The 144,179-nt window shown below is 42.5% G+C and overlaps 1 protein-coding gene across 1 annotated transcript; it reads right to left on the bottom strand.

Annotated features, from left to right (window-relative positions):
• Positions 1 to 28,021: 28,021 nt before the first annotated feature.
• Positions 28,022 to 84,332, bottom strand: SMPD3 (sphingomyelin phosphodiesterase 3). The gene is made up of 8 exons (XM_058155574.1): positions 83,517 to 84,332; positions 82,989 to 83,486; positions 56,002 to 56,077; positions 48,337 to 48,492; positions 43,436 to 43,525; positions 42,534 to 42,597; positions 29,348 to 29,510; positions 28,022 to 28,123 (listed from the first exon to the last, which is right to left on the bottom strand). Exons 1-8 carry the CDS (start codon positions 84,330 to 84,332, stop codon positions 28,022 to 28,024), a joined length of 1,965 nt encoding a protein of 654 aa, XP_058011557.1.
• Positions 84,333 to 144,179: the final 59,847 nt, after the last annotated feature.

Here is a 144,179-nt window from a genome sequence, read left to right as displayed (position 1 = left end):
AGTGAGAGGGCGGGGCGGGGGGGCCGCCAGCCTTCTCAGCTGAGGGAGGGTTTCCCCAACCGGTAGGTGCCTCATTTCCCACCCTCGGCTTATACTCGAGTCCCCAGTTTACCCCAGTTTTTGGGGTAAAATTGGGGACCTCGGCTTATACTCGGATCGGCTTATATTCGAGTATATACGGTAGCTAGGCTGCATGAGAAAAAGGCTCATGTAATAATTATTCTTTCACCATGGCTAACATTGGGACTATCACACTTTTCAACAGTAGAGCTGCTATCCTTCCGCTTACAGTATGGATTTCAACCACTGGGGTTCAAGTGTAGCCTGGAGTCCTGGGAAGGAGAAGGCCAAATAGAAACCCTCAAAGAGAAGGCCCCTGAACAGAACAAATTGGGGTCGTCTTTTTTATTTAAGAAGGCCATATACGCAGTTGTTGTGACTCCAGCCCCTGAACCTGGCCCCATGCCCAAAAGTGACTCTGAGAGTGAGGGGGAAGGGCCGGTAAGGCTTACCTCGGGAGCACCAATTCCTTTGGCTTGGCTCCAGGAGCCAGAACCAGACCAGTCGGAGGATGTAATGAGGCCGTCATCCCCTGATTCCTCCCTTCCCCAGGCTACGCCTTCAGACCCAGCTGATAATAATAATCAAGCTTGACTTGACCCGCGCTTCAGAAGATTAGAGAGGCGGCGTCATCAAAAGGAAGGGTGGGGCAGGAGCCCCACCCCACAGGATATATAAGGAGCTTTGGGACTGCTTTCACTTCACGGGAAGCAAAGTTTAGCTGATCCGTTTCAAAAAGAGCTGAAAGTCTTGCTACATGAGTCATTTGTTTGAACTTTGGCAGGCAGCTGCGATTTCTCTGCCAGGATTGATAAGAGCCGTGAATCCACTGGTTGAAGACCAGCTCGTGGGTCTGAAGTGGGGAAGGAGACAGAACAGCAGCGGTGAAATCTGAAGCAGTTTGTTAGTGGTTCGCTGGCCACACATGTGCAATATGCACCAAAAGGGGGCTTGGGGAGGTAAGTAGAACAGCGAGGAGGGAGAATCAGCTGTGGCACATAATCTTGGAAACCTTTTAAAAAACTTTAAAAGCATTTTTTTACTACCACTTTGGGCGAATAGGTAGTAAAAATGCTTTAGAAAAGTAAAAAAAAAAAAGATTCCGATGATCACAGCTGTGCTGCACGATCACTGGAACCTTTTTTAAAAAACCTTTTTAAAGCATTTTTTTACTACCTATTTGCCCTAACTGGTAGTAAAAAAATGCTTTAAAAAAGTAAAAAAAAAAAATTCCGACAATCGTGCAGCACAGCTGTGATCTTCGGAACCTTTTTTTTTTTTTACCTTTTTAAAGCATTTTTTTACTACCTATTCACCTGAACCAGTAGTAAAAAAATTCTTAAAAAGTTTAAAAAAAAAAAGTTCCAACGATCAGCTGAGCGACGCAATCATTGGAACTTTTTTTTTTTACTTTTTTAAAGCATTTTTTTTTACTTTTTTAAAGCATTTTAAACAATTTTTAAAAAATGTTTAAAAACTAAGTTTTTTAGTTTAAAAACTAAAAAAAAAAAGTTCCAACGATTGCGTGTCGCTCAGCTGATCGTCGGAACTTTTTTTATATATATTTTTACTACCGGTTCGGGCGAATAGGTACTAAAAAAATGCTTTAAACTGGTAGCATTTCACCCCTGCATATACTCCTTAGTAACATCTTCCTGAACTAGTGATATGATAGCCATCTTCCAATGGTTGAGGAACTGTCACAAAGAAGACGAGATTGACCTGTTCTCCAAAGCACCTGAGGGTATGTCCAGTTTAATGAAAAGAAGAACTAGGGGAGAAGTGATAACAGAGTTCCAATATCTCAGGGGCTGCCCCAAAGAAGAGGGAGTCAAGCTATTCTCCAAAGTACCTGAGGGCAGGACAAGAAGCAATGGGTGGAAACTAATCAAGGAGAGAAGCAACTTAGAACTAAGGAGAAATTTCCTGACAGAACAATTAATCTGTGGAACAGCTTGCCTCCAGAAGTTGTAGGTGCTCTATCCCTGGAGGTTTTTAAGAAGAGACTGGACAACCATTTGCCTGAAATGGTATAGGGCCATGATGGCGAACCTGTTCTGTCCCCTTGCCTCAGTCTGAACGATGACTTAATTAGCCGGCAAGTATCAGCTCTGGCAGCAAACTAGTGAGTGTCTGCCAAGTGTCTCTGTTATCTCTCTTGATGCTGATGAGTCAACCAGGAACAAACAGTACTTCAGCTCTAGTTAAGCAGTTGATTTGCTTGCCACGAAGTGGTATAGTGGGTTGTGGCTCCATGACTCAGCACTTCCTAGGCCTGCCCCACCCCTGCTTCTGTTGTTCCCGCCTCTCTTGCCTACAAAACCTAGGGTCCAGCCAGGCCTGATTGCCATCAGCCGGGTCTGGAGGCGTGGCCTGTGGGGGGAAAGAGTCAGGGGACAGAGGCCTCGTTATCTCCTCCACCTGGCCTGCCTCTGGCTCCTGGAGCTGAGCCAGGGAAGCCGGTGCTCCTGAGGTAAGTCCTGATGGCCCTTACCCCTCACTTTCTGAGTCACTTTCTGGCAGGGGGCCCAACTCGGGGGGCGCAGACACAACAAAATCTATGGCACGAGTGCCGTCGTCCAAGGTTAGATCTCCATGGCGTTTCATTTGTAAGCTTCTGTTTCCCTGCAGATCTTACCCCTTGCCGCGCTGCCGGTGTTGGGATGCCCACCTTCTGCTGGCCAGCTGGTCTTCGGGTCGCTGCTGTGAATGCGCACACATGTCTCCATATGCACATGCATGAATGTGTCTGCATGTGTGTGTTTGTGTGTGCGCGCATCTTTCAGTTTGTGTGTGCACGCGTGCAGTTTGGATACTCAGTGTCTAAAAAGTTCACCATCATTGGTATAGGGTCTCCGGCTTGAGCGGGGGGGGAGGGAGGTTGGACTAGAAGACCTCCAAGGTCCCTTCCAACTCTGTTATTCTGTAATGCTGGTTTAGCCTACATCGGAACTGTTTAAAACTATTTTATTCCTGAATGACAAAAACAACCAGACTTCAGAAGGCTACAATCCAATACTCACTTTAGAGGGTACACCATGTTGAACTGCGTAGTAAGGACATACAGAGCAAAGATAGCGAAGATTGCATGTCAGTCTCCATACATCAAAGCCAATACTTTGAAATAAAATGTGCTTTCAAGAAATTGGTAAGCTTCTTGTGCTGCCTTGCTAAACAGTTTCCAAGCCAATGTTCCCATGAGTCAGGAATGGTAGATAGAAATGAACAGAACTGTTTGTTGTCTTTTCCCATTATTTTGAAAGAGCAAGAGATGTTGCCCAGCCTAGGGACAAATGTGTGACTTTGTCCCTTGGCTAGTCATGCATTTAACTTCCAAATTCCTGCAACAAATACTAGCTAAGGTTTAATATGTATATGTCGTGTCCCACTCCTCCGCTGACGGCCGGGTCAGGGAAATCCGAATCAGGCGTGCCTCTGCAGCTCTGCCAAAGTCCTAGCAAAGTCCTCAGGCAGGCAGGAGACCAGAAAGTGACTTCAGCAAGATAAGTTTAGACTTTGCCTGACTCAGAGAATGCCAGAAAGCAGGTCCTTTATATAGGCCATGGGGTGTGGCTCCATGACTCAGCACTTATCCAGGCCTGCCCCTCCCTTCCTTCTGTTGCCTCCGTCTATCAAGTCTTCTGACGCGAGGGTCACTCCAGTCTGCAGCTGTTGGCAATTGACCTCCCTCAGGCTCACATGCTGTGGAGGAGGAGGAGGGGTCTAGTTGCTCTGTTTGCCTGGGCATGGAGCCAGAGCTGGGGGCTGGAGATACTTCCTCCTCTTCAGCCTGTCTGGGCATGGAGCCAGGGCTGGGGCCAGGAGGCATACTAGGACATTCCTCCGTGTTCGGAAGCAGATAAGAAGGCCCCGGCTGTGGTGAGATCGGACGAGACACAACAGTATATTGTGCCAGAAACCAGATTCCATCTCCATTTTTTACTACCGATTCTGTGCGCGTGGCTTGGTGGGCATGGTGTGGCGGGTGTGGCAGGGGAAGGTTACTGTAAAATCCCCATTTCCACTCCACTCCAGGGGAAGGATACTATAAAATCCCCATTCCCTCCCCACCCCACTAACCTGCTTTCCAGGTCCGTTCTCCTATGCAGAACAACAAAAGAAGATCCAGCCAATTGGCTGGGATTCGAGAGGCAGCGAATAGATGGGAGTGGGGCCAACCAGAGGTAATATTTACCGGTTCTCTGAACTACTCAAAATTTCTGCTACCGTTTCTCCAAACCTGTCAGAACTGGCTGAATACCACCTCTGGTTTAGAAGCTGGAGAAGACCTGCTCCTGGATAGCAGTTGGGTAAAAGACCATTGTGAAAACTCAGCATTATTGATGGTTAAAAGTTGTTTTTATTATTATTGATCATTGCACAGTCAGCCAGATGTTCAGACTGGGTTTGGCATTTTTGTCTACCCATCGAGTCCTTACCAAGGACCTGGGATAGGCAAACCTGGATGTTTGACGGTGTTACAGGTATCGTTGCAGGATGGCAGCTGTTCCAAGTAAAGCCGTCTTCTGCAATTGACTGATGGCCAATTTGTCAATGCCTATGGTGTTCAAGGAGTGCTCCAGTTGTTTTGGATTTTTAGTATTAGTAATAGAAGTTTTATTATTATTAGAAGTTGAAAAGCATATAGAGCTGAGGAGGCACAGTGGTTAGAGTGCAGCTACTTCTGCTGACTGCCAAGTGCCTGCAATTTGGCAGTTCGAATCTCACCAGGCATAAGGTTGACTCAGCCTTCCATCCTTCCAAGGTCGGTAATATGAGGACCCAGATTTTTTGGGGGGCAATAGGCTGACTCTGTAAACTGCTTAAAGAGGGCTGTAAAAGCACTATGAAGCGGTATATAAGTCTAAGTGCTATTCTTATTGTTATCCCAGAAGAAGAAGACAAGGGCAAAGATTTCTGTATTGTGAGCAGGAAGACTACTGTATGTAGAATCATAGGGCTGCAATGGACCTTGGAGGTCTTCTAATCCAACTTCCAGCCCAAGGTGGGAGACTTTAACCTGGACAAATGGTTGGCTAATCTTTTCTCAAAAACCTCGAGCAATGGAGCACCCATAACTCCAAGAGGCAAGCTATTTATTGTTTAATTGTTCTGCCAGGAAATTCTTCCTTAGTTCTAGGTTGGATCTTTCCTTGGTAAAGTTTAACTCATAGAATCATCTATTACAATTTCCTTCCTGTCGAAGACTACTTCAGCTTCAATTGCAACAATACACGAGCACACAATAGATTTAAGCTTAATGTTAACCGCTCCAATCTTGATTGCAGAAAATATGACTTCAATAACAGAATTGTTAATGCTTGGAATAAACTACCTGACTCTGTGGTCTCTTCCCAAAATCCCCAAAGCTATAACCAAAAACTGTCTACTATTGACCTCACCCATTTCTAAGAGGTCTGTAAGGGGCGTGCATAAGAGCACAAGCGTGCCTACCGTTCCTGTCCTATTGTTTCCTTTCGTTATATCCAATTAATATAGTTATTACATACTCATATTTATATATATGCTTATATATTGTATAGTTATTACATGCTTATGCTTATATATACTGTGTGACAAATTAAAAAAAAAACACCTTCTATTCATTATTCCAGCCTGCCCTTTGAAAGACTAAGAATGAAATCTAGTTCTTTTAAGAACTAGATGTCCTACGCAAGGATGTCAAACTTGATGTCATTGGGGCCACATCAGGGTTGTGTTTGACCTCAAAAAGCTGGGGCAGCGTGGCCAGGGCGTGTGGGTGGGCGTGGCCAGCTCGACCATTACTTGTGTTGGGGGCACCTAAGGTGTCCAAGTGCTAAGGCAAGACTCCCTCAAATTATAATCTCCCTCCCTCCCTCCTGTTGTGCCTCGTCCTCCCTCCTCTCCTCAGCCGGGCCCCTCCCATCTCCTCCTGGGTCTGCTATCAGACTCTGAGTCTGATAATGAAGATGAACGGCCTGTCATGCCTCCAGCCTCCGGCCCTGGCCCCATGCCCGGACAGGATGTCAGGAATGAACAAACAAACCTCACTCATACGGCGTGTGTTCCTTTGGCTTAGCCATTAGAGGAAGTCAGCCACGGATTGGAATTACTCGGGCCTACTCCTTCTGACCCCTCCCTTTCTCAAACAGCAGAAGACAATTCAAAGTGGGAGGATCCTCGCTTCCGGAGATCTGAGAGGTGACGCCAGCAGAAGGAAGGGAGGGGCAGGCCTGGATAAATGCTGAGTCATGGAGCCACACCCCACAGTCTATATAAAGGACCTGCTTGTGGCATTCCAACCTTGAGTCAAGCAAAGTCTCATCTAGTTTGCTGAAGTCACAACTTGGACTCCTGCCTGCCCTGAGAAACTTCAAAAGAATTTGGCAAAGCTGCAGAGCCTTCATTGCCACGCTTGATACGGATTTCCTAGACCCGGTCGTCGGAGGGGGAGGGGGACACGACACCTCCTTTTTCTTTTTCCTTCCCTCTTCGTTCTCCTTTCTTCTCCCTTTCCCTCTTCCCTTATTTTTCCTTCCTTGCTCTCTTCCTGTCTTTGTCTTTCGTCTTTCCCTCTCTCCTTTCCTGTCCCTTCTTGCATGCTCAAATGCAAAAGGGGAAACATTTCTCCTTTTGTTTTGTTTTTAGGTTGTTTTGGTAGACTTCTGCCAGCAAAAACGGAGCATTGGGGGAGGGGGGGAAACCACATGTGGTCTCCCAAACTCCATTTTCACTGGCAGAAGCACTGTGTCTTTTGCTGTTCCCAGGCCAGCCCCGCGGGACAGATCTAAGCACCCCTTCCTAGCATATAACAATTGAATTCATCAACATCTAAGGTTCTTCTGGATGTAGTTTGTTAGGAAGTCCTTCTCATAGCGCCTCCTTTCTTTAGGCCTGAAGTCACATTTCCAGAAAGTTTTCCTCCTTAGCTTGAAAATGCTTCTTAATTGCCATGTTTACCCCTAGAGAACTTCTCACTGTAGGTAGTCCTCAACTTACAACTCATTTAGTGACCATTTGAAGTTATACTGGCACTTAAAAGAAGAAATTTAGGACTATTTTTAAACACAGCCATGGCTCCATCCCCATGTCACATGATCAAATTCTGGACACTTGGCAACTGGCATGTACTTGTGGTGGTTGCAGTGTCCCAGAATCATGTGATCACCTTTTGCAACCTTCCGACAAGCAAAAAGTCCTTGGGGAAGCCAGATTCACTGAACAAGTGCAATGATTCGTTTAACAACTGTGGTCAAAAAGGTTGTAAAAGAGGGCACAACTTGCTTAACAAGTGCCTTGCTCAACAACGGAAATTTTGGCCTCAATTGCGGTCATAAATCGAGTTATAATAGTTATTTCCTGTACTTAAAACATTGTCAAGCCACACAGAACTACTGTCGTGTCCCACTCCTCCGCTGACGGCCGGGTCAGGGAAATCCGAATCAGGCTTGCCTCTGCAGCTCTGCCCAAAGTCCTAGCAAAGTCCTCAGAGCAGGCAGGAGACCAGTAAGTGACTTCAGCAAGATAAGTTCGACTTTTGCCTGACTCAGAGACTGCCAGAAAGCAGATCCTTTATATAGGCCATGGGGTGTGGCTCCATGACTCAGCACTCATTAAGGCCTGCCCCTCCCTTCCTTCTGTTGCCTCCGCCTATCCAGCCTTCTGATGCGAGGGTCACTCCAATCAGCTGTTGGTAATAAACCCTCCTCAGGCTCACATGCTGTGGAGGAGGGGGAGGGGTCTAGCTGCTCCATTTGCCTGGGCATGGAGTCAGGGCTGGGGCCGGGAGGCATACATTCCTCAGTGTTCGGGAGCAGGTAAGAAGGCCCCGGCTGCTCTGAGGGCGGGCAAGACACAACAACTACACAGATTTTTTGTAAAATCTCTTTAATTCTAGTCTGGGGTAAATTCAGGATCTCGAAAACTAATAGCAATTCCCCAGCCTCATTTACAATGATTTAATTACGCTGGAGTATCTTTGAAATGTTTCTGCCCAGATTTCTCATCACCTGAGCTAAATTCTAATTTACAAGCTGTTAACTGACTCACTTCCTCTTTGTGTCTGGGTTCTTATCCATTCTTTTTCCAGCTCCTTCACAACTTCCCATGGACCCTAAGCCTATTAATTGTCCTATCAGATGATACCCAGAGTCCGTAATTCTGAGTTCTGCTTGAAAAGAAAACCTAGACTCAGTTCTATACTAAATACAGGTAATCCTTGACTGACAACAGTTCATTTAGTGACTGTTCAAATTTACAACAGCACTGAAAAAAGTGACTTATGACCATTTTTCAAGTTACGATCTTTCCCCATGAATACGTGACCAAAATCCAGATGCTTGGCAACTGGTTCACATTCATGACCTTTGCTGTGTACCAAGATCATGTCATCACCTCTTGTGACCTTCTAACAAGCAAAGTCAATGGGGAAGCTAGATTCACTTAACAACCGGGTTACTAATTTAACAAGTACAGTGATTCACTTAACAACTGAAACAAGAAAGTTCGTAAAATTCACTGAACAAATATCTCACTTAACATTTTGGGCTCAATTGTGGTCATAAGTCAAAAACTGCCTGTACTAGATGTGTATGCATTGGTCAATATCAAATTAAAATGTATGGCTCAGTTCAGATTCTCGATTTGATCTGAATTTGCAATTCAGATTCTAAAAGTCTACACAGTTTAAATCATTAATTTGAAAATCCTCAAATCCTAGGAGAGATTTGAGGATTTCAGTACATGTGGGCTAAAGCAATCAAATCACCATTTGTTTAATTATCTAATTAAATCTTTTCTCACAGAAGTTGCTCTTGGTGGCCTACAGAGATTAAAACGAAAACCATAACTTGAAATTTATGAGGCCCAAGGTTAAAACAGAAAACCCCAATCAGAAGAAAGCACATCAACAACAATAGAACTCCCATAACCTCCTGGCCCAAAGATCCTACTATAGCAGGGGTCTCCAATCTTGTCAACTTTAAGCCTGGAGGACTTCAACTCCCAGAATTCTTGGATTTTTGGTATGTTTCCCCCTCCATTTCAACATATTCATTCTGACCTTTGAAGCTTTAAACCAGTGTTTCTCAACTTCAGCCACTTTAAGATATGAGGACTTCAACTCCTAGAATTCTCCATCCAGCATGACTGGGAGTTGAAGGTCTATACATCTTAACGTGGCTGAGGTTGAGAAACATTGCTTTAAACAACTTGAGGCCACCTTATTTTAAGGACCACCTAACATTAGTGAAGGGATGTGGTGGCTCAGTGGCTTAAGATGCTGAGCTTGTCGATTGAAAAATCGGCAGTTCAGCGGTTCGAATCCCTAGTGCCGCATAATAGGGTGAGCTCCCGTGACTTGTCCCAGCTTCTGCCAACCTAGCAGTTCGAAAGCATGTAAAAAATGCAAGTAGAAAAATAGGAATTTGGTAGGAAGGTAACAGCGTTCTGTGTGCCTTTGGTGTTGAGTCATGCCAGCCACATGATCATGGAGACGTCTTCGGACAGTGCTGGCTCTTCGGCTTTGAAATGGAGTTGAGCCCCACCTCCTAGAGTCGGGAACGACTAGCACATATGTGTGAAGGGAAGCTTTATCTTTAACATTAGTGAAACCGCCCAAATACTATGGTCGTCTTGAGCGGCTACTGGCTGTAAAGATGGTAGACTTTAATGGCAGGATCATCTCAGCTTCTCCTGTTCTGCAGAGCCCTTTCTCAAACAATACACAGGTAGGTGTTACTTTTTTTTAATGTTTTTTCTTCTTCCTTTTTTAGTTTTCAGCTATATGATTTGGCAACTGTTCTCTCTTATTTCCTGCATAGCATTTATTCCCTTACCTTTTGAATTTGGCTTGTTTTTGTCAGTTCTTTGATTTGTTTTCAGCAGTTGCATTTGTTATAATGCAAGAATGCTAAATCTGTACGCTTTTTTTAGAAGAAAGCAATATGAAAATGTGGGTAAATAGTGTATCAATGTGTTCATAATCACGTTATTAAGGTTTACAGAACTTTGCAGGTCATTTGGCAATCCATATTAGAATAGAATAGAATTTTTATTGGCCAAGTGTGATTGGGCACACAAGGAATTTGTCTTGGTGCATATGCTCTCAGTGTACATAAAAGAAAAGATACGTTCATCAAGGTACAACATTTACAACACAATTGATGGTCAATATATCAATATAAATCATAAGGATTAGTGGCTTTAGTCTAAAAAAGGCTTTGCTATTCTAGCAGCTCAGGGAACTCAAACGGGATATGGCTAATATACAAAATTCTTCGTTGCATTTGTTTGCCAGTTCTCTTGCTTCTCTTACTGTTTGTTTATTTTGGGAGGAATCGTTTGAAGTTCTCAGATGAATAATTTAGCTCACTCCACTTCAAGTTCTATTTTTTTCTAATTACCCCTTCCTGCTCCCTTCTAACATTGCCCTGGGCACTCATTTGGAGCCAATCTACTGTATATACGCAATAGTACCATATCTCTTTATGTGTATCACCGATGTGGCATCAAAGTGGAGCCTTGATCCTTGTATCATAGCCTTATAAGCATCCCGACTGTCATCGGATTGGTTCCCTTACCTAAATTATTATTAAAATAGTCTTGGAGGTACCTGTTTACATTCTTTTAACCATCTGTGATCCCTGCAAAATGTAATCTCCATTTAAAAGACCGAGGACCAAATTTAAGATGTAAAGATACTGGACTGTGATCAGAAAAAAACAGTTTTTGGAAGAATAATAACTTTCTACGTGCTAAATACAATAACAGATGGTTAACAGAGGGATTTGAAGATTAGCATAATGGGGGAGGGGAATGTATTGGTTTTTCTTTCTTTTCTTTTCAGCACCAAGCCAGGGATGGATCCTATGTGTTAAATGTTACATTTATTTGATTCCTTTTTCCTCTTTTTTTTTGTACACTATTTTTTTCTTCTTTCTTCTTGCTGGTGTTGAATGTATGCTTTTGTTTTGTTTCGTTTTGTTTGGTTGTTTTCCTGTTTTTTATTTTTTATGCTAAAACTGATATTTTAAAAAAGGTGGACCCCGGACCCTTTGGTATAGCAGATAACATCACCAGAACATACCAAAAAAAAACAAAAAACCTACTTCTGGCCCCATTCCTGTTTAACGTGCAATTCCATCATTCATTGCAAGGCACGATCATTAATCGCTCTGCTCTGTTTTTTTATTTTAATGTTTTCATTTTTATTCTGGCCTGTGACTATAATAAATTGAATTGAGTTTGAATCTTACGTGCAACACATTTTAAAAGGGCTTCCATTCCACGGTTGGCCCCCTTTGTGATTTTCATGAGTGTCTCACCCCCCCCAAATGTCCTTGTTTGCACCCCCATAATAATAATAACAATAACAGAGTTGGAAGGGACCTTGGAGGTCTTCTAGTCCAACCCCCTGCCCAGGCAGGAAACCCTACACCACTTCAGACAAATGGCTATCCAACATTTTCTTAAAAACTTCCAGTGTTGGAGCATTCACAACTTCTGCAGACAAGTTATTCCACTGATTAATTGTTCTAACTGTCAGGAAATTTCTCCTTAGTTCTAAGTTGCTTCTTTCCTTGATTTGTTTCCACCCATTGCTTCCTGTCCTGCCCTCAGGTGCTTTGGAGAATAATTTAACTCCCTCTTCTTTGTGGCAACCTCTGAGATATTGAACCACTGCTATCATGTCTCCCCTAATCCTTCTTTTCATTAAACTAGACATACTCAGTTCCTGCAACCGTTCTTTATATGTTTTAGCCTCCAGTCCCCTAATCATCTTTGTTGCTCTTCTCTGCACTCTTTCTAGAGTCTCAACATCTTTTTTACATCGTGGTGACCAAAACTGGACGCAATATTCCAAGTGTGGCCTTACCAAGATATTATAAAGTGGTATTAACATTTCACGTGTTCTTGATTCATCAGGAATGCACAGTAAAATTTCTTGCCCAGCATTTCCAATCATGCAAGAACCGTAATTGTGAATATAACCGAAAGAAACTTTTAAAAGACTGGTACTCTGTGTGAACTCATTAAAAGTAAAGTTCATTTTTAAAAAAAAATTGGTTCAATTAGCCAGCATTGTATTGATTTCTTCCTCATTTTAAAAAATGGGGGGGGGGGGTTGAGGATGTCAGGTCAACCTATTTCCAGGGCTTCATATTGGTGGTCTGTGAAGGAAAAAAAAAGGAATAAGGGTGAGGATCATAAAACAGGATTGTTGGTTTGGAGGGCTGTTTTCCCATTGATCAAAACGGTCTGACTGCCAGCTTTTAGGAGATTCGATTAATCTCAACTGTCTCCCCCGCTTGCAGCTCTTCTGAATCTATGCTAACTTGTTCAAGAACTGGCCTCTAAACCACAGAGCAGCCAGACTTTCATCTATAAAGAAAGAAATGTCAGCTTAATGAGATTTTGCTGCAACAATTAGCCTCGAAAAGAGGGGTGAAGAGCCCGTCTTACAAGGTCCCAGTGGATGTCAGATGCTGGCTGTGCGATTGATCCTTATTCGCTCCAGCATAAGTTAGATAAAATCTGCGTCTATGGGATACATCTCAAAAAGAGGGCCCTTAAATCGTTTCTCTGCCTTTTATTTCAAAGACCTGAACCTTTGAATCGTCAGGGTTGGTTTCAAGAGCAGCAGTGGACAACTCTGGCAATTTTACGACCTGTGGACTTCAAGTCCCAGAATTCCTGAGCCAGCCATGTTGCCCTATCAAAAGAATATAGAACAGGGATCTCCAAACCTGGCAACTTTAAGACTTGTGGACTTCAACTCCCAGAATTCCTCAGCCAGCTTTGTTGGCTGAGGAACTCTGGGAGTTGAAGTCCACAAGTCTTAAAGTTGTCAAGGTTGGAGACCCCTGATATAGAACATGTTTGTAATATAGATTACAAGCCAGAACTATTTTTGTTAGGCACAATACCAGAAAAATAGGATAAAGGAAATGTATATTTGCTATTACATGTTTTGACAAACAGCAAGAACTGTATTTGCACAATACTGGAAAAAACGAGGGAACACCTCCAGAAGAAGACATAATTTACAAAAATATTAGACTGTGCAGAAATGGATAGATTAACACTGAGGATAAAAGAAAAAGAAGACACAGAGTATTTTCAAACTTGGGACTTGTTTTATCAATGGTTGGATAACAGTGGTAGAAACTAGGATGTTAAAAAGTATTACTATGTACGCAAATTGACTCAGACAGTACACTATTCACCAAGCACATTGTATGTAAAGAGAAAATATATAAATAAATTGAAAAAGAAAAGAGAGAGGGAATATAGAACAGTGATGGCAAACCTTTTTGGCACCAAGTGCCAGAAAGAAAACACACTCGCGCGCACACCTGACACCAAGTGCCGAAAAAGGAGCACTTCGCGTCCGCTCATCTAGGCCGAGACCAGAAATAAGAGTTGCCCAGGAGCATGCATGCGCCGAAGAATGTACTTGCAGCTCTTCAGATTACTGCTGGCAAGTCTTCAGGTTACTGCCGCGCCTGTGCACGCGCCTATCAGCTGGCCAGCGCCCATGCTTACGCCGGAAAATGGAAGACTAGCTCTGACACAATAGCGCTGAGACAAGCACAAAGGCCAGCTGATCGTTGTGTGCGCATGCGCATCAAAAACCCAGGAGAGGAATGGGAAACGCTGCGCGTGCCAGGCAACATGGCATAGAATCTAGAATAATAGGGTTGGAAGGGACCTTGGTGGTCTTCTAGGGTTGGAAGGGACCTTGGCGGTCTGCTCAAGAAGGAGACTCTATATCAGGGGTCTCCAACCTTGGCAACTTGAAGACTTGTGGACTTCAATTCCCAGCTTTGCTGGCTGAGGAATTCTGGGAGTTGAAGTCCACAAATCTTAAAGTTGCCAAGGTTGGAGACCCCTGGTCTATATCATTCCAGTCAAGTGGTTGTCCAATCTCTTCTTAAAAACCTCCAGTGAGGGAGCATCCACAACCTCCAGAGGCAAGCCATTCCATTGATTAAATGTTCTCACTGTCAGGAAATTTCTTCTTAGTTCTAGGTTGCTTCTCCATAAATTTCCATCCATTGCCTTTTGTCCTATCCTCAGGTGCTTTGCAAAATAGGCTGACTCTGTCCTCTCTTTGACAGCCCCTTAAGTACTGCAAGACTGCTGTTCTATCACCCTTAGTCCTTCTCTTTGTTAGACTAGACATACCACCTATACTTATAGAACGACTGTAGCACTGTGGTGGCGCAGTATGTACAATATGCAGTCCTGCAGGCTACTTCTGCCTGTAATTTGGCAGTTCGAATCTCATCAGGCTCAAGGTTGACTCAGCCTTCCATCCTACCGAGATGGGTAAAACAAGGACCCAGATTGTTGGGGGAAAGAGGCTGAATCTGTAAACCGCTTAGACAAGGCTGTAAAAGCCTGTGTGAAGCGTTATGTATGCTATTGCTATTGCTATAGGCTTCAGATAACCTTTGCCTAGCAGCTGAAACTGCCAACTGGCTCAGTGAAGGCTCTATCTTAGATTGCTGTCTGTCAATCAAAATTCAGATGCTTGGCAAATGACTTATATTTATGATGGTTGCAGTGTCCCAGGGTTATGTTTGTGACCTTCTGACAAAGCAAAGTTAATGGGGAAGCCAGATTCGTTTACCGATTGTGTTACTAACTTAACAAGTGCAGTGATTCACTTAACAAGAAAGATCATAAAATGGGGGAAAACTCACTTAACCATCTCATTTAGCAGCAGAAAATTGGAGATCAATTGTGGTCGTAAGCCAAAGACTACCGTACTGTTTGTCAAGTGCCTTGTTCTATTTTTCCAGGAAATATGGGGTGGGGGGTGGGAGAATGAAATTATGGATTTGGTGATTGTTAAACTTTTAAAATTTAATTTTTTTGAAAATTTCTTTTTTTGGGGGAAATGGACAGCATATTATAGTGTTAAATTAAGAGTTGAATATCAGTAACTGAATATTGAAAGAAGAAATCAGAAGTCATAGTTTGTATATATTTTTGTTTTCCTTTTTCAAAAATATTTTTCTGCACATCTCTTATTTTCTTCTTCTTTATCTTTCTTTCTGATTATTAGTTTATGCTAATTTTCATTTGTATGTTTTGTAAAAGTAATAAAATAATACGGCCAAATTCCTTTTTTTTCCTGTCATTGCAAGAACTGCGAGTTGCATTCCTTTCAATACCTACAAAGAAACGAATGAAACATATTTTTTCATTTGGCTTTCTTTAATATAGATATAATAATAATATAATATAATATAATATATTAATAATAACCAAAATGCCAGAAGGTTTGTATGTGCTTACCATATAAAAACATTAATTTTTCATTAGGATACAATACAGAAAAATCATTGAAATTAAAAAAAAAAGTTGGTTTTTTTTAGGCTTTCTAAACCTATCAATACAATAGTTTAAAAGACAAAGATTTATAGTTAAAATATGTGCAGGTTATGGATGGAGGAATATGAGTTCTTCAGTAATAACCAGTTTTAATTTTAGCTGTGTTATCAATGAGAACAATTGATGTGGGCATTTTATATTACATGCTTGAAGTCGACATGATCTCCCTCCCTCCAATGGAAACCGGTTGTATGTTCGAACTTTAAACTGGATTGAGATGTGTCATCTTTGTTGGAATGAATGCCAGGCTAAACCCAGATCAACATGGCCTTCTTGAAGAATAGGTTTCAAGCAGTGGTGGGTTTCTACCAGTTCTACCTGGCTCCGGTGAACCGATAGTGGCGATGGTGGGAGGCTCCGCCCATCTGCCCAGACATCATCACGGACGCTCACATTTACGAACTGGTAGCAAAGGCGAATCCCACTACTGGTTTCAAGCCACACTAGAGACTGAGTTAATTTGACCATGGATCATCTGTTTCCTAATATAAAGATGGGCAGATAAAGAGGATAGAAGGTTGCCTTGTCTAATTAAAAATAAATGGTGTTTCTCTAAGGTAGCCGAGGAGAAAGAGAAGGAGGAGTTGATCTGAGGAGAGCATCTTCTAAAAGTGGTGGAATTATCTAACAAAGATATTCTCTAAATTCTGCCTTTCCTTTCTCAGAATAAAGTTTCATCTCATTAGACTCTTCCCTCACTCTCCCAACAATGGATCATCAGATGATTTGGGTAACGTACACACAGGCATGAAATAGTCACCCTCTCCAAACTGGCTTGCACTGACATTTGGTCTACCTCAAAGTAGGATGAAGTATGAGGGGATTGTGGCTGGTCACTGCTAATCTAGACAATCTCTTGAGGATTTCTTGAGATATTAATCATTCAGGTGTTTTTTTTATATTGGATATACTTTTAGTTGGAGTTCTCTGGGCTTAGAAAGATCAATATCAAAGTAGCGGTCACACACACACACACACACACACACACACACACACATATATGTATGTATATATATATAAATTTGCAGATGGTTTGATTTTTAATTTTCAGAGAAATTTCCTCAGCACAACAGTTCAAAAGTTGGGATCACGTTGTAGTATTCATACTTTGCATGCACTTTGAAATTTGAATTTGCCTTCATTGGTGGACTCTGAAATCTTTGGGATCGGTTGATAATGGGGAAGTGGTTTGGGGGGAAATCTTAGTTGAGTGTTGGCTGAGAATGGTGCTACCTCTATTTTCATTGACCAGGCTCATCTAAATCCTGCAAAATGATCTAAAACTTTGCACTGAAAAAAGGCTTATTGGAACACAAAGCACTGGCCAACATCTGCAAAAACACAATTTTTTTACTTAGTATTGACCTCTCTAAACCCAGAATACCAATTAAAAGATTGTATAATTTCTGAGATTCCTTCTAAAACAGGTCCTTCAGACTCCGTAACCTTCAGATAAGCTGGACTTCAGCCTGGAGAAATCACTTGCTATGAAGGATCTTGAGTTGAGAGAAAGATTTGGATTAGATGATACCAGTACAGTTTGGCTATGATAATCTCAGTCTGATAAACTATAATTTGCCTAGTCTGCACCAATGAGAGTAAGGTTGTGCCATAGCCTCTCTTTCTTATTCTCTCTCACATGCTTCAAAGCACCCCACTCTGACTTGGTGTTCCCCAGTTGTGTTCGCCCCTTGTAATCCTTCCTGGCATGGCTGGGTTGAGTTAGAAATTTGGAGGATTGACATCCTGCCAATGAGGAATAAACTTATACTGGGCCTGCAGGATATATACAAACATAGACCTAGAATGTACAGTAGCACTCCTGGGAAATTTGTCACCCTACAACAGTCTACACAGTCTTCAAATTTTACTACTTGCCATTAACCGTTTTGTAAGATATGCGCTAAAAGTGTTTGGGGGAGATACCAGCAGAATTATTGTTCTATAAATCAGCTAAGAATCGAGGGGGAAAATGTAGAGGTCTCCAGAAGAAATCTAGTAGTTTTACTATTGTGGAGCTATTTCCCTTAGCTGGTAGAAACTCATGGGTGTTTTTTTTTTTAAAATGTCCAATTAGGATTTTAATAAACGCGGCATGAAATAGGCAGTAAGAATTAAGTGCACTTTTTTGTAACCATACAGATGGCTTGGGAATGTTTACAGCTCCAAAACATAGATAAATGTAGCTTAAGGGGACGAGGAAAAATACACCATCTCACCTTCCGTGAATTGTTCTGTTAACAAACGTTCTGTTTACATCTGAAAAACAAGCTGTGATTTAAGAACTGACTGCAAAGAGAATTGTAATGCATGACCGTGATCCAAATTTATAAATTGAGCAAATCGCTCTTAAATCACTGCCTCCCAGTGTAAATCAAATCCAAGACTGGCTCAAACAAACACTGCCAATGTACCATTAAGGTACATGCAAGGTGGGGGGAATAACATTTCTGTTTTGGTTTTCAAAAGGTTACACAGTCTGGACTAGAAAATCCAGATGACTCTTAATATCTAGGGCCTACACAGAGTTTGCAACCTAGATGTAAATTTTCAGTCTGGTAAATCCTTACTTTTTAACTCTGCTCGTTACACCTGAACCGAGTCAATTGTCCTTTGGTCCTGTAACTTAGGGTAGATTTTGGACATTGCTGTAAACACACAATGGTGCTCGTCTGTCTGTCTGTCTGTCTGTCTCTCTCTCTCTCTCTCTCTCTCTCCCTCGTCACACTTTTTGAGCACAACACTCTTACATAATGCTACCACAATGTCATTCTGCTGTGTGTTTTCCTACCATTTCATCTTGCAATTATTGCCCTGTTGCTGGACATGCAATGCAGTTTTATTCACTGATTTTTTTGGGTGGGTGGGAGGGTGGGGAGGGAAGAGAAGAAGAATATATAAAGGATGGGATACCCTTTGATGTTTCTTCTTAGAATAAGGGACTTTGGAGGTCTTCTAGTCTAAGTCCCTGCTCAAGCAGGAAACCCTATTCCATTTCAGACAAATGGTTGTCCAATCTCTTCTTAAAAACGTCCAGTTTTTGGAGCACCCACAACTTCTGGCTTAATTTAGGAGCTGGCTGTTCCATATGAACATAGGAAACTGAGATGCACACCAATCTCTTTTCTTCAAAAGAGGTCTCCGTGTGACATCTTTCCAACTTGTTACTCACTCTTTAAGTCAACCACTTAAAACTGCCTTTCAAAAATCTCCAAGGTGTAAGACCCAGCATGAGTCCAGTGAAATAAAAAGGTATTGGAGTGTTTTCTCATTTGGCACAATTCCCACGTGTTTAAACAAGGAAACATTTTGGGCCGATGGCGCTTTGGGAGAAAGGAGCCCAGATTCCTTCAACGTTATTATGATATTGTGACAGGCAGCCCTTCAGGTAACACAAGTCTATTGAGAAGCAGATGACGAGCGAGGTCAGGACATTTTAGCCTGCTTGACCTTGCAGCATGGAATAGATTTAGAGATTGTTCTAAAAAAAAAAGGTTTGAAAAAGAAAGCCAAATAGAAGGAACGTAGACTTGTTTCATTTAAAAAAAAAAAAATCAATTCCCCAATCCTGAATAGAAGGGAGAAAAGAATAGAAGGGCCGCAGTGTGGCTCAGGCTGTAAGAAGCCTATTATTAAAACACAGCTGCCTGCAATTACTGCAGGTTCAAGCCCGGCCCAAGGTTGACTCAGCCTTCCATCCTTTATAAGGTAGGTAAAATGAGGACCCAGATTGTTGGGGGGGGGGCAATAAGTTGACTTTGTAAATATACAAATAGAATGAGACTATTGCCTTACACACTGTAAGCCGCCCTGAGTCTTCGGAGAAGGGCGGGATATAAATGTAAACGAAAATAATAATAATAATAATTAAAAGAATAAAGAAATCCCTTCACGGGCAGAAATATCAATAAGTTTAAGTACCTTGAAATGAACTAATTGATTCATTTGTTAGTTTTCAACCATCCTGCTTTCCTGGCATTCTGTCCAACTTCTCTGTTCTTCAGTGTCCACACTAAAGGGATGTCATCACCACAACCTCTTCAGTTGAATACTTTGACACAGAGTTTTGTTTTCAGTGCGCATCAATTAGGGCAAAATACAATTGGAAAAGAACTGGATCGCACTGGCATGGATGTTGTAGGATAAAGCTTGGCTTTAGGACAGAGGTCTCCAACCTTGGCAACTTTAAAACTTGAGGACTTCAACTCCCAGAGTTCCTCAGTTGCCAAGGTTGGAGACCCCTGTTTTAGGACATGGAAATAATGGGAAATAAATTTAGGGGTCCCAGAAAGTAGTAATTTAAGGCAGAAACTTGACTTTGGGTTCCTTTGGGAGACGGGCAGTAATGGAAGAGATGGGTGAAGGCTTATACGCTGTACTGTACAGTCCTTCCATTCAGCTACCCAACAATGCAATCCTATACAAGTCTAAGAAATTCAGGAGTACACCCTACTGAATTACTTTAGGATTATTTTTACACAAATATCTAAGGATTGCAGTCTGAGGGTCACAGATGTTGAAAACTTGAAGAGGTTATAAACATCTATGGAGATTCTCAGTCGTCCAGGTCATAGATGTCCCAAAGGTGTTTCTTCAAAAGGCAACTGGCAATCTTTATTCTTTGAGGGAGAAGAAGTTGTTATTTTGCTTCTCATCCAAGAAGCTTCATAAGTTGTGACTGCAAATCAGTCAGGACTGATGGAGCTTCTTGGTTGAGAAGCAAAACATCGACTGTTTCTTCCTCAAGGGAAAAAAAAACACAGTCTAGTTGCCTTTCGAAGAAGCACCTCTGTGGTTGTTTTCGTTTAGTAGCCCATGAGATAACCAAAAGAGAAAGAAAGTGTGTGTCATTCCGGGACTCCCTCAAACCTTTACGTTCTCTTGGAAATCCTGCCTTTTTTACCATGGAAAAGACAGGATAATTTTCCTTTCCTACCTTTGATGTTTTTCACCTCAAAAGGATCATTGCACACCTTATATACAAGTCTCACCTGGATCTCTAGACATCTAAATTTTGGGGAATGAGCCTTCACCAGTAGACTCCAATAATAATGAAATAGTCAAGAGATGAAGAACGGGGATGACAAAATTGAGTGACACAAACTCTACAGCTTACTTTGATGGGTAGCCTTTTTTCTAGTCATTCAAGCTGGGATACCTGCTCTACCCTTTCATAACCTGTTCATTCCTTAAATTTCCCCAGATATTTTCTCCTGAGGACCACACACCAAACCCAACTGGAAACTGCCTCTATGACATTAGATGGCAACATTAACTAGCACGTAACAGAAAATGCTAGCAGGGCTACCTATATATAGAGCAGGGGTCTCCAACCTTGGTCCCTTTAAGACTTGTGGACTTCAATTCCCAGAGTCCAGAGCTTTGCTGGCTGAGGAACTCTGGGAGTTGAAGTCCACAAGTCTTAAAGGGACCAAGGTTGGAGACCTCTGATATAGAGTATATGTATATTTTTAAGAAAAGAGCATGGCTCTGCTTATAGGTTACACACTTCACCATCCTACACAATCTCCAATAGCTGTCGAGCAGTGCTTCTCAACCTTGGTCACTTGAAGATGTCTGGATTTCAACATGAGGAATTCTGGAAGTTGAAGTCCAGGCATCTTCAAGTCACCAAGGTTGAGAAGCACTGCTCTAGAGTTTTCCCTGGCTTTGATTCACATATTACATGATGCAGGCCATGACACACCCTTGCTCTCATTCAGAGTGGCTTTGAGTGGATAATGATGGCTTTTAATTGCTTGGAATTTTAGTTGAGAAACATCTCATGGGGCTTGTTCAAAAATGCCATTTTCATTGGGAGCTGCAAGACTGAAGCTGGACTGATTTCCAGCTTCCATGAGAAATAAATAGGGGGGTCAATTTAATGAAACCATTCCAAAGCCCAAGATATTTTCATTTTCCTGGGTTTCATGCCTTTCTTGTGAGAAAGATCACAAGCAACAATTGGGAGAGGAGGGCGGTGTGCCAAACACCAATCTATTCTGTTCTTCATAACCAATTCCCAGTACAAAATACAGAAACAATAATAATAAAATTACAGCCTTCTTCAGTTGCTCAAAAATCTGCATACCAAGGTGAGATGGGTTTCTTTGCTGTTTACCCCCAGCCTCCCCATGGAATGAGGAAGTCAACCTTACAACCACTTGTAACTAAAGGGCTTACAAAAGGGGCTTTGCCTTCACCAGATATAGGTCAAGCCAAGTGCAACTGGGGAAGAATCAGGTCCCTCCTTCATGAATCTTGAAGACCAAAACTCCGCTTCATACAAATGGGTCTCCGTCAATAAAGAACACTTTGTGTATGAGTTGATTGCTTATACATGGAGCAAAACGTGTTGCGATTCCTCTAAAGTTGGCCATGCCCAGCGCAATGCAAGGGGCTACAGATGATCCATTGTCCTCCAACCAGCAGTTTTGCTGTAGGGCAAAGCCAACCAATTGGCCCCCAACTGGACTCATCAGGACAATCGTCCCCATGTATTGGACCAATCAAACATTCAGGTTGACTTGTCCACATGCCGGAGATGAGTGGTTGATTTATTTTTTATTTTTTTATTTTTAAAAAGCACTCCTTGTTCACCATAGTCTCATCAGCTCCAGACATTGACTGGTAAACGAGGAGAAACAAAGGTCTTTTTTCAGAGATATTTTGAAACAGCTTCTTCTGCGTGTCTTTTCTCCATAAAATGGAGTTGGCTACTGCTGGATTTATGCAGGATAACGCTCCAAACTCAGGTGCCCCCACTTCTTTCCAACTTGGCTTTCTTTCGCCTTGCAGAAATTAAAATTGGTCCCCACGGAGGGTACACTGCGTGCATCATGCCACAATTGTCTGAAAAGAACGCAGACTTGCCATTCAGGGAACGGATCTGATCCCCAGGGTTATTGTTAGTATTATTTTGGTCCTCTTTCTTCATCAAACGCCATTCTTCAAAGTGAGAAGTATATTATTCTTCCATTTGCCTTCTAATAGGATTCGGACTTTTTTCCCATAGGATATCAAGGCATCCGAAGGCACGATGTCAGTACACTAAAAAGGCCAAAGGTTTTCCAAAAGTCTGACCCACAAGACTATTCAGTGATAACAAACGACATTAGTTATGGCTAATCCAAAAGTAATCAACATCTTTTTTTTTTTTACAACTAGCTAGTTTTGTACAATTAAAAAGGGGAAATACAGTATCCATGACTTATAAACCTCAAAACTGATACCCCCTCCGAATGTAAAAAGAATTTCAGTTCATCTAAACTTGAGGGTGGGGAAAAAAAATACTTTTGTAATTTTAAGATGCACATATGCAACCAAATGGAGATTTATAGATGGTGGTAGGTTTTGTTTCTTTTCCTGCTTAGCCTTTTAACTAACGTAGCACTATTTGGCAAGATACCGTCTACCGTACAGTATATTCAGCTACTCAGAGAATGTGTATAAAAGTCTTGTATGCTGTTAAGGAAGCTATTAAAATACTGCATCTTGTGTTAGTATTAATACCAGTGGCGGAAATTCTACATAGAGGTTGTGGACGACACACATTATAATTTATACTTTAAAAAAAAAAAAAAAGAAGCAGTAAAATACCAGCAAGATAGAAAATAAAACAAGAAGCAATGATCAGGAAAGCCAAAATGTTAGCATAAACTTGGGCCTAAGAGCTAGTAAACTTTGCTTCGCCTATATAGAAGCAACATTGATCTACATGAATGACTTCATAAACTTTGTCTCCTGTTCTCGGAGTTGCTTGTTTCCTGTTTCTGGGTATCTGGCAGACCTCATTCTAATTTACTTGGTTCCAGGTGACAAGCAAGCATCATATTAGTCTCTCATTTTCTGCAGGCTGGGTAGGGGGTAGGTTTGCTAAGATTCAAGAGGAGAGCCAAATCAAACATGAATAAAAGGCTCAAATCAGGGGATCTGTGACACACACAAACACAGAGTCAAATATGAATGACTGGATAAAAGTTAGAGTAGGGAAACAACTGATAGGATGGCTGTGTTCTTTTATCTCCTTCTCTGAATGACACCAACAGGCTCATGAGCCCAGATGTGATTGTCATGTACAGTAGTGGCCAAATTTGTGGAAACCTTTTGGGAAAAGTGTATTTTCTAAAACTAGCTAATAATACCACTTTTTTTAGTAGTACCATAAAATTATATATCAATGGAAATATAATTTAATCAAGAATGTAATGCAATGACTTTTATGAAGGATTTGCTGTTAGAATAGCAGTTACAGTATAAAGAAGAAAAATGAAACATAGAAAAAAAATGAGATATATAAAAATGACCACCGTAGAAAATACGAGATTTACAAAAATGATCACCATGTCAGTTAATACATAGTTGGGTAACCTTTAGCATGAATTACGGATTTAATACATCTTCCCATGGAGTGAACCAAGTCTTTTAGTTCTGCAGTTGTTATCGTGTGAAACCAAGATTGAATGATTGCTTCTATTAACTGGGTTTTATTGCTGGGTCTTTTCTGACTAACAAGTTTCTTTAGTCGGCTCCATAGATTTTCAATTGGATTAAGGTCTGGGCTATTCCCAGGCCATTCCAGCAGTGGAATAGGATTATCTTGAAACTCCATCCAAAAATGGGGTGTTATTAGCCATCAAACTTCAAAAATACACTTTTCCCAAAAGGTTTCCACAATTTTGGCCACTATTGTATGGCAGAAACAACATATATGCCATATATGCCATTGACACCGAGATCTATCGAGACTGCTCAAAATCCCAACCTTTAGACACTATATCTTAAGATTTGGGGTCTCTTCTCAGTTCATACCTGTTATTCTTTTACCTGGCAAATTATTCCTTTCTTCTAAGGCGCCCTTCCCCAACTGACTATCTTTCAGATGCACTGGGCTATAATTCCCAGAATTCCTAGCCAATATGAACATTAGCCTAATACAACTGGAAGGCAACTCATTGGGAAAGAGCATCTCAAAGCATTCAGGCCCTCAGTAGCAAATCTTAGAGCCATCCAATCTATGATATGTGATTCTAGATAGGAAGGCATGTTTATTGATGTATGCCTATTTTTCCATTGGAAAGCCCCATTGGGGGCATGCTAGCTTCTGGTTGAATAGTGTCTGGGCAAGTAGAATGAATATAAACTTTGATCTTTACCACCTGTAAATAGCAGTAACGCCTTTGATACAGGTGCTGGTCATGATGTTATATATAATCTGTTATATATATATATATCATCCATAATTCCGAACGAGCAAGATCATTGGTAGTCCTGGTTGGAAATTATCAGGTTTATAGCCCAATAGATGAATATCAGTGCTACTGAGTGTGGGGTGTGCGCTGTGTGGTATACACAGTACCCCCAGTGTCAGACCAGTGTTGAAGAAAACTAGAAAACAGGAAACTGGAAACCTGAAAACCAAGTGGATTTTTCCTTGGAACAACCAAGGAGAACACCATCCTGGCAGGACAAGCTGCTGTATGTAAACAGGCAGCAGACCATACACTCACTAACATTGATGATATTCCCTAGTTGGGTAATGAAACATCTGCAAGAAAACAATCCAGCTCAGAGAGCATCAAGGACTCCACAATTTCTAGATGTATAAAATTATAGTTTTTGTGAATGGCACTAAGCTCAACCCCAAATGGACAGGTTTCCTGGGAATGATCATCCCCAGCACATCGGGGAGGTGTCAATGTTAGCATGCAAGAACAGCCTGCCTGCAGCCAATCAGATACAGGTAGTCCTCGACTTGCAACCACAACGGAGTCCCAAATTTCTGTTTTGCTAAGGGAGTCATTTGTGAAGTGCGTTTTGTCCCATTGGGCGACTTTCTTGCCACGCTTGTTAAACGAACCACTGCAGGTTTCTTTTTAAATTAGCAACGTGGCTATGAAATGGATCTGGCTTCCCTGTTGACGTTGCTTGTCAGAAGGTCGCAAAAGGGGATCACATGACCCCGGGACACTGCAACTGTCATAAATAGGACTCAGTTTGCCAATGGGTTGTGTGAAAAACGGTCCTAAGTCACTTTTTTCAGCGCCGTTGCAAATTGGAATGGTCACTAAATGAACTGTGGTAAGTCAAGGACTCTACCTGGGGTTCTTTCCAATGGGAATATTTCACAATGATGTGCTACAAGTTAGCATTGCCGAGTGGAAAACAAGCTCACAAGCGAGAGCGATTCCTGTAACATCAGAAATCTGTTGTAGTACTACTTTACTACTATAGGCTACTGATGATTTAATTAGTGGTCAGGGATTTCTGCTCTGTGCTCTGCTTTCTTGCTCAAAGCTCTTTGGTTATGTCTTCTCCCAAAATAGGTGTCGAATCTTTGACCCAACCCTTTTTCCTTATTCTTGTCTTGCAATATAGGTAGAACTTGGTGAAGTTCTAACAGGAAAACCTATCAGCTTTGCTTTGAAGTTTGCCTTGACTTTTGATTCTCCTCATCGGAATCAAAACCATACTCCATTTTACAGCACCTTTTCTCAAGTGGATCTCCTATTGCTCTGATTATATAGATAAAATGCCAGAGGAATGAATTACTGCATCACAGCAGTACCTTAGAGTGGTGTGGTGGCCTAGATGTGGAGCTGTTGCTCACAATCAGGAGGCTGGGAGTTCGATCCTAGGTAGAGGCAGATATTTCTCTCTCTGGGCACAATGAAAATATATCTGCTGAACAGAACTCTGCATTGGCGACAGGAAGGACATCTGGCCATTAAAACACTCTGCTAGCTCCATTCAGTGGCCCAGACTCCACCCTGAAAGGGATAATGGAGTCGTTTAATGATGAAGATGATGATCATCATCTCAGTTTGATGGTGTTGGCCTATAACTTCATTCTACCTCAGGGTTTCTCCACCTTGGTGACTTGAAGATGTCTGGACTTCAACTTTCAGAATTCCCCAGCCAGTGACGTTGGGGAATTCCGGAAGTTGAAGTCCTGACATCCTCAAGTCACCAACGTGGAGAAACCCTGTTCTATCTTATCCAGAGCTCCTTCCTCTTGACATTACTAGGAACTTGATAGGAGTCTATGCTATGGATGTAGTAATCCGTATCAATCTGCTTTGCAGAATCTAACAGGGTAGTTTACCCTGGAAATATTGCTTTATACAGAAGGTGGCCATTTTTTTTAAAAAAAAAATCTCAATTCTTTCTCATCATTTCCTATGCTTAAAAAATGAACATGTCCAGGAGAAAGGCTGAGCTAACTTTCTCCTGACCCAATGGTCCTCTGTCTTATGAGAGCGCTATTCAGTTTTTGAGGTGAGATGTAGGAACATTGGACAATGTCCAGTGGGGCTTTTTGGTCAAGGGATGGCCCCTGGAATTCCATAGATGAAGTCTCATATCTGCTCCACTCAATTTAAAAGGATCTCTGGGACAAGAGTGACCTCAGGTCAGAGGTTTAGTCTATTGGTTCAGAAAGACCAGCTGGATCAGGAGATCTTTGTACATCTCTCTCTCTAATCCTCTCTCTTGCAATCTTTTGGGGACCCTCTTCAAAGAAACCAGTGCCCCTTCAGTGTGTCTCATGAATCAATCAGTCCTTGTCGGTATTATATTATTAAAAGTGGGAATGGCATTAAGACATGAATTGGCATTCTGCATTGTTCATTCATCCAAGGTCCATACTCAAGTGACCTGGTTGCCTCTTAGTATTCATCAATGAACCCCTAATAGGGGTTCAGTCTCTAAAAATGCTTTCACTTGGCCTCTTTTGATTTTGAGTCATCATTGGGATGGTAAATTTTCCCCCACCCACCCACCCACCTTCCAACCTCACTGGTCACCTTTATAACCATTTCATTTCAAAGTGATGCCATGCAATGTAAAACACATGCTTCCAATCCAGGCATGCTGCTACTACTTTACAAGGCTAAAAAAATGGAGAGAGAGAGGGGAAAGAAAGAAAGGAAGGAAGGAAGGAAGGAAGGAAGGAAGGAAGGAAGGAAGGAAGGAAGGAAGGAAGGAAGGAAGGAAGGAAGGAAAGAAAGAGTTAGCATTTTAAGGATATCTAAAGAAATAAAGCAAAAACTCACTTCTGGAGCAGCACAAGCACAGACTGATTATAAACTAAATTGTGCTATATATCCATATATACCTATATATATTTCTATCTCTATATATAGATATATATGTGGGTGGGCATATGTGCGGATGTGGGTGTGCGTAGATTAAGTAAGAATGGCACTGATTCAAAGGAATTGGGACTTCTATCTTGGCTTCTTTTAAGTCCACAGTGAAAGTATAGAAATATAGGCCTGCCTGGTTGCTGGGGCAACTTGTGACACTTGTTCAGTAGAGTTGACCTTCATCTCATCCAACTCCCCACATTATGTTCACATCCGCCTCTGTGTTTCCTTTTTTCCCCCAACAGCCTCCAAAGTGGGTTTTGAACGTAGAAAAATCAATTGGAAACCAGCCTGGTCCATCCTGAGGGGTTTAGAGGCATGGTGGGGGGTGGGGCACCAGAAAAGACCGCTCTTACATCTTGGTCACAAATTGTGGAAGTTCCTTCTGCTAAGTTCTTGAGGAAAAAGTGACAAAACTTTTCCTTCCTTCTTTAAGAATCTTCTTCTCCAGTTGATACCATGAGACGCATGGCAACAGGCAGGTGATCCGTGAGTCCTGCCAATTGGGTAATAAAACTGAATTCTTCTACTTCCTGCATAGGGAATGACAAAAGAAATGGGTTTTTTTTTTGGTGTTTTGTTTTTTTTTAGAAAGAGCAAGCGAAGGTCTTAGTAATCTTCAGGGCCTCTGAGGTTCCCTCCTGTTGAGTCTAACAAAGCCATTGAATAACATCTGGCTGAATAGGAAGTCTCCTTCTACAAATCAGCTTGGTCATTATTTGACGAGCAAGGCAATTTTTTTTTGGAAAAAAATTAATGCTGCCAGCTGTCAAGGGGTTTAATTATCTTGGATTTAGAAGAGAATATTTATAGCTCAGGGCTGAACTGGTGGGAGAGGGGGTTCCTCAGTGCTCTCTGAACTAAGTTGTTTTCTTGCAGACATTTCATTACCAAAGTAAGGAATATCATCAGTGGTAGAAGGGAGTGGGGTTTGTTGTTGGGGGGGAGGAGGAGGAGGAGGAGGAAGAGGAGGAGGAGGAGGAACCACTACTCCCACCAACACTGTCAGGGCAAGCTACTGTATATAAAAAGAGAGCAAGCCGGACTCCTTCTAGCACTGATGATGTTACCTAGTTGGGTAATGAAATGCATGCAAGAAAACCACCAAGGTCAGAGAGTACCAAGGACCCTACATTGCATTTGCCTTCCAAACAAAAAGCTTCAAGGACCACAAATATATCTCCCAATTCATCTGCACAACAGTTTGGTGAAGAAGTGGAAGGGAGGTGGGTCTGAAGAGAGGAAAAAGAGAATGAAACAACATCAGTTAGCTTTCTTGGTACATAAGTACATGGATGCTTCCAAAACTATTCACATTCATATTTGTCCCCAGATTCTGGAATTCAGAATATGTTACAGTGTATATACCTGCTTTATAGCAATATACTCACACACATTCACACACTCATCCGTACACATACACATGCATTTAAATGTATCACTCTTCTCAAAATGTGCTCTTCTGCACAGATTTCAATAGGGGTAGTTATTGTTAGCTAAAATCCGCACCAGAACATTGGGGATGAAATAAAGCCTAACGGATAATTAAATTTAGATCTTTCCTTGAATTCAGGGCACATCGTGCAATATCTATCCGTTTGGAAAGATCAGATTCTCCCTTCCACTTATACCGTTGAGCCATTAGAATGCAAATTTCTTACTTGGTATTCCTGGTGGGAAGGGACTTGTCTCATGAAGCACTTTTCCTTACAGCAGACCTGAAATTTTAGCTTTAAATGTCATTAAAATCAGCTTACTGTTTTCCACTCCAGGTAGAGTCCTTCCTTGCTGTAGAGCAGGTAGTCAATCCTCCTCCCGTTGCCTTTCAGAGCTCCCTTCCTCCCTTTCTGGCTCGAGGCCTGGCTCTTACTGGTGGGAAACACAAGGAAGGCTTTCCGTCCGTCTTCGCTTTCCATCGTCCTGGTTTGCAAAAACACCGGAGGTTTTAGGTCAGCTCAGTTCTAGCTCAGTCTCATCCATCACAGTTTTGCTCATAAAGCAAGCAGCAAGGAAGGGCAAGAAGCTTTTAAGAAGAGGAATGAAATCACCCATTGGTTGGGAAGGATGTTCATGCATCAACCCTTGTTTGGGGTTGATGCATGAACAATGGAAGTTACAATGGAATCATAGAATCAGTCATAGAATCAATCATAGAATCATAGAATCAGTCATAGAATCATAGACTCATAGAAAATCATAGAATCAATCATAGAATCATAGAATCAATCATAGAATCAATCATAGAATCAGTCATAGAATCATAAACTCATAAAATCCATCATAGAATCCATCATAGAATCAATCATAGAATCACAGACGCATAGAATCCATCGTAGAATCAGTCATAGAATCATAAACTCATAGAATCCATCATAGAATCCATCATAAAATCCATCATAGAATCAATCATAGAATCACGGACTCATAGAATCAATCATAGAATCATAGACTCATAGAATAAAATCAACCATAGAATCAATCACAGAATCAGTCATAGAATCACAGAATCATAGACTCATAGAATCATATTGCTGGAAGGGACTTTAGTCCAAACCCCGTGCTTCAGGCAGACTTTATTATACCATCCCAGTTAAATAGTTGTCTGGTCTATTTTTGAAAACTCCAGTAATGGAGCACCCACAACTCCAGGAAGCAAGCTGTTCTATTGATTAATTGTTCTCACTGTCAGGAAATTTCTCCTCACTTTTAGGTTGGATTTCTCTTTAAAACATTCTTACTCCTTGTCCCGCTCTCTGGTGCTCTGGAGAATAAGTCAACTTCTCTGTGAGAGCCACACAAGTGCTGGAAGACAGTTATTATGTCCCCCCCCCTCAAACCTTCCTCTTTGTTAAGCTAAACACACCTAGCTCCCTTAACCATTGTACCATGTAGCCCCCAGGCCCTTTGTTCCTTTTCTCTGCACTCTTTCTAGGGTACAGCATCTTTTCTGTGTGTGTGTGTCGTAGCTGCACTCTCGACAGCAACAGCTTTTCCAATATTACCATTACAGCAGCTACACTTTTGCCAATGCTCCCTGCTATTTTGGAGGGTCAGGGGCCGTGAAGGGAGCAGGCAACCTCTTTTTGAGCTGGTGGACACACTGTAATAAAGAAGATGCTCCTTGCTGGCCCTTGACAGTAGCTCAGCTTTCCATTTATTTTCCGCTCAATTTAAACAAAACAAAATTGAAAGGAAGGGGCATGTAGGGGTCATATCGCCTGGTTGTAGCATGGATAGCTAATGCTTGATCAGCTAGCTGCTCTATCTTTAAGGAAAATAGAGCTGCGAAATAGGCAGCTGTATAAATTGATTTTTTTTTTTAAGAAAAAAAAATGAAATAAGTAAATGTTTCCCTGCTTGTCTACTTAAACCCAAAGCCCATTTTAACTAGCAAGACTGTTAGTTGACTAATCTCATTCTGTCAGAACTTGGGAGCACTAATTTGCAGTGTAGTGAATACACACACACACACAGTCTGATCCCTTGATAATCGTTAATTCTAATAAATACGGTCCTGGCATCATTGGTTATAGCCAACCATATATTTAGTGGTGTCCTTTTGGAGTGTCATTGCCATTTTATTCTTTCCTATAGACTCGTGTCCTACATAGTTCTAATCCACTTCAAATCCACTTAATCCTAAAGGATCTAATTAAATGTGCTTTGTTTCCACTTTGGTGATTTCAAATTACTCTTCTCACCTTGCAAATTCCCATTGCAAGCGTCCTTGTAAAATAAGAAACTTTTATTTCAATGCAGGCACCATCAGGGATGGGACTTCCTTGTGGCTTTTGTTCGGCTGCAGCTTTCTTTTCAAAAATATCTGTGGAAGTTTGACACTTTTCTCCCATATTTAGAGGACAATCTTCCACATGGAAGATGTTAAAACCTGCTTAGAGTTATTACTCTATTCAAGGCTAGAATAGGCAATATAGTATTTTTAACACAATCTTAATATGCCTTGACCCTAAAAATTGCCAACATCTCTGTAAGGTATAACACACTTGCCATCCAAATGGGCCCAAAGAGAAGAACAATCATAAAAACTCTCCCTCCCCCAAAATTAGAGACATTAAAATAAAAGCTTAATGATGTAGTTGAACATCATGTAGGTTAAACCAACATCATAGTAAGGTAACCTCAGTTTGACCAAAGAAATTAGAACACGGGACACAGGGTAACAGGTTTGGAAGAGACCTTGGAGATCTTCTAGTCCAGGGGTCTCCAACCTTGGTCCCTTTATTGACCATCATTTGTGTTGTAAATGTACCTTGATGAAGGTATCTTTTCTTTTATGTACACTGAGAGCATATGCACCAAGACAAATTCCTTGTGTGTCCAATCACACTTGGCCAATAAAAAATTCTATTCTATTCTATTCTATTCTATTCTATTCTATTCTATTCTATTCTATTCTATTCTATTCTATTCTATTCTATTCTATTCAGACTTGTGGACTTCAACTCCCAGAATCCCTCAGCCAGCTGGCTGAGTAACTCTGGGAGTTGAAGTCCACAAGTCTTAAAGGGACCAAGGTTGGAGACCCCTGTTCTAGTCCAAGCCCCTGGTTGGGCAAAATGAGCGTGTTTAATCTGGTGACCAATTTCATGACCGTCACAACTTTACAACCATAATTCTGGAACCAATTACAGTTGTTATTTGAGGACTACCCGTAAGGGAATAAGAATGAAAAGACAGGATTGCAATAAAGGAGGGCTGAAATCAAAAGAGGTGACTGAAACAGTAACCGCCTGCGATGTGCAGACTACACCAACCTGTTAGGCGAAGATAATGATTGAGAAGAAACATTTAAAGAAAGTAAGAGTGGAGAGTGGAAAAACTTGAAATACTAAAAACCAAAGTGAGGTCAACTGGCAGGCATGCTAATGAACTGACGGTTGACAGAGAGGGTGATGGATCATTTTGTTTTCTCAGATTCAAGAATAGAAAAAGACGTACAATGTGCTGGAGAAGAAAAGCTACCCTCTAGGGAGAAAAACTGGAAAAGGAGACACGATGAAGAAGGACAAGGACATTTCAGGGACAACAGAGATCAGAATAGTTAAAGCCAGGACTCTTTCCGGTCCTAAAGCACAGCTCTTAAAACATGGATATTGTATAAAAGAAGAGAGAGAGGGAGGGAGGGAAGGAGGGAGGGAGGGAGAGAGAGAGAGAGAGAGAGAGAGAGAGAGCTTTGAATTTAAGATTTGGAGATTGCCACTAAGAATTAAGGGGTCCGAAAGGAGAACCAACCCATCAATTCTAAATCAAATCAAGACAGATGTTGTGTCTTGCCCACTTTCACCGCAGCCGGGACCTTCTTATCTGCTTCCGAACACTGAGGAATGTCCTAGTATACCTCCAGCCCCCAGCTCTGGCTCCATGCCCAGACAGGCTGAGGAGGAAGAAGTACCTCCAGCCCCCAGCTCTGGCTCCATGCCCAGGCAAACGGAGCAACTAGACCCCTCCCCCTCCCCCACAGCATGTGAGCCTGAGGAAGGTCAATTGCCAACAGCTGCAGACTGGAGTGACCCTCGCTTCAGAAGAATTGATAGGCGGCGGCGACAGAAGGAAGGGAGGGGCAGGCCTGGATAAGTGCTGAGTCATGGAGCCACACCCCATGGCCTATATAAAGGATCTGCTTTCTGGCATTCTCTGAGTCAGGCAAAGTCTAACATATCTTGCTGAAGTCACTTTCTGGTCTCCTGCCTGCCTTGAGAACTTTGCTAGGACTTTGGCAGAGCTGCAGAGGCACGCCTGATTCGGATTTCCCTGACCCGGTCGTCAGCGGAGGAGTGGGACACGACAACAGATGGCTCTCTTGAAGTCGGGGTCATCTGCAGGGTATGGGCAAAAAATCCAATTGGTAGCTGCAACAGTGCGGTTTTGTCAGCCTTGCAAGATAGTCCAGAAGAAGGGCTAACTCTCTCTTTAGTGTAAGGTTACATTCACAGAATTTTGAAAGGCTGCAAGTCTACCCTTCCTCATTCACGTTAACAGTTCAAGACTACTAGGGAGATTTCCTTCTGAGATATTGTATAGACTCCTGTTCCTTCTGCAGACTCAGTCACCCCTGATCTGACTGTTGCCTAGAGAGCTGCTCTTCTTCCAGTCTTCCAAGGCCATTCCCTCATACCATTTCATTACTGAAGTCTTGTTTATCTTTATCTTTATTACTATGCATATGTGTATCTGTATCTCTATCTATCAGTCCAACTCTATCTCTATTTCTATCTCTATCATCTCTATTATTCTTTATCTTCTTTAGAAGGCCAGGTCCTGAAGAGGAAACTCAAATACTACCTAATGAGAAGGAAGGACTCCCTGGAGAAGAGCCTAATGCTGGGAACGATTGAGGGCAAAAGAAGAATGGGACGACAGAGAACGAGGTGGCTGGATGGAGTCACTGAAGCAGTCAGTGTGAGCGTAAATGAACTCCAGAGGATGGCCTGGAGGAACATTGTCCATGGGGTCACGATGGGTCATACACGACTTCGCAACTAACAACATCATATCTAACTGTCTGTTTCTCTGTCTATCTAAATCTATCTATCTCTATCATCTCTATCCTATCTATCTAAATCTCTCTCTCTCTCTCTCTCTATCATCTCTCTAAATCTATCTATATCTATATCTAGTTGTTGTTCAGCTGTGTTCAGATCTTCACAACCCCGTGAATCATGGTACTCCAAGCTGTGCCTCCACTGTCTGTCAAATTCATGTTCATTGCATCAATGACACTATCTAACTGTCTCATCCTCTGCCATCTTCTTCTTTTGCATTCCACTCTTCTCAATATCAGGGTCTTCTCTCCCTCTTTGCCCCCTCCTTTAAATAGCAAGAGAAGGACAGAAAAAATAGTGCAATTTTCTTGGGAAAGTTATGGCCTTTACTGGAAGCAAGCAAAGCTGGTGGGCTTTTCTCTATGTGGTCATCAAGTATCAGACCTAACTTGATGGTGATGGCCACATCAACTCTACATCTGCCTCAAGTGGGCTGTATGTAGTGCTACCAGTTGGGTAAGTGCATTATAGTTTTCAAGGGCTGAGATGATTTACAGCTTGGTGAAGATGTAGAGTTGATGATAAGATTATTCCTGAAGAAATATGCTTGACATGGGAATTGTTGTTAGCCAAATGATCAATTAGGCCAGGGGTCTCCAACCTTGGTCCCTTTAAGACTTGTGGACTTCAACTCCCAGAGTCCCTCAGCCAGCAAAGCTGGCTGAAGAACTCTGGGAGTTGAAGTCCACAAGTCTTAAAGGGACCAAGGTTGGAGACCCCTGAATTAGGCTATATTCTGAAAAATGAGACAGTTCCCCCACCTCTTAGAAGCAAACCTCCATAACATTTGAAACTCTGCAGTTCCTTTTCTAGAAAGTTAGAAATACATGAAAATAATTGCTGCCATTGATTCCTATTATTCATCCCTTTTCAAGCTTTTAATCGTAAAATCTCCCCTTGACATGTTCTGACGTTTATCTCTAGAGGCCTAATATATTAATGCCTGCTTGCCATTTCTGGTTAATTTAAGTTTCGTGGAATCAATAATTTGCAATGGTTCACAGATGGGTGTTTTTAATGGCCCAGTAGGAAGTTTATTTTGATACGAAGATGGTTCAGACTAAACCGTTACCTAATTAATTGTCTTCAGTAGTACTCTAGGCAGACCACTCTTCGGTCTGCTTGGGGGGGGGGCGTGAAAGAATGAAATGTTCATTGCTTGAGTCAATGAATAATTTTGGTTTCGATGGAACTGACCTCTCTTGAAAGACCAGCCAATTATAGACACTTCATAATGGGAAATTAAATACAAAGCTGAGAAATAGATGGAGTTATGCTCATTGTAGGAATTTGTCCTACAGGATATCTTACATCAGAAGACATTTTCTAAACCCCAACTTTCTAAGCACTCTTACATGTTGAAATCATTTCTCTATCTTCTCTCTTTCTGTCCTACAGTTTATACATGTAGAAGAAGGACAGGAAGAACCTGGGAGGGGTGGGAGTCAAGACAAGAATCAGCCTGGAATCCTTATGTTCTCATAAATGGTCTAAGTCCAGACCCTCTTGAATTCTGCTGACTCTTATTTAGCACCAATTTAGTGCTGACTATTAGTTGACTAGATTCTTGTCTATAGGCTTAAGCAATAAGTTAACTGAATTGTGGTGCGGATTGTGGTATTGATTGTTCATGCCTGACAATACATGAATTGGACTGTTGTGCTCATCCGCTACTCTGTGCTGCTTAACTTTTATCTTGTTGCTCTCTAGATGTGTAGATCTTTATCAGGAATTCTCAGCAAGCCCCCATCCCTATTTGACGACCAGGTAGAATTGGAGTCCATATTTTGAGGACCTCTAAATATTCATAGTAGGGAAGTATCATAACTATTGACAAATCGTAGGGAAATATCATAACAATGATAATGAAAAATAACAACATAACAATAATAATGAAAAGAATTTAAGGCATCAATCAAATCACCTTTTATTTCATGAGATAATTGTAGGAAATGGATACCTAGTTTAATGGAGTCTTCTGTCTTCAATGGCAAGATTAGCCACTGATCAGTTTCACCTCTAATTTCTTTGTTGACTTTTGTATTGTTTGACACAAAGGATAAAATAGCTTCTCCTTCCATTCTCCTATGAGAAGCTGATCAGAGGCCAAGAAAATTTCATGTGTTCCATCTCCCACCATGCTTGAGAGTCCAAGCTTACATCAGCCAATTCACCCAACATCCTAATCAGATCTTATCCTTCTACTTTTAATTCCCTTTTAAATTTTCATCCTTTATTCTCAATTCGTTTCCTTTTAAGGATTGAATATGCACACTTTGGAAGCACTGGTTTTGGGACCGTGTTAATAAAATAATAGAGATGAAAGGGACAGGTGGACAATTGTGTTTTTCAAAGAATAGAATCATAGACAAATAGGGCTGAAAGAAACCTTGGAGTTTTTCTAGTCCAGAGGTCAGCAACCTGTCGCTCTAGAGCCACATGCGGCTCTTTCACCCCTCTGCTGCGGCTCCCTGTCACTCCAAATAGTGTCACAATTGCCAATGTGCAACAACCCCTGGCACACGATTTATTGACCTTTTCAACCCCTCGGTAGGCCAACCATGGATAAATCCAAGAAAAGAAAAGCTTAAGAAGAAAACAGAACATTTAATTCAACTATATATGCTAGTTTTGTGGCTGTTCAAGAAATAGTCAGGCACAGGAAAGGTTTTGTGGCTCCTGGTGTTTTCTTTTCTGTGGGAAATGGGTCCAAGTGGCTCTTTGAGTGTTTAAGGTTACAGACCCCTGTTCTAGTCCATCCTCCTGCCCAAGATAAAGTGCTTACACTATTCTGGACAAACGTTTTGTCCAATCTTTTTTTGAAAACCTCCAGAATGGAGCACCCACAACTCCAGGAGGCAACCTATTCCAGAAAAGCTGGCTGAGGAACTCTGGGAGTTGAAGTCCACAAGTCTTAAAGGGACCAAGGTTGGAGACTCCTGCATTAAAGCATTTTAGTTTTTTCACTATCTTTGAGGAATAACCATCTTCCACCCCTTGCCCTAACCATGGGTGTCCATGGTGAGCAGGGGCCAGGATAAGATCTCATATATCATAAGTTCATTGTGAACAAAGAAATATTGGAATAGGATTCATAACCTTAATACAGAAAATTCTTAAAGTGAATATAAACAGAAAACCAGAGGCTTTTCTTTTGGGTTTGATGGAAAAAGACTTGGGGGGAAAAAAATTGGAACTTTGATATTAGTTCCATGATATTGGCAGCACCAAGACTACACAAAGAAATGGAAGGTTCCCCACAATGGATGAATGGCTGCAAAAATTGATGGAGCTAGCAGAGATGGCTAAATTGACTGTTCTGATCAAAGGAAAAAAAAATACAAATACTTTTATTTCTACTTGGAAACCACTTCTGGACTTTGTGCTCGAGGTGGGGGGAAAAATGAAACTTTGATATGGGTGTTACCGATTAGATAATTTGTTGTAATAGAAACGGCTAGTTTAAACTATTATGTAAAAGTAAAAAGTTGAGGTTTGAGGTTAATGCCTTATTCTGCTGCACCGAAGGGAGTCGGAAGCGAATGCCTTTTCTTTCTTTTTCCCCTTTTCTCCTGCCTGCCTTTTCTCTTCCCTTTTTCCTTCCCTATTTTTTTCCTATTATTTACTTTCATATTTTCTTTGTATGCTACACTACAAACTAATAACATTCCCATAAAAAGATAAGATCATTGTGCAAGTGATATAATTAGGTTACATGTGATGACTTCATAAACACACATGTGCTGCCATCCTGGTGTCATCACACGGCTTTGGGCAGACTCTTATGGACCTAAAAATTGTCAAAGACTTCCTTAACCTTGAAAGCAATGATAGAGGCACATACTCCGGAAGCAATGATGTTTATTGATCCTTTTTTTCTAAAGAAGTAAATCTAGATTATTCTCAGTGATGTCTTTTTAAAACTGCGGCCTCCTTAACTTTATTAATAGGTTTTCTGAGGTTAGCGTTGGAGAGCTAACAGAAGTCTAATTTACTGCGCTGTTTCCAGATGTACCCGTGCCAGTATTAACTGGGTGATAAATTAGGGTTTTATGCCTTTGCCAAATTTTATTATTGAGCAATTTCCGTATGGGTCTGTTTTAAGCCTAATTTAGTTGGCCCATGACATTAACCATTTCAGAGAGGTAATTATTTCTCTCTCTGTGTGTGCGTTTTAATGATGATATAATGTCAGGGTTGCAATATGTCAGTTAATAAAAGTTCTCAAAATATGGCTGAACTAAGATTTTGAATGACTAAAGGAAACATCTACACACCCACTCTTTTGTGTTCCTTCAGGGCCAGTTGTGCGCCTAATTTTGTGCATGGAATTCTACCTTTTCCACAGCTGAATTATTTCTCATTCCACTCTGGTTTATTTCAAAGTATTACAAGATGGATGCAAAAATACTCCAGCTCTGTAGACATTGTGGAAGGCCTTGTTCTCCCATTAGTGGAAATTTTGGACTCCCCTTCCCTCCCTGGATCTGGTCTCAAGCCAGCTGTTAATGCTTCCACCAATCCCAAGAGAGACTCAACATCTTGTTTCCAGTATCCATTGGTTAAAAGAGGGGCACAATCGTTCAGCGGTTAAAGAAACTGAGCTTGTCAGCTAGAAAACTGACAGCCCAGGTTCGAAACCCAAGCACCACATGAATTCATCAAATTTGCAGATGACAACAATCTAGCAAGAATAGCCAACACTCCAGAAGATAGGCTTAAGATACAAGAGGATCTTGACAGACTTGAACATTGGGAGCTATCTAACAAAATGAAATTCAATGGTGAAAAAAGTAAGGTTTCTGCATTTAGGCAAGAAAAACAAAATGCACAGGTACAGCATATATGGTATCTTGCGCAATAGTAGTAACTGTGAGAGGGATCTTGCAGTCCTAACTGGACAATCAGTTAAATATGAGCTAGCAGTGTGCAGCAGCTGCCCAAAAAAGCCAACACAATTCTAGGCTGCATAAACAGAGGGATAGAATCAAGATCACATGAAGTGTTAATACCACTTTATAAGGCCTTGGTAAGGCCACACTTGGAATATTGCATTCAGTTTTGGTCCTGACGATGTAAAAAAGATATTGAGACTCTAGAAAGAGTGCAGAGAAGAGCAACAAAGAGGATTAGGGGACTGGAGGCTAAAACGTATGAAGAACGGTTGCAGGAACTGGGTAGTCTAGTTTAATGAAAAGAAGGACTAGGGGAGACATGATAGTAGTCTTTGAATATCTCAGGGGCTTCCACGAAGAAGAAGGGGTTGAGCTATTCTCCAAAGCACCTGAGGGCAGGACAAGAAGCAATGGATGGAAACTAATCAAGGAGAGAAGCAACCTAGAACAAATAATTACTGGAATAACTTGCCCCCAGAAGTTGTGAATGCTCCAACACTGGAAGTTTTTAAGAAGAGATTGGATAACCATTTGTCTGAAGTGGTGTAGGGTTTCCTGCCTAAGCAGGGGGTTGGACTAGAAGACCTTCAAGGTCCCTTCCAACTCTGTTATTCTATTCTATTCTATTCTATAATGGGGTGAGCTCCTTTTGCTCCAGCTCCTGACCACCTAAGCAGTTTGAAAGTATGCAGTAGGTAGATAAATAGGTACCACTACAGTGGGAAGGTAACAGCATTCCGCTCACCTCAGCATATAGTCATGCTGGCCACATGACCACGGACAACACTAGCTCCCTCGCTGTTTGGAGAAGAACACCAACCCCTAGCGTTGGCCATGGCTGGACTGGGGAAATCTTTACTTGTTGGTTAAAACCTGACTCCAGTTTCTTCTACTCTAACTGCAAAAGGCAATTATTTGAAAAACATCCAGCTGCAAAACCGTGATGTTGTAATCATTTTGCCTTATAAACTCACTGTAGGTTTTATATTCAACAAAGGAATGGATACTGGCTGGGAAGATTGGGGGATCTTCCAGTAATTTTCTTCCTGGTTGTTTTGTGCATGCGTGTATGCTATTGTGTTTTTACAACAGTCTTTTTTCTGCATAGCTTCCCTTCACATCAATCTCTGGGTTTTGATTTTTAAATACTTTATTTTTTGAAGTATAAGACCCACCTTTTTCCCCCCTAAAAGGGGGGTATGTGAAAATTTGGGTGCGTCTTATACACCGAATATAGCCCCTCCCACCCACTGGCCCCCACCCTTTGGCCTCTGCCTCCCAGCAATTTACCTCCTTGTAGCAAGCAGCAAGAAGAAACAGCCCATTTCAGCTTCAGCACAGCCTAATTAGCACAAGTTGATTGTCCTTGGATCGGCCTCCCGACTCTCAGCTGTTTCAGGCTGCAGGGATTGCCATGGCCTATTTCTGTATGGGCCTCTGCTGCTTGCTGCAAGGAGGTAAATTGCTGGGAGCAGATTTTTTTTCTAGTGCTAATCAAGCTATGCTATAAACGAAAACAAAAGTAAAACTGGCTATTGGCTGCTTGCTGCAAGGAGGCAAAATTGCTGGGAGGAAGAGGCAGATTTCTTTTTCTTCTTTTCCTCGCCAAAAAAGGTAGGTGCATCTCATGATCCTGAGCATCTTACACTCCAAAAATATGGTTCTTTTGCAAAATCCAGGTGAATGGATGTGTAAATATAATAACCAATGAATGCAGAAAGAGAAGCTTCAATTCTATTTCCCCCCCCCCTTTTTTTTCAATTTGGGGGGTGGGTTTTGGCTAATGCAGAATACTTAGAGTGTGGAATGCTTAGTCATGTGCTTTTCATTTGCCTGATTTTTGAGGTCAGTAAGAATAAAGATGATTAAAGGTTGCTTTAGAAAATAGGTAGATGAGTGGGGTGTGTGTGTAGAAAAAGCCAATTTGTTGGGAAACTGCCAGCTAGTCTGGGAGGGGGAGATCAAGGATGGGTTAGTTTAGAGTCCTTGCATAGTTGCAAAAGGTATAAGCTTGATATTCCCCTGAGATTCCCAAAACCTTATATGGTCATTCCCAGGGGAAGGCAAGCAGCCTGGGAGATACTTGTAACATAGGTGATAAATGGGTTGGCTTCAAAAATTTTAGCAAGGGGTTCTCTGCCTGGTTGCTGGGTGGATGTGGCCATGGTGGGCATGGCCTAGTCTGCATCCTGCACCGTGGGGTGGGTTCCCCTCCCTGAGCTCCAGAGGCTTTCCTTGAGCCTCACCCTCCGGGAGGGTGAAAACAGCCTTCCCAGGCTCTGGAGGCCCTCTGGAGGCCAGAAACATGGCTTAGGACCGGGTTATTTACAAGACCGCCTACTGCCACCGTTTGCCTCCCACCGACCCGTGCGCTCTCATAGGGAGGGCCTCCTCAGGGTGCCGTCAGCCAAACAATGTCGGCTGGTGGCCCCCAGGGGGAGGGCCTTCTCTGTGGGGGCTCCTACCCTCTGGAACGAACTTCCCCCAGGACTTCGACAACTTCTCGATCTCCGGACCTTCCGCCACGAGCTGAAGATATATTTATTTTTCCGCGCAGGACTGGCATAGAACTAGTATTATTACTTTTAATTTTAAATGGGATTTTATGGTTTTAATCTATTTTAAATTTTTACGGGCCAGATTTAATAAGTTTTTTATTATTGTTTTTACTTGTATTGTATTTATTTATTGTTGGTTTTATCTGGCTATGAACCGCCCTGAGTCCTTCGGGAGAAGGGCGGTATAGAAATTTAATAATAATAATAATAATAATAATAATAATAATAATAATAATAATAATAATAATAATAATAATAAATGAGCCTGTTTCCTGCCTTCTCAAACTTCTGGTACGCCCGTTTTTCGCCCTCCACATGCCTCTGCGCTCCCTCTGCACTTACTTGCATCCAAAACGGGTCGCGTGGGGACTTCTGGGAGGGGCAGGGTGGCATAGGCAGGGCCAGCCAGGAGTGGGATTTGGGGTTTCTCCAAACTGCACAAAATCTTAGCTAGAGGTTCTCCCGAACCCCTGTGAACCCCCAGCAGCCCACCCCTGGTGATAAACAATAACGTTAATTACTTCAGCTATTTACAATTGGTTCTGGTTCCTTGCCCCTGACAAATTGGGGATGTATGGACAGCCATTACAAAGGCTGGATCTTTTTTTACTCAACCCTACAATAGGATTTTACTCAACTGTACAATCCTACACCCTTCACCTTTTGTCCTTTGTTTGACTTCTATTTTAAGACTTTTGACTAAGAACCACATATTGAGGATTTATTGCTTAAATTTGCATCTCCTTTTTTTTTGTCATGTGAGACTTAAGTCCCACCATGCAAAGCAAATACATAACATTCAAGAAATAAGTCAATAAAAGTATCTGTGAGACACAAGTAAAAATATCAATAAGTGAAGTGTTTTAAGTTAGAGCAACCCATTTATACTGGTGATAGAAATAAGATGGAAAGCAAAATAATACATACTTCTGTAAGTTATCTGGAGTGCACACTTCTTCGTCATATAGTCCTTTTGGATCTAACAAAGTTCCTGAGAGAAAAAAGGAATATGTACAGTAGTAGTCTGCTATTATTCCAAAGCAAAGCGATCATAAAAGTTTGAATTAGATTTTGTCTGTATTTTAAAGCGAACTATTTGGAATTCTTGAGCTTTTTCAATCCTGTGTCCCCAGATAAATCCCACAACTGTTGGCTCAAACCTCTGGGAAATTATAGTCCAAGAGAACACCCTGTTGAGGAATAATGCTCCATTCTGGATGGATGGATGGATGAATGGACGGATGGACAGATGTCATCTTGGGCAATAATGCCCCATTCTAGATGGATGGATGGATGGATGGATGGCTATAACATTGGGGCATAATACTCCATTCTAGATGGATGGATGGACAGAGTAATTTACTGTCGGAATGTAGTCATTGACTTAATATGTTGTGTGATGCACACTATCGTGCAAAATCATCTTATGGTTTATTGAGGGGAGCACACTGTACCTTGCAATTATGATTTATTAATCCATGTTTCAGGCTAAACGTGCAAATCCTAGCCAAAGTATTGACCATATCTTTAATTTGGTATCTGTTGGGAAGGCAGGCTGCAATATCTTTAAAGACAGAACTTGGTTTTCATGCCACTTTCTACCACAGGCTTTACGGTGCCCGTAACTGGTAACTTTTTCATTTCCCCTTCAGATCTCCTGATGACCAGAATGTGGCTGGTATCAGATGTTTATAGTTGGCAACTTACTTACCTTGGCTAAAACCAAAGCACAAGCTAGCAAAAAGGGGAGATCTAGGCTCTTTAAGGAGGTTCCTCCTCCTAGCTAAGGGACATCTGTCCCACTTCTGGGCCACAGCTTTCCATCTTACCAATTGCCCATGATTTGTCCTCCCCTGGACCTTGGCGGCATGGGTCCTTGTAGCGGGTGAATAAGCAGTGCTGCTGCTCCAACTTGTCATCTGCAACCAGAAGAAAGGCAATGAAGGCGATCCATAGCATGTCAGAGAAAGTCGTGGAAGAGTGGTAGCGGAGCCAATATTTATGTCAAAATTCCAGAAAAATACGGACCTTTAAGCAGTGGTGGGCTGCACTTTGCTTGTGTTCAACGTTCAAAATACAGCAATTTGAAGCTCAGCTGCTTACCTTCTAAGGCAGCCCCAGTAAATAGAACAGCAGAGGCGCGGAAATCAGTTGTGCGGCACGAATCAGCTGAGCCAGAAATAAGAAAATATAGGACAGGATAGGAGAGGGGTGGGTGGGTGGGGCCAGCTGATTATTGGAACTACCGGATCGCCCAAACCGGTCTGAGCCGGCAGCAGCCCAACCCTGCCTTTAAGGGTATATTGTGGGTATTCCTGCAAAATCCAGAAGGGCTTCAAAACCTTAAGTTGGGGGATCCTATGGAAATGTGGAGCCCATGAAATAGAAACAAAGAAACATAAAAAACTGACAGCAGAAAAAAACCTTTTAGTCTTTTTAAAATATTATTTTCCTCTTTAGTTTCCTCTCTGTAATTGATAAAGCAGGCTAACTTGCCAAGAAGTTTTCTTTGACCTACTGTTTTTGAACAGCCCTTTTCAGCTATAAAATTTATTATATTCCAAAGTGATTGGAATCTTTTCTTTTATGTATCTTTTCTTTTATATATCTTTTATGTTCGTCTAGTTGTTTTATGTTATGTTATGTTATGTTATGTTATGTTATGCTATGCTATGCTATGCTATGCTATGCTATGCTATGCTATGCTATGCTATGCTATGCTATGCTATGCTATGTTATGTTATGTTATGTTATTTTATTTTATTTTATTTTATTTTATTTTATGTATCTTTTCTTTTATGTACACTGAGAGCGTATGCACCAAGACAAATTCCTTGTGTGTCCAATCACACTTGGCCAATAAAAATTCTATTCTATTCTATTCTATTCTATTCTATTCTATTCTATTTAGAAAGTGACGATTGGTAAATTCACAAAGTTGGAGTGGAAAAAGCCAATGTGTTGGGAAACTGCCAGCTAGTCTGGGAGGGGGAGGTCAAGTGTGGATTTAGTTTAGAGTCCTTGCACTGTGACAAAAGGCATAAGCTTGATATTCCCCCAAGATTTCCAGGAAAAGGCAAGCAACCTATGGATACACTTGTAACATAGGTGATAAACAATAAAGTTATTTACTTAAGCTATTTATTATTGGTTCTGGTCCCTTCCACCTGACAAATTGGGGATGCATGGGAAGCCATTACAAAGTTTGTTTGAGAATTGGTAAATTTGGTATTCACAACTATACCAGCTGGTAGAATGGACTCTCCCTGTCCTTTTTTTTAATTATAGTTTTAAACTGATTTTTAATGGTTGTGTTTGAATTACATGGACGGTTTAGCTTTGTGTTTTAATTTAACCAAGAAAATGGAGCGGACGTGTGCATGTAACTCTTCAGTTAAGCCTTCAGGGGATGAAGATTGAGAGCCTTCACTTCATCACTCTTGCCATCTTTCATCTTTATCTTTTTATATGTTGAACAGATTTAAGAATCATTTCTGTCAGACCTGGAAGCCATCTTTTTGAATTTGGGCCTTCAGGCCTGCCACATTTACTGCTGTGGGAAACTGGGAGGGGGGATTGTATGGTGCCAGGGTGATATATAGTCATAATAACATTTGTTTCTCAGAAAGTCAAAGACATCTTGCCCTGTCCCTTGGAGGCTGGACGTGGGAGGCATCTCCAGTTGGGATGGTGCTTGGATTGGACCATGTGATGGACTTGTGGGTGTTGGGCAGGGACTCGAACTTTCCTTTGGGTAGGGAAACCTGGAAGCTTTCAGATTCGGATTTTCCCAGATGTGCCAGTATGGAACAAAATGGAACTTTGAGGAAACTTAAGCCTCTGAGTCTTCTTTTGTTGGGGGTGTTACTTGGAACCCTGACAATTTCTTTCTTGGATTGCTATGAGCCACCCAGAGTTGTTAAGAGTTTGGGCAGTCTACAAGTTTAATAAATTATTACATTTATTATTAGTCCCCAGGACTGAGTGTGTCTAATTATCTTGCCAAGATAGAGTTTATCACAGAAGAGAGGGGCAAGAAAGCCCTTTGAGCAATGAGTCAATATTTTAATGTATTGTTATTGATTCCCATTTAACTTTGCTGAGCACTGTTTAGCGCTATAAAACATTTAAGTCTCATCTATCTAATCCCATGCAAATGCAGGTATCTAACAGCACCTCTCGATAATTTTTCCTTTGTGCAGACTGGAGAAAAAGTTTGCTGTGTTTCCCTGGCTTCTCTCAAGGGAAGCCCAGAAGTAGCTCTTCCAGAAGCGCTAATGATGTCATTTATCATTGTCTACTGTCAAGGCAACACAATTCATAAATGGGAGGCTTTAGCAAAGGAGCAGGAAAAAGGGAGGGAGGGATAGCCAACTTTGTCTGAAACTAAACATATACCCGTGCATTGAAGGTAATGCCAACTGGATTGTCTAAAAAGGACTTGCATTTTGGACATATTCTTTGATCGGGTGAAAATCTAATTGCCTGCAGGTTATCAATGTGTAGAGCAGGAAAATGCAACCTCACAAAACGACATGTCCCCTGTGTTATAAAGGACAGAGTTAGGGGTCTTGGCCATAGGAAAGAGGAAAATCTCCTATATCCTGGGATTGGGGCATCCTGGGATTGGGGCACTGGGCAAAGCTGGCTGGGGAATCCTGGGAGTTGAAATCTGCCAGGCTTAAAGTTGCCAAGGTTGGAGGCCCCTGTTTTAAAACATTTCTCCATCTGTTATATTAAAATGTACAACTCAATGGAAACTTCTGAAGGGGGTTACATCCAATGCTCCCTGGGGTTTTGGGTGCGTCAGCTGTTTGGAGTGCCTAGATTTAAAAGCCTCACCTGATGAGCAATTGTCAAAGTTCAGGTCACCACAGACCACATCAAATGCCACCAGCTCCTCTGGATTGGCTGTACTGGAAGAGGAGGTAGATTTTCTGAAATCAGCCAGCCAATCCTGAAGCAGATCCAGTTGTTCGCATCGAACAGTGGTGTCCTCTGTAGAAAGGACAAAGCAGGCCATTCAAATTGAAATCATTCATTTTTAAGATTATTTATTTATTAAATGTCTATGCCACCCATCCTCTACCGCAGGCCTGTCAAAATGGCGGCCCATGGGCCGGATGCGTCACGTGCAGGCCACACCCATCCCGGCTTCACAAAGGCAAAAAACATTGCAATAAGTCCAGAAGTTGGCTTCACATATTGTAGCAACCGGTTCGGCCAACCCCGGAAATGTGAGTGTACACGTGTGCGCGCTCACTTTGATCGCGCACGCATGCTGTCCGCGCATGCATGCGGCATCACAAAACATGGCAATTTGCTCACGCACGCAGTGCATACATGCATGCGGCATCAAAAACACAGTGATATAGGACGGGACTACTGGTTCGCCCAAACCAGTCTAAACCTCCTGAATACACCTCTGGATACATTTTTATTTATTTATTTATTTTATTTATTTATTTATTTGTCGTAACAATATATACAAGCATTGCATAAAGGGTTATATAATATATGAACGTATATACGAGGAGAAACGAGGTACTAAAAACATATATATACATAGGGGAAGAAACGGTAGGACAGGAACGGTAGGCACGTTGGTGCTCTTATGCACGCCCCTTAGAGTCCTCTTAGGAAAGTGGTGAGGTCAACCGTGGACAGTTTTTGAGTAAAGCCTTTGGGGTTATGAGAAGAAACCACAGAGTCAGGTAATGCATTCCAAGCATATACAATTCTGTTACAGAAATCGTGTTTTCTGCAATCTAAACTGGAGCGGTTGACATTGAGTTTAAATCTGTTGGTAGCTCTTGTGATATTATTACATTTATTATTAGTCCCCAGGACTGAGTGTGTCTAATTATCTTGCCAAGATAGAGTTTATCACAGAAGAGAGGGGCAAGAAAGCCCTTTGAGCAATGAGTCAATATTTTAATGTATTGTTTTGCAGGATATAGGAGGGGATTGATTCCCATTTAACTTTGCTGAGCACTGTTTAGCGCTATAAAACATTTAAGTCTCATCTATCTAACCCCATGCAAATGCAGGTATCTAACAGCACCTCTCGATAATTTTTCCTTTGTGCAAACTGGAGAAAAAGTTTGCTGTGTTTCCCTGGCTTCTCTCAAGGGAAGCCCAGAAGTAGCTCTTCCAGAAGCGCTAATGATGTCATTTATCATTGTCTACTGTCAAGGCAACACAATTCATAAATGGGAGGCTTTAGCAAAGGAGCAGGAAAAAGGGAGGGAGGGATAGCCAACTTTGTCTGAAGCTAAACATATACCCGTGCATTGAAGGTAATGCCAACTGGATTGTCTAAAAAGGACTTGCATTTTGGATATATTCTTTGATCGGGTGGAAATCTAATTGCCTGCAAGTTATTAATGTGTAAGGCAGGAAAATGCAACCTCACAAAACAACATGTCCCCTGTGTTATAAATGACAGAGTTAGGGGTCTTGGCCATAGGAAAGAGGAAAATCTCTTATATCCTGGGATTGGGGCATCCTGGGATTGGGGCACTGGGCAAATCTGGCTGGGGAATCCTGGGAGTTGAAATCTGCCAGACTTAAAGTTGCCAAGGTTGGAGGCCCCTGTTTTAAAACATTTCCCCACCTGTTATATTAAAATGTACAACTCAATGGAAACTTCTGAAGGGGGTTACATCCAATGCTCCCTGGGGTTTTGGGTGCGTCAGCTGTTTGGAGTGCCTAGATTTAAAAGCCTCACCTGATGAGCAATTGTCAAAGTTCAGGTCACCACAGACCACATCAAATGCCACCAGCTCCTCTGGATTGGCTGTACTGGAAGAGGAGGTAGATTTTCTGAAATCAGCCAGCCAATCCTGAAGCAGATCCAGTTGTTCACATCGAACAGTGGTGTCCTCTGTAGAAAGGACAAAGCAGGCCATTCAAATTGAAATCATTTCATTTTTAAGATTATTTATTTATTAAATGTCTATGCCACCCATCCTCTACCGCAGGCCTGTCAAAATGGCGGCCCATGGGCCGGATGCGTCACGTGCAGGCCACACCCATCCCGGCTTCACAATGGCAAAAAACATTGTGATAAGTCCAGAGGTTGGCTCCACATATTGTAGCAACTGGTTCGGCCAACCCCGGAAATGTGAGTGTACACGTGTGCGCGCTCACTTTGATCGCGCACGCATGCTGTCCGCGCATGCATGCGGCATCACAAAACATGGCAATTTGCTCACGCACGCAGTGCAACATGCATGCGGCATCAAAAACACAGTGATATAGGACGGGACTACTGGTTCGCCCAAACCAGTCTAAACCTCCTGAATACACCTCTGGATACATTTTTATTTATTTATTTTATTTATTTATTTATTTATTTGTCGTAACAATATATACAAGCATTGCATAAAGGGTTATATAATATATGAACGTATATACGAGGAGAAACGAGGTACTAAAAACATATTTATACATAGGGGAAGAAACAATAGGACAGGGACGGTAGGCACGTTGGTGCTCTTATGCACGCCCCTTAGAGTCCTCTTAGGAAAGTGGTGAGGTCAACCATGGACAGTTTTTGAGTAAAGCCTTTGGGGTTATGAGAAGAAACCACAGAGTCAGGTAATGCATTCCAAGCATATACAATTCTGTTACAGAAATCGTGTTTTCTGCAATCTAAACTGGAGCGGTTGACATTGAGTTTAAATCTGTTGGTAGCTCTTGTGATATTGTTATTGAAACTAAAAAAGTCATTGACAGGAAGGACATTACAACGGATGATTTTATATGCTAAACCCAGATCCTGTCGAAGGCGACGAAGTTCCAAGTTTTCAAGACCCAGGATATCAAGTCTGGTGGAATAAGGTATTTTATTAGTTACGGAGGAGTGAAGAATTCTTCTCGTAAAATACATCACACGACATGATCGAGTTTGATACCCATGCTCTACAAGATGCGTTTGGTTACCATTTCAGCAGCAGGCCATGATGGTTAAATGTTACACGGTTAACCAAATTCCAGAACCCGAATACAGGGAGTCTTACAAACCAGTTTATTCAGTGACTGTTCGAAGTTACAACATTGCTGAAAAAAACTTGACGACCGTTTCCCACACTTATGACCGTTTCAGCCTCCCCAGGGTCACACGATCCAATGCTTGGCAACTGACTCATACTTATGATGGCTGCAATGTCCTGGGGGGGGGGGTGTCACGTGATCCCCTTTTGCGACCTTCTGACAAAGAAAGTTTCAATGGGGAAGCCAGATTCACTTAACAACCCTGTTACTGTAGTGATTCACAACTGCAGCGATTGGCTTAACAACTGTGGCAAGAAAGGTTGTAAAATGGGGCAGAATTCGCTTAACAAATGTTTCACTTAACAACAGAAATTTTGGGCCCAGTTGTGGTTGTAAGTCGAGGATTACCTGTATTGCATATGACAAGGTTTTAGTAATATACAGATTGTCAGTTTCCTGTTGATACCTGATCCAAACTAATGGATGATCTCAAGCATCCCAGGTTTTCCCTCCCAATGCACAACTTTGTGACCAATTGGTTAAGAATTACATAAATCATCTTCTTTTAATGACCCCATAATCCCTTGCAGGGTGGAGTCTGGGCAACTGAATGGCAACTGAGTGTTTACTGGCCGGATGGCCTTCTTGTCGCCAATCCGGAGTTATATTCAGCAGACATATTCTCATTGTGTCCAGAGAGAGAAATATCTGCCTCTACCTAGGATCGACCTCCCAGCCTCCTGATTGCGAGGCGAGAGCTCCACCCTCTAGACCACTGCACCGCTTGTTAAGAATTACATAAACGATCCTCTTAAAAAACATGTTTCTTTTTTTGGGACAAAATATTAATATGTATAATTCACAACCATATTTGAATAATGGCTGTTTTAAAAGCAGGGCGAGGATAATGGATGACATTTTTAGTATTCCAAAACGACTAGCCACAGTTCTATACCGAAACGTCTTTCCGATTCTAATTCCAACATTTAAACAAGACACCGGAGAATATTTCCCCCCCCCACTCCCCACGACAAATTAAATGGCTCAGATCGCAGCAGATATTAATTAGCTCTAGGTTCTGATTTTTCACTGCGGATAAGCGGTTGCCATTCAGTGCAACGAAACAAAGAGTCGCAAATGCAGCTCCCACTGAATAGGAGAAAATTTGAAAAGCTGGTTTTCCTTGGCTATGGGTATTTCAAGTTAATTCAGAGGCAGAAGCAGTAATAAAAGAAGTACCTCTTTCAAAAAAATAAATAAAAATAAACTGGCATCTACCAGAGAAAGAGAGAGAGAGAGAAAGAGAGAGAGAGAGAGGACAGATAGACAGACAGACAGACAGACAGACAGACAGACAGACAGATAGATAGATAGATAGATATAGGGAGGGAGAGAGAGAGAGAGAGAGAGAGAGAGAGATTGAGATTATCCAGGCATCCCTAGCTGACCTTTGATCAGAAAGCAAACGAATATAAATTTTAGATGGGCACCTGGAGAAATCTAAGTATGAATAAGTGGGACTGCAACAAGAACCAGAGAGCCAATTACAGAGAAAAATCAAAGACTAAAGGTGATTAAATATTCATCGGAGAGCTGTGCATTGCTTCAAAAGGAAGATTTGCATATAAGAGGCCCCAGCTGCAATTGCTAGTATCTCCAGGAAAGGTCTTCGAAAAAGCTTGTATCTGAAATAATGTTCAGCAGGGATTTTGATGCACTTTGAGTTGTTTCCAAGCAGGGGGAAAAAAAAAAAAAAGGAGCAACCAACTTTAAACAGAGAGACTGGGTAATAAGGAGATGCTGTGGTAATTCCATCTCCTCCACTCCCAAAATTCAAAAATGGGAAGTCACTACTCTAGGATAAGACCTTACATGCATTCTTGATGCTATTGGGACTGTTAGTCTTGATATTATAGAACTGTGACAGGAATGTCAAATTCAAGGCCTGCGGGGCTTAGATCTGGCCCACGGAGCCATCCTGGGAACAGCGAAAGACCAGCCTGCAGTGCCTCTGCCAGCAAAAATAGCCCTCCCGAGCTCCATTTTCACTGGCAGAGGGTAGCAGGACGCTGTCCCAGCCAAAAATGGAGCTTGGGAGCCCGTTTTCGCTGGCAGAGAGCTCAGAACACCATAGGCGCCCCCCAACATGAGTGACATCAAGCTGGCCACGCCCACTCTGGCCACTCCCACTCTGGCCCCCAGAAGTCAAACACAACCTTGATGTGGCCCTCAATGAAATCGAGTTTGATACCCCTGATCTAGGAGGACATATTCTATGGCAGGGGTGTCTAGTCTTTCTGACTTTATGGACCGGCAGGTTGGTGGAAGAAGGGCCGGTTCCATACAAGCAGCAGGCAAGCACACTGGTCCATTTATGCAGGTCCATTTATGCGTGCACCTGCCACTGGCACAAACAAAGTTTCCCATGCAAACATGAGTGCCCGCCACTCATGCAAATGGAGCTTCCAGCACTTGCCCGTGCCTTGCAAGGCTCTGTTCCAAAAGGGCCACAGCCTGGTACTGGGCCGTAGTCCTGGAGTTGGGGGCCCCTGTTTTATGGAGTCAACCTTCCCAGAACCAAGGGCAAAATCTCTGACAATATAGATTTTCCCTCTAGTGCAGGGGTGTCAAACTCAAGGCCCAGATTCAGTCCATGGGTGTTGTGTCTGCGCCCCCCCGAGCCGGGCCCCCTGCCAGAAAGTGACTCGGAAAGTGAGGGGGAAGGGCCATGAGGACTTACCTCTGGAGCACCGGCTTCCCTGGCTCAGCTCCAGGAACCAGAGGCAGGCCAGGTGGAGGAGATAATGAGGCCTCCGTCCCCTGACTCTTTCCCCCCCAGGCCACGCCTTCAGACCCGGCTGATAGCAATCAGGCCTGGCTGGACCCTAGGTTTCATAGGCAGGAGAGGCGGGAACAACAGAAGCAGGGGTGGGGCAGGCCTAGGAAGTGCTGAGTCATGGAGCCACACCCCACAGGATATAAAAGCAGCAAGGGCTGCTATACCACTTCGTGGCGAGCAAATCAACTGCTTAGAGGGAGAGAATTAGAGCTGAAGTCCTGTTTGTTCCTGGTTTCCTGGTTGACTCATCGGCACCAAGAGAGATAACAGAGACACTTGGCAGGCGCTCGCTAATTTGCTGCCAGAGCTGATAGTTGCCGGTTAATTAAGCCATCGCACGTGTCTCCCGGACTGAGGAGGGGGACAGAACAATGGGGTACTTAGATCTGGCCTGCAAGACTGCTCTGGAAACAGCGAAGGAGTGGCCTGCAGTGCCTCTGCCAGTGAAAACTGAGCTCATGAGGGCCGCAGGCAGCCTTCCTGAGCTCCGTTTTTGCTAGCAGAGGGTTGTAGGAGGCCATCAGAGCTGGAGCTCGGGAGCCCGTTTTTGCTGGCAGAGCTCTCAGTCTGCCACAGGCGCCCCGACATGAGTGACTTTGAGTTGGCGGTCAAACACACCCTCAATGATGCGGCCCTCAATGAAATCAAGTTTGACATCCCTGTTCTAGTGTATTCTCCAGATAGAACTTATATGCTGTTTTATAATATGGTTGTAAGATATTGAATTAAACAATAGCTGCTGGCTTCAAGGAACACTTGATTCTATCCAAATCAAAATAACCTGGAAGCAAATTGGATTTGTCTCTCCTGTACTGTACTCTTAATGTTGGCTCTGGCACTTTTTAATATTATTGCCAAGAGCACATGGCTGATCTCCAGAAATCGCGTGTGCCTCTGTCTACACACGGTGACAAGTGGCCAGAAGAATATCCAAGAAGTGAGGCATATTGTAGTTTGGCTCAAAGCTGCTCCAATTCTCATCTTCAAAATTTCCCAGGTGCTCTTCTCCTCAGACTAGGTAGAAACTCCACAGAAATGTCAGGTGCTTATTTTACCCCATTCAGATATCTCCCAGAGTAGGGCAAGCTGTTCCACTGGTTAATCGTTCTCACTGTTAGGAAATTTCTCCTTCATTCCAGGTTGTTTCTCTCTTTGATTAGTTTCCATCCACTGTTTCTTGTCCTGCCTTCAGGTGCTTTGGAGAATAATTTGACCACCTCTTCTTTGTGGCAGCCCCTCAAATACTGGAATACTGGAATACCGCTATCATATCACCCCTAGTCCTTCTTTTCTCCAATCGGAATGGGGAGTCAAGGGTGGGGGAAGCCAGATTGCCTTACGGACCATATAAATCACTTAACTGAAGTGAATTACTTAATAACTGCGGCCAAAAAGGTTAAAACCTGAGGTTTAATTTGCTTAACAATTGCTTACTTTGCAATTGAAACGTTGGGCTCAACATTTCTGGGACTGCCCGTATTAGAATCAATGCTATTATGTCTGCAAAAGGGATGATGAAGGAAGGGACTGGTGAGCTGCTTAAGGCAAAAGGCTCTTCTGTGCAATCTAACCAGGTGGTAGAGAAGGAGAAAAAAAAACCCTTTTGGTGCAAAATGCAAACTGAACATAGGCTCTTGTCACCCTGGCTTTCCAGGTGACAGATGCAGTGCAACTGTATATTTGTCTAGTCAGGCAAAGTGTGACCGACCGTTCAAGGTCTCCACGCACAAGCAGGTTTGCATCATTATGGCGCTAGTCCTTACTTTGTAGAGTTTGATTTATTGCCGGCCAACCAGTCAGAGGCACTTGCTGTAAATGTCCTTGCCTGACTCCTTTGACTCATCCATCATTCCAAGATAAATGCGCTGTGGGTTGGAAGGCTTCCTTTGAAATTGCCAATAACAGCATACAAGTGCACTACATGTGTGGTGTGTTTTCATTAGCTGATTGCTGAACTTTCTCTTGCGGAGTGCTGCTCAAAATCCATCAAACGTTTTGAGATGAGGAAAATTGACATCAGGGTATCCAACCTTGGCCACTTGAAGACCTGTGGAAGTCAATGCTTGAGCAAGGGGGTTGGACTTAGAAGACCAGCAAGTTCCCTTCCAACTCTGTTACTGTGGGAGTCTAATATTTGCATGTCTTATCAATAAGCTATGACACAACACCGAATAGGAACCCGCTGATTAAGTTTTCATATTCATAACTTGAAGAGAATGGCCAGCAAGGTGAGTGGACCAGGTACCAAATGATAAGTCCATCTTTGGAATTGCTGAAGAATTGCTGTCCAGAATGGTATAGGCTGTTCTTCTTGAGCAGAGGGTTGGACTAGAAGACCTCCAAAATCCCTTCCAAGTCTGTTATTTTGTTAGTCTGTTATTCTGAAGGACCAGGCTGGGGGCAAATCATCTCGGGGAATATAAATATGGTTGCTAAGAGTTGAAAATAACTTGATGGCACATCATCAATTAAATCCATCACTCAGTCAAACAATCCAATGATTTTCCAATAGGTCAAATGGGATAGCCCTAATTTTCTTTATCACTACTTTATGCTAACTTTTCTTTCCTTCTTTAAAAACAATTCTTTTTTCGTTGTTATCTCCAGTACTACATGTAGCAATTTATTCAGAACGGGACATACTCTTAAACCTTTGGCAACTGTTTATGTTAAATGTTGAAAAGCCAAGAATCTGGATGTATCTACTAAAAAGGCACTTGTTCTATCAAGTGACTTTTCTCCCACCTATCATTAATTTGGATGTTTTCATTTTTAAAAGAAACGTTGAATGTAGAACTTAATCCCAAAGCATTACCAGATGACACACTGTTTATTTTGAGATAAGATTCATATAATATTTAGATTATCTTGCATAATCTAAAAAAAGACAACTATTTATTGAAATAGGAGTGGTTAAGCACAAAAGGCATCCAAAGCTCCTTCTGAGTACTTTTATTGCAACCAAGAAATAATGAAATGTAATTATTTTTCACTCAATGAGACTCACAAGTTGGTTTTCAACAGTATCATTTTCTGAAGATTCATGTGATAGTTAGAAAAGATTTATATGTACCAGAAAGAGAAGCCGATAATGGTTTATTACATGATCTTTAAGAAATACAGCATTACTGAAAGATGGAACTTGCTTTAAATCAAGTTCCATATGTTAGGATCAGCCATGCTAAACATGGAAGACTAATTTGAAAAGCCACTGAAGAAAGCCAAAGCATAATATAAACTTGTGAGGCTCCCTGGATTTCTTTATTCATATCTCGTTCCATCCCCATCCAAGCTCCATCCATCGGTTATCTTCCCAAAAGTACCAAAAGGCAAAATGAAAAACAACTGATGGAAACTAACCAAGAACAGAAGCAACCTAGAACCAAGGAGAAATTTCCTAACAGTGAGGACAATAAAAAATGGTGGAAGTTGGCATTGGCATTGGTAGGAGATCCTCCAAGCAGGAACGATCCAACCTGTTTTCCGCAGATGAAGTCGAAACCATAGAAAGTTTCCCACACAACATAAGGATGATTGAAAGAACAGATCCATGCTTACCTGCCAGAGCTTGCAAGTGGGTGCAGGAAATGTATCCCACAATTCTTTGGTCCTGAGGTGTGCTTCCCACTTGCACCTGGAAGTGGGGGAGGGGAGAGAGAGAGAGAGAGAGGGAGGGAGGGAGAGAGAGAGAATAGTTAGTGGGACATTTGGTCTCCATGTAACCTCAAAACCCAATGATGAAACACAAGAGATGTTTTCTTAGCAAAGGTTTTATACGAGCCGATCCATTTGCTCTCTCTCTCTTTTTTAACTTAAACGTTCCATCTTCCATTAAACTGTGTGTCGTCTGGGTACAAATATCTCTGTGCAATAACAATCAAAATTTACAATAGTATTCATTATATTGATATTGATTCTCTAATCTTACAATAATAATAATAATAATGAGCATAATACATCTATTCATTTCTCCCTCTTAACATATGTTCTAATAAGAATATAATAGTAATATTAAATATAATAATCTTAATAGTTGTATTAGTAAGAATCATCATATTGTTTGCTTCTCTATCTTAATATGTTTTCTATATTTCACTGATCTCCATTTATTTCTATTTTTATTTTCCAACCATTCATAAAATAACTCCCATGTCATATAATATTCAGTTTGTTCTTTCTCCTTTATAGCAAGCTTTAATCTATTCATTTCTGTGCATTCTAATGTTTTCCTAATCACATTCTCATCAGTAGGGAACTCTCCACTTTCCCAGTTTTGTGCAAATACAATTCTAGCTGCAGTTAATATGTGTATAATTAAATATGCATTCCCTTTACTATAAGTTTCAAATAAAATTCCCAATTTTTTTTTTCTGGTTTAAGTCAGTGTGCTGCTTTATCATCTTTTCCAGCCACATTTGTATTTTTATCCTTTTTTTTTTTTTTTGCTTCTACACATGTCCACCACATATGATAAAATGACCCAGGTATCTGGTGGCATTTTCAACATTTAGCTGACTTATCTTTAAACATCTTTGCCAACTGAGCAGATCTATTCTCAAGGTAGAACCACACAGAGAAATAACATTATTCTGGATTGCTTTATATCATCAAATTTAGATAGATAGATAGATAGATAGATAGATAGATAGATAGATAGATAGATAGATAGATAGATAGACAGACAGACAGACAGACAGACAGAGAGAGAGAGAGAGAGAAGGTAGATAGATAGATAGATAGATAGATAGATAGATAGATAGACAGACAGACAGACAGACAGAGAGAGAGAGAGAGAGAGAGAAGGTAGATAGATAGATAGATAGATAGATAGATAGATAGACAGACAGACAGACAGACAGACAGACAGACAGACAGACAGATATTTAGAGAGAGACTGGATTATCTAAATGAGGAAAACATGAGCGAGGGAATAGATATGTCTGAAATTAATGGTATTAAAATACGTAGGAACATTTGCCTACTTTAAAAACTAGCATCTTCTTTTCTCAATATTTTCCTACAACCTTACCTTGTCTGCAAAAAGGACTCGGTTTTGTTTTCAAAAGAAGGACTATGTTTACCAGTTAAACAGAGAGTTAGCAACAATGCAATTAACCACTTACAAACAACTGCCAATTTTCCAGAAAAGGATCACAAAGCAGAGCTTCAACATTTGATCACTTTCAGCAGGATGCCAAGAGGGAATAATCAGAAAAAGATTATGGTGAAAAGTGATCCTGTCAGAAGGCATATCTTGTTTCTAGATGTGCACATGAGAGACATTTGGCTTTTGCTTCCGTTTAATTCCGTTTAATTTTAGTTTGGGGAGGATTGAGGTAGCTGAGCCCATAAGTAATAAATGATCTTGACATCAGATATGCTTTTTTTACAACTAGATTTAGCATTTATGCCCTCTGGCAGCTGCAAAGGCTTTACTAAGGCCCTCTGGCTCTTGTTCTGAAATTGCCAGAACAGAATTTATTTCAGAATTTCAAACTCAATCCCTGCCACAGTATCGCTTCCCAGAATGCTCCAGATCTTTCTCCACTAGGAGATTCTGGGAGATTTGTAGCTGCCTACTTTGGTTATCATGGTATAAAAAAAGATGTTGAGACTCTAGAAAGAGGGCAGAGAACAGCAACAAAGATGATTAGTGGCCTGGAAGCTAAAACATAACGAAGAACGGTTGTAGGGATTGGGTATTTTAATGAAAAGAAGGACTAGGGATGATAGGATAGTAGTGTTCTGATATCTCAGGGGCTGCTACAAAGAAGAGGGGGTCAACCTATTTTCCAAAGCACCTGAAAGCAGGACAAGAAGCAATGGGTGGAAATTAACCAAGGAGAAAACCAATTTAGAGCTAAAGAGAAATTTCCTCACAGTGAGGAAACAGCTCACCTCCTGAAGTTGTGGATGATTCACTGGAGGTTTTTAAGAAGAGATTGGACAATCATTTGACTGAAATGCTATAGCATTTCCTGCTTGAGCAGAGGGTTGGACTTGAAGACCTCTAAGACCCCTTCCAATTCTGTTATTCTGATTACTCTCCCCTTTCATCTCAAAGCTACACCAAAAAGGCATGACAAAGGACAGTTTAACCTAGAATTAGCCTTGTCTTGTCTTCATATAGCAGCAAACGAGTTGGGACTGTAATTCCCTTCTAATTTGTATTTTTAATTTTTTTTAATTTTTTAATTTGTATTTTAAATTGTATATTGTATTCTCTGTTTTTATTTTGGCTGTACACCGCCCTGAGTCCTTCGGGAGAAGGGCGGTATAAAAATCGAATAAATAAAAATAAAAATAATAATAAATACTGTCAGATGCAAAGAATCAGGATGATTCATGCTGATTGAAGCATGAATCTTGAATACACAAGAATCTGGGGTCTAATGCTCAGCATTGAATTGGTGCTAGATGAGGGACAATAGAATTCAAGGGGTAGTGGTGGACTTGGATCGCTTGTAGCAATGCAAGGACTCTAAACTGATGATGCCTTTAACTCCAACTTCCAGCTGTGCCTGCTCTTCTTCTATGTCTATTTCTTGGGTGAGAATTATAGGATATGTCAGTGATGGTGAACCTATGGCACGCGTGCCAGAGCTGGCACGCAGCACCTTCTCTGATGGCATGTGAGCCATCGCCCCAGTTCAGCTCTGCACGCCTCTTGCCAGCCAGCTAGTCTTTGGCATGCGCGGGAGGGCGGGGCACGTGCGGGGGGTACGTGCATGTGCGGAGGGGGCAGGGTGCCTGCAGGGGGTGCATGTCCCTGGGGGCATGGTGCATGCACAGGGGGCAGGGCACATGTGCGTGGGGGCAGGGCACACGTGGGGGGGCAGGGCACATGCACGCAGGGGGTAGGGTGCATGCAGGGGGACTGCACACATGCAGGGGGCATGGGGCACATGCATGGGGGTACACACACATTGCATTTGGGGGGTTCGCACGCACTTTGGGAACTCAGTCCAGAAAAGTTTAAACATCACATCACTGGGATATGTAGTTTTAATATATCCAGGGGATCAATGATGGGGAAAATCTGACTGTATAGAAGTCAAAGAATTGCCCATACTGAATTTTACCCCCAGGTAGCACTTAGCCTCAGAAAAACCAACTCAATGAATTCAGTCCAATAATATTTCTCCACTTGAGTTTTTTTTTCTGTATGTAAAATTTCCCTGCATAGTCTGGATTTAATTCTGCAATCAGTTTCTCTGAGAATTGGCCACTATTGTTGTACAGCTTTCATCTGGTTTCCCTCCCTATCCCCACTTAAAAATCAAACAAACACAACACGGCACAATAATAGATTGACTTTGGAATGGTAATATGAGATGACAATTTTCTTTTTAGGGAAAAATGCTCTGGCATAGGAGAAAAATTGTGTTATGGACTGTTCTGGATTTTTTTCACAATATTTGAAAAGTCTTTTGGCCTTTGTCAATAGGGAGATCGCTTCAAACTTGCACTGGGAAATTCATGGCAAGTTTGAGGGGTCAATTCCTGATGAGATTTTTAGATTTATGCAATGTTTTGTATGATTCTTAGAGAACAGAATCATCTGGGTCACGGTATTTCCTTCCTCTATGGAGGTGAAAGTTGGACTTTTAATTAGCAGAACAGGAAGTGAATTGATACTGTTGAACTTTGGTATTGGAGGAGATTCCTGAGAATACTGTGGATCCCCAAAAAACAAACTGATAGATCATTGAACAAATAAATCAGGAGTTTTCACTTGAGCTATCAATGACCAAGCTCAACTTATCCTACTTTAGAGACATTACATGAAGATCGAGTTGTCTGGAGAAGGCCCTAAAGCTTAGAAAGGTGGTAGGAAAGAGAAGATGAGGACAGCCAGCAGCAGGGGAGATGAACTGAGTTAGGGAGATGATCAATACACTATTGGTACTCCGCGGTTCTTTTTACTAGGAATAATTATGGACTGTACAGTTATAGAGACTAAATTGATTTTGAACTTAATAACAGCCACAAGACTTTTGATTGCTCAATATTGGAAGAAAGAAGAATTACCTACAATTGAAGAATGGACACTCAAAGTATCAAATCTGGCAGAAATGGCAAAAATCTCTGCTTACTTGAAAGACTATACACAAGAAAAATATATTTTAGAATGGAAAATGTGGATTGATTATATTCAGAATAAGTATCAGATAAAAAAAATATCGAATAGCATATGAGTAAATTTAGGAAATATTTTGTATTAGATATATTTCTGAAGGAGAGGGGAATTGAGAGTGTGATTAAGTGTGGAGAGACTAGAGATTATAATTTAGGAATTATTTTAGATTATGATTGTTAGTTTTGATACCCTGCATTTTGTTCTGGGAAGTCGGGTGGGGGGGGGTATGGGGAGGGAATTGGGGGTTGAGGCTAGAGATGGAGTGATGGTGAATGTACAGGGATTATTGAAGATGTATAAATATAATTAATGTAGGGTCGGGTCTGCCCAGTTACCATTTTAGAACGGTGGGGAGGGAGAAAAGAGAGAGTAGGAGGTAGGAAAGAGGAGAAGAGGAAGGAAGAGGGGTAGAAGAGGGAGAAGGAAGGTGTAGGGTGGAGGGAGGAGAGGATGTAGATAAGAGAAGGAGAGGAAGGTTTGGATAGTAAAAGAAGGTAGAAGAGGGGAGTGTTAAAAAGGGGGGTGGTGACTGGGCAGGCCCGACTAAATGTATATAACTGTACATTGAATGAATTGTTTGACATGATTGTAAAAATAAAACTTTTTTACTAAAAAAAAATAAAAAAAATACACTATTGGAAGACCTGAAGTACCAGGTGAGGAGATATTGTCATGGAGGAAATTTGTCTAGAGGTCACTAGAGTCAAAAATGACCTGATGGTACATAATCATCATCTTAACCCTTCTTCAACCTTTTTTTCTAAAAAGAGGTATCTCCAAGTGTCACTCAAATTATGAAGACATTTAAAACAATGTAGGGGCAGAGTTTTATGGAAAACTGGATTGGAACTTGATTGACTCATCCCTACGGTGGTTCAGTGAAATTCTCTCATCTCCAACCAAGATTGTCTCCCTCTTTGTTTGTTTAACAGAATAACAGAGTTGGAAGGGACATTGGTCATCTAGTCCAATCCCCTGCCCAAGCAAGAGACCCTACACCATTTCTGACAGATGGCAGTCTAGTCTCTTCTTCAAAGCTTCCAGTGATAAAGCTCCCACAACTTCTGAAGGTAACTTCTGTACCATTGGTTGATTGTTCTCACTATCAGAAAATTTCTCCTTATTTCCAGGTTGAATCTCTCCTTGATCAGTTTTCATCCATTATTCCTTGTCTGGCCTTCAGATGCTTTGGAGAATAACTTGGCCCCTTCCTCTCTGTGGCAGCCCCTCAAATATTGGAAGACGGCTATCATGTCTCTCCTGATCCTTCTCTTCACTAGACTAGCCAGGCCCAGATCCTGCAACCATTCTTCTTATGTTTTAGCCCCCTAATCATCTTGGTTGCTCTTCTCTGCACTCTTTCTAGGGTCTCTTATTTATCCACCAGTAACGTAATTGGCCTCAGAAAGAGGGTATAAACTCCTCCATAAATTTTTGCTACTCCTTAAACTTTTAGGCTGTTTACAAACCTTCCTCCATCAGCTCCCTAAGACTTAAGAGATCCCAGAAATGGCTATCAAATTGTACCCTGAAATGCAAAATAATATCTTTTGCTGTTGCATCAGATCAGGGGCGGGTTTCAAAATCTGTCGCTACCAGTTTGCTCGTAGGCATGTGTGTGCTTGCGTGGACACACAACACTTCTGCGCATGCACAGAATCGTCTGAGCGGGTGGGCAGAGCCTCCCGCCACCGCCGCTACTGGTTTGCCAATCTGGGGTGAACTGGTAGCAACCCACCACTGCATCAGATAGATAACAAAAACTGTCTACTATTGACCTCACCCCATTCCTAAGAGGTCTGTAAGGGGCGTGCATAAGAGCACAAACGTGCCTACCGTTCCTGTCCTATTGTTTCCTTTCGTTATATCCAATTAATATAGTTATTACATACTTATGCTTATTTATATGTTTATATATTATATAGTTACTTTCATGCTTATGCTTATATATACTGTTGCGACAAAATAAATAAATAAATAAAAATAAATGCTTTGATAGCGGCTGCAGTAGAGACCCCATTTTCCATGACATTCGAACAAAACAGGTTTTTCTTCCCTACCTTACAATTAGAGCCAAGAATCATCTTGGCTTCAGTGAGATCTTTATCATCTTTATCAAAGATGCTAAAAGATGATAAATGATTCAAAGATGATAAAGGGCGTGGAGCCTAAATTGTATGATGAATGGTGGAGGAAACTAGGGTATGTCTAGCTATCAAAGAGACGGATTAGTGGGGAACATGATAATTGTCTTCCAGTCCTTGAGGAGCTGTCATGGAGAAGAGGGAATTGACTTATTCTCCAAAGCACCTGAGGACAGGACAGGAAGTAAGCGGTGGGAGCTTGTTAAGGAGAAATACAATCTGGAACTAAGGAGGAATTTTCTGACAATGAGAACAATTAATCAATGGAACAGCTTGCCTCCCAGAGTTGTGGGTGCAGGTTTTCAGAAATAGACTCGACAACCATTAGAGCTAAATGGCACAAGGTCTCCTACCTCGAGCAGAGAGTTGGACTAGAAGACCTCCCAAGGGGCTTTCCAGCCTTAAGATTCTATTGTCAGACCTGGAAGCCATCTTTCTACCTTTGAGCCTTCAGGTTTCAGGCCTGCCACAAATCCTACTGTGGGAAATTGGGAGGGAGGATTACATAGAGGGAAAACGGTATGTAGTCACAATAAAATTCTTTATAGAAAGTCAAGGCCATTGTGCCCTGCTGCTGTGCTGAGAGGAATGAGGAGGTATCTTCTGTTCTGGATGGTACATGATTGGATGTATGTGTCGTGTCCCACTCCTCCGCTGACGACCGGGTCAGGGAAATCTGAATCAGGCGTGCCTCTGCAGCTCTGCCAAAGTCCTAGCAAAGTTCTCAAGGCAGGCAGGAGACCAGAAAGTGATTTCAGCAAGATAAGGTAGACTTTGCCTGACTCAGAGAATGCCAGAAAGCAGATCCTTTGCCTGACTCAGAGAATGCCAGAAAGCAGATCCACACCATGGGGTGTGGCTCCATGACTCAGCACTTATCCCGGCCTGCCCCTCCCTTCCTTCTGTTGACGCTGCTTATCAATTCTCCTGAAGCGAGGGTCACTCCAGTCTGCAGCTGTTGGTAATTGACCTTCCTCAGGCTCACATGCTGTGGGGGAGGGAGAGGGGTCTAGTTGCTCCATTTGCCTGGGCATGGAGCCAGGGCTGGGGCCGGGAGGCATGCTAGGACATTCCTCAGCGTTCGGAAGCAGATAAGACGGGCCCGGCTGCGGGGAAAGTGGACGAGGCACAACAGTATGGTGGACATGTGGGAGAGGGGCAAGTTCTTTTTTCTTTTGGGTGTAGAAAACCCAGAAGCTCTCAGATTCGGGTTTTCCCAGATGTGCCAATATAACATCTCTAATAAAAGTTAGCTTTGAGTCTTGGAGTTTGATTTCGTTGGGGGTGTTACTTGGAACCCTGACATCTATGTTTAAACAGAAGGCAAGAGCATGTAGAGTGCTTTGTATCACCTTTGATTTAATGTATAGAGCTTGGGTTTTTTGCGTACATTTTCTTCCTCCAGGTTGTTCTCATATTCCAGGGGTTGTAACTTAAAAAGGAAACAGTTTCCAGGATGCATATTTCTTGAGCAAAGCTGCACAGTGGGAGCTGAGTGAGGCAAGTATAGCCTTTCGGGAGAGTTGTGTGGCAAAGCCATTATTACAAAAGCCATTTCCAACTTAAAGCTTTTGAAAGATTTTCTTTTGCCTTCCCTGCTTCTACGCTGAGTGCCCACCACATTATTGGCTTCAAACTGGGTCTAAACAAGATTTGCAGAAATCCTTTTTTTATGAGTTTGGCACGCTTGCTTGCAGAGACCTGTGGTGCTTTATAAGGCCGCTCTGTTAGTTATGCTAAGTTGATCTATTATTTAAAGATGTTAAAACAGAATGAAATGTAAGTATGAAATGTTAATGGGAAGAGCTGCAATCGTTGGCCAGTTGCCTTCTTTCCTGTTCGGTTGGAATAGGTGGTAAACAACCCCCCTTTTGTGGAATTTGGGGTCATGAGATGGGTGGAAAATTATTCTCTGTGGGGGGGGGTCTAAAGAAACATAAGATGAAATGCGGCAAAGAGCTCATTAGAAGGAAGAGCGAAACGGAGAAAAATGGAAGCTCGGCTTTTCAAAACACTGAAGCATTCAGCTTAGCTGTCAAATATGAGAAGTTCAGAAGGGGACACTCAACAAAGGTTCTGAAGATGAGATTTCAGCAGGTTTGGCATGACTCAAATCTGATGCCCTATGTGTGGATGGATTGCAAGTGCCAGACTTCTGGAAGCAGAAAGTGGAACCTGCCCCACTCTACATCAAGGGGTGGGGGGTGGGGCGGCTGTGTGGAGAGGGTCTCCTCTTTCATATTCCTGGGGGTCCACCTTAGCCAAGATCTGACCTGGAAAAATAACACGTGTTCCAGGTGGTCAGGAAGGCTCAACCGAGACTCCATTTCCTTAGGGTCTTATGGAAAAATCAGGTGGAAAAATGACTGATGACTTCCTTTTACCAGTCTGTGATAGAAAGCACCCTCACATATTGTGTTACGGTATGGTATGCTGGCTTGACAGCCACAGAAAAAAAGGCATTACAGAGGGTGATGAGCACAGCACAAAATTCGGGTTTTCCCAGACGTGCCGATATGACATCTCTAATAAATGTAACTTTGAGGAAACACAAGCCTCAGAGTTTTCTATTGTTGGGGGTGTTACTTGGAACCCTGACATTAACCTGAATCTGAAAGCTTCCAAGTTTTCCCCACCCAAAGGAAAGACCAAGTCCCTGCCCAGCACCCACATGTCCTTCACATGGTCCAATCAATGCACCATCCTAACTGGAGATGCCTTCCAGTTCCAGCTGTCCAAGTGCAGGGCAAGGTGACCTTGACTCTCTGAGAAAGGAATGTTATTAAGACTATATATCACCCATGCTCCATACAATCCCCCCTCCCAATTTCCACAGCAGTAAATTTGGCAGGCCTGAAGGCCCAATTCAAAAAAATGGCTGCCAGGTCTGACCATTAGCTTGTGAGCTGGCAATGATGGCTGCCTGCAAAGGTATTTATCGCCATCGCTTCTCAACAGCTAGGTTTGAAAGACAAGCTTAATCTATTTATGAATCCAACCTTTTCAGGGTGAACTAACCCAAAAGGTTGATTTCACACCATGTACCAAGCCACCCAGAAAAAACAACAACACTAAGATTGAAATATTAAAGATGAGAATTTAATGCATAAGAGGTTTTTTTTGAAATGTTGAAGAGATGAGAACTATGTATAAGAGATTTTTTGAATTAATGAATGTTAGTTGGTTTTATCTTGTTATTTATTTTTTGTTATTGTTTTTCCTTTGATAAAAATAAGAATAATGATCTTTTTTAAAAAAAAAGTTTAGTGAAATGTAATGATTAAGGATGTTGATATAAAGATTGGAAAGGAAGAAAACTGTAATTAGGAATATAGGGTTTTAATTTAGGAGGGATAAGAAGGGGGCAAAACGGGGGGGGGGGCTAGACTTGATTAAAGAGTTAAATTCAGGACAGAGGGCTAGATTGAATTTTTTGTTAGAGATAGGCAGTTAATGAAATTAAAAGAGGGGAAGGGAAATAGATTTGATAAAATATACAATGAGGGACATGGTGGCTCAGGGGCTAGGACATTGAGCTTGTTGATTGAAAGGTCGGCAGGTCAGCGATTCGAATCCCGAGTGCTGCCGTGTAACGAGGTGAGCTCCCATTACTTATCCCAGCTTCTGCCAACCTAACAGTTTTGAAAGCACGTAAAAATGCAAGTAGAAAAAATAGGGACCACCTTTGGTGGGAAGGTAATAGTGTTCCATGCATCTTTGGCGTTGAGTCATGCCGGCCACATGACCACAGAGACGTCTTCGGACAGCGCTGGCTCTTCAGCTTTGAAACGGAGATGAGCACCGCCCCCCTAGAGTTGGCAACGACTAGCACGTATGTGCAAGGGAAACGTTTACCTTTACAATGAGGGTGGTGGAAAATTGAATTGGGTTTGATTATGTACCTGACTGGTATTTTGTTCATAAAAAATAATGTATGTGGTTTGTTTTAAAAAGAAACCAAAAAAAAAAACCCCACTAATCAAGATTAAAATAAACCAAGCTTAGCATGCATATGATGTAAATGCAGCTTGTTGGTTTGGCTGACCAGATTAAGCATCTGTGGCAAACCCAGACAGCAGGGAGTCCTGCGGAGAACATCAGGGTGAACTGAAGCACTGAGGCCAAAGGCGAAGAGATGTGCTGGTGTAAGCCAAGGAGAGAAATGCACTATCCGACTTCCACCTCAGAAGGTGAATCCCCTTTGGAGACTTCCTGCTCCTAGCATTAGAAAAAAGCCACATGGCCACAGATTCAGGATATACACTCCACACAGCACTCTATTAAATGCTGGGATTCTAGTGATCCCCTGCACAATATAAGAAGGGGATGAGCTGAATTCATGAAGAATAAGACTTTTAATAACATTAGGAGGGCTATAACATTTTCTTCCATCCTAAATGAAAAATACCATTCTCATTTTACAATTACTGGAGAGCATGACTACATGTGCAGAACATGCTAGAATGACTCAAAATGAAGAGTTTGCCGTTGCTGGAATTCCGTTAATTTGAGTGTGATACAATCTATTTCTCTAAGGCAGAGGTCTGCAAACTTGGGTCTTTTAAGACTTGTGTGGACTTCAACTCCCAGCAAAGCTGGCTGAGGAACTCTGGGAGCTGAAGTCCACAAGTCTTAAAAGAGCCAAATTTGCAGACCCCTGCTCTAAGGCATTATATGGATTATTCCTTTCTGAGTGAGCTCTAATTGCGAGAAACATTCTTCCTAAAACCAAACGTCTTCCGGTTTGGCTCCGCTGTGTTAATGGCGGGCGATTACAGTCCGCCCGTTCTTTGTGATTCTGTGAGAGCTGTTTAGACAGTGCTAATCTTCTGTCAACAGCTCGTAAATCTCTGCCCTCGGGCAAAGAGGGGGAGATGAGCATTTGAACTGAAGTTTGAGCCCCCAAGAAAAGCCCCAGAATGATTTCTGGTGGTTTGATGGGAACGCTCCTTCGATAGTTCAAAAAAAGCTCCAGAGTCCAGAACGCCTCTGCAAAAGCAGAGCAAAACGCAGCGTCCATCTCCGTGACTGAAGAGGATTAATGATAAATTGTCAACACGGAAAGAATCGAAAGCAGGAGGGCTGGCATTTGCTTGTAAGATGATTTTAACTCCCTGACGGAGAAGTTATTTGAAGAGTGGAGATGAAGAAAGATGGCGTTTTGTGTTTTGAAAGTGAAAGCTAAGGAAATGCTGATTACAATTGCTGGTGTGGAACCTCTAAGAAGAAAATAACAAGATTTTTTTTTTTCTAAATGGAATTCTTTTTTTAAAAAAAAATCTATTTCTTTTTTTTATTATCTTTTTTTTACAGTGTTTAAGAAGAAAAATTTATTGGGTTTTTTTTTCTTTTTATTCCCTCCCCCCCCCCCCTTTTTTTTTTTCTTCTTCTTGATATTACTTAGTTTAAAAATGGCTTTTAAGCAAAGAGATTTAACCACTTCTAAATTATTGGAAATATCTTCACTTCAGGTACGGAAATTGAGAGAGGATATTAAAGAAAATCTAAGGAATTTTTACAGGAGCTTATGGGCTCATCTTTCAGAAATAGATCAAAAATTTAATGAAATGGAGAAAGAAATACTGGATTTTAAAGATTTGGTGGAAGAGCAGAGTAAGGAGATGAAAAAATTAAAGGAATCAATTACTCCATTATTGTTATCTAGTACACAGACAGAAGAAAGACTGAATGAATTTAACCAAATTAATTTAGATTTGCAAAGGAAAATAGATGAAGTTCAAATTAATTTGAATTTAGAAAATAAAATAGATGATATTCAGGTTAAGGCTGATAAGGCAGAGGAAGAAAGGGTTATATTACAATATAAATTAATGGAATATGCTATAAGGGTAAGGGGTTTAAGAGAATCTAAAGAGGAAAATTTGAAAGAGATTTTTATTCAGGCCTTTGCCCAGATAGACGGAATGGAACTAGAAGATTTTGAAGTTAATATTGAAAAAATTTATTGTGTTAATTCATGGTGGGCAAGGCAGAAGTGTTTACCGAGAGATGTGGTTATTTATTTTACAAATAAGAGGATTAGGTATGGAATTTTGCGAGCATTTTATAAAAATAAATTTCAAATATTAGGACAAGATATAATAATGATGAAGGAAATTCCTCCTAAAATGTTAAGAAAGAGAAAAGAATTTGCCTTTCTGGTGGATGAGCTTAAGAAACATCAGATATATTTTAGATGGGAGGTTCCAGCAGGTTTAACACTGAATTATAAAGGAAGAAAGTATTTTCTCAATACAATTTGTAAAGCACGAGATTTTTATACTAATGTATTAAAGATTGGGAATTCTTTGTTAACAGATGTTAAGTTGAATGGTGAATAGATGGTCGAAAATGTAAGATAGAAGAAGGGGAGGGAGAATGTTTAATTTTATTATATATGATTATGGTTAATTTTTGTAAATGATTTATTGTGGATATAAATGTGTAATTTTAGGGGTACTATATGATATATTAAAGGTATAAAGGAATAGGAAGATGGAATATTGTTTAATTTTGGAGGATAGATAGTAAAATTTAGGAACTTGGATTAAATATTATATTTAAGAGATGGATGTAATGTTAATTAGAATGTAATTGTTATAATAGATATATTTTGGATGTTATAGGTGTAATTTTAACAATGTTATTTGACATAAGTAAGGTAAAGTGAAGATTTTAATTATTACAATTGACACTTTGGATATTTGTAATATTATTTGTTGTATATATAAATGTTAAAGATGTGAAAAGATGGACTATTGCTTACCCCTGAAGGTTGGACAGAAAAATTAAAGAAACTAAGTTGGAAATATGAACTATTTTTGAGAGACTGCTAAGCGAAGAAAGACATTTTAGAAGAAACCTTGGTGAATATTGGAAGATGGAACGTTGTTTTGATATTGATTGATGAAGGTTGGATATTAAAAACTACGTACTTTATTCAAGAATAAACACTAACTCAATCGGAAACTTTTGAGAATTCTAGGAGTGGAATGGTCTGATATATAATGGAGTGGAAGAAAAGTATCTTCTTTGTCTTTGGAAGGGGAGTGGAGGTTTTAAGGAACGACTATGGATTATGATTTGTGCTAGATTTTAATTTTTGTTGTTAGTTTTATACCCTGTACTCGGTTCTCGGAAGTCCTGGGGGGTGGGGGGAGGAAGGGGAAGGGAGGGGGAGGGGGTAGAAAATGGATTGATAGTTAATGTACAAAGATGATTGAAGATGTATAATTAATGTAAGATCGGACCTGCCTGGTTACTACTTTAGAATGAAGGGAAAGAAGGAGTAGAAGAGAGAAGGAGGAAAGAGAAGAGGAGGAGGAGGAAAGGAAGGAAGGAAAAAAACTAAAACCAAACGTAAGATTTAGTATGTTTTATCAGTCCAGCACAGGAATGAGAAAAGTGGGAAGTCTTGTCTTTTCACTTCATAGGTTATTGAGAAGGACAGAGAAAAAAGAAAAGCAAGGAAAAAGATTATTATTAAACAAAGAAATAATAGAGTTGGAAGGAACTTTGGAGGGTTTCTAATCCAGGGGTGTCAAACTCGATTTCATTGAGGGTTGCATTAGGGCTGTGTTTGACCTTGGGGGGTTGGAGTGGGCATCACCGTGGTGGGCTTGGCCAGCTCAACGTCACTTGTGTCAGGGGTTCCTCTGGTGGCCCAAACACTCTGCCGGTGACAACGGGCTCCGATCCAACCCCTAGGCCTTGAGTTTGACACCCCTGTTCTAGTCCAACTCCCTGCTTGAGTTAGGAGACCCTATACCATTTCAGGCAAATGGCTGTCCAATCTCTTTTTAAAAACCTCTAGTAATAAAGCACCCACAACTTCTGGAGGCAACCCAATCCACTGATTAATTGTTCTCACTGTTAAGAAATTTCTCCTTAGTTCTAGATTGCTTCTCTCCTTGATTAAAAATAATAACAATAACAGAGTTGGAAGGGACCTTGAAGGTCATCTAGTCCAACCCCATGCAAAGGTATAACAGGAGGTGCTATATCATTCCAAACAAATGGTTATCCAACCTCTTCTTAAAAGCCTCCAGTGATGGAGCACCCACAACTTCTGGAGGCAAGTTCTGTTCCACTGATTAATTGTTCTAACTGTCAGGAAAGTTCTCCTTAGTTCTAGGTTGCTTCTCTCCTTGATTAGTTTCCACCCATTGCTTCTTGTCCTGCCCTCAGGTGCTCTGGAGAATAGCTTGACTCCAGGGGCGGGTTTCAAAACCCGTTGCTACCAGTTGGCTTGTGGATGCATGGGCACCTGTGCGCACAGGCAACACTTCGGCGCATGTGCAGAAGCATCCGAGCGGGTGGGCAGAGCCTCCTGCTGCCGCCGATACCTGTTCACCCAATCCGCGGCGAACTGGTAGCAACCGACTCTCTCTTCTTTGTGGCGGCCCCTGAGATATTGGAACACTGCTATCATGTCTCCTCTAGTCCTTCTTTTCATTAGACTAGACATACCCAATTTACCCAACAAAGCAAAGAACATTATTATTAAAGCAATTTGTCTTGCTCTGCTTAATAACAGAAAGCCAGAGATGCTGCTTCCTAATTTTCCCTTCCGCCTTTCTCTCCTAGTTGGAGACGATTGGAGATGTAGACAATCTGAAACCTGCTGAGTTGAGGAAGTTCTTTGAATGCAGCCAGGAAGGGTGGATTCCAGCCAAGGCTTGCATTAGCAGAGGCAGCATGTGTATTATAAAATATTTAGATTACTGCCTAGGCCTAATGCAGAACACTCATTTTTAAAAGCTGACAAGTCCACCAAAGATGGGCCCAAGGTAGTTACAAAAGTTCTGAAACTTTGGTGGGTCAGTTTGTCTCTGTTTCTGTATAAGCAAGCCAACAGTTAGATCTCTAAATGAGATCTATCCCATCACCAGTAGAGTTTGCCTCTTTGAAGAGCTTGCCCTTAACACACGACAGCCTGGTTTGATGTTATTTTTTTGATATTCACATCGCATTTTCTCAATTGAAACTCCAAGCCAGAGTCTCAGATTGGGGGAATACATTCAGATCTTGATCCATAACACAACAGCAATGCTCTGCATCAAGTCTCTACACTTGGAAAGTTTTAGAAATACAGGGGCTCTAACTCCTGGAATTCCTCAAGTCAGTGGGAGTTTGAGCCATGAAATATCTGGAAAGTGCTAGGTTGGAGAAGTCGCACTTACAAAGTTCCACCTTCTTCTTCTTCTTTTCCAGAGTTATGAGCAGTGGCAGGATTCAACCAGTTCGGGCCGGTTCGGGTGAACCGGTAGTGTTGTGCCTCGTCCTCCTCAGCCGGGCCCCTCCCGTCTCCTCCCGGGCCTGTTTATTTATTTATTTAATTAAACTTTTATACCGCCCTTCTCCCGAAGGACTCAGGGCGGTGTACAGCCTTCATATAAAACAATTAATATACACACTAAAATAACAATTAAAAAACTTATTCAATAAAAGGCCGAAATTAAAACCGTCCAATTGACCATATAAAATACCCAATAAAATTACAATTGAAAAATTTAGAATTAAAATGTAGAGTTTAAAAATCAGGCCAGTCCCGCTTGGATAAATACATAAGTTTTCAGTTCCCGGCGAAAGGTCCGAAGGTCAGGCAATTGGCGTAAACCGGGGGGAAGTTCGTTCCAGAGAGTAGGTGCTCCCACAGAGAAGGACCTTCCCCTGGGGGCTGCCAGCCGACACAGAAGACCCTCTCTGTGAGAGCGCACGGGTCGGTGGGAGGCATGTGGAAACAGCAGGCGGTCCCGTAAGTACCCGGGCCCTAAGCCATGGAGTGCTTTGAAGATGGTAACCAAAACCTTGAAGCGCACCCGGAAGACCACAGGTAGCCAGTGCAGACTGCGCAGGAGTGGTGTTACCCGGGAGCAACGTGGTGCTCCCTCAATCACCCGCGCAGCTGCATTCTGGACTAACTGAAGTCTCCGAGTGCACTTCAGGGGTAGCCCCATGTAGAGAGCATTGCAATAATCCAGGCGAGAAGTGACGAGAGCATGAGTGACCGTGCATAAGGCATCCCGGTCTAGAAAGGGGCGCAACTGGCGGACCAGGCGGACCTGGTAAAAAGCTCTCCTGGAGACGGCCGTCAAGTGATCTTCAAACGACAGCTGTCCATCCAGGAGAACGCCCAAGTTGTGCACCCTTTCCGTTGGGGCCAGTGACTCGCCCCCAACAGTCAGCCGCGCTTGCAGCTGACTGTACCGGGATGCCGGCATCCACAGCCACTCCATCTTGGATGGATTGAGTCTGAGTCTGTTTCTCCCCATCCAGACCCGTACGGCCTCCAAACAATGGGACAGCACTTCGACAGCTTCGTTGGGGTGGCCTGGGGTGGAAAAGTACAGCTGGGTATCATCAGCGTACAGATGATAACTCACCCCAAAGCCACTGATGACCTCGCCCAGCGGCTTCATGTAGATGTTGAACAGGAGAGGCGAGAGAATCGACCCCTGAGGCACCCCACAAGTGAGGCGCCTCGTGGCCGATCTCTGCCCCCCCCGTCAACACCGTCTGCGACCGGTTGGAGAGGTAGGAGGAGAACCACCGATAAATGGTGCCTCCCACTCCCAACCCCTCCAACCGGCGCAGCAGGATACCATGGTCGATGGTATCAAAAGCCGATGAGAGATCTAACAGGACCAGGGCAGAGGAGCAACCCCTATCCCTGGCCCTCCAGAGGTCATCCACCATCCAGTTGGAGACTGGACGATAGTTACCCAAAATAGCTGGGTCCAGGGAAGGCTTCTTGAGGAGGGGTCTCACCACCGCCTCTTTCAAGGCGGCGGGAAAGATCCCCTCCATCAAAGAAGCATTTATAATACCCCGGAGCTAGCCTCGTGTCACCTCCTGAGTGGCCAGCACCAGCCAGGAGGGGCATGGGTCCAGTAAACATGTAATGGCATGCAGCCTCCCCAGCAAGCTGTCCACGTCCTCAAGAGCCACAGAATCAGACTCCGAGTCTGATAATGAAGATGAACGGCCTATCATACCTCCAGCCCCCGGCCCTGGCCCCATGCCCGGAGAGGAGTCAAGGAGTGAAAACAGAAACCCAATACAGCTCATACAGTGTGTGTTCCTTCGATGCAGCCGTCAGAGCAGGAAGTCAGCCAAGTGGTGCAATTACCTGGACCTGCTCCCTCTGACCCCTCCCTTTCCCAGATGCCGACAGTAGAGATAGCTGAAGACAATTCAGAGTGGGAGGATCCTCGCTTCCGGAGATCTGAGAGGCGACGCCAGCAGAAGGAAGGGTGGGGCAGGCCTGGATAAATGCTGAGTCATGGAGCCACATCCCACAGCCTATATAAAGGACCTGCTTTTGGCATTCCAACCTTGAGTCAAGCAAAGTCTCATCTAGTTTGCTGAAGTCACAACTTGGACTCCTGCCTGCCCTGAGAAACCTGGAAGGAATTTGGCAAAGCTGCAGAGGCTTTGTTGCCACGTTTGATATGGACTTCCTAGACCAGGTCATCGGAGGGGGTGGGGGACACGACAAGTAGTTAAATTGCTGGCTGGCTCTGCCCCTCCCCTCCCCTTCCAGGAGTCCCCACGCGCCCCATGTTGGCACACACACCCTGCGGCCCATTTTAGCTCCCAGAAGACTACAGGGAGATCCACTAGGCCCAAAATGGGGCATGGGGGCAGGATTGGCATGCTCCCCCATGGCCCGTTTTGCTCCCAGGGGGCTGCAGGAAGCCGAGTGCTGCCTATCACACCCCCTGGCCACGCCCATTATGGCCACGCCCACCCAGCCGGTCATTAGGGCAGAGAACCGGTTGTTAAATTATTTGAATCCCACCACTGGTTAGGAGCCAAATAAATATAAGGGCCTCTGTGGCTCAGACTGGTAAGACAGTCTGTTATTAACAGCAGCTGCTTGCAATTACTGCAGGTTCAAGTCCCACCAGGCCCAAGGTTGACTCAGCCTTCCATCCTTTATAAGGTAGGTAAAATGAGGACCCAGATTGTTGGGGGCAATAAGTTGACTTTGTATATAAATATACAAATAGAATGAAGACTATTGCTTAACATAGTGTAAGCCGCCCTGAGTCTTCGGAGAAGGGCGGGATATAAATGCAAATAAAAAAAAAAAGGGTGATAATAACTACAAAGGGTCTGGTTAATATGAGTGAAGATTTGAGAAGATATTTCTTGAAAGCGTGGCATTAGAATTCCAATCGGTTACATTCTCTAAACCAGGGGTCCCCAACCTTGGCAACTTTAAGCCTGGTGGACTTCAACTCCCAGAATTCCCCAGCCAGCAAAGCTGGCTGGGGTATTCTGGGAGTTGAAGTCCTCCAGGCTTAAAGTTGCCAAGGTTGGCGACCCCTGCTCTAAACTGAGGTGGCTTCTGTTCTTGTTTCTGCGAAGGATTTAGAAATAATTCAGATTCTTGGATATGACGAGGATAAGGAGGAGGAACAAGAGGAAGAGGGGAGGAGGAGGAGGTCATCTCACCAAAACAGAACAAAAAAAGAAATGTACTAGCACACTGTTCTTACTTACAGGTAAATAGATACGATGCTAACGCTACAGTATAGGTAGAAGATTTAGTCTCGTCTTTTTCAAATTTGGCAACATTAAGATATGTGGACTTCAACTCCCAGAATATCCTTGCAGGAATTCCTAGCATTGGAATCCAAACATCTTTCGTGTGAAAAACACTGGTTTAGAACAGGGGTCTCCAACCTTGGCAACTTTAAGCCTGGAGAACTTCAATTCCCAGAATTCCCCAGCCAGCAAAACTGGCTGTCTGGAACCCATACCACATTTCAGACATCAATACAATTGAACGTGTCCAGAAATATTTTACAAGAAGAGTCCTCCACTCCTCTGAATACAACAAAATACCTTATGCCACCAGACTTGAAATCTTGGGTTTAGAAAACTTAGAACTCCGCCACCTGTGACAGGACCTGTGTTTAACTCATAGAATCATCTATTGCAATGTCCTTCCTGTTAAAGACTACTTCAGCTTCAATCACAACAATACAAGAGCAAACAATAGATTTAAACTTAATGTTAACCACTTAAATCTTGATTGCAGAAAATATGACTTCTGTAACAGAGTTGTTAATGCTTGGAACACGCTACCTGACTTCTCAAAATTCCCAAAGCATTAACCAAAAACTCTACTATTGACCTCACCCCATTCCTAAGAGGTCCGTAAGGGGCGTGCATAAGAGCACAAACGTGCCTACCGTTCCTGTCCTATTGTTTTCTTTCATTATAGCCAATCAATATGGTTATTACATACTTATGCTTATATATATATGCTTATATATTATATAGTTACTTTCATGCTTATGCTTATATATACTGTTGTGACAAAATAAATAAATAAAATAAAATAAATAAAGTTGCCAAGGTTGGAGACCCCTGGTTTAGAATGTGGAGATAGCCTTGAATAAAATACCTAAGTGCTATATGGCATGCACCTATTGAAAGGATCCTTGAGTGGCTCAGACTGCTAAGACAGTCTGTTATTAACAGCAGTTGCTTGCAATTACTGCAGGTTCAAGCCCCACCAGGCCCAAGGTTGACTCAGCCTTCCATCCTTTATAAGGTAGGTAAAATGAGGACCCAGATTGTTGGGGGCAATAAGTTGACTTTGTATATAATATACAAATGGATGAAGACTATTGCGTAAGCCGCCCTGAGTCCTCGGAGAAGGGTAGGATATAAATGCAAAAAAAAAGAGGTCCAGAGATCTGAGCACCAACCACAGTCTGGAGATGCAGACCAGATTAAAATAAAACCTTTCTACCAGCTTCTCTTGAAGCCTGATAAAACCCTGTTTTAGTTATTAGATAGACCAACAATAAATTCTCCTTGGTGCCTTCCTTCCCAACTGATTCTTTCATTGATATTTTTTTGTTACTATCTGAAACTCTTTCTGCTGGGATTAGGATGAAATCTATTCAATTGATGAGTTCCTATCTTTTTTTTTTTAATCACCCACTTGAATTAAAAATAAAACAACATCTTTTCATTCTTGCTTAGGGAGTGAGATGATCTTGTTTAAGGGGGAAAAACGTACCTTCTGTTAATGTCTGTCTTTTTGAAACTTTTCTCAGCTTCTTCCATTTGGACAGTTTCACTGGCTGAGTCATCACTGGGGATCAACCCCCAATCATTCAGTAAACTGAAGCAGATGCTTCAAACAGCAGCTCTGAGATTCTCAGGCAAGGATGAGAGAATTAATTCTCTGTATTTTTACAGCCAAGGGTAGAAGGTTTTAATATTACATATCTGCCCCCCGATAAACCTGTTGGCTAATTCCTCAAGTTATTCACCAACAGGACAATTCCTCAAGTAAATTTCCTCAGGGAGCTTGTGGGAACTCATCTAGTAAAATAACTTGCAATGGGTCACTCCTTAGTATCTCACGATCAACCAGTTGAAGGGGAATATATCTAATAATGCTTAGGATGACCATAGGATGCTGTGTCTCTAAATACTACTTACTTATGAGTCAGGATACCTGCTGGTGCTTCTATGGTCCTCATTGTTCCCTTAACGTTGGCTGTCCTTTCAGTCCTTTGCTTTGATCTCCACCTCCCCAAAGAGTTTGCATATGGACATAAAAAGGTAAAGGTTCCCCTCGCACATACGTGCTAGTTGTTCCCAACTCTAGGGGGCAGTGCTCATCTCCATTTCAAAGTCGAAGAGCCAGTGCTGTCCGAAGACGTCTCCGTGGTCATGTGGCTGGCATGACTCAATGCCAAAGGTGCACGGAACGCTGTTACCTTCCCACCAAAGGTGGTCCCTATTTTTCTACTTTTATTTTTTTATGTGATAGGTTGGCAGAAGCTGGGACAAGTATCCGGAGCTCACTCTATTACGCGGCACTAGGGATTCGAACCGCTGAACTGCCGACCTTTCGATCGACAAGCTCAGAGTCTTAGCAACTGAGCCACCACGTCCCCTGCATATGGACATAGAGAACTCCAAAGCTATAAAATCTCGGAAGTTTCCAAGGAGCGGAGCCTATTTGCCAATTAACTGCTGATCTCTACTTCACAAAGGATGCACACTCGAAAAGAGAGTCTTCACTGCACTAACCACAATCACAATCATTGACTTGCTGTGTAGTTTATGAAGGTGGCAGCCACTTCCCACTTTGGGGGATAGGGACAACTTCTTGTTATTGACTTTGAAAGCCTGAACCAAATCACCTTGCCCCATCGTCACTGTTTCTGTGGGGTCCTTAGTGCTGAGCTTGGTCTCATTTCCTGACAATGAGAACAATTAATCAATGGAACAGCTTATCTCCAGAAATTGTGGGTGCTCCATCACTGGAGATTTTTAAGAAGAGATCAGATAGCCATTGGTCCAGAATGGTATAGGACAGGGATCTGCAAACTTGGCTCTTTTAAGACCTGTGGACTTCAACTCCCAGAGTTCCTCAGCCAGCAAAGCAAAGCTGGCTGAGGAACTCTGGGAGTTGAAGTCCACAAGTCTTAAAAGAGCCAAGTTTGCAGACCCCTGGTATAGGGTTTCCTGCCATGGGCAGGGAGTTGGCCTGGAAGACCTCAAAAGTTCCTTCTAATTCTGTTATTCTGTTATTTTAGTTATTCAATTTCTATAGCTGCCCATCTCAAGCAGGTGACTTTGGGTGGCCAGTAATCATAAATCACATGTTAACCAAGTGAGAAACTTGTGGATGTGTCGTATGTTTTTGGCCTACAACCACAACAGCTCTTGGCAACATGGGCAATGTCGCAGCTTGTTAAATGATGTGATGTCATCCAAAAGAATCTGGGGGTGTTTCAGGTTCCTCCTGTTATTCTAAGACATTTCCACAGAATCCCATCATTGCCTTTTCTCTGTCCTTCCTTCTTAATACTCCCACAGTTTATTTGGTTAGTTCTCACACTCTCTGTTCAACATTTTAACGGTTATCTTCTTTTCACCCTCCCTCCCTCCCTCCCTCCCCTGCCTTCCTTTTTTGTTCTAAACTGTGAGCCAGCAATTCATGCTAAGGCTGCATCCTTCCTATCCTCCTGAAATATATCACTCCAGAAGACTGATGCATTTAAAAAGAAATTAATTATCCTCCTTGTTTGCTTTCTGCCCAGGATGTCTCCTCCTTCTCCTCCTCCCCAACATTTCAATTGCTAGCTTGGTTCCTTGCTGAGTGTTTATTTCTCTCAAATATCATCTGCCACTCACAGTTTTTTTTCCTCCCTCAAAGCATACTTGCAAAAGTTTGATGGTGAGGAACTCAAAGAGAGAGTCAACCTATTCTCCAAAGCACCCGAAGGCAAAGCAAAGAAACAACGGATGGACATTAACTCAAGGAAAGATCCAACCTAGAACCAAGGACAAATTTCCTGACTGTGACAGCTAGTGGAATGGCTTGCCTTCAGAAGTTGTGGGTGCTCCATCATTGGAGGTGTCAACTCGCAAAGCATTTCTAGTCTGCTCTCGAGTTGCTATGGGCAGAAAGGGGGAAGACTTGACAGAGCAGTTCGAGAGCCATGAGAGCCACGTGCAAAAGCACATTCCATGTATACCTTCCTTCAAGGTTGGATCTCAAATTACCAGAGCCGGCTTGTGAGACATGTATTCTACAGCCCACAAAAGTGCCTCGTTGGAGAATGTGATTTATAACGCAGCCTGAGGAGAGGGGGGAACAGGGTCAGAGTTGAGCTGTAAATTATGTGTGGCAGAGTTGACTACACTCGGGAAGTTGCTGACATGTTGCTCCTAATAAATAACTGGATTTCTTTTGAAACTTGGCTCAAGACTCATAGGCATCTGACAGGAGGCTTTTAAAGAAGAGACTGGACAGCCATTTGTGTGAAATGTTATAGAGTTTCCTGCTTGAGCAGGGGGTTGGACTAGAAGACCTCCAAGGTCCCTTCTAACTCTGATACGATCTAAACAGAACCAGTGCCTTCTTTAAAGTACCTTTCTTCATTCTATTTTAAGGCTTTCTTTAAAGAGAAATTTGATGTTCTGTTTCTTGGCTGAAACATTCTGACATATCAGATCCTCTTTGATGTAGCCTTGAAATGAAAGCAAGATGGAAAATTTTCATTCTTCTTACTTACTTTGCACCAGAAGGTGAATTTTTTTTTTTGCCAAGAATTCTCCCTGCTGCCCCTTCCTAACTGATTCTATCACGCTCTCTTTGAGGTTTTCCCAGTTTCAGGAAGAATCAGGGAAGGGAAAACAGTGACCTGGAATATTCTCCCTTCAGAGTTCAGAATAGCGATGTTGAGGAAAGAGTAAAGAGAATAGCAACAAGGATGATTACGAGGTGGAGGCTAAAACATGAAGAACAGCTGCAGTAATTGCAGGGGTGGGCTGCTGGGGGTTCGTAGGGTTTTGGGAGAACCTCTAGCTAAGATTCTGTGCAGTTTGGAGAACCCCCAAATCCCATTCCTAGCTGGCCCCACCCACCCCGCCCTTCCCAGGAGTCCCCACTTGGCCCGTTTTAGATGCAGATAAGTGCAGGGTGCGCATGGAGGCTCGGTGAGGGCAAAAAATGTGCCTACTAGAAGTTCGGGAAGGGCAGAAACGGGCTTGTTTCCGGTCTACAGAGGGCCTTCAGAGCCTCAGGAGGCTGTTTTTGCCCTCCTGGAGACTCGAGAAAAGTATAGTGACCAGACGTTCTGCTTTTGGCGGGACAGTCCCGCTTTTTAATAATTTGTCCCACATCCCGCGGCAATTCCAAAAAGTCCCGATTTTTTGTTTTGTTTCACTCCCATTCTGAAAATGGGAGGTGGCAACGCAAGAGGAGGAGGTGGAGAAGGGGGAATGGCAGAGAAGGGGGCGCGAGAGGGAGGAGAGACGCCGCCACCCAGCAACCAGGCAGAGAACCCCTTGCTAAAAATTTTAAGCCCATCCCTGAGGAATTGGCTATATCTTGCCAAGTGACAAGAAAGACTAGGGATGATGAGATCACATGTTCCGATATTTGAGGGGCTGCCACAAAGAAGAGGGAGTCAACCTATTCTCCAAAGCACCAGAAGGCAGGACAAGAAGCAATGGATGGAAACTAATTAAAGAGAGAAGCAACGTGGAATTAAGGAGGAATTTCCTAACAGTGAGAACAACCAGGCAGTGGAATGGCTTGCTTCAGAAGTTGTGAATGTTCCATCATTGGAGCCTTTTAAAAAGAGAATGGGCAGCCATATGTCTGAAACGTTACAGGGTCTCCTGCTCAAGCAAGGGGTTGGACTAGATGACCTCCAACATCCCTTCCTACTCTGTTATTCTATTAAATTGCTGTTAGCTTTTCTAAAGCTGTAAAAAACATTCCACGGCCCTGGGGCACGGAATGTGTGAAAGGCCCCATAACTTGGCTTCACTATTAACAGATTAATCATCACGGTTGCTGTTTATATGTATTTATTTCGTGGGTATTTTTATTTTTTAATGTCTTTTTAATTGTTTAAGAATTTTAGACTTGTAAGCTGCCCAGAGTCACTTGGCTGATTTTGGGCATTCATAGAAACTGAATGAATAAATAAATCTAAACATCCCCATATCTCTTCCAATTGTAGGATTATACTCTAAATCAGGGGTCTCCAACCTTGGTAACTTTAAGCCTGGCGGACTTCAACTCCCAGAATGCCCCAGCCAGCTTTGCTGGCTGGGGCATTCTGGGAGTTGAAGTCCGCCAGGCTTAAAGTTACCAAGGTTGGAGACCCCTGCTCTAAATGAATCAGCTTATGACAATTAAAACAAAGAGACACATGGGCATGCTCACAACCACACAGAGCACAAGGCCTGGGATCAATTCTCAATCATCCACAAACTGTTTTTTGGATGACAAGTCCCTATTTCAGTGTCCCATTTTCCATCTGTAGCATAGGGGAAACCATCAGTGAAGGGAAACTGAGTGAACCGGGATCCATTCTGTAAACTTAAATGACCAACTGCACAACTAAGCAGAAGCGGAAAGTCAGACTAAAACCGTTGTTGTAGGCCATTAACTTGGTCACACATTGAAGAAGTTAAGATTAATTGTCCAAGTGGGTATGAGCTCTGGGAGAACAAAGGACGATAAGCATATTGGAGAACACCATGAAAGAAGCTAAATATTGTATTAACTCTTCATATAAGACAGGGGTCTGCAACCTTAAACACTCAAAAAGCCATTTGGACCCATTTCCCCCAGAAAAGAAAACACTGGGAGCCACAAAACCCTGACTATTTCCTGAGCAGCCATGGTTGGACTACCGGGGGTTGAAAAGCTCAATAAATCGCAGGCCAGAGGGTATCGCACATTGGCGGTTGTGACGAATATTTTGAGTGACAAGGAGACACAGCAGAGGGGTGAAAGAGCCACATGCAGCTCCAGGGATATATGAGCTTTTGTCCATGAGGTGGCCTAGACGTGGAGCTCTCGCTTCACAATCAGGAGGCTGCAAGTTCAGTCCTAGGTACAGGCAGATACTTCTCTCTCTGGGCACAATGAGAATATATCTGCTGAACAAATCTCCACATCTCTAAACATCCCCATATCTCTTCCAATTGTAGGATTATACTCTAAATCAGGGGTCTCCAACCTTGGTAACTTTAAGCCTGGCGGACTTCAACTCCCAGTTGGTGACAGGAAGGGCATCCGGCCAGTAAATACTCTGCTAGCTCCATTCAGTTGCCCAGACTGCACCCCGCAAGGGATTATGGGGTTGTTAAACGATGATAATAAGACAATAAGAGCTTTTGTCCATCTTGGGTTTATGCTCTGTGCTTGAGAAGGCTAAAGAGATAATTGATTCCTAGCTATATCCAGAATTGCTATTGTGTTCCTGGAAACTAGAAAGTCGCGCATAGCTGAGAAACCACGGAAATTATGGAAGAATATGAGTTTTCAAGAAAAAGGAGAGGTATATCCAAAAGATAGAAAAGCAGAGTAATCTGTCAGATTCTGTTGGATTCACACAACATGCTGAACCCTAAAACTGGATTAACATAACACAGTCCCTGTATTCATATAACATGCCATGTGCACCCAATAAATCATACTGTATCTTAATTTGAGGACCTGGATCATATAACATGCTAAAATAAATGGATTTCCACAACATGCCATCTCAAGAAGCAACATCTGCATTTCAACCTCCTCTAACATGTTGTGTGAATCCAGTCTCTTCAAAGTTCTGAATTCCAGACAATTTCCATGCGTGAGGACAAGATATTCCCTTCCAAGTGTCCACCCTGAAAATTCTGCATTTGCAAACAGCGTTCATCCCTTGTTGAAATACACAGGGTAGTATTCTGTACAACGAGGCTCTTACCTTGAGAAACAGGGCACCCTTTGAAGACAAGGCATCTGTTCCTTTCCCGTTGGGGTAACAGTGATAGGCAGCATCCATAACTGGGTAGCGACTGGCAAAAAGCAGGCCACTGTTCACAAATTTGAAGCTACAGCAGCCATGGCAGCTGTAGACTCCAACGTCATACAGAATGTACTCAAAATAGCGGTGCAACTGATTTTTCAACTTCTCTGCCGCCCTTTTGTCAAACACTTCCTGCAAGCACAGGAAGTCCAAGTTGGCAGGAAAGAAAGCGGAAATCTCGTGGTCGAAGAGCTCATCCATATTCTTCTTTTTCTTCACTGAGGTCTTCTTCATAAGCGAGGCCTTGTAGAGGAGTTTACTGTTCACGGTGCTTTGGTCAACTGGACCATCTCCAGAGCGCATCTTCACCAGGGACTCTCGTGAGGCAGTACAGCTATCCAAGCTTCCGGAATCCCCTTCTTTTTGCTTATGGTTGGGTGTTTGACCTTTTGGGATCTCAGCTTCTGATTCAGGTGAACAGTTGACTGCTCCCTTGCTGTTATTCATGTGGCTTCCCATCCCATCGGCTTCTAGGTCTGAAATGTGGCCATTATCTTCACCACCTATGCGCACGATACAAGTGTTGCCATCTTCTCCATCACCAGCATCTCCTCCACCTTTGGGATCTCTGCCATCTTCATGATTAGAACCGGCATTGTCCCCTTTATACTCCATGGACGTGGTCCTCTTAATGCCCGTGCTGACCACCCGGTTATTGCCATCTCCACCTTGTGGCGAAACGAGGCTGCTAAAGCTTGCGGCGCTGATCGATGTGTTGGTGGGAGAATCTATGTAGATTTTGATTTGGGGCCTGCTGGCTCCATTCCGGATCCTTCGCCCAATTTCCTTTGCTCGGGCCTGTGTGTTGAAAACATTGTTTAATCTTGCCAAGGAATCTGGCAGCAAGCAGACGTTGGCGCTGCTAAAACAAAAGCTTTTCCCGTTACTAGCTGCCTTCCACTCGGTGAGTAAGGTGGATCCGTTGATCTGGCTTTTGTCCTGTAGTCTGGAATAAATGTATGGACGTCTCGCAGACTGGAGAGGGGACCATAGCAGGAAGCCAATCAGGGCAAAAGGAAGGGAGACCACCAGCAATGCTAAGTAGATGGGAGTGGTGATGATGATGCAGAGAGCATGGAAGTAGCACGGGTCATCTCCCCTTTGCCGTTTCTCGTAGGTGGTAGGCACAAAAGAGGCCAGGAGCCGGTCCCCGAGCCAATAGCATGGGAAGATTAAGCCCCAGGAGAAGGAATGTAGTGCAGAAAGAAAGCCGTTAGGAAATGGGGAAGTGTATAAAACCATTGCAACTCAGTTAGGACACCCCTTCAGCACCTTCTACATGGTGTCACCACCGTCCGCCATCCATCAGAATCTGGGTTTGCAGGCCAAGAGGGGGAACGGGCATGCTCCTGGCAGTTGACGTCCTCTGGATTGCAATGAGCATTTATCCTCTGAAGGACACCAACTCAACTTCATTTAGGAGGAGCTGAAGGTGGGTCAAGGATTCCCGTGAGCTTCAAAGGTCTAGAGGCCTCAGGTCTTATCATTTCTCACTGAAGGCAGCATGTAGGCTATCGGGACATGAGAAATAGAAGTGCCTGAAAAGGTACAAGAGAAAGAGAGAGAAAAAGAAGGCAGTTGAGAATAGCTGTCAATTATCAGATAATTGCTGGTGAACAAGGAAATTACAATCGTAAGTGGCCTTCACACATTACACGAAGCTTATGACGTGCATAACCATGATTGGAATAAACCAATAGAAGAGTTCATCAATATTCTAAGTCATAGTTTATGACTTGGGTTCACATAACCAGGGGAAAAACTCAGTGGGTTAGCAGCTGTTTGTTCTGGATCAGGGGTCTCCAACCTTGGTCCCTTTAAGACTTGTGGACGTCAACTCCCAGAGTCTCTCAGCCAGCAAAGCTGGCTGAGGGACTCTGGGAGTTGAAGTCCACAAGTCTTAAAGGGACCAAGGTTGGAGACCCCTGTTCTGGAGGTTTACTACCAAAAGATCATCCTATCAAAGTTATCCAACTGGATTGTCCAACCTCAAGAAGACCATTGCTATAATTGAGCCACCTCAGCCTGGCAAATTCTTCTTATAAAATTATTCCAGGTGTTCTGCTGGATTGTTCCGTTTCCATGAGGAAAAAAAAATAATCGATTTCTGGCATTTTGACCTGTAAAGCTTAAAAAGGAGAAAAGGCGCTGGAAACATTTTATACAATGGCTCAGTAAGAACCCAATTGTTGCCTCTTTGTGTTTGGAACAATGAAGGAGAAGGAACGAGGATAATTGACGGAGCTAAAATGTGGGTTTTTTTTTAATTGGGTAAAATGAAGATGTGGCTAAATGAAGGAGCTGTCAAATCAACCTTACCAGCCCCCTGCTGGTCGCTATTCAGAAGTGGCTCCCATGTCATTTATTCCTATTTATTTCCAGAGAAACTTGCACAGGAGTGGAGCATAAATCACTGAAAACATATCTGGCATGTTATTTATGTTGAGCACATTTGGCAGTGCTGTCTCTATCCCCTTAGGGAGGTCTTTCCCCCCCCAGGCCACGCCTGCAGACCCAGCTGATGGCAATCAGGCCTGGCTGGACCCTAGGTTTCATAGGCAGGAGAGGAGGGAACAACAGAAGCAGGGGTGGGGCAGGCCTAGGAAGTGCTGAGTCATGGAGCCACACCCCACAGGGTATAAAGGCGGTGAGCACTGCTGTGTCTCTTCGTAGCTGGCAAATCAACTGATTAACTGAGAGCTGAAGTGACTCACCAGCGTCGAGGGAGATATCAGAGAACTTGGCAGACGTTCGCTATTCTGCTGCCAGAGCTGATAGAGCCGGCTAATTAAGCCGTCACTCAGACGGAGGCGAAGGAGGACAGAACACTTGCCTTTTTCATCATGGCTTTTTCCCTACCATGCAGACAGGGGTAGGCTTCAAACAATTTAGCAAGGGGTTCTCTGTCCGGTTTCTGGGTGGGCGCGGCCATGGTGGGCATGGCCAAGTCAGCCTCCTTCACCACGATGTGGGTGGGGTTGGCCTTCGGAGGCTCCGGAGGCTTTCCTTGAGCCTCTGGAAGGGCAAAAATGGCCTACCCAGGCTCTGGAGGTCCTCTGGAGTTTAGCCCTTCCCAAACTGCCGGTAGGCCCATTTTTCATCCTCCCCGAGCCTCCGTGCGTGCCCTGCACTTACCTGCATCCAAAACAGGCTGCATGGGGACTCCTGGGAGGGATAGGGTGGGCAGAGCCAGCCAGGAGTAGGATTTGGGGGTTTTCCGAACTGCACAGATTCTTAGCTAGAGGTTCTCCTGAACCCCTGTGAACCCCCAGCAGCCCACTCCTGCATGCAGACCATCACACTAACACAACTTTACACAACTTATCTCCTAGGCAAAACAGTGGCAATTGGGAAATGAGGGGATTGAGAACTTGGATTTCAGTTGGCCTGAGAAGTGCCAAGATCAGGATTTAACTTTTTGGGGTGTGGAGGAGAAAGAAACATATGAAGAATGCTTGCAGGAATCGGGTAAGTCTAGTCTAATGAAAAAGAAGGACTAGGGATGACATGATAGCAGGATTCCTATATTTGAGGGGCTGCCACAAGGAAGAGGGAGGGAGTCAACCTATTCTCCAAAGCAGGGGTCTCCAACCTTGGCAACTTTAAGACTTGTAGACTTCAACTCCCAGAATTCCTCAGCCAGTTGAAGTCCACAAGCCTTAAAGTTGCCAAGCTTGGAGACCCCTGCTCCAAAGCACCAGAAAGCAGGACTAGAAGCAATTGATGGAAACTAATCAAGGAGAGATCCAACCTAGAACTAAGGAGAAATTTCCTAACAGTGAAAACAATTTACCAGCGGAATGGCTTGCCTTCAGAAGTTGTGGGTATTCCATCACTGGAGGCTTTTAAGAAGAGGATGGACAACCATTTAACTAAAATGGTACAGTGTCTCCTGCTCAAGCAGGGGATTGGACTAGATGACCTCCAAGGTCCCTTCCAACTCTGTTATTCTGAGCCTCAGTCAAGATGATTTCAAGAGGTTCTTTTCTCCTTTCTTACCATCATTATTGTGATGATCTATTTGTCTGATCCTTGCTTTGATCCCAATCCACCCAATCAACATTTGTAGAGGAGAAGGTAACATGTCTGTAGTGATGCCATTAAGGTGGAGGTCCAAGACTCCAGGGATAAGAGAGCCAGTTTAATCGAGTGGTTAAGGCACCATGCTAGAAAGTGGAAGATCATGAGTTCAAGTCCCTCCTTCATCATGAAAGCCATCTGGGTGACCCTGGACCCATCCTTTTCTCTCTCAACTCCAACTCACCTCACAGAGTGGTTTTTGTGGGGAAAATAGGAGGAGGAACATGTATTGGATATGTTCGTCTCCTTGAGTTATTTGTAGAAATAATAAATACGGGATACAAATAAATAATAAAAAGTTTCCAAACACAGCTATCTTAGGTCCCCAGGAGGCAGTGGATGGGGAGGTGAAAAGTAATAAAAGAGAAATTGTATTCACAAATCAGAAAAAATGCTGACACACTAGGAAGGGTGCAGAAAAGATCAACTAATGTCCAATCACACTTGGCCAATAAAGAATTTTATTCTATAAGGCAGGGGTCTCCAACCTTGGCAACTTTAAGACTTGTGGACTGCAACTCCCAGAATTCCTCAGCCACAAGTCTTAAAGTTGCCAAGGTTAGACACCCCTGCTATAAACTGGCAATCCTTATGATTTATATTGATATATTGATCATCAATTGTGTTGTAAATGTTGTACCTTGCTGAACGTATCTTTTTTTTTATGTACACTGAGAGCATATGCACCAAGACAAATTCCTTGTGTGTCCAATCACACTTTGCCAATAAATCTATCTATCTATCTGGAGGCTAAGGGTACCAGGTATATCTAGCTCAGTGGTAGTCAACCTGGTCCCTACCACCCACTAGTGGGCGTTCCAGCTTTCATGGTGGGCGGTAGGGGTTTCGTCCGATACTGAAGCACTTTCCTTTTTTTTTATTTAATTGACTTTTAAAAAAAAATTCATAGCATTATTTAAAAACATTTTCATTAGGTTTTCATAAAATTCCCCGTGACAATTTAAATTTCTGTAAATATACTATTTGTATTGCCCATGCATAAGTTTAGTTCACGTTGCATAAGTGAAACTAAATGGCGCTATAGTGCGACCACAAACAAAAGAGCCTCTTCCCAGAATAGCTCGCGCATTTCCCCCCTCACCACCCAGCTGTAATAGACAAGCAGAGCTGGTAGCTGGTGCCCCTCCCAAGCCCAATCCATGACGCGCGAGAGGCATGTGCAGATGATGATACATGGTGCATTACTTTGGAACCGGTGGGCGGTTAGAAAATTTTACTACTAACAGAGATACAAAAGTGGGCGGTAGGTATAAAAAGGTTGACTACCCCTGATCTAGCCTAACAAAGAAAAGGATTAGAGAAGATATGACAGCCGTCTTCCAACACTTGAAGGGCTATTACAGGGAAGAGACTGTTGATTCTTCTTAGCACCTGCAGAGAGGACAAGAAGAACTGGGAGGGAAGCTCATTAAGGAGAGGTCTAACTTGGAAATAAGGGGGAATTTCCTGACAGTGAGAACAGTTAATCAGTGGAACAACTTGTCTCACTGAGTTCTAGGTGTTCCATCATTGGAAATTTTCAAGGAATGATTGGACAGCCATTTTCCTGGGTTGGTATTAAGGACCTTGCTTTGGGTAGGGGGTTGGACCAGAAGACCCCCAAGGTATCTTCCAGACTTATGATTCTAGAAAGTGCTCTAGGCCAGGGGTCTGCAAACTTGGCTCTTTTAAGACTTGTGGACTTCAACTCCCAGAGTTCCTCAGCCAGTGCTGGCTGAGGGACTCTGGGAGTTGAAGTCCACAAGTCTTAAAAGAGCCAAGTTTGCAGACCCCTGCTCTAGGCAAGCAATGGGAGAAGTACAGGTTGATACCACAAGTCTGATCCAACCATTTAATCCTATCAAGGCCAATCTCCCATTATACATAGCAATAACAAGGAACAAAGATTTATAGCCCTTGTTGTTTTGGAGACGTTCCTCAACCTATGTCCCAAGAGGCAACTGGACTTTCTTTGTTTGCCCTTGAAGACATTTCACTTCTCATCCAAGAAGCTTCTTCAGTTCAGTTCATGAACTTCTTGGGGTGAGGAGCAGAATGTCTAGGAAAGAAAGCACAGCCTTATAGCAGTTTCAAATCTTGCTGGGAAGACATTTTTGTTGGTTGAGTGAGAACAGTGTTATTATCATCTCTTTGTCTCTCTCTCTCTCCCTCCCTCCCTCCCTCTCTCTCTGAAATGCCATTATCTCATGGCATCAACTGCCTCTTAGCAAATTATGCCAATTATGGGCCTATAGTTCTTAGATTGTATTATATTTGTGTTTTATCAGTCTTAGGCTAATCAGCCTTGAAATATCCAGGGGAATCAATAGCTGAAACAACAACAACAACAAAAACCTACTGTGAAATGGAATTCCGGAGATATATACTCCAGGAGCATTTTTTTCAAGATCTAAAGCAGTGGTTCTCAATTTGGAGATGGGTGGACTTCAACTTCCAGAATTCCCCAGCCAGCACTGTGGAATTCTGGGAGTTGAAGTCCATCCATCTTCAAGTTGAAGTCCACAAGTCTTAAAGGGACCAAGGTTGGAGACCCCTGGTCTAAGCAATCAGTATTGTGCAGAGGGAGTTTGCACCTACACGTAAATATGGGAGGAAGTAGACACAGGTCAGGGCCATAGGTGTGAAGGCAAAGCTGGCTGAGGAATTCTGGGAGTTGAAGTCCACAAGTCTTAAAGGGACCAAGGTTGGAGACCCTTGCTGTAGAGCATGATCGAGGGCTTCCAATGTTATAATTATGAACTTTTAAAAGAGGACCAGGTATCATATTTTTAATCATATTTTAATCTGTTTAGCTTAGTTTGCATTTCAATGTGTCCTTAACTATTTTTGCATGTTCAACGTGAGATGTAGATCTGTTCTCTAGAAGTCATAATTTTCTACATTTTGCAGCGTATCTCACCAGTTAAAATATAAAATGATCCCAGGGACCAACATGATAATCTTTTGAAAGCACTGTAGAAACACTGTTCCGTCAGGGGTGCTAATTTGCCTGCCAAAAACCACCAACGTGGGTACACATCGGTAGAACTGCAAATAGAAAAGTGTACATTTGGAAAAGCAAGCACCAAAAAAAAAAGTTATATACATTTTAAGGCAGATATAAAAGTAGGTCCTTGTGCAAAAAGCCACAAAAATGAAAAACGGAGACTAAACAAAATTAACACATACACAAATTGTACTATTCTACACCAGTGTTTCTCGCTGGCTGGGGAATTCTGGGAGTTGAAATCCACACATCTTAAAAGTTGCCAAGGTTGAGAAACACTGGTCTAATGCACCAGGTTTTCATACTCATAGGGCTGGAAGGGACCTTGGAGGTCTTCTAGTCCTACCCATGCCCAAGGCAGAAGTCCTCTTACCAGCCTGCACAAATGGTTGCCCAATCTTTTCTTGAAACCCTCCAGCAATGGAGTACCCATAACTTCTGGAGGCAAGCCGTTCCATTGCTTCATTGTCAGGTGGAACGGCTTTTCCTCCTTAATTCCAGGTTGCAGCTTCCACCCATTGCTTCTTGTCCTGCCCGCAGATGCTATGGAGAATAAATTGACCCCCTCCCCCTTTTCTCTGTGACAGTCCTTCAAATATTGGAGAATTGCCATCATGTTTCTCCTCAATCTTCTCTTCCCTTGGTAAACATACAGGTTTTCAAAGTGGAAGCGGTAATCTTAAAAGGTTAAATCATGGCAACTGAAGCAAAGTTTATTAAAACCGAGAGGTTTTGTTACTCATCCAAGTAACATCTTCAGTCAAAATGAAGATTTTTATCAGCCATGGTGGCTCAGTGGTTAGAGTGCAGTACTGCAGGCTACTTCTACTGCCTGCTGGCTGCTTGCAATTCGGCAGTTCGAATGTCATCGGCTCAGAGTTGACTCAGCCTTCTATTCTTCTGAGGTTGATAAAATGAGGACCCAGATTGTTGGGGGCAATATACTGACTCTGTGAAACTGCTTAGAGAGGGCTTTAAAGCACTGTGAAAAGGCATATAAATCTAAGTGCTATTGCTATTTCCCTCCCTTCCTTCCTTCCTTCCTTCCTTCCTTCCTTCCTTCCTTCCTTCCATCCATCCATCCACCCACCCATCCAGTATTGCAGGCTGACTCTGCCCACTGCCAGCAGTTCAATCCTGACTGGCTCAAGGTTGACTCAGCCTTCCATCCTTCCAAGGTGGGTAAAACGAAGACCCAGATTGTTGGGAGCAAGATGCTGGCTCTGTAAAACTGCTTAGAGAGGGCTGTAAAGCAACGTGAAGCAGTACAGAAGTGCTATTGCTATTTTTGTTAGGCAGAGAGTCAAATAGTCATTGGAAAGAACCAACTTTTGCCATACAGACAGCAGGGGGTTTCTCCCCAAAATGAAATTTACATGGAAGAGGTCATCATGATGGTTATAATGAGACTGTCTATCCCATACCCAGCAGGCTTCCTAGATATGGTGTGTGCATTGCACAATATAAAAACAGAAAGATTATTGTTCACCCTCCTGGAAGGCTCAGATTAAAACCTTCCTTCATTCCTAATGCTTGCTGTTTCCACAGCTCTGCCCTGCAGGGTCAACATGAAATTAAAATTGTGATGGTGATTGTTACTGATGTTAAAAGTTCATAGGTGATCTATTAGGAGAAAATGCTTACAAAGCATGGCTTACATAGTTACACAAATGGAACAAAGCCTTACAAAACAATAACACTGAAATCTAAGTACTAAATTAAATAAGTGGGGTCCTTGGTGCTCTCTGCCCTTGGTGGTTTTCTTGCAGACATTTCAGTACCAAACTAGATGACATCATCAGTGCTCTAGTACTGCAAGAAAACCACCAAGCTCAGAGAGCACCAAGGACCCCACATATTTCAACCCGGAGCTAGAAATATTCCCTTCTATCAGTATATATTAAATATTGCAGTATGTCCTACTGGGAGGTCCCTAAAAGAAGTGTAGGATAAAGTGATTAAAGTTAACGCAATTAATTAAATCATGAGACTGGCCGAAAAAATGTTGCCAGTACAAAAGGACCAGCACAAACGTCCCTTAATTTTTCAAAACAAGCAACGGGATTATGGAGCAGTGTAAAAAGAAGATTATTTGGTGCAGCATTAACTGCTCAAAAGTAACCCACATCTTTCATCCTACAATTAACTTCTCCACCTGAAACAGGGCTCCCAAATCCGTTGGGTATTTATAATATACTTCTAAACTCCTAGCTAATTGTGCAATTGCTCAACGGAGCAGAATTCTCCACTCTGCAGCTATTATCTAGGGAAAATAACAAGACATTCTTTAGGGTATAAAAATGCCATGTGGCCAAAAGACTTAGTGTAATTCCTTTTCTTTTCTTTTAAAGATGTGTATCCAATAGAAATGATTGGATGTTGTACAAGGAGTTGTTCATTTTATAATTGGGTTCCTCTTTCTGATTCTTCAAGGAATAAATCTCAATGCTACTTAAATTAAGCACTTTTAAGATGTAACGCAAAATTCAATAAAGCAATATAGAATTCTCTCCATACTCACACCATGTATTTTTCTCTCTTTCTCTACCTCCTTACTGGCAAGATGGGTGTGTCCATGATAGCTCTATATTGTTGGGACAGATATCAAGTTATCTAGCGCGGCAGCAGCTAAAAAAGCCAATGCAATCCTAAATTGCACTAACAGAGGGATACAATCAAGATCATAGGAGGTACTAATACCACACTATAAAGCCTTAGTAAAACCACACCTAGAATACTGCATCCAGTTTTGGTCACCATATTATAAAAAAAGATGTTGAGACTCTAGAAAGAGTGCAGAGAAGAGCAACCAAGATGATTAGGGGACTGGAGGCTAAAATATACAATGAACAGTTGCAGGAATTCAGCATGGCTAGTCTAGTGAAGAGAAGGACCAGGGGAGACATCTTCCAATATTTGAGGGGGCTGCCACAGAGAAGAGGGGGTCAAGCTATTTTCCAAAGCACCTGAAGGCCAGACAAGGAATAATGGATGGAAACTGATCAAGAAGAGATTCAACCTGGAAATAAGGAGAAATTTTCTGACAGTGAGAACAATCAACCCATGGAACAGAAGTTGCCTTTGGAAGTTGTGGGAGCTTCATTACTGGAGGCTTTCAAGAAGAGACTGGACAGCCATTTGTTAGAAATGGTGTAGGGTCTTCTGTTTGGGTGGGGGGTTGGACTAGATAACCCACAAGGTCCCTTCCAACTCTGTTAATCTGATTCATTTGGTTGAAAGGGGCAGTATTTCATCCAGAACAGACAACTAAAACAGAGAGATTATGCAATGAAAAAACACACTGCATGCTTCAAGTGTCATCTTTTCCTACTGATCCACAAGAAATTTTAGGAGAAGAGGCTGGAGTCAAAGATATATCCAGGTAGAGTCTTCGACTTACAACAGTTCATTTAATGACTGTTCGAAGTTACAACAGCACTGAAAAAAGTGACTTATGACCATTTTTCACAGTTACAACCTTTGCAGCATCCCCATGATCATGTGATCAAAATTCAGATAATTGGTTCATATTTATGACCATTGCTGTGTCCCGGAGTCACGTGATCCCCTTTTGCAACCTTCTGACAAGCAAAGTGCAACGGGGGAAGCCCGATTCGCTTCCCAACCGGGTCCCTAACTTATCAACTGTGGTGATTCACTTAACAACTGTGGCAAAGAAAGGTCGTAAAATGGGACAAAACTCACTTAACAAATGTCTCACTTAACAGCATAAATTTTGGGCTCAGGTGTGGTCATAAGTTGAGGACTACCTGTACTGTCATGTCTCCTTATCTCTTCCATCTAAAACAGGGATCCCCAAACCCCACCCCCCGGTCCGTGACATGTCAGCAACCGGGTTGCACAAAGAACTACTAGATGGACATTACCTTACAGACAACCCCCATTGCGTTAAAGACCTTGGAGTTTTCATGTCAAATGATCTAAGTGCCAAAGCCCACTGTAACTACATAGCAAAAAAAGCTCTAAGAGTTGTAAACCTAATTTTGCGTAGCTTCTTTTCCAAAAACACCACACTACTAACCAGAGCATATAAAACATTTGCTAGACCAATTCTAGAATACAGCTCACCGGTTTGGAACCCTCACCACATCTCTGACATCAATACAATTGAACGTGTCCAGAAATATTTTACAAGAAGAGTTCTCCATTCCTCTGAAAACAACAAAATACCTTATCCCACCAGACTTGAAATCCTAGGCTTAGAAAACTTGGAACTCCGTCGCCTTCGACAAGACCTAAGTTTAACTCATAGAATCATCTATTGTAATGTCCTTCCTGTCAAAGACTACTTCAGCTTTAATTGCAATAATACAAGAGCAACCAATAGATTTAAACTTAATGTCAACCGCTTTAATCTAGATTGCAGAAAATATGACTTCTGTAACAGAATCATCAGTGCTTGGAATACTTTACCTGACTCTGTGGTCTCTTCCCATAATCCTAAAAGCTTTAACCAAAAACTTTCTACTATTGACCTCACCCCATTCCTAAGAGGACCATAAGGGGCGTGCATAAGCGCACAAACGTGCCTACCGTTCCTGTCCCATTGTTTTTCTTTTCTTCTTCCTATATATGTTTACATGGTTATATACTATATAATCTTTTTGTATGATGTTGTGACAAAAATAAATAAATAAAAATAAAATAAAAATAAAATAAAGAAGCGAAGCCCCATCCATAGGATGTGTCATGCCCCCATCAGAGTCTGAATTTGAGATGGAAGAGGAACAGCTGACGGAGAGCGGGAGAGTGACTCCATTGGCTGTGGAGGAAACTGGGGAAGGGCAACGTCAGGCTGGGCAGAGCAAGGGAGAGGTAGAACAAGGGAGGAGAGGTTCAGATGAAGACCAAGGCCCACCCCCTCCTCATCCTAGGCACGCAAGGAAGAACAGAGAAGAGAGCAACATGGGTGGAAGGAGAGGGCCCTGATTCCCTTCGCAAGGCACACCTGGGGATGGAGTTTAAAGGAGAGGCAGTTGGGAGGGGCGTTTGTCAGGAACAAACACTGAATTCATCTGGGGTTGAGAGCTGTGGCCTGCATTCCTGGCATTCCTCCTGACTGCTTGAATTAGGGTCGTGCTTCTGTGTGCTTATCTTGTCTTGCTGGAATTATTCCTGGCTTCTGGGACTCATTATCTTTCCCTTCTGGAGTGATTGATTGCAGTCATTCTGCTTACAGCGTTTGGACTGGAGTATCTGCAGCCAGAAGCTCCTGCAGGTTTGTGGGAGAGCTTTTCTCCAGGCCGGAGAGTAAACGGGACGTTGAGGGGCAAAGTTGGTGCCAATGAAGGGACTCATACCCGGTTCTCTGGTTGTGTTGCCTTCGTGCCCTACTCAAAGGATACAACACATGAAAGAGAAAAACTTCACTCCACGGAACCGGTCCTTGGTGCCTTGACTAAACTCCTATGTCAAATACAGCTAATCCTTGACTTACCACCGTTCATTTAGTGTTCAAATTTAAAACAGCACTGAAAAAAGTGACTTATGACCGTTTTTCACACTTACGACCGTTATAGCATCCCCCATGGTCACTTGATCCAAATTCGGATGCTTGGCAACTGGTTCATATTTATGATGGTTGCAGTGTCCCCGGGGGTCGTGTGATCCCTTTTTGCGACCTACTGACAGGCAAAGTCAATGGGGAAACCAGATCCGCTTAACAACCGTGTTACTAACTTGATAACCCGCAGCGATGATTCTCTTGATTCTCAGCTGTGGCAAGAAAGGTCGTAAGATGGGGCAAAATTCTCTTAACAACTGCATCGCTTAGCAATGGAAATTTTGGGCTCAATTACGGTCCTAAGTCGTGGCTACCTATATCAAAGAGGGCTGGTTTTTTTCCTAGGAAGGTGCCTTTACTGTTTTCACATCATGAAGAATACTCATAGTGTCTGTCTTGTCTCCTTATCAAATGTAAAGCAATCTTAAAAGGTAACGGAGTCGGTTTCATCTATACAGTCAGTTTGGTTTAGTGGTGAAGGCACCAGGCTACTGTGAGTTCTAGTTCCAGTTTAGCCATGAAAACCAGTTGTTGACAGTCTTAGCCCAACCCACCTCACAGGGTTGCTGTGGCGGGGAAACTAGATGGAGGAAGGAGTGTTATAAGAGCAGTTAGCACTGCGGTGGCACAGTGGTTAGAATGCAGTATTGCAGGCTGATTCTGCCCATTGCCAGCAGTTCGATTCTGACTGGCTCAAGTTTGATGCAGCCTTCTATCCTCCCAAGGTTGGTAAAACAAGGACCCAGATTGTTGGGGGCAAGAGGCTGACTCTGTAAACCGCTTAGAGAGAGCTGTAACACACTGTGAAGCGGTATATAAGTCTAAGTGCTATTGCTATTGCCCTTCTTTTGTTCCTCCCTCCCTCCCTCTCTCCTCCCTCCCTTCCTTCCTTTCTTTCCTTGGTGACGTAGGGATTGGAATGCAGTATTGCAGGCTAACTCTACCCACTGCCAACAGTTCATTCCTGACCGGTTCAAGGTTGACTCAGCCTTCCATCCTTCCGAGGTGGGTAAAACGAGGACCCAGATTGTTGGGGGGCAAGAGGCTGACTCTGTAAACTGCTCAGAGAGTTGTAAAACACTGTAAAACACTGTGAAGCAGTATATAAGTCTAAGTGCTATTGTTAGTGCTATTAGGTATGTTCAGTTTGAGTTATACATAAAAATAACAAAGGGGGGGGGATAAAACAAAATCTAACTCTCAAATCTAATCTTTATTTAGGAGTTTCTGCTGATTAACGCATTTGCTTAAACTATATTTGATCAATCGTGGGTATAAGGTCTAAGTAACCTAGTAGCTCTTAGCTCATTGGTGTACGAGACCAGTGACTCACTGTAATTTGGTAGCTTTGAAATTTCACGAAATAATTATTCGGCGATTGTGGGTGCTTTATGGGTGAAATTTCCACCACAGCTCTATCATCTAAGCTTTCATTAAATTGCTTAGGGGGGGAAAAAAGTGAAAAAGTCAGAAGAAACATTCTTGCTGACCCCATTAATGAATGTGCAGCGATTCAGCCTTTTAAAAGCTACGTGCATCTGCTTAGATGAGCACATGGGTGGTTGCTGCTGTCTCCCACGTTAAGGAAAAGAGGCAAACAGCTATGCAAAGGGCCTGTTGCGAAGGTATCTACTGCAAGAGCCATTTGACCTGCCCAGTTTTTCATTCCTGTTGTGCATTCCTGTGGTTGGCCAAAGGCTAGAGTTCAGTTAATGGCTGGAAAAGTCTTGTTAGCTGGGTGGATGACCTGAAAGAGAGAAAGCACTAATGCAGAGAATATAAATGTACATCAGTTACCCTGGGGAGGGTTACAGAGACAGAGGTCTCCTCTTCTGCAGGGAGACAGGAATGGAGAATGGACGGAATAAAAATAAATAAATCTGCATCTCCACTCCTACGCACTCAATAACTCTACCCGTTCAAGTCTGTTTCTTGGATACAATAAAGTGTAAATTTCTAATAATTTGTCCTTGTCTCGCTGTGAGTCAGACAGCAAGGATGGGAAGGCTGTGGCCTTCAAGTTGCATACAGCCGCCAGCCTCTTTGTTATAACCTCAGAGATATTCCATGAAGCCAGCCTGTTGAAATGGAGCAGCAAACAGCCAAATAACAGCAGAACAGTTTTCAGTGGGATTGGCACCCTTCTGGTAGGTCTACTGCTCTAATTTTACAGTAGCGGCCAAAATTGTGGGAAAAGTATTTTTGAGGTTTGATGGCTAATAACACCACTTTTTTTGGGAGTTTCAAGATAATCCTATTCCACTGCTGGAATGGCCTGGGAATAGCCCAGACCTTCACCCAATTGAAAATCTATGGAGCCGACGAAAGAAACTTTTTGGTCAGAAGAGACCCAGCAATAAAACCCAGTTAATAGAAGCCATAATTCAATCTTGGTTTCATATTAGAACAGATGCAGAACTCCATCGCCTTCGACAAGACCTAAGTTTAACTCACAGAATCATCTATTGTAATGTCCTTCTTGTTAAAGACTACTTCAGCTTTAATTGCAATAATACAAGAGCAACCAATAGATTTAAACTTAATGTCAACTGCTTTAATCTAGATTGCAAAAAATATGACTTCTGTAACAGAATCATCAGTGCTTGGAATACTTTACCTGACTCTGTGGTCTCTTCCCATAATCCTAAAAGCTTTAACCAAAAACTTTCTACTATTGACCTCACCCCATTCCTAAGAGGACCATAAGGGGCGTGCATAAGCGCACAAACGTGCCTACCGTTCCTGTCCTATTGTTTTTTTCTTTTCTTCTTCCTATATATATTATTATTATTATTTATTATTATTTATTGAATTTTTATACCGCCCTTCTCCCGAAGGACTCAGGGCGGTGTACAGCCGGAGATAAAATACAAAATATGTACAATTAAAACAAATTAAAACATAGCAAAATTACAAAAACGGCTAATAATTAAAATTAAATTTAAAATATTTAAGAATATTAATAAAACTCAAATTTAAAATCAAACTATTATGCCAGTCCCGCTTGAATAAATAAGTATGTTTTTAGCTCATGACGGAAGGTCCGAAGATCAGGCACTTGACGTAGGCCAGGGGGGAGTTCATTCCAGAGCGTCGATGCTCCTACAGAGAAGGCCCTACCCCTGGGGGCCGCCAGCCGACACTGTTTGGTGGACGGCACCCTGAGGAGACCCTCTCTATGAGAGCGTACGGGTCGGTGGGAGGCATAGGGTAACAGCAGGCGGTCTCGTAAGTACCTGGGTCCTAAGCCATGGAGTGCTTTAAAGGTGGTAACCAAAATCTTGAAGCGCACCCGAAAGACCACAGGAAGCCAGTGCAGACTACAGAGCAGTGGTGTTACGTGGGAGCCACGAGCAGCTCCCATTACTACTCGCGCAGCCGCATTCTGGACTAACTGCAGCCTCTGGGTGCACCTCAAGGGCAGCCCCATGTAGAGAGCATTGCAGTAATCCAACCGAGACGTAACCAGAGCGTGAGTGACTGTGCATAAGGCATCCCGGTCAAGGAAGGGACGCAACTGGCAGACCAAGCGGACTTGGTAAAAGGCCCTCCTGGAGACGGCCGCCAGATGTTCATCAAAGGACAGCCGTCCATCCAGGAGGATGCCCAAGTTGCGAGCCACCTCCTTTGGGGCCACTAACTCGCCCCCAACAGTCAGCTGCGGATGCAGCTGACTGTACCGGGGTGCCGGCATCCACAGCCACTCTGTCTTGGAGGGATTGAGCTTGAGTCTGTTTGTCCCCAGAATATATATATGCTTATACCTCCTAATATTTACTCATATATATGTTTATAAACTATATAATCTTTTTGTATGATGTTGTGACAAAATAAATAAATAAATAAAAATAAATAAAAGCCTGAACCAGTATTAATTAGAATACCACCTCTGATTAGGAGGGGCATAACTATCTTTCAGTACTTGAGGGGCTATGGCAGAGAAGAGAGAATTGACTTATTCTCCAAACCTCCAGAAGGCAGGAGAAGAAATAATAATGGGTGGATACTTGTTAAGAGAGATCCAACCTAGAAGCAAGGAGAAATGTTTTGATAGTGAGAACAATTAATGGAACTGCTTGCCTTCCCGAGTTATGGGTGCTCCATTCCTGGAGGTTTTCAAACATCGATTCCACAACCATTTGACCGGGATAGTGTAAGATCTCCTGCTTTGAGCCACGAGTTCCAAAACCTGCAAGATCCCTTCCAGCCCTGTGATCCTATGTTCTATGTTCTTTACTGTAGTCATGTAGAAGGATTAGTCAGTGGTTTATCAGATCGGAAATCTTGAAATACCTTTTCCAACACATTTCATTAAAAGGCATAAGATTTCAGCCATAGCACATGCGGTTTTTAATAAAATATATTAACAAGAAAAAAATGCTACTGGGCTTCTTAGGATCAATGTTCTTCTGTGACATTATATCAATGTAATCCTATCACAATTTTGTTAAAAAGGTAAGGCCTTAGCTGTGTAAAAAGGTAGGTAGTTAGGTCTCTCTGAATAAGACGCTAAACCAATATGGTTTGTTGGGTTCTGGTTTAGGCTGTTACATGAATTTAGACATTGTGACTTGCACAATATCTTTCTGGCTTTCAGTGTGCTGTGTGAATGCGCACAATAAACATAATCATGGCATAACACGGCTAAAGAGATGGCAAGAAGAACCAATAAGAGAGAAATATTTGTAGCTTAAGATTGAGCTGTGGGGTCCCTCGGTGCTCTCAGAGGCAGTTTGTTTTCTTGTAGACATTTCATTATTCAGCTAGACAACCTCATCACTGATGATATTACCTAGCTGGGTAATAAAATGTCTTCAAGAAAACAAACAATCTTTGAGAGCAACAGGGACAACGCAAAGCAAGGAGTCATCAAAAATGACTGCTTGGGTGCTTCTTTAGGCATGATAGTCTTTGAAAATAAAATTATTTGGACCAACACTTGGTCAGTTGTACAAGGGGTTGTTTTGAGATGGCCCTGAGCAAAATTTTAAGTGCTGTGTGCAGGAGATCAGTTTGGAACTCTAGTAAAAAAAAAAAAAAGACAGCCCTTCTCTGCCGCTTGAGAACAAAAGAAGGGTGTCAAAAAAACAAGGAGATCAAAGAAAATGGGTTGTCCCCATCCATTTTTGGCTTTGGTCTTTCCCATTCTTTACATCAGCCCCACCTACTTTGTTAGAAGTGGAATAATAGAGTTGGAAGGGACCTTGGAGGTCTTCTAGTCCAACCTACTGCTTAGGCAGGAAACCCTACACCACTTCAGACAAATGGTTGCCCAATCTTTTCTTAAAAACTTCCAGTGTTGGAGCATTCACAACTTCTGGAGGCAAGTTGTTCCACTGATTAATTGTTCTAACGGTCAGGAAATTTCTCCTTAGTTCTAAGTTGCTTCTCTCCTTGATTTGTTTCCACCCATTGCTTTCTGTCCTGCCTTCAGGTGCTTTGGAGAATAGCCTGACTCTCTCTTCTTTGTGGCAACCCCTGAGATATTGGAACACTGCTATCATGTCTCCCCTAATCCTTCTTTTCATTAAACTACACATACCCAGTTCCTGCAACCGTTCTTCATATATTTTAGCCTCCAGGCCCCTAATCATCTTTTTCCTCTTCTCTGCATTCTTTCTAGAATCTCAACATTTTTTTACATTATGGTGACCAAAACTGTATGCAATATTCCAAGTGTAGCCTTACCAAGATATTATAAAGTGGTATTAACATTTCAGGTGATCTTGATTCTATCCCTCTGTTTAAGCAGCCCAGAACTGTGTTGGCTTTTTTGGCAGCTGCTGCACACTGCTGGCTCATACACATGGTTTTCCACTAGGACTTCAAGATCCCTCTCACAGTTTCTACTGTTGTCTCTTGTCTTCCTTGACAAAGACTTTTGACATTCAATTATCTGAAGGGTTGACAATTATCCCTCTTGATCCAAGGTAAAATTAATCATAGTAAGCCTGCTTGGTTGTACCTGTAAACGTGAAAACGTCCACTTATAAATACAGCAGCGCAGAAGGACAGGAGATACCAAGTCTTAGTTCACTTGTAAATTTTATCCTTTTCCTTCACTCCTTAAAAGTTAAATCAAACAGTGTGCAGCTCTCTCCCAGATATGCCACTGGGACAGTCCATAAAATACCAGAGGCTGTTCTAAACAAGCTGTCAACTTAATTGTGTTTCACTATAAAATTTTATTTCTAACTTGTGCTTGTAAATGACTTGAGTTGCTGGGTCCCCAACCACAGCCATCAAGTTCAACTCGGTAGGAAAATCCCTAGATAGCCAAATCTTTCTTTATTTAGCCAAGCGGAGCCAAGAAGACTGTGACACATGTTCAATATTAAATGAAACTCAGAGCATCATACTCCCGACCCTATTTATATGCACACGAGGCACTCTGCGATATTTCAAGAGCAAACATTGGTTGCTTAAGCAGCATGAAGATGAACAGAGAGATACACAAAGGTCCCTGATCGAGGTCATTAGATATTCTTTTTTAGCTGCTAAAATCAAAGCCCATTTTGGCTTCAGGTGGGTTTGAGATGCCTTCAGAAATGAATTTTTTCTTTTTCTCTCTTTCACAGATCCTTCAAGTCCATAGATCTTCTACAGTGATATTATAATCAAATCCATGGCGGGACCTGAAGCTGAGATATGGTTGAGAGATTTATCACCAAGCCTGTGCCCAAAGGGAGAATAGAATAGAATAGAATAGAATAGAATAGAATAGAATAGAATAGAATAGAATAGAATAGAATAGAATAGAATGCAGAATAGAATAGAATAGAATAGAATAGAATAGAATAGAATAGAATAGAATAGAATAGAATAGAATGCAGAATAGGAATGGAATGGAATGGAATGAAATAGAATAGAATAGAATAGAATAGAATAAAATAGAATAGAATAGAATGCAGAATAGGAATGGAATGGAATGAAATAGAATAGAATAGAATAGAATAGAATAGAATAGAATAGAATAGAATAGAATAGAATAGAATAGAATAGAATAGAATAACAGAGTTGGAAAGGTCTAGTCCAACCCCCTGTTCAAGCAGGAGAATTTGTACAATCTCAGACAACTGATTGTACAGTCTCTTCTCAAAAACCTCCAATGATGGAGTGAAGGTAGGGTGAATAGATTCGTCTTTATTTATAGAAGTCTTGAGCTTCTCTGAAGTTGGTGGTTGGCCTATAAACATTACTGTAGACATTTCATTACCCAACTAGGTGGGTGTCATCCAAGAAGTGAGCTGAAGAAGCTTCTTGGATGAGAAGCAAAACGTCTTCAAGAAAAAACAAAAAAAAGTCCAGTTGCCTTTTGAAAAAGCCCTTTTGGGACACCCAACTAGGTGATATCATCAGTATGAGTTCCACTATATAAACAGGCACCAAAGCCCAAACTCAATCACAGCTATAGTATTTTCTGGTACTATAAGTAGGCAGAAATAAAGACTACCATGGTTAAAGAGAAAGTTAGAAAGTTTTTCTCTATAGGATCCTCGGTTCAAAATGCAACTGTTTTCAAGCAGATCTTTTAAGTAACAGAATTGGAAGGGACCTTGGAGGTCATCTAGTCCAACCCCCTGCTCACACAGGAGACCTGTACTAGGGATTTGAACCGCCAAACTTCTGACCTTTCTGATCGACAAGCTCAGTGTCTTAGCCACTGAGCGACCTAGTCAGACCTTGCAGGATATAACAAATTCCAAATACACAAAAACCACAATCACATATACATAGATGTATTTTTCATTCAGAATTGGTTGAGAAATTGTTTTGCCTGTGGTATTACTTGCTATTCTGTCTCTCCTATGAAACTAATTAGAAAGCACTCAAATTTGGCTTCTCTACATTTCCCACTTTTGAAAATATCTCTATTTCAGGTTGTTGAACTGATTTGTTTTCCTTAAAAAAATTGCGCTAAGATTAAAATGAATCTTGGTGTAAATTTATCCAAACATGTTCTAAGCAGTTTTAGTTTTAAGGTGCATGTTTGCAAATAAATTCCCTAATACATTGGATATTTGTGCAAGATTTACTTGGGTAATACTGTATGTCTTACTTATAGTGTTTTCATTGTTCTTATTTCTTTCTTTCTCTAAAAGAAAACACTTATAGCAAACCAGATTGCACAATTAGAAGAACTTTACAAACATGTTTCTTGAGAATGCCTCTTTACAAGATAAGAGAAGACGAGTGCTAAAAATAAAATAATAATAGCTTAAAGCTTGAGATGGCCTAATCCACTCATATTTTCTCTTTTGTCTTGCATATTGTAAAATAGATTAACTGGGGACACAAAAATAATTGATTCCTGGATTCACTGGATATTCTTTCTAAAGGAGACAATCAGAAGTGTTTAAAAATTCTGCTTTGCCCTATACATTACTATTAGTTATTATAAATGTTAGAATATATCATCATCAATGTTGTAAGCTGTCTGCAGTCACCTATGCATGAACTGGACAGCTACATAAATTTGTGATGATAGATGATAGATAGATAGATAGATAGATAGATAGATAGATAGATAGGTGGGTTTCAGCAGGTTCTGACCAGTTCTGGAGAACTGGTAGCGGAAATTTTGAGTAATTCGGAGAACCCGTAGTAAAAATTCTGACTGGCCCCACCCACATCTATTCTCTGCCTCCCAAGTCCCAGCTGATCAGGAGGAAGTGAGGATTTTGCAGTATCCTTCCCCTGCCATGCCCACCAAGCCACGCCCACCAAGCCACACTCACAGACCTGGTAATAAAATTTTTTTGAAACCCACCATTGGATAGATAAATAGAGAGAGAGAGAGAGAGAGAGAGAGAGAGAGAGAGAGAGAGAAATAAATAGATGAGAAGATGAGAGAGAGAGAGAGAGAGAGAGATAGAGAGAGGCAGGAAGGTAGGTAAGTAGGTAGGGTAAGTAGGTAGATATAGAGTTGAAGTTATTCAGATTGAATCTAATGGGTGTAAATGATGTAAATTTAGATTTGGAAGCAATTGGAAATTTGTATTACTGCCAGGAAGAAAAATCCTTCCAAATTGTCTACCACAGTTTTCTTAACATCTTAGCAGCTTGAAGATGTGTGGACTTCAACTCCCAGAATTCCCCAACCACCCTTCTGGGAGCTGAAATCCACACACTTTGCCAAGGTTGAGAAGCCCTGGTCTATTAGTTCCCATTCAACCCGATGAAAGAGAATTTCCTTTTGAATAGGAACTCTCCTACCTTTTGGGATCAAAATCTCTCTGGAATGATTGTTTCTCCAGCTTCCATGTTTCCATGCAACCCTAAGGGAAGACATCAGGAGGGACCTCTGACTACAGGATGTCCACATGAGAAGTGTTGGAGAACTTGTTCTTCCCATTAAATAAAATAGACTGGGTTAGTATAAAAGTCTCCTGCTTTGAGTAAAGTGTTGGTCTAGTTTAGAAGACCTCCGAGGTCCCTTCCAGCCCTATGATTCTATGGAGACATATGAACAAATTGTCCACCCAATTTCTCCTCTACAAATTGGATGGAGAATTTCAAAAAGCCCATGGAGAAGGCTTCTTCTTAGATAGAGCAGTTTGACAACAGGCTCACATATCTAACCAGGGGTAGGACTTCTTGTTCTCTCTCCTTGAAGAACTTTCATCAGAAGCTCAACAACCAACTGCCTGGGAGAGTTCTAGTTCTGGATGTTCAGGATAGAATGCGAAGGCAGAAATGTTCTAACGTCTCTTTTACAAGAGTCACATTCTGAATTTGTGGAATATTTGCTTAGACAAAAAGGAAAGTTTATTTAGTGTAAAGGAGGGCTGTTTACATTCCTTCTTCCTTGCGTGCTCCAACTGTCCAACCGGAGAGGGAATAATTTCATCTTTTAAAAACACACGAAGCAGACCAAGTGGTTACTGAGGCTGAGAAGGCTGAAAAAAAAACCTCACCCCAATTTCCTTTGGGACATCTCATGCCTCGTTCCCAAGAAAAACCACAGGTCAGAAAAAAGCAGGCTTCTTCTTTCACACAATTCCCCATCCTTTTTGCAACGCGGAGTAAGGGTGATTCAAGGTATCTATGTTAAATGAAACACCTCTGTGTTTATGAAGAGGGAAAGATAAATTTCTGGTGGAGTTTTCTACTGGATGAGGAGGACTTTCATGGGATTTAGGAGGAGGGAGGTTTGAACAAGAGTTTGGGTGTGCGTAACATCCTTGTTCACCTGTGTCAGAGTATATTCATCAACTGGAATAGGACATGGTAACAAGGTCAGCCAATGTATAGGCATAGCAACTCAGTCAGCCAATGAGGGCTGTTTGGGAGCTGAGACAGACTGGAGCCAGGGCGTCTCTTAGTCTGCAGCTTCTGAGTCTGTACAGAGAAAATGAAACTAACTGCTCTCTCCTGCCTTGTGTTTTGCTTGTAACTGCTACATTGGAAGAAATCTGCTGTTGGTATTGTAAATTTACTTCATGTATTATACGTATATAAAGAAGTTAATGAATCCTGCTGAATCATTCTGCCTGTGTGTGCTTTCTGGATTTAATTTCTGCAACAACTGATCAGTTGAAGGCCCAACATTTTGTCCGTACAACATCTGAGATACAGAAAAAAGGAAGAAAGGGGAAGGAAGCACTTAGTGCCTGAAGAGATCCCTCTAGCAACCTCTGCAGAAGGGGAAGATGCCACAAAGATGCTACTAGTCGCATTGCCAAAGCATTCCTCTTTCTTTTGTTTCCTTTTACGCTCAGTGCCAGGTAGTCCTCCAACTTACGACCATAGCTGGGACCAGAATTTCCACTCCTAAGCAAGACAGTGGTTAAGTGAGTTGCCCCCGATTTTATGATCTTTATTATCATGGTTGTTAAATGAATCACTGCAGTTATTAAGTGAATCATGTGGTTGTTTAGCAAATCCAACTTCCCTGTTGAGTTTGTTTGTCGGAAGATTGCAAAGGGCAATCACATAATTTTGGGACCTTGCAACCACATCGTACATGCATGCCAGTTCGTGTCCCACTCCTCCGCTGACGGCCGGGTCAGGGAAATCTGAATCAGGTGTGCCTCTGCAGCTCTGCCAAAGTCCTAGCAAAGTTCTCAAGGCAGGCAGGAGACCAGAAAGTGACTACAGCAAGATATGTTTAGACTTTGCCTGACTCAGAGAATGCCGGAAAGCAGCTCCTTTATATAGGCCATGGGGTGTGGCTCCATGACTCAGCACTTATCCAGGCCTGCCCCTCCCTTCCTTCTGTTGCCTCCGCCTACCAAGTCTTCTGACACGAGGGTCACTCCAGTCGGCAGCTGTTGGTAATAAACCTTCCTCAGGCTCACATGCTGTGGAGGAGAGGGAAGGGTCTAGTTGCTCCGTTTGCCTGGGCATGGAGCCAGAGCTGGGGGCTGGAGGTATTTCTTCTTCTGTGTTCGGAAGCAGATAAGAAGACCCCGGCTGAGGTGAGATTGGACGAGACACAACAGCCAGTTGCTTGAGCACCCAAATTGTGTTCACATGACCCTGGGGATGCTGGGATGCTTTTCAGATTGTAAGTTACTTTTTTTTCTCAGGGTCATTGTAACTTTGAATGGTCATCAATGAATTTTAATTTCCCATAATGCTTAAGAGGTATCATATGAGGGAAAACATTCTGAGAATGAAAATATCAACCCAACTGTAAAGGCCAAGTATGAGGCTGCTGATCTCAGAAATGCCACACCAGAGGCGTTTCCTATGGCCTAGCCTAGGGGATGCTTCATTACCGTATTTTTTGGCGTATAAGATGCACTCTCCCCCCCCCAAAAGAGGGTGAACATTTGCCTGCGTCTTATACACCAAATGTAGCCCCGCTCACCCACCGGCCCCCACCCTTTCGCCTCTGCCTCCCAGCAGTTCACCTCCTTGCAGCAAACAGCAAACAGCTCCTTTCAGCTTCAGCACAGCCTGATTAGCACAAGCAGCTGATTGTCAGTTGGATCGGCCTCCTGACCCTCAGCTGTTTCAGGCTGCAGGGATTGTCATTGCCTATTGCCATGCGGGCCTCCGCTGTTTTCTAAAAGGAGGCAAATTGTTGGTAGGCAGAGGCAGATTTTTTTTTCTTGTGCTAATTATGCTGATTAAAAAAGAAACTAAAGCAGGCTGCTTGCTGTTTGCTGCAAGGAGGCAAATTGCTGGGAGGCATATTTTTTTTTTTGTTTTCCTCCCCCCCCCCCAGCCAAAATAGGTGCGTCTTATAGTCTGGAGCATCTTATAGTCTGAAAAATACGGTAATCATCGGTGGCCCCTAATGCTGTAGAAGTGGGATCAATGTCCCAGATTAACCTCAAAGTAAGCAACACTTTTTTTTTGGCATGAAGAATTGGCTCATTTATCAGATGTGCTAGGAAATGTGATGTAGGAGAAGAACAAGCAGAGACTGGGGTGGGAATCAAGAGAGTAATCAGACTAGAATCATTACGTTCCCACAAATGGTCTGACTCTAACCCGTCTTGAATTCTGTTATCTCTTATCTAGCACCAATTTAGTGCTGTTGACTAGATTATTCTGTATAGGCACGAACAATAAAACAATTTAGCTGGAGCTTAACCTGTGGTCCTGACTCTTCACATATGTCCCATTATCACAGATCCTGGCAATGTTAAGCTTTGTTTTATTTGAAACTCCCAGAAACACCCACAACTATGTGATAGCACACGGGGGGTGGGTGAGGTAGAATATCTACCCAACAAGTGACATCACACAATATTTTAAAAATAGAGAAGTCATTTCTCCAGACCCTTATTTGGTGTGGAGGAATAGCAGCAGACCTGAGATCCAGAGCTCTGTTTATACAGGAGACACGAACAAGCGATGCCGTATTTGCAAAATACCTTGGCCTCCCCTTTCATTCCGGCTGCTGTAATTCAGATGATCACTAGATAAATCTCATCTTTTGGGACAGCTTGTTTAACAGATCCCTGGGAAGATAGCAAGTTGGTTCTTGTATTCTCGGGCAGTAAGAGAAAAAGGAACAGAAGAAGGGACAGGCAGCAAGACAGGAACCTTGGCTTCAAAGCAACACTACCACTTCTTCATGCACCATAGCTCTGTCTGCTCTCAGAAAATTGCAACCTACAAGACTGCCAGGTGTAAAGAATCGTTTAGGTTGCCGTTCAGAAGATTTATTGCTCTAGCGAGCCTCTACAAAAGAATCTAGTCAAGGAAAGTTCAATAGTGAAATGGTGATTCAGGAGGGATTGGGTTTAGACCATTTGTGGAAACGTAACAACTCTAGATTGATGATTCATTTAACTCTGCACGCCCTCTTCGGTTCTGCCTGTTCCTCTCCTAAATCTATACAGAATGTGATGCCAGCAAGCACAATTCAGAAGCCATAAAAGTTACATTTGCATGCTGTGCTAAGCAAAACCATATCCTTAGTCGTGGTGGCGCAGTGGTTAGAATACAGTACTGCAGGCTACTTCTGATGAGTGCTGGCTGGTTGCAATTTGGCAGCTCAACTCTCACCAGGTTCAAGGTTGACTCACCCTTCCATCCTTCCGAAGTGGGTAAAATGAGGACCCCGATTGTTGGGGGCGAGATGCTGACTCTGTAAACCACTTAAAGAGGGCTGTAAAGCACTGTGAAGCCATATATAAATCTAAGTGCTATTGCTAAAAAAGATGTGCTAAGCCAAAAACTGGCTTAGATCCATTTTTATCCCATTGTTTTCTGTTGGGTCCTTTCTAAGCATATGGCTAAATTGGATTGTAACTGAACACATTTTATGGGGCTATCTCTTTAAAAAGTGACTTTATTGCAATCTATCTTGTGCATTTATGGGTAGCCAGTATGGTATGGTGATGAAAGCATTATATTAGAATAGGGATGGACAATTAACAGAGACTCCCCCCAATCCAAGTCCATCCTCAGCGATGGACGCACAGTGGTTCACTGTGAGCTATGCCCACTAGAATAGAATAAAATAGAATTTTTTATTGGCCACATGTGATTGGACACACATGGAATTTGTCTTGGTGCATATGCTCTCAATGTACATAAAATAAAAGATACCTTCATCAATACTTACAACACTTAATGATAGTCATATCCCATCCCAACCTATTTTATGGGGCTGTTGCTAGGCAGATAAAAGCAAGGAGGAATCCAATGTTAGTTTCTTTGACCTCCTGGGACAAAAAAATAGAATCATAAATCAAAATGGCCCTGTTTATGCCTGGAAACTCTGAGCGATATAATTACAGTTTGACTGGAAGCCAACTTGATTTCAAACAAAAGTAAAATCTCAAGGAACAGTTGGTTAGAACTGCATGATGATTTCAGTTGACGTATTCAAATGTTATTTTGCCTGAATAACATACAGTACCCAGTCTATTATATACACTGCTCTTTCTCCAAGGACTTCTAGAGGGCATAAACATCTTTGTGAGGTGGGTGAGGCAGAAAGACACAAATAGTCCCAATGTGCTTTCTGAGTTTGAATCTCTCCATTTCTAGTCCAACATACCAACCACACCTCAGTGATCCTATATGGAAACAGTAATTAGATACGGTAGCATTAGCCATAAATAGAAAAAAACACTAATATGTCTCTATTTCTGCACTGGTAAGACCACGTTTGGAATACTTGGTTCATGTTTGGTACCATGATACAAAAAGATGCTGAAACTCTAGAAAGAATGCAGAGAAAATGGTTAGGGGACTGGATCCATATGATGAATGATTGAGGGAACTGGGTATGTCCAGTCTTATGAAGCAAAGAATTGCACAGGGGGCTTGACACAGAAAAGAGGGGTACAAGCTATTTTCCAAAGCACCTGAGGCTAAAACAATGAGTAATGGGTGGGAATCTATCAAAGTGTTGTGACCCAGGCCCAAGTAGGTAGTAATAAACTTAGTCCATGAAAAAACAAACTTTATTCGAACAGCTGGGAATTACTTCATTCTCAGCGTTGTTCAACTCAAAGTAAAACAAATGCCTCCCAACACAAATTCCTCAGTTATCTCACAAATCTTAGTCCCTTCCTGGCAAATGTCCAGAAGCCACAAAAATAAAGATGTACACGAAGCAGAAAACGCAGCTACAACATTGTTTTCCAGCAAAGCTGAAACAACAGTGCTGGTCTGTTTTAAGCCTTATGGGAGGGGCCAATCATCTCTTGGCCCTACTCCCAAGTTGTCCTCTCTGCTTGAGCTGCTCTTGCCTTCTGGCAGCTCTTTTCATGCATGCATTAGGAACAGGCTCCTCCTGTTCCTCTGCCTCACTACTATCAGTCTCTGAAGGCTCTGGAGTCCGCATGTCACTTCCCGATGGCACTGGCCTCACCTCAGCCTCATCACTGTCCGATTCCATTGCCAGCTTTGTAGGCTGCTGACGGACCACAACACAAAGAAATATCCAACCAACAACTAAGGGGAAATTTCCTGACTCTGAGAACAATGATTCCGTGGAATGGCTTCTCACCAGAAGTTGTGGGTGCTCCATCATTGGAGGTTTTTAAAAAGAGGGTAGATAGCCATTTGTCTGGAATGGTATAGGGTCTCGCACTTGAGCAGAGGGTTGGACTAGAAGACCTCCAAGATCCTTTCCCATTCTGTCATTCTGTATTCTATTCTATATACATTCTGCTGCATCTAAAGAGCATCCGGGTAGAAACTACATCAGTTGTCAAAATCAGTCGTGGGATTCCAAATCTTTTCCTACTGGTTCTATGTGAGAGTGCTTTGCGTGTGTACGCAGCAGTCAAAGATCACCCTTGGTGTCAGCGTCGGTGAGCTGAGCTGTTGTTTAGCTCAGCTGAAGCGCAGTAATCTGCTCTGCCACGCGAATCAGCTGAGCTAAACAACAAGGGAATATAGGACAGGGAACGATGGGGTTGGGAGAGCGGGGCAAGCCATAGGTGGCATTTGCTATTCTCTGAACTATTCAAAATTTCCACACCCAATTCGCCCGAACTGGTCCAAATTGGCTGAATACCACCTCTGGTCAAAATACATTTTGTGCACTCACCTGGAATGAATGGAGCAGAGGTCTCCAACCTCAGCAACTTTAAGACTTGTGGACTTCAACTCCCAGATTTCCTCAGCCAGCTTTGCTTTTTGAATTCTGGGAGTTGAAGTCCACAAGTCTTAAAGTTGCCAAGACTGGAGACCCCTGGAATAGAGTCATTCCCATCTTCAAGTTCATAATTGTTCTCGTTGTATATTAATTGTACATACCTCTTAGGACTTTACACATAATAAATGGGATTTTTGACGATGAGAATGCAGAATCCAAAACCAGATCGCCATCTCACAGTCGTGAGATTCTCTCTCAACCTCTTTCTCCCTTCCTCTATATCTGCATGTTACTATCAGAAGAGAGAACATTATTCTCTCTAATGTCTCTCAGACTCTTTGTCTATGGGATGATAAAAGATAAAGGGCAAAAATATCGGAACAGGTTGCCTAGTGAAATAGGCCATTGGGTAGACAAAACAAAATAGATAAAAGACTACTTGAGGGAAGAAATATTAACATCAAAATTAGGGAGTAGAAAAATGTATGGAATCTCCCACCACTGAGTATTAAACCTGGCATGTGCTGGTTGGGAAATGCTGGGAATGAAAGTCCATCCTTCTGAAAGAGATCAAGGCTGAGAAACACTGCAGAGCATTTTGTCCTGTCTGCACATAGACAAGGAACAAAAATGGTCAACGGTTTTCTTCCCAATGTTGATCTGATAAGGAAAAAAATAGTAGATATGCAGTCATTTCCTTTGACCATGTTGATACAATTGAATCAGAGGTGGTATTCAGCAGGTTCTGACCAGTTCTGGAGAACCAGTAGCGGAAATTTTGAGTAGTTTGGAGAACCGGTAAACACCATCTCTAACTGGCCCCACCCACATCTATTCTCTGCCTCCCAAGTTGCAGCTGATCGGAAGGAAATGGGGATTTTGCAGTAACCTTCCCCTGGAGCTGGAAGGGAATGGAGATTTTACAATATTGTTGCCCTGCACTGCCCACCAAGCACACCCACCAAGCCATGCCCACAGAACCGGTAGTAAAAATTTTTGAATTCCACCACTGAAGTGTATGTTCGTCTTATCTTTTCCAACACAGTGGTTCATATAGAATCTTTTGATTGCTTCTTCTTTATTATGTGGGTGCTAGGATGCTGTTGGCACCAGCAATGAGTTTTCATTGAATGACTGCTCAGCTGTTGCCTCAGAGACCAATAGATAAGAAACAACCTTATGTATAGTTTGCGCAAAGCTAACTCAAAGAGGGAGAGTAAGCCCTCACTTCCACCTCCTTCAAAGCTCAGGGCAATTCCCTAGGTCAATTTTTTTCTTTCCATGAAATATGGACAGCATCTTGATGTGAAGACACAGCATGAGGGAAGTCCATTGTCAGTGTTCTGAGTAACACATCTGCCAAAAGCAGAACTCTGGCAGTTAGATTAAGGTAAAGGTAAAAGTTCCTCTCGCACATACGTGCTAGTTGTTGCCGACTCTAGGGGGCGGTGCTCATCTCCGTAGTCATATGGCCGTCATGACTCAATGCCAAAGGTGCACGAAACACTGTTACCTTCCCACCAAAGGTGGTTCCTATTTTTTCTACTTGCATTTTTACGTGCATTCGAAACTGCTAGGTTGGCAGAAGCTGGGACAAATAACGGGAGCTCACCCCATTACATGGCAGCACTCGGGATTCGAACCACTGAGCTGCCGACCTTTCGATCGACAAGCTCAACGTCCTAGCCCCTGAGCCACCGCGTCCCAAAGAACTTCCACAAAGAACATGTTTATTGGATACATCATATCCACACAGCTAGTGAAAACCAACTCTAAAAGTTCCCATGGTTTTAGCCTAATTAAAAGAGCAAATGTTTCCCTCTCCAGTTGTCACCAATCACACTGTCCAATGAAAGTAGCTAGTAGGCTGCTTGGTCACTCCTCTCCTGCTTCAACTGCCACCTGTTAGGATGACCTTGGTTCCCAACAAGAAAACTTTTTGTTTTGACTGTTAGCCAATCTATCTACTTCCCCTTCCCTTCCGCACTTCAGAGTTTGGGGCAACTATGAGGGAACAAAAAATGGCTTCAGCCAGGTTGGCTTCAGAGTTGACATCCATTTCGGCGTGTGCATTGCAATTCTTAAAAAGTTAAACCATGTAGTCCAGGGATGGGCCGCGGTGTGGCTCAGGCTGTAAGAAGCCTGTTATTAAACACAGCTGCCTGCAATTACTGCAGGTTCTAGTCCCACCAGGCCCAAGGTTGACTCAGCCTTCCATCCTTTATAAGGTAGGTAAAATGAGGACCCAGATTGTTGGGGGGGCAATAAGTTGACTTTGTATACAATAGAATGAGACTATTGCCTTACACAATGTAAGCCGCCCTGAGTCTTCGGAGAAGGGCGGGATATAAATGTAAAAAAAAAATGCAACTTTTTCTAGGCAAGAGGCAACCTCATTTAACTTTTCAATGGCATCGTGACTAGGGCCACCTAGGAAAAAAAATGGTGGGAAGATCTGGAACAGAAGCCAAGTTCCATTTCATTTTGTTGACACTTAAATTGAATTAAAATTAAATACAGTTAATATGATTACCTCCAGGCGTAGATTTAATAATGCTCCCCCCTTTGACATTCAAAATTAAAATGTGGTGTTGATTAGGGATGTGACTGGGAGTTGTTTGCAAGGTTTTGTGAGGCTGCAAGAAGCTGCAAGAAGTTCTTATCCATTGAGGCTTCTAAGATGTCAGAATAATGTGTTACATTGATTTTAGCTTTTCTTACTCTCTTCTGTGAACCTGTTGGAACTTGGGAGTAGAGAGCTAAATATTGGCATAGACCTATTGTAAGCCATTCAAAACGATTTCACAGAAGAGGGTTTATGTTTTGAGAGGTAGCATTTCGCTTTTTCACAACGATCATGAAACGGATTCTGATTTAGGCTCAGGTGCATGATTAATCATTGGTGATAGAATTTTTAAAAAGTTATTTAATTCCTTCTTCAATTTTGACATTGACCAATTCCAATCAACTCTGGACAGATCACCAAATTAAGGATAGGATAAATAAGGATGCAATAAAATGAATCCAAACAGAATGTAAAATTCGCAACCCAGCCTACAGAAAGTTCTCGAGTTACAACTGTTCCTTTAGGGACCATTTGAAGTTAACGACAGCTTTGAAAAAAGTGACATGACCGCTCGTCCCAATTAGAACAGTTGCAGCATCTTCAGCTGGTCGTGTGATTGAAATTCTGTGATTGAACAACTGCAGTGAGTTACTTAACAACTGTGGCAAGTATCGTGTCCCACTCCTCCTCTGACGGCCGGGTCTGGAAAGTCTGTATCAAGCGTGGCCACGAAGCCTCTGCAGCTTTGCCAAAGTCCTGTCAGAGTTCTCAGGGCAGGCAGGAATTCAAGGTGTGACTTCAGCAACCAGATTAGACTTTGCCTGACTCAAGGAATGCCAGAAAGCAGATCCTTTATAAAGGCCATGGGTTGTGGCTCCATGACTCAGCACTTATCCCGGCCTGCCCCTCCCTTCCTTTTGCTGACGTCGCCTCTCCATTCTCCGGAAGCGTGGATCTGTCCACCCTTTGTCTGCCTGCCCAGCTGCTGGCAATTCTAGCTCGTGACTGGCTTCATGCTCATCATGCTCACTCGCTGTGGGGTGGGGGTGAGATTTATTTGCTCAGTCTGTCCGGGCATGGTGGCAGGACTGGGGGCTGGAGGCATGCCAGGCCATTCGTCTGCACTATCAGTCTCTGGCTGAGATAGCAGGAGATGGGAGGGGCCTGGCTGCAGAGAGGGGGGCGGGCGAGGCACAACAGCAAGAAACATGGGACCAAATTCACTTAACTACCTTGCTTAGCCACAGAAATTTTGGGCTCAGTTGTGGTTGTACGTCAAAGACTATCTACCATATTTTTCAGAGTATAAGACACATCTTTTTTTGCCCTAAAAGTGGGTGAAAATTTAGATGTGTGTTATAGACCAAATACAGGCATTTTTGGCCTTCTGAATCCTCTGCATGTCGCATTTTAGCCCTCCCAGAAGCACTCTGCAGTGCTTCACACAGCCCGTTTTTGCCAAAAATGAGCCCAGTTTTGGGCTCCCAAACCCTCTGCGTGTCACATTTTCACCCTCCTCGGCCCCCAGAAGCACTCTGCAGGCCAAAAATGGGTGGGTTTTTGGCAAAAATGGGCCATGTGGAGCACTGCAGAGTGGTTCTGGGCACTTGGGAGGGCAAAAACATGACACGTGGAGGGCTTAGGAGCCCAAAAATGGACCCGGTTTGGCAAAAACGGGCCGTGCGGAGCACTGCAGAGTGCTTCTGGGGGCCTGGGAGGGCAAAAATCTGACACGTGGAGGCCAAAAACTATTTTTTTTCTTGTTGTCCTCCTGTAAATTTAGGTGCATCTTATAGTCCAAAAATATGGTATATACACCAATCGTAAAGTCAGTTTACTTCACCCTTACACTGATTAATAGCTTAGATATAACTAGGCCTAAATGCAGACTTTTCTTTATTCAATGTTTGCTTCATTTAAATGACAAAGAGTGCAATGAAAGTTACTGTAAGGGTTATTGTTCAAAACTACCACCAGCAGCCAATTCTATCCATTTTCCCATCAAACTTGTATCAGGTGGCCTTAGCAGGTTGTGATAACAAACCAAGATGCCCAAAAATTGTGTAAGGAATGGAAAGAGAGGTTTGACCCCATGTAACATTTCTCTTTCAGCATCTTCACTTCTGTGAACTTTGTTGAATCCTGATTCAAAAACAGCCTCTCATGAATGTCAAAGGCCGGACTGAGGGGTTCGGCATGCTTGAAAAAGATAAAAGCTAATAAAGCACATCGCAACAGAAATATAAAGCTATTGCAACCCAACACTGTAACCCTCACTTTCTGTATTGTTCTCTTCCCAAAATGACAAAAGATCTGATTGTGGGTCACAAGCTCTGTGCCACCTGAAAACGAATGGCTTTTGCTGTGGAATCTCATTGTCCAATTTAAATACAATTTGAAGAATTACTATTTTGCTTTGCTTGCTTTCTTGATTGGAAATGTACATTATCTGAGTTTACTAGTAGAGCAATTTTTAAGTTTAAAAAAGGAGGATTCAAATTTATATTCGTGCAAGCATTGTTTCAGACAAATGTCTTTTTGGATCAACTCCTGCTTCTTTGATCTCTCTCCAAGGTCCTGAAATATTTGTTAGGCCGCTCTTTCATTCTCCTGAAAATGGAGATAAAAATGAAACCAGAATTTTTTTTCTCTTGGGTCTAATGAAAAAAGATTGGAGAAAAAAATTGGAACTTTGTTACTATATATGTTGACAGCAGCAAGACTATTTTATGCGGAAAAATGGAAAAACACTTTGATTCCTACCATGGACGAACGGCTGCAGAAGTGGAAGGAGTTTGGCTGAAATGGCAAAACTGACCACCTTGATCAAAGAAAAGTACTTTTGTTTCCATGTGGAAACTGCTTCTGAACTTGGTGCTTGATGTGGAAAAGAATGAAACTTTGACTTTGGGGTTTTACAGATTAGACTGATATATCTTTATACAAATGACTTGTTCATACTATTATGGAAAAGCAAAAAGCTGTGATCTATTGTTAATAGATAGGGCCGTGGTAGCTCAGGCTGTAAAGAAGCCCGTTATTAGAACACAGCAGCCTGCAATTACTGCAGGTTCAAGCCCGGCCCAAGGTTGACTCAGCCTTCCATCCTTTATAAGGTAGGTAAAATGAGGACCCAGATTGTTGGGGGGGCAATAAGTTGACTTTGTAAATATACAAATAGAATGAGACTATTGCCTTATACACTGTAAGCCGCCCTGAGTCTTCGGAGAAGGGCAAGATATAAATGTAAATAAAAAAAAAATGCCTTATTCTACTATAACAGAGAGAGTCAGAAGTCAATGCTTCTTTTTTTCCCTATCCTTCCTCACTTTTCTTCCCCCTTTCTCCTTCCCCTTCATTGTCCTCTTATTTATCTTTTTATTTTACATTTTACAATACCTTATAACCAGAGGTGGTATTCAGTTGGTCTGGACCAGTTTGCCCGAATCGGTAGTGGTGACGCATAATGCTGTCCTATTTAGCCACATTTTTAAGGCTGGGCGCATGCGGGGAAGGCATGCACGCAAGCAAAGCACATAGAAGGCCAGGTGCATGTACAGAAGGTGCGCATGAGTGAGCGAAGCGAGCGTGAGCATGCCGAACCGGTGGTAAGAATTTGTGAAACCCACCGCTGCTTATAACTTAATAAAATGTGGTAAAAAAGAAAACATAAGTCATTCCCTTAATGCTTATAGAAGGGCATTAAAGGTAAAGGTTCCCCTTGCACGTACATGCTAGTCGTTGCCGACTCTAGGGGGCGGTGCTCATCTCCGTTTCAAAGCCGAAGAGCCAGCGCTGTCCGAAGACATCTCCATGGTCATGTGGCCAGCATGACTCAACGCCAAAGGCGCACGGAACGCTGTTACCTTCCCACCAAAGGTGGTCCCTATTTTTTCTACTTGCATTTTTATGTGCTTTCAAAACTGCTAGGTTGGCAGAAGCTGGGACAGGAGCTCACCCCATTACACGGCAGCACTAGGGATTCGAACCGCTGAGCTGCCGACCTTTCGATCAACAAGCTTAACGCCCTAGCCCCTGAACCACCGCGTCCCCTAGAAGGGCATTAAGGAAGGCTATTTGTGATTGCTATCTTTCTTCCCAATAAAGCTCCAGTAACCCAATCTAGCAAACCTGGTTTCGGGGCATTTAAGGCTGAGCCATTCACAGGACCCTGATCCTTGTTCAATGCACTAAGGCAGGGGTCTGCAAACTTGGCTCTTTTAAGACTTGTGGACTTCAACTCCCAGAGTTCCTCAGCCAGCTTTGTGGGAGCTGAAGTCCACAAGTCTTAAAAGAGCCAAGTTTGCAGACCCCTGCACTAAGGAATTCAAGCTCAGAAGTTGAGGAAAAGGCTGTGTAGCCCATTATACACACTCATGGAGATGACCTTGAAGAAACCAGGCACAATTAGTGACAGTAACACAATGACAAATCCAGTGAAATCTTGAGAGGGAAGCTCAAACAGCTTCTCCCCTAATTACAAAAGTATAAGAGTACATTACTTGTGGATGTTCTGCATGTTAAATACAGTAACAGATGGTTAATAGGGGCTTTGAAGATAAGTTTTACCTTTGGGGTAAACTTACTTATTGACTGCTTTTTGATGCTGGGTCTATTTGATTGATAGACAAATAGATTGCCACTTTAGGGACATCAGCCTTCAACCAGAGTTGACTTTCTACGTTTAATATCAGTGTGTATGATATATTTGTTATTTTTGTGTGTTTGTGTGTATACATTTTTATTGTTGCGTTTGATGGTTGTTAGTTTGTTTCTCTTTTTCTTTATTTTGTATTTTAATGCCGGAAATAAATATTTGGAAAGCAAACAACAGTGAATGAAAAACTCAGTCCAGCTTTCAAGATTGATCTTGTAGCCATGTTGTGTTACTATATCCAGAAAGTACAGTTCTAGTCAGATCTGGAGCAGGGCCTTCTCTGTCGGAGCTCCGATGCTCTGGAACGAACTTCCCCCTGGCCTACGCCAAGTGCCTGATCTTCGGACCTTTCGCCGTGAGCTAAAAACACACTTATTTATTCAAGCGGGACTGGCTTAATAGTTTTATTAAATTTTAAATTGGGTTTTTATTATTTTAGGGTTTTAAATTTTCAAATTTTTAATGTCGGCCTTTTTGTAATTTGCTCTGTTTTAAATTTTGGTTTTAATTGTATATATATTGAGTTTTTATCCTTGGCTGTACACCGCCCTGAGTCCTTCAGGAAAAGGGCGGTATAAAAATCTAATAAATAAATAAATAAATAAAATCTGGGGGTCTGTTTCCCAACCTGACCTAACTTGAAGGGCTGTTACCCATCTTCATCTACCAGTTTAATAGAATAGAATAGAATAGAATAGAATAGAATAGAATAGAATAGAATAGAATAGAATAGAGAATAGAAAAGAATAGAGAATAGAATAGAATAGAATTAAAATTAGAAATAGAATAGAATAGAACAGAACAGAACAGAACAGAACAGAACAGAACAGAATAGAATACTTTATTGGCCTAGTGTGACTGGACACACAAGGAACTTAATGTATTTTCCGGAGTAGAAGATGCTCCGGACTACAAGATCCACCTACCTTTTTTGGTGAGGAAAAGAAGAAAAAGAAATCTGCCTCTGCCTCCTAGTAATTTTGCCTCCTTGCAGCAAACAGCCAACAGCCAGCTTTACTTTCGTTTTCGTTTTCAGCATAGCTTGATTAGCACAAGAAAAAAAAATCTTCTCCCAGCAGTTTACCTCTTTGCAGCAAGCTGCAGAGGCCTACGTAGCAATAGGCCATGGCAATCCCTGCAGTCTGAAAAAACTGAGAGTCGAGGACAATCAACTTGTGCTAATTAGGCTGTGCTGAAGCTGAAATGGGCTTCTTCTTCTTGCTGCTTGCTGCAAGGAGGTAAATTGCTGGGAGGCAGAGCCCAAAGGGTGGGGGCCAGTGGATGGGCGGGGCTACATTCGGTGTATAAGATGCACCCAAATTTTTACCTCCTTTTAGGGGGCAAAAAGGTGCGTCTTATACTCCGAAAAATACAGTAGTTTAATGGCAAGTGTGAAGAATCTACAAGGATCCAGGAAAGTGCTTATCTGAGCTGCTTAGGTTATGCTGTGGGAAGATGAATGCCTCTGATTAAATCATTGCGGAGTCCTCTATATCTCTCCTTAAGGCAAACATTATTCATTCACCCTACAATTGCCTAGGGATAACTTTGGGGCAGGAAGGTTAATGCACATGCTGTTTTTCAAGGCACCTTTAAGATAAATCCTGCAATGGAACCATCAGCGGCAAAGAAGAAGAATCCTGTGTATGAGGGAAGCTCTTCCTCATGTTTTTAGTATAGAATTAAACATGGAAGTTTCAGAATTTGAAGTGGCGGAACTCGCTCTTACTGCGATTAAAGGAGACCAACTCACAAAGGTCTGAAAAAGAAGTTTGCCAAATACCAGATTTAGCTCTTTCTTGTGCAGTTTTCAAAATTATATTCATTTTGTCCCATCAGCCAATAATCACTGGTAGGTTTATTCACCTATCACTGTGATGGCGAACCTATGGCATGCGTGCCAGAGGTGGCACACAGAAGACTTTCTGCTGGCATGCGTGCCGTTGCCCCAGGTCAGATTTCCATGGCGTTTCTTTCGTGAGTGTTGTGACTCCGTCTCCCGAGCCTGTCCTCATGGAGGAGGATGACTCTGAGAGTGAGGGGGAGGAGCTGACAAGGCCTCCCTCTCCAGGTCCCTCCTTTCTGGCAACGCCTCAGGTGCTAGCTGAAAGCCAGGAAGAAGGCGTGTCAGAGCCCCCACCGACAGAGGGTGAGGAAGATCAATCCTGGATTGATCCCAGACAGCGTCGGAAGGAGAGGCATGCACAGCAAAGGACAAGGTGTGGCAGGCCCAGAGAGTGCTGAGTCACTAAGCCATACCCCACAGGGGATAAAAATGGGTGGAGTTGCTCTGTAGCCCCTGTGACGGACAAAAACTGCAAAGCATGAACTTCGGATCGGTTGTTTTTGAGTTAAGGCCTGGACTGTGTGAAGGAATTATTCTGTGTACTCTTGGCTGCCCTGGCAACAGCCTACGGACAAGTGGACTCCCGTCTCTGCCAAGTGATAAGGAACTTGGCAGGCATTCAAACTGTAGCTGCCAAGTCTTTTATCCACAAAGGAAATTCAGGTCGGTTGTAGAATAAATGACTGTTAGACACTCGCTCCTGCGTTCTTCTCTGTGAGGTGGGGAGGGGGACAGAACAGTGAGCTTCTGTTTCCCTGCAAACAACGAAACAGAAGCTCATGAAAGAAAAAGATCTTACCTCTTGCCGCTCAGCCAGTGTTGGGATGCCCTACCTCCTGCTGGCCAACAGATCTTCAGATCTTTGCTGCGCATGCATGCATGTATGTACATGCACACATGTCTGCGCATGTCTGCACTGTGCAAGGCTGTGCATGTGCACGTTCACGCATGTCTTTCAGTTTGGGCATGCGCATGTGTGCAGTTTGGCCACTCGGTGTCTAAAATGTTCACCATCACTGACCTATCATCTTAAAACATGGTTTGTTTAATCACGATTGCATTAGCAATGACTGACCAAGTTCTAACTACAGCCTGAAACAGGGCAGGGTAATATATCCAAATACATCTATTTTCAATCTTTTAACTTTCACCATGTCTTTCTTTTCCAGAGTTTCTCCAGTATTTTTCTCTGTCCTTTTGACATCACCACTTCTCTAGATATGTGGATTCAAATCAGAAGTGGGTTTCAGTGGTTCCGGAGAACCGGTAACAGAAATTTTGAATAGCTTGGAGAACCGGTAGAAAAAATTCTGACTGGCCCCCATCTATTCTCTGCCTCCCAATTCCCAACTGATTGGGAGGAAATGGGGATTTTGCAATATCCTTCCCCTGGATAGGGGTGGGAATGGAAATTTTACAGTATCCTTCCCCTGCCACACCCACCAAGCAATGCCACACCCACAGAACCGGTAGTAAAAAAAATTGAAACCCACCACTGGTTCAAATACCTGTAAATACTTCTCAGAAGGAAACAGATCTTGTCTGAAAAAAATTGCCTCCATTGATCTTTAAACCATAATCGGTGGCTTCACACAACACATTCAACCGCCATCAAAGAAAGTACATGAATCTTTAGCACAATCAGTGAATGCAGTCTGGTTTCTGATTTCAAATTGGCTAAGGCATGGCTTTCTTCAAGCAGGTGAACGAAAAATGCAGTGGTTGCTTGCACCCTACACGCTAAGCCTGGTTTGTGTCAATTAGGTTTTTGTGGCATCATGGCTAAAGCCAGCTCATATAGGAGTTTATGGTTTGGTGCATTGTGCAAGCCAAGAAAATGGATTTCTTCAATAATCAGGTTAGGTTTAAAATGGAGTGTGAATGAAATGGGTGAGGGCTTTAGTTGCACATCATTTTTCCTGTTGATTTTTTTTTTTTAATGTTTCAATAAAAAGCAGCGAGGCCGGTGATGCTGAAGGAAAGAGAAGCAAGGGCCTGATTTGATCTGAGCAGACAAATGGAGGAGGAAGGGCAGGGGTCAAGCAATCACTCCGTCCCCTCCCCCCAAGTGTTTTTCTGCTCACATTGTGGCCTGAAGCTGCTTTTCATTTCTTTAAAAACAAGCTGTCTGGAGAAAGAGACACAGAACAAGAATGTCATGTCCAGCTTCACTCATCGATTGGGAGCCTGAGGACAAGGTCTCAATTGGTTTGATTTATCCACAGAACCCTACTAGCACAAATACTCCAGTAATAAATCTTTTCGTCATCCCAATCGTACAGAATCAATCAGGCTAACACTCTGGCCTCTCCGCCACCTATGGCCACTCTCAAACGGGTATGTTGTAGGACAGGGGTGTTCCAAACCTGGCAACTTGTGGACTTCAATTCCCAGAATTCCCCAGCCAGCTTAGCATATTTTGGAAGCTGAAATCCACAAATCTCCAAACTTGGGTTTGGAGACCCTTGTTATAGGAAAAGGAAATTGTCGGTTGAATCTTCAGAGGCTGAAATGTTGAATAATAGCTAAGGAGGAAATTCCTGACAATGAGAAAAATGAATCGGTGGAACAGCTTGCCTCCTGGAGTTGTGGGTTCTCCATCCCTGGAGGGTTTTAAGAAGAGTCTGGACAACCATTTGTCCAGGATGATATAGGATCTCCTGCTCAAGCAGGGGATTGGTGTCAGGGTTCCAAGGAACACCCCCAACGAAATAAAGCTCTGAGGCTTGAGGTTCCTCAAAGTTCCAATTTATTAGAGATGTCAGCTGGGAAAACCCGAAACTGAAAGCTTCCAGGTTTTCCACATCCAGTTGACAGTTCACAGCCCTGCCCCACACCCACAAGTTCATCACATTGTCCAATCAATTCTTCACACTCAATTGGATACAATCTTCAGGCAGTCTCCATCAGACGCTGGATGTCCTTGAATACGGAATGTTGTTATGACTAACTTTCTACCGCTCCAACAACAACCCCATCCCAACTTCCCCAGCTAAAATATGTGGCAGTTAAGAAGCAAGAAAGAAAATTGCCTTCCAAAACTGACAATTGGATCAAAAGATCTCCCAGATCTCTTCCTGCCTTATGATTCTCTGATTCATCCCTTTGCTGGTGAGTTTTTCTGAGGCACTTTCCATGACCAGTGTTTCCATGATCAGTGTCAAGATTACATTCTGTCTTGACATCCCAGGGCAGGTCTCCAGCATCCAGAAGCATCATTTATCTATGAACTTTCCTTACCAAATGATAGAAGTGGGCATTCACTGGTCTGAGAAAACAGCTGCGTCTGACTGAGAGCAGCTGGATCTCGAGAAAGCCTCCTCCTTGTTGGTCCACTGCATTCAAAGGCCTGGTTTTTTGTTTTTTTTTATTGCTCCTTTATAATATTCCACCCACTCTTGTTCTTAGCCCGCTGAGGTTTCATTCACTGACTTCCACCTTTGCAATTATACTTGGCTGCATCCACTTCGGCTATAAAAAAATAATATATTGCAGAACCGAAGAGTGAAGCATAACTTTTTTTCCCCCCATTCAGGTTAGTTTGCATCTGTATGACTCTCTCCTAACGGACTTGGGTCCTGAGAAAGAGTCACTCATTGTCTGGAGGATATCGAGATTCCCCTTCAGAGCAGCTTCCGATGATGATAAAAGATGTGGGAGGGAGTCTTTTCAGGAGAGGAGGCAGAGATCAACCCTTCTTGCAAAGAAGCCCATGAAAAATCCAGCTGACCTTCATTTTTAATTTTATCTTACATGCTCACACAGAAGCTTTGTGGCATGACAGTTTTGTAATGCCAGTTCCCGCTGTGGTTCACTAAGGGCCATGGAATCGAAGGTCACGAAGGGAATTGGAATGAGAAAATGTGCATCATATTTAAGATTCAGCAGCAAAGACTTTCTCTCTCTCCCTCTCCCTCCCTCTCTTCTGTTTCTCTCTCTCCCTCTCTCCCTCTTCTGTCTGTCTCTCTAATAGGAAGTGGGGGGGACTCCTTCTTCTCCAGGATACTTCAGCCCATCTAGACAACTTTCGACTGCATCTAGCTATGCAAAGGCCAAAGATAACCCTGATCAGAAAGGATGAGTAGGAGCATTTACTATTTTTCTCTTCCTCACTCAAAGAGCAATCAAGGAAGAAACAAACAAGCCCCCAGTCAAAGTAGGTTGGACTTCCCCATTCACTGATGATCTTGCCCGTTTGGTGATGAAACTTCTGCAAGAAGGAAGGCAATTTGAGAGAACACGCCATGCTTTTTCTGTGCTTTAAGGTACGGCTGAGATGGGTTTTCTACCTATTTCACATTTGGAGGATGTTCTGCTAATTTGCCACTGACCAACTTCACAAAATGGATGTGCATTTATCTTACATGCCACCAAGTTTGTTTGTTTATTTCTTCAGTTTCTACAGCCACCCAACTCAAGCAAGTGACTCTGGGTAGCTTACAATTCTAAAATTATGAAACAATTGTAAATACATTAAAACCATAAAAACATTCACTAAATAAGTATAAACAGTTTTAATGAATTTGACAGTCTACAGTAGTAGCCAAAATTCTGGGAACCTTTTGGGAAAAGTGTATTTTTGAGGTTTGATTGCTAATAACACCACTTTTGTTTGGAGTTTCAAAATAATCCTATTCCACTGCTGGAATGGCCTGGGAATAGCCCAGACCTTCACCCAATTGGAAATCTATGGAACCGACTAAAGAAACTTGTTGGTCAGAAGCGACCCAGCAATAAAACCCAATTAATAGAAGCAATCATTTAATCTTAGTTTCACATTATAACAGCTGCAGAATTAAAAGACTTGGTTCACTCCATGGGAAGACGTTGTAAGGCCGTAATTAATGCTAAAGGTTACGCAACTAAGTATTAACCGACATGATGATAATTTTTTTATATCTCATTTTTTCTATGGTGATAATTTTTTTATCTCTCATTTTTTCTACGTGTTTCACTTTTCTTCTTTATATTGTAAGTGCTATTCTGATAGCAAATCCTTCATAAAAGTTATTGCATTACATTCTTGATTAACTCATCTTTCCATTGATATATAATTTTATGGTACTACTCCCCAAAAAAGTGGTGTTATTAGCTAGTTTTATAAAATACACTTTTCCCAAAAGTTTCAACCATTTTGGTCACTACTGTATATGTCTGATTGACACAGGAAGTAAGGAAGAAAGCTCTGTGTCAGGAAATTGTTATTTGCCTAACTAGTTGGCCAGGCAATATATAAACTAATTATGTATGTTTGTAGAAAGGCATGATATTGCTTTAAGACTGTGCTGCATCATGCAAGCATCCTGATTGGTTGAGCTCTGTAGCCAATGTATAAAAGGACTACTAAATTATGGCTTGTGGGGAATCTACTGGGACGCTACAGCATTGTAACCTGATGACATGCTGCAACTGTATATTTGAGCTTTATGATTGTTGCTTGATCATGGCTAGTTACTGATTCCTCAAGATACTGACTGTTGTGAATTGAACTGTGTTTTGCCGAACTGAAAGAAGACCTTGTTTGTTGTGCAAGTCTACGTTGGTAAGAAGACTTGATATTTGTAACATCCCTGACTGACTGACTTTATATGTGTATGACCTGGAATAGGTTTTGGACTATGACTTTTCCTTTTCCCTAAAAGTAAAGGAATATCAAACCCCAGTTTGTCTGTAAGTGACTGTTATTGTATACAACCAGTCTCAGTCGTTTTCATGTGTAGGGTACTCTGCTCAACAGTCCACAACCTTGGTTGTGAACCCAGATTACCCTTAACACTCTGAATGAATGGTGAACTCCAAGAGATGTCAAGAGATGACGTGGTGGGTTACCTTCTCATTTCACATTGCTGCTTGACTCAATATTATTCAGTCATTATGATCATTATCCAGAAGGTCCAGAGTGCATTTTCTGAATCTGCCTGTAGATTTGAGGTTCAGTTCTTATTGATCAATAATGGTTTCCTTGGCCTGCCTTTAAAAGTAGCCAGTAAGGAAAGAGACAAAACTACTAAGATTGTTTGATGAGCCGGTACAAAAACAGTCAGGGAAGTGATTGAAACCTGGGAAACATGCCCCTTGTCAGTCAGCAGGAGTGCTGATTTACCCCCAGCTTTTCAAGTACTTAGGAGGCGAGGGCTTGGCGCAACAAGGAGACAACAGCCAACGACTTAATAGCTAGTCATCAACACCCCAATCAACAACTAAAAAACCATACACAACAGCCACCATATAAATACCAGCCCCAAGCACACACTCTGCTAGAGAGAAGTTCCCTGAGGATGGGCTTCAGCATGAATCCGAAGGCCCAGAAGACTTGTCTGGTCTCGATGACCGACCCAGACTAGATCCTGCAACATTATCTTGGGACACATATATTCACTTTCATTCATTCATTCACTCACTCATTCATTCATGAAAGAGACAAAGCTTAGAGCCAGCCTGGAAATCTCCAAGTGATGGAAGTAAGTGTGCCTTCGGTTACAGATTCATCTATAAAATCATCATCTTCTCCCACCTTGACCCACATCTTCTTTTCTACATTGGTGTGTCTGTGTGTGCACACACATTGCCGGTTGGTGGAAATCCACCATAGGAATGTAATCGGCCCTCTTCATCTGCCTGCACAATAGCCTCAAGAGAAAGTTCAGTCACAGATTGGAAATTGCAGATTTCTCCATCCCACTGGAAAAACCAACAAGTTGTCCTATGTGTACAAATAGAACAGATTTATTGCGACACCAACTTTTCATGGACACAATAAATTTAACAGTATTTAATCTGCCATGGCAGTTTGACTTGTTTGGACAGTAGGAAAATAACACAGCTACCCTTCTGGAGATCATTATGAACTGTCATAGGGTTTTATTATTCCTCCTGGCTCCTCACCTCTGCTTGGGCAATATCCTTATGACCTTAAGTTGTAAGTCTATACTGCAGTGGTGGGCAACAGGCAGCCACAGAGACCCCTGAATCCACCCCTCTAACCAGAGTTGACAAAACTGGTAGGCTTTACACCAGGGGTGTCAAACTCAATTTCATTGAGGGCCACATTAGGGTGTGTGGGGCCGGGGGGTGGGGCATGGCCAGCTCAACATCACTCATGTCAGGGGTGCCTGTGGTAGCCTGAGTGCTCTGCCAGCAAAAATGGGCTCCTGAGCTCAGTTTTCAGTTGCGACAACCTCCTGCAACCCTCTGCCAGCAAAAACAGGTACCTGGGCTCCTTTTTCAGCTACAATGGCCAGTCCTTTGCTATTTCCAGGGTGGCCCTGCGAGCCAAATCTAACCACTCCATGGGCCAGATCCAGCCCCCGGGGCCTTCAGTTTGACACCCCTGGTTTACACTATATTTAAGGTGGAAGACACAAAACCTAAAAGAATCTTAAAATAGGTTTTAAAACAATGTTTTAAAAGGAAAAGACGTGTTCTCTGAACAACTGACCTCTATCTTTCAAAGATCCTGGAAACCAAGGAACTACCAGAGAACTAGAAAAGAGTTAAAGTGATCTTCATCTTTTAAAAAAATGGGGAGGTCTATTTTAATGAAGAGAAGGACTAGGAGTGACGTAATAGTGATGTTCCAATATTTGAGAGGTTGTCACAAAGAAGAGGGAGTCAAGCTCTTCTCCAAAAGACCTGAGAGCAAGACAAGAAGTAACAGGTGGAAACTTATCAAAGACAGATCCAATCGAGAACTATGGAGAAATTTACAGACGGTGAAACAATCAGTGGAACAATTTGTCTTTTGGAAGTTCTATCACTGGAGGTTTTCAAGAAAAGACTGGACAGTCATTTGTCTGGAATGGTGTAGGGCTTGAGCAGGGGGCTGGACTAGAACAGTGGTTCTCAACCTTTATAGTGCTGCGACCCCTTTAATACAATTCCCCACAATGTGGCGACCCCAACCGTAAAATTATTTTTTTTAGGCAGCGATCTCAGCGTGCCTCAGCAGCCGCAGAAGGGGGAAAAAAGCGGCAAACTGTTTTTTTTAATTTATCGTGCCTGAAGCCGTATTGGCTAGCGATCTGAACTGCTTGCGATTGCCTTGAGGACGGAGGCATTAAAGCGGAGACTCCTCCCCTATTAAGTTTATCGCGCCTGAAGCCAGATTAGGCTAGCGATTGGGAGTGATTGCAGCTGGCTTGAGAGGGAGACATCAGAGCAAAGATTTCTCTCTTTTTTAATTCATCGCGCCTGAAGCCGAATTCGCGATTCTTCAACTCGCAAGTATACTTCCCATATTTCCGATGGTCTTAGGCGACCCCTGGCAAATCGTCATTCGACCCCCAATGGGGTCGCGACCCACAGGTTGAGAACTGCTGGACTAGAAGATCTCTAAGCTCCCTTCCCATTCTATTATTCTGTAAAAGTCTTTCCAAAATCCAAAACAGCATATCTTCATACTGCCTGTGTGTGTCATAGCTCTGCCCACTCCCAGTGACCGTAACCATCCCAAAGATATTTCATGTGATTCTTAGCACCAAAATGTTATTTATTCCAGTTCTGATAAACAGTAGAGAACCAGTTTAGTGTATTGATTCAAGGCATTAGGCTAAAAAACAGAGAGCATGAGTTCCAGTCTTGCCTTAGGCATGAAGCCAGCTGGATGACCTTGTGCTAGTCCTTCCTTCCTCTGTCTTAAGAAGAAGTAGACAAGGGCAGTTCTGAAAATGCTGCCATAAAAACCACAAGGACTTCCCTTGTTTTGGGATTTAGTTTGATCTAATAGTTAAAGTGCTGGATTAGGAACCAGAAAAATGTAGGTTTGGTTGAAGTACCAAGGCCAGACAAGTACTGGGGCATATTACACCAGATGTGTCACTGGAAGGCAAAATCACAAAACTGCATCTCACTTATTTCGGCCATGTCCTGTAGGGTAATTCACTGGAAAAAGCAATTATGCTCAGAAGAGTTAGAGATAAAAGAAAACCATGCCATCACAGAACACAATGGCAGGATATCATCAGAGCAGACACCAGCCAGAGAGCATAGAACATCTAACAAGTAGTGCAAGATTGGAAGATGGGGAGAGACCACCAGGCCCATAGAATCGCCAAGACTTAAACACGACTGAATGGATCATATCATCATCATCAAGGCCAGCTGGGTGACCATCTCAACTTCAGGAAGAAGACAGCCACAAATCACTTCCCAAAAAGGTTGCCAAGAAAAACAGCAACACAAATAATAATTCTTACTTTAAGATTCAGAAGTTTATTCCATGAGCAATTTGGAACACGAACAGCCATCATAACATAACTTATATTAATAACCCATTGCAAAGAGGTCCACTAACATAGCTGAGTCCAGCAAGGAGTAGCTCTGGCCGGTGGCCCTGAACTCATCCCAAGACATTTTTTTTTATACTTTTCTGCCCACATTTTACAACTTACTTCCTTGTTCTTCCTTGGAGACAGACAGTTTCCACATATACCTGTGTACATCTCAAACCTCTATCCATCGGCTACTCTCAGTTCCTTATTTCTCACGGTTTCGCCCTTCTATGTTCAAATATATTTCAAAGCTACGTCCTTTGCAAAATCACATTTCACAGCAACAGCTCAGCAGGATTACCAATAGTTCTGATACACTTTGAAATCTTCCTATCGAAAACTTTGGTTCGTGTAGCTTTTTAGAGCCTGCTTTTTCCACTTAGGCCTTATTGATTCTAATAGATCAATAGGCTATACTTTCGTTTCCCACAGGGGCCAATATGAGTATCTTCCATTTATGATCACAACCGAGCCCAAAATTTATGTTGTTAAGTGAGAAATTTGTCCTACAATTGGAGAATGGATTAGTAAAGTATCAAATTTAGCAGAAATGGCAAAAATTTCTGCCTACTTGAAAGACTGTACACAAGAAAAATATATATTGGAATGGAGGAAGTGGATTGATTATATTCAAAATAAGTATCAGATTAAAAAATATCAATTAGTTTTTGAGTGAAGTTAGGAATTATTATGTATTAGTTTAAGAAAGAAGGGAATTGATAGTATGATGGTGTGAAATGGAATATGTTTTATGTTATATTTTAGATTATGTTTGTTAGTTACAATACCCTGTATTCTGTTCTGGGAAGTCTCGGGGAAGGAGGCGGGAAGGGAAGACTATAAATTGATTGGTTGCCATTGTACAGGAATAATGGTAGAATTAAACAAGTTGAATGGTGTAATGTCGGGACTGCTCGGCAAACACTCCCGAAGGAAAGGGTAAGGAAAGAGGAGTAAAGAAGGAAGAAAGTAGGTAGGTAGGTGGGTAGGGAGGAAAGAAGGCAGGGACAAGAAAGGATAGGAGGAGGAGAAGAAGGAGAAGATAGAGGGTTAGAAAGGATGGTAGTGAGAAGTGGGAAAGAGGAGGGGAAGTAGGAAAGCGAGGAGAAGGATGGTGGGGAAAGTAGAAGAAGGATGAGAAGGGAAGAAAGGATTAAAGGGGGGAGTGGCAGTCGAGCAGCCCTGACTGAGTATAATTTGAGTATAGGACTGATTGTTGGATAAGTGATTGTATTGTACACTGGTCAAATTGTGGGAATTATTATGGAAAAATAAAAAAATTTTGCAAAAAAAAAAAAAAAAAGTGAGAAATTTGTAAAGTGAGTTTTGTCTCATTTTATGACATTTGTTAAGTGAATCACTGCAGTTGTTAAATGAGCAACACGGTTGCTGAGTGAGCCTGGCTTCCCCATTGATTTTGCTTGTACAAAGACCACAAAAGGGGATCACATGAGCCTGGGACACTGCAACCGTCATAAATGTGAGTCAGTTGTCAAGCATTTGAATGTAAACCATGTGACCATGGGGACACTGCAATGGTCGTAAGTGTGAAAAATGGTCATAACTCACTTTTTTTCAGTGCTGTTGCCACTTTGAACGGTTGCTAAGAGAACTTGTAAATCGGAGACTACCTTTTATACAAAACAAATCCCTTTTCTGAAATCATTTGAACTGGTTGTGAAGGCAAATCAAAGGCACCTAAATGCTTTTATGTGGAGTTGGAGGACAAAATATTCCTTACGACTGCTTCTTAATGTCAAAACAGTGCATTTCCCCCCCATAAGAGGCACGGTGGTGCAATGGTTAGAGTGCAGTACTGCAAGCTATGAAGCTTCTGCTGATTGCCGTCTGCCAGCAGTTTTGGCAAATCCAATCTCACCAGGCTCAAGGTTGACTGAGCCTTCTATCCTTCTGAGGTCAGTAAAATGGGCCCCCAGATGGTTGGGGTCAATATACTGACTCTGTAAACCGCTTAGAGAGGGCTGTAAGGCACTGTGAAGCGGTATATAGGTGCTATTGCTATTGCTATTGCTACTGCTATTGCTATTGCCCTTCCTTCCTTCCTTCCTTCCTTCCTTCCTTCCTTCCTTCCTTCCTTCCTTCCTTCCATCCATCCATCCATCCATCCATCCATCCATCCATCCATCCATTATTGCTGGCTGACTCTGCCCACTGCCAGCAGTTCAATCCCGATCGGTTCAAGGTTGACTCAGCCTCCCATCCTTCCAAGGTGGGTAAAATGAGGAGCCAGATTGTTGGGGGCAAGAGGCTGACTCTGTAAACCACTTAGAGACGGCTGTAAAGCACTATGAAGTGGTATATAAGTCTAAGTGCTACTGCTACAATGCAGGCAGTTTCTCTGTAGGCTTGCTAGCAGGTCCATGGTCACAGGCTCTTCCAAGCAAAGGTGACAAAATGGCAGAAAGAGTATTGAAACAAAAGGCCTTGTGGAATAATCCGCCCTGCACAGATCATTTCTTTAAAAAGCCTGCTCTGAACATGAAAACAACATTCTCTCGGGAATTCTACCCTGGGAAAACAGCTGGAGAATTCATCCCTCCTGTGGAGACATTTGGTAGAATTGTCCCCAGAGGTTTTCTGTTCACAACATTCTGCACTCTGAAAGTGTCACTGATGTGCAGCTTTATTTATATTTATATTTTATTTTTATTTTATTTTGTCAAAGGAAGTCATCTTCATGGGCCAAAAAAAGAGATGGAGATGGATTCCAATAAGACGGTCGGACATTTTTATCTATTGTTCCATGAAAAAACATCGTAACTGTGTAAATGAAAATAAAGAACTGATGAATCAGATTCCAGCAGGCAAAAGGACTGAGTTTCCCAAATAATAGTGGGTTTGCCTAGATTAAGAAAGCTTTTCTCTCTCTCTCTCTCTCTCCCTGTTTTGATTTACCCATAATCAATTGTAATATCTTTGACGTCTTTATAATCCTCTTGTTTTTCAGGGGTTGAACAAGGGAGTGAAAATTCTCTTCTACTCTTCTTGCCCTCAACCTCCCCTTCACCCAAGCTTCGTTGATTTGTCACTGGTGGGGAGGAAGGGCAGGATATGAACTTTAAATCACAAAATTCACAATTGAATAAGATCACCCCACTGGCCTATTGGGACATGCCAGGGAAAAAGATTGATAGGGGACTTCATGAGTAATGCTATGAGTTTGTCATGGTGGTGCCACCGTGTCCTGGTTCTCAGAAAACGTGTCTCTTTTCTGTCAGGATGTGCAAATGACGCTGTCCTGTTTTGATCTCTATCAATTTGAAGCAATTGAGCAAAGAAGACAAAAGGGACCCATCACGAATCTCAGAGAAGACGTCTGGAAACAAGAAGAACCTTGAGCTGAATTGAGCAAAGCAGAGAGCAGAGTGGTTTCAAAACTGTTGGGAAGGTGAAGAAGGTGGCCACCTGAGTGAAGCCCCACCTGCAGGGGTTGACCAGTCTGAGCCTGAGGGAGTGGCCACGCATGTCATCAGTTTGAATGTCTCTTCATGTCCTCAAGAAATCTAAGTCGATCCCTCCTTGAATTCTGTTGACTCTTATCTACCACCAATTTGCGTTGACCATCAGTAGCTCAGATTCTTGAATAAGAGAATAACAGAATTGGAACGGACCTTAGAAGCCTTCTAGTCCAACTCCTTGCTTGGGCAGGAAATACCTTAACCTATACCTATTTTCAGACAAATGGTTTGTGGTTGTCAGACAAATCTCTTCTTAAAAACTTCCAGTGTTGGAGCATTCACAACGTCTAGAGGCAAGTTATTCCACTGATTAATTGTTCTAACTTTCTCCTTAGTTTTAGGTTCCTTCTCTCCTTGATTCCTTTCCATCCATTGTTTCTTGTCTTGCCTTCAGGTGCTTTGGAGAATAGCTTGACTCCCTCTTCTTTGTGTCAGCCCCTGAGATACTGGAACACTGCTATCATGTCTCCCCTAGTCCTTCTTTTAATTAAACCAGACATACCCAATTCCAGCAACCATTCTTCATATGTTTTAGCCTTCAGTCCCCTAATCATCTGCACTCTTTCTAAAGTCTCAACATCTACAGGAAAGCTGCCTGGGTGACTAATCACCAGGAGATGATGAATTCTAGTTCCAGTTTAGGCGTTAAAACCATCCAGGTGACTTTGGACCAGTCAACAGGAGACCAAAAGCCTTGGTTCCCGATTTCTTGCACCTAACACCGGTAGTGGGTTTCATTTACCTTCGCTACCGGTTTGGAACTGTGAGCATGTGTGGAGCTTTTGCGCATGCGCAGAGCGTCTGTGATGATGTCCGGGTGGGTGGGCAGACCCTCCCGCTGCTGCCCTACCGGTTCACCCAAACCGGGATGAACCGATAGAAACCCGCCACTTCTTATTATCTGAGTCCCATCACAGGCATGAAAAAAGGGGTGGGGTTCCACACAGTCAAAAGTGCCATCTTGACTTTTGATCCTCCTCTTTGCATGTTCCTGTTGAGGTGGCATTGGAACACAGCTGTACCTATCAAAGATTGACCAAGAGTGCAACTAATTGGCCATCTTGGGTGGGAAAAAAGGGAGTTGTTGACAGGCCTGCACGACTCTCACTCTTTTATCTCACTGATTTCACAACCGCTTGGTGAATCACCAAAACTCTTATTCTATTAGATTGCAAAAAGTGACAACAAAACCTCCCCGGGGGTCACTTTGCATATTCAATATGTACACAGAAAAATCTCTCCTTGGCCAAGTGACTTGGAATGAAATAAATGAAAGGATATCTTTGCCACACAAAGGAAAATAGAAAGTGGCAGAATGCCAGTGGATTTTTTCTTTATTAAAAAATCATTTGTGTGTGTGTGAGAGAGAGAGTGAGTAAGTGTAAGGAACTAAAAGTTCCATAATACAAGATATAAGAGAGATTTCTTGGAATATACTGTATGTCAAGGTTCCAGAAAAACCTCTTCTGCATAAAAAAAACTCAGAAGCCATTGTCTTTCAGAGTTCTTTACTAGCATGAGGAAACTGGCACACGATGAGTGAAATTCCAAAACTGAACTTCCGGATTCTTTTCCCAGTTATACAAACCCCAAGAGTCCCACCCCCCTAACCCCTTTGCTGGTCACATGGTCCCACATTCTCCCAGTTCATTCGAATATCTTCTCGCCACTCCTCCTGCAGATGTGAACACCATCTGACCTTGACCGCTTGAAGAATGTTACCATACCCCTCAACCCCCCTTCTTCCCCTCAGGGGAAAAATGTGGCAGCGTCTGGAACCCTAAAGTCTAGTATGGTTTCCAGGCCTGACACTCTAGTATGTTTCCAGGCCTGACACAGTTTCTGCAGCCAGTTTGGCGTAGTGCAGAGATGGGATTCAGCCGGTTCAGACTGGTTCGGTTGAACCGGAAGCTCCGACGATTAGCTGAGAGTGAACTGGTTCACTCCGATGATCAGCTGGGCCCGCCCACCCGCCCCTGTGCTATACCAACCTATAGTTCCTTCGTTTGAAGCCCAGCTGATCATTGCGGCAGAGCAGATTGCTACACCTCAGCTATTTTACTCACTGAGGCTGCAGTAGAAGGTAAGTTTTAGAGCTGTTTTCAAATACACTGCACGTACCCGGAACACGTGTTTGGCAAAACGCGTGCTCAGCGAACCAGTTGCTACACTGGTTGAATCCCACCACTGGCATAGTGGTTAAGTTACCAGACTGGAAACTGAGAGACAGTGAATTCTAATTCAATCTTGGGTATAAACCAGCTTGGTGACTTTGAGCCATCCTGTTGTGCCTCGCCCGCCCTCCTCTCCTCAGCCGGGCCCCTCCCATCTCCTGCTATCTGAGCCAGAGTCTGATAGTGAAGAAGAATGGCCTGGCATGCCTCCAGCCTCCAGCCCTGGCACCATGCCCGGACAGACTGAGCAAACAAACCTCCCTACAGCATGAGAGCACGAAGCCAGCCACGAGCTAGAATTGCCGGCAGCTGAGCAGGAGGACGAAAAGACACAGTGGACAGATCCCCGCTTCCAAAGAATGGAGAGGCGACATCAGCAAAAGGAAGGGAGGGGCAGGCCTGGATAAGTCCTGAGTCATGGAGCCACACCCCATGGCCTATATAAAGGATCTGCTTTTTGGCATTCCTTGAGTCAGGCAAAGTCTCATCTGGTTGCTGAAGTCACACCTTGGATTCCTGCCTGCCCTGAGAACTCTGACAGGAATTTGGCAAAGCTGCAGAGGCTTCGTGTCCACGCTTGATACAGACTTCCCAGACCCGGCCGTCAGAGGAGGAGTGGGACACGACACATCTGTTCTCTCTCCGCCCCAGGATGGAGGCAATGGCAAACCACTTTCACAAAACTTTGCCAAGAAAACTTGCAAGGACTTGTTCAAGGCACTGAGCAGGAGCCAAAAAATGACCTGAAGTCACACACACACAGAGAGACAATTACCCCAGAAGATCAATACCAAGGTATCAATCAGACTTTCTGTTAGGTAAGCATTTATATGCATTCCTTGGAATGGAGATAACTAAAGTTGATCAAGTTGCACCTTTGTATTGATGTTTGGAAGTCTGGAGGACCTGACTATTAAGTACATATTTTATTTTTATGGTTCTTTCTTTGAAACAATCAATTTATCAATTATGTATACAAACCTACTGGGCACCTCTGTTTTCGCATCCTTAATGGAGAAGGGAATTTCTTTTCTACCACAATTTAATGCTTCGGTTGTCTAATCCAGGGGTCTCCAACCTTGGCAACTTAAAGACTTGTGGATTTCAACTCCCAGAGTTTCAAATCTGGCTGAGGAACTCTGGGAGTTGAAGTCTACAAGTCTTCAAGTTGCCAAGGTTGGAGACCCTTGGTCTAATCTATACATTATTTGTGAGAAAGTCCTTCATGAATCTGTCTGGATACACTTGACACTATGGAATGCTAGCTGGGTCTGAAGACTTTGTTTGCTTGTCTAGAATTTTGGTATCTGCAGGAAACATCCACTTGGAATCACATGCAATGCCCATTTAAAAAAATGGGTGAGGTTGTTTTTCATACCATGATAGGTTCCATCTTGATTTTTTGGACCACACCTTGCCAATGGCCTTGTAAAAAGCCGAGACAGATGTGAGTGAAGGAAGGAAAAGAATCCATTTCTCATTTTTTCCTTCAAGACTTTAACAATCTGCTCCACAAAATGTACTCTTTATTAGTCCATCATAACAGATTTGGAACCAACAGGGAACTGGTAATTTTAAAGCTGTGGAAAGACAAAATAATAAAATAAAATAAAATAATAATAAAATAAAATAAAATAAAATATTAAAATAATAAAATAAAATAAAATAATAAAATAAAATAAAATAAAATAAAATAATGAAATGAAATGAAATGAAATGAAATGAAGCCAGATTTTTCATTCTGGATCTACGTTTAAAACTATACTCGTGTTTTTCGAACACCACTTCTGACATATCTGTGTGAAAATTTGCAAGGGTTTGATCTCTCCATAAGGAATACCCCATATAATGGATATAAATATAGCAAATATAAATATAATATAATGGAGCTGTGGTGGCACAATGGTTAAAATGCAGTATTGCAGGCTAACTTTGCCGACTACAACAGTTCAATCCTGAGACGGTTAGAGAGGGCTGTAAAGCACTGTGAAGCAGTATATAAGTCTAAGGGCTATTGCTATACTATAAATATAACTATAATATATAACTGATATAAATCCAAGAATCTGTCCCTCTTTGAAAATTGAAGTAAATGGGGTTGTACCTTCATTTGTTTGGCTAAAAGAAGAGTGTGTAGCTAGTAGTTCTGCATAATGCGGTGTCCAGCTTTTGTTTAAGTGTGTTGCGTAAGTCTCCACTCTAAGCTAGAGGCTTTCAACTGATGTGAATCTGTGACCTCTAAAACAGTCAATATGTTTCTGCAACCCTGCCACCTCATGTGTAAAACTATTTTACTGACGTTAAATACACGAGGTGCTAGGTAACATCATCAGTGCTAGATGGGAGTGAGGTTTGCTCTCATTTTATATTCTAGTGGCTTGCCCTGTCAATGTTGATGGGGGTGGGGGGGGTGTTGTCTTTGGTTGGGCTGTTTATTGTTAGTATGTTTGACAGTTCCTTGAGTGGGGTATTATTTGCTACCTAATTTGGTAATGAAACACCTACAAGAAAGCAACCAAACTCATTAACCACCAAAGATCGCTCACATTTAAATTGTTTGCCAAAAAACCAAGAACAACTAACCCCTATTGGTCCAGGCAGTTTTTAATAATCAAACATGATTGAATGACATGACATCAGTGACAGATCAGTGACGTGATACCATTGACATGCTAGCGATGTTCCAATATTTGAGGGGCCACCACAAAGAAGGGGTGGGGGTCAACCTACTTTCCAAAGCACCAGAAGCAGGGGTAGGCTTCAAAATTTTAGCAAGGGGTTTTCTGGGTGGGCATGGCCCTGGTGGGCATGGCCTAGTCCAGGGGTCTCCAACCTTGGCAACTTTAAGACTTGTGGACTTCAACTCCCAGAATTCCCCAGGCAGCTTTGGTGGTTGGGGAATTCTGGGAGTTGAAGTCCACAAGTCTTAAAGTTTCCAAGGTTGGGGACCCCTGGACTTCTGGGCCTCCTGCACCACAGTGTGAGGGGCTGTTTTTGCCTTCCCCGGGCTCCAGAGGTTTTTCTCAAGCCTCTGGAAGGGTGAAAACTGCCTCCCCAGGCTCTGGAGGCCTTCCCAAACTTCCAGTAGGCCCATTTTTCACCCTCCCCGAGCCTCTGTGAGTGCCCTGCACATACCTGCATTCAAAACAGGCTGCTTGGGGACTCCTGGGAAGGGCGGGGCGGGGCGGGTGGGGCCAGCCAGGAGTGGGATTTGGGGGGGTTCTCCGAACTGTACAGAATCTTAGCTAGAGGTTCTCCCAAACCCCTGCGAACCCCCAGCAGCCCACCCCTGAACAGAAGCCAGGACAAGAAACAATGCATGGAAACTAATCAAGGAGAGAAGCAATCTACTGTAGAACTGAAGAGAAATAGAATAGAATAGAATAGAATAGAATAGAATAGAATAGAATAGAATAGAATAGAATAGAATTTTTATTGGCCAAGTGTGACTGGACACACAAGGAATTTGTCTTGGTGCATATGCTCTCAGTGTACATAAAAGAAAAGATGCGTTCATCAAGGTACAACATTTACAACACAATTGATGGTCAATATATCAATATAAATCATAAGGATTGCCAGCAACAAAGTTACAGTCATACAGTTGTAAGTGGAAAGAGATTGGTGATGGGAACGATGAGAAGATTAATAGTAGTGCAGACTAAGTAAATAGTTTGACAGTGTTGAGGGAATTATTTGTTTAGCAGAGTGATGGCCTTCGGGAAAAAACTGTTCTTGTGTCTAGTTGTTCTGTTGTGCAGTGCTCTATAGCTTCGTTTTGAGGGTAGGAGTTGAAACAGTTTATGTCCAGGATGTGAGGGCAATTAGAACAATTAATCAGCGGAAAGTCTTGCCTTCAGAACTTGTGGGTGCTGCATCATTGGAGGCTTTCAAGAAGAAATTGGACAGCCAATTTGACTGAAATTTGTAGGGTCTGCTGCTCGAGAAGGGGGTTGGACCAGAACAGTGGTGGGTTTCAAAAATTTTTTACTACTGGTTCTGTGGATGTGGCTTGGTGGGCGTGGCATGGCTTAATGGGTGTGGCATGGGAAGGATACTGTAAAATCTCCATTCTCACCCCACTCCAGGGGAGGGTTACTGCAAAATCCCCATTTCCTCCCGATCAGCTGGGACTCGGGAGGCAGAGAATAGATGGGGTGGGGGCCAGTCAGAATTTTTCTCCTGGTTCTCCGAAATACTAAAAATTTCCGCTCCCAGTTCTCCAGAACTGGTCAGAACCTGCTGAAACCCACCTTTGGACTAGAACAGGTCCCTGTTCTATTTCTGTTATTCTGAATGGAAGAAAAAGGAAAACTGAGATTGCAAATCTTTTTCCCACGAATTCAAATAAGTGTGCTGGGACAGATGGGAACTGCAATGGCAGGCTTCCTTTCAATTGAATGTCTGAGAATAAAGCCTCAAGGAGTGTTTTCATGAAGGGCTCAGTCCCCTGGCAGTTCTTAAATGAACCTGCACAAATGTCAGTTTTTGACGACACTCACCGCGTGGCCCCCTCCTGCAACATCTAATGAACAAGTGATGAATAATGGAACCGATCCACACCAGTTAGGGAAGTCTTCAACTGCATTTTGCATCTAATTTATTTTAAGCCCGTTCCATTCCTACGTCTATGATTGTTTTTATCGCTCACACAAATTGCACGCCCCTTGCATTTTTATCGGGATTGATTCTCATGCATGCCTACCCTCCTTCAATCCGTGCAGCTTTTCCATAATTCTCTCTAAAAGCGACGTCTCTCCGTGCACCTCATCACAGAATTTGGGAGAAGGGTTCAGAGGGAAGAAATCATTCTTTGTGTCTTCATTGCAGAAATGCAAATCAAGTTGATTTGCTTAAACCACATGAGACCGATCAAAATTCTCGATGAAGCCCCCTGGCTCCTCTTGTTCCTTAGCTCCTGGGGTCCTTAAGTTCATGCTTACCAGTTGGGGGCAAGAGGAATGGGAGGTTGGCATTGCAGAATGCAGTGCCCGCCTGATGCAGCATGCCTCTCGATCTATCGTGTTCCTCTTCTCAGACTTAGAATATAGAATAGTAGAGTTGGAAGGGACTTTGGAGGTCTTCTAGTCCAACCTCCCACTTAGGCAGGAAACCCTACACCACTTCAGACAAATGGTTATCCAATCTCTTCTTTAAAACTTCCAGTGTTGGAGCGTTCACAACTTCTGGAGACAGGTTACTCCACTGATTAATTATTCTAACTGTGAGGAAATTCCTCCTTAGTTCTTGGTTGTTTCTGTCCAGTGGTGGGATGCTGCTGGTTTAACAACTGGTTCGGTGAGTGTGTGTTTCATGCATGCTCAGTGCTGAAAATGGAGCATTTAGAAGCTCAGCTGCTTACCTTCCAAGTCAGCAATGGTAAGTAGAATAGTGAGGGGGGCGGGGAAATCAGCTGTGCCACGTGATTGAGATGAGCAGGAAATAAAGGGCAGGATAGAGCAGGAGTGGGTAGGTAGAGCCAATTGATTTTCGGAGCTACCAGTTCACCCAAACCGGTCCAAACCAGCTGAACCACCTCTGCAAAGCTTGATTAGTTTCTACCCGTTGCTTCTTGTCCTGCCCTCAGGTGCTTAGGAGAATAGTTTGACTTCCTCTTCTTTGTGGCAGCCCCTGAGATATTGGAACACTGCTATCATGTCACCCTTAGTCCTTCTTTTCATCAAATTAGACCTACCCAGTCTAGTATGGGCAGAAAGAGATGGATGTGTGGATCTTAAGCACAGGAGGAAACAGCAGAGAAAGAGACCTTGCAGACAGAAGAAACAAATATGCATAGTTGGGAGGGAGAAAGGTAAGCAGAGCCAAGAGGAAGCAGAGGTGATTCATTAGGCAATTCCCACGGTTCCATCCGTAATCATCTTTAAAGCCTGAAATGGCCCACAACCAGGTTCATGTTTAGACGCTGATCAGAAGGTGAATCTTCCTGCTGAGAAGAGAATGTACCTTTAGATACACATCTCCCTCAATACATCCTAGGGCAGGGGTCTGCAAACTTGGCTCCTTTAAGACTTGTGGAGGAATTCTGGGAGTTGAAGTTCATAAGTCTTAAAGGAGCCAAGTTTGCACATCCCTGTCCTAGGGGGACATAGGACATCCATGGCGGTTGGATACAGAAAGAGACACAAAGCACCCATGTTTTTGGGAGGTCTGTTGGATTTGCAGGGTTCTTCACAATTTGCACTGCCTCTCAGACCGAGGAAAGGGCTGAAATATTGGTCTCAAAAGAGATGGACCAGCTCCTCAATCCCTGCAGAGGTTAGGGAATGGCAAGAAGTTTTATGTCTGGATCCATGTCTATTGGCCTTCTGCCATACAAGTAAATAGTTGCCATGATTGATTGATTGATTGATTGATTGATTGATTGATTGATTGTGGGCTACATAGTTCGATTTTCTCCATGACGATCAATCTCTAATCTGGTCTTCCAGATCTTCCCATGGTGGGCCACCAGAAATTTACTCTGAAGTGCCCTGTAGATCAGACAAATTCTATGTATTCTCATCGACTGCAACAATGATGTCATTTTTCAAGTTGCCAAATTCTTAAGAACTCACATTAGTAGGAAGCAAGTAATGGCGCAAAACAATTGTGATTCAACCTGGCTAGAAAGAAAGGATTTGAATGGGATTTGGCAATTCTATCTAAATCAGGAATCTCCAACCTTGGCAACTTTAAGACTTGTGAACTTCAACTCCCAGAATTCCTCAGCCAGCTCTGCAGCTTTGAATTCTGGGAGTTGAAGTTCACAAGTCTTAAAGTTGCCAAGGTTGGAGACCCCTGATCTAAATATTTATAGAGTTTTATACCATTCAATGTTCTGTTTTCCTTTTGTACTTTAGCAAAGTGGATCTATAATACAGTGATTAGTCTTAAGGGTTTCATTTTTTTAGCACGCTACCAGGTGTATCTTACTGCTTTTTTTCTGCTTTTGTTCATATTTTGATTTCTTTCTTTATCTTATCTATTTCCTGTCTGATTTAATTAGAAATGTTTATGCAATTTTACTCAATTGCTGTGGAGTCGGCTATCTTAACTGTATATTTCTACTGATTGCTGACTATAACAAATACATATTGATCTGTTTTAAGTTGTTGCTTGTTTTTTGCAGATTTTATAAATGCTCGCATTGTTTGTTTGAGTTAAATTACAGTCTGCTACCTGATCAGAAACATCTTTTAATTGTCACTCTGTATATCCGTGTGTTTACACACGGTATTAGCATTGCTTAATTTAATAGATTTTGTGATTATGGGTTCCCCCCTCCCATTTTTATTAACAGATATATCCATTTCTTTGACCAGGCTTATTATTTTCACGCAATATTAACAGATTAAAAATATCAATGCTGCATTTGAACACGTGAGGTTTGGTGAATTCTAACACAGTTTATTTTTCAGTGGTTGAACTCTTTTGAGCAAGCCCAGTCTGGTTCCTTAAATATTAAATCTATTCCTTAAATAAAATTCTTTAAATCATATTCTTTCAAATTAAATACAGTATATGGTGAGCATTTGAGTTGCCAGAACTGGCAAACAAACAAATAAACCACAAAAAAAAAAAAAAAGGAATTCCACCTATGAAGGAATTGGACATAAAATGAGGACCACCTCTAATAGACACACGTATTAGAGGTAGTCCTCAGCTTATGACTACAACTGACCCCAGAATTTCCATGGCTACCTTCAAAGCTGTTGTTAAGTGAGACACGCTAAATTTTATGATCATTTTGCCACAGTTGTTAAGCAAATCATCATGGGCACTAAGCGAATCGTGTAGTCATTAAGCGAACCCGGCTTCCCCCCATTGCTCATCAGACACTGGCTGGGAAGGCTACAAAGGTAAAGGTAAAGATAAAGGTTCCCCTCGCACATACGTGCTAGTCGTTGCCGACTCTAGGGGGCGGCGCTCATCTCCGTTTGAAAGCCGAAGAGCCAGCGCTGTCCGAAGACGTCTCCGTGGTCATGTGGCCACCATGACTCAATGCCAAAGATGCACGGAACGCTGTTACCTTCCCACCAAAGGTGGTCCCTATTTTTTCTACTTGCATTTTTACGTGCTTTCGAAACTGCTAGGTTGGCAGAAGCTGGGACAAGTAACGGGAGCTCACCCCGTTATACAACAGCACTAGGGATTCGAACCGCCAAGTTGCCCACCTTTCGATCAACAAGCTCAACATCCTAGCCCCTGAGCCACCGTCCCTACAGAGATGACCATAAATACATGCCAATGCCCAAAGTTTCAGCAGGTAACTGTGGGAATGCTGCAACCATCATAAGTGCAAGTTCTGATATTTTTTTTTCAGTGCCATTCTCACGGTAGCTAAATTAATGGTTGCAAGTTAAGGACTATCTGTAGTGGGATTCAAGCACTGATGAGGGGCAGATACTATAATCTTCCTTTACCATAAAGTGAAGGGTTAATGCCACTTTATAATGCCTTGGTAAGACC

Source organism: Ahaetulla prasina, chromosome 12 (assembly GCF_028640845.1).
Source record: "Ahaetulla prasina isolate Xishuangbanna chromosome 12, ASM2864084v1, whole genome shotgun sequence".
NCBI classification, from domain to species: domain Eukaryota; kingdom Metazoa; phylum Chordata; class Lepidosauria; order Squamata; family Colubridae; genus Ahaetulla; species Ahaetulla prasina.
This window is presented reverse-complemented; position numbering and strand designations above follow the sequence as displayed.

What these genes read in the sequence shown, in the direction of transcription:
- SMPD3 (XM_058155574.1), bottom strand. Translation starts at nt 84,332, where the DNA reads ATGGTTTTATACACTTCCCCATTTCCTAACGGCTTTCTTTCTGCACTA. An exon ending in GGACAAATCATGGGCAATTG is followed by an intron (nt 42,598 to 43,435) that starts GTAAGATGGAAA and finishes TTTTTCTCTCAG; the next exon opens with GAACTTTGTTAGATCCAAAA. An exon ending in TCTACCTGGAGTGGAAAACA is followed by an intron (nt 28,124 to 29,347) that starts GTAAGCTGATTT and finishes TTCCCTATGCAG; the next exon opens with GAAGTAGAAGAATTCAGTTT.